Source organism: Pholis gunnellus (genome assembly GCF_910591455.1).
Source record: "Pholis gunnellus genome assembly, chromosome: 14".
NCBI classification, from domain to species: Eukaryota; Metazoa; Chordata; class Actinopteri; order Perciformes; family Pholidae; genus Pholis; species Pholis gunnellus.
In genome coordinates this window covers 24,325,482-24,469,660 of record NC_136541.1, presented here as the reverse complement: position 1 = coordinate 24,469,660, position 144,179 = coordinate 24,325,482, and the positions used below count along the sequence as shown (strand labels likewise).

Below are 144,179 nucleotides of genomic sequence, written 5' to 3'. Positions count from 1 at the left end.
ATCGCTATGCTATCACTGGTCAGGTGAGTTGTGATATACGATATGCAACGCAACAACGTAACGCAACAAGGTAACGCAACAACGTAACGCAACAACGCACAATGTCAAGTGGTTAGCGTTGTGAAACATTTGGTTAGGTTTACGCAAGGAAGCTACTTGGTTAAGATTAGAAAAAAACATCATGGTTTGCAACGCAACAACGTAACGCAACAACGTAACCTAACCATGTAACCTTCTTCCTTTGTGAGGACACTCATTAACATCCTTTTTTCCCTAGCTCCTTACCCTAACCTGAACCATAACAAGTTAATGCCTTAACCCTAATTGTCCTTACAAAGACAGGTGTGTACATACACACAAATAACATATATATGCATTTAGTTAATATGATGAATAAAGTTAACACCTTTGGCTACAGGTATAATCTTTTTGACACCTCACAGCATGCTCACATTCAGTCTTATTGTTATTATTATTATTATTATTATTATTATATGTGCACTTACATGTATTGTAGTAATGTTAGTGTCTCAGTATGTAGTGATAGTCCCTGATGACCACTAGGGGGAGACTGACAGAAACACTAATCCACAGAGGGGAGCCTACCCTCCAACAAACCTCATGAACCATGACTCTGTCTATCTCCCTCTGTTGATCATGTCACTGACTGTCTCCCGAACTCTCCTCACCCCCTCCCCTCTCGCCCTCACCCCTGCCTGACTCTCTCTCTCTCTCTCTCTCTCTGTGTCTAAACTATGCTGACATTACCATTGTTCTTAAACACAGATGGTCCATTGTTCTCTGCCAGTGTGGTCTGAACATATCCGTACCCGACAACTAATAATAAAAACAACCATATTCCATGCAAAACAATAACAATATCAACAACAACAGCACAAAAGAACAGGCACAGAGAGGCAGCCATCAAAAACATGGTACCTGTGTTCGATCCTGATGGTTTCCTGTTTATACTATTTCATTATGTTTTGCTGAAGTGCTTCCACTGTGACTGATGGAATTGTATTTTACCCTTTAATTAATGAGTTATTGCATTTTTATCTTTGAATCACTATTCACCTTATCTTAACTCAGTCTCCTCCTGACCTTTACAGCGATTTTGACTGCAGTTAAAGGACCAGTGTGAAGGATTTAGGCAGATTTAAAGGCAGGAATGGAATAGAATATTGGAAAGGGAGGGGTGAGCTGAGGTGTATGTAGTTGGTTGCAATCTGCAACTTCACCACCAGATACCAATAAATCCTACACAGCTCCTTTAAGTCATGTTAAAGCACCCAGTGTAATCTACCATATAGTCCATAAATGATCTATAGCCGCTCAAACATAAGTTACCATAAGTCATTATAAAATGCTTTATAATGTGTTATGATTATTGCTACAGAGCAGTGATTTGTGGAGTGCTTTATTTAAACAGTGCTATAAGCATTAAAAAAACGCATTATTAGTATGTTCATAATGCATTAAGGACAGGGATGTCATAGAAAGTGTTCCCAGCAGTCTACTGGCAGTAACTGGCAGTGCTCCAGGTCACTACAGAGAAAAGAAAAATCAAGAAAAATCAAAATGGCAAAACATTAAAATGTTGTACATTTTGTGTAACAATACGCTTTAACATGTGGGTTTTTCCAATGGTCTGACCTGATCTCTGTTCAGGGAGCTTTCACAGAGGGATGCTTCAATCCGATGCCGCCAGCAGAGGGCGCTCAAAGGGCAGGAACTGCACGATGCCGGAGCCATCAGCGGGATGCATGATTATGACAAAGTCATTGTTGGGGGACACTTTTGTAGAATGACTGGTGAAAGTCACAATTCATTATTCAAATGGCAGAAAAAGCCAAGACGACTTGCCCAATCTAAAACACACGACTGATCGACAGGTCAACACAAAATGAACTGGCAAAAACTTTTTTAATTAATTAAACTTTCATGTATATCAAGCAAACATGACAAACACCTGCTGGTTAACACTTCTCTAAAAGGACTATTAGCTGCTATTTTGAATCCCTGCAAATTGAATATACCTTGTAGCCTACCTACCTAGTTTAGTTTGACCAAACAAGGAATTATGTATTTATTAGTGTTATTTCTACATTCTACTACAACAATTGACACATTAAGTGATGAATAAATACAAATCTGCAATTAATTGATAATTATATTAATTATTTATTTTTACTAGATGACAATTAATTATTTTATTTTATTCTAAATTATTCTATCTATTAATTAATTCTAAATTACTTACAAATATAAGTGAGATTAACTTTTCCTTTATAATTATGTAAGTGACTTTTGCTTAAGTGTACATCCAAAACCAACAACTTCCAGTCTCATCACGCACGCACACCCACACACACACACACACACACACACACACACACACACACACACACACACACACACACACACACCCCGCCCCCAGCTCAGAGTTGTCTGTTGATATGTGCCATTGATCCTCCATTCATTCCTTGACCGCTTCAGCTGTCAGTCACTTCCACGTCACTGCATCCCCAACGGCAGCACGGTGTCACAGTGAAGTTCCAGACGCCTATCTGGGATCAGTTATGCAATTTGCCTGCTCGGTGCTACCAGGGATCACGGGACACACTGACCCTGGATCATGGGACGCTCGGGCCAACAGAGGACGGGAAGAAAAGGACAGAGAGAGGGAACGACAGGGGGTGGGGGTTTGGAAGGAAGATGAAGAAGTAGGAGGGGAGAGGAGAGAAGGAAAGAAGGGAAGGATATTTGGAGATGAACGAGGAAAGGAAGGACAAAGGGAAGCCAATCAGCAGGGGAAAGCCCTCAGGATCTCCCATCAACACCGTCAGTCAGACAGAGCAGGGCTGCTCTCACAGACACAGATTTAGGTTTTGATTAATTAAAAGAAAAATAGGGGCATATTGTTTAGCCCCCAGGGCAGACTCATACAGTAGAGTAGCTACGCCAGAAGAGACGGGGGTGGGGTCACATCTCCAGCCAGCTACAGAGAGATCCAGAAGGGGACAGGGGGGCGGGAGGGAGGGCGTACATTTCCTCATCCAGGGATTATGCAGCTCAATCAGACTCTGGCAGATTATGTCTGACCAAAACAGACTCCACCGGGAGAGAGATTAGCAACTATTTCCAAATAGTTTTGTTGGGTGAAAACAATCAGCTTTGTGATTAAGGGTTAGAGCTGCGGGCATCAAATGGCCCACAGATGTAAAAGCGATGGTTTTTTGGAGGATAAATCTGCTCCTGCAAATCCTCTCAGATCCATTGGTTTCAATATGTTTCGGAGGTTTAATTGTAATTGGCTTGATTTTACTAATCCGTAAAAACTGTTACCAGACAGCTTCCAAAACCCAATAATTAGATGCAACCAAACTATCTCTCTCTGTGGTATAATTAGAATTCCCCATAGTGTCATGAACACTAATCCAAGTTAAATGGATAAAATGCACAGATTAATTATTGATGCGTAGATAAAACATTATATGGAATAAATAATAAATTGGCTGGATTGTTCAAAATGTATAGCACAACATTAAAGGATAATTCATTTATAACAACCTGGGTCTTATTTTAGCAATTGTGATAATATTGCTCTTGAGTAATAGACGATCAGGTGTTTAACACTTTATACAGATGATCTAAACTAGTGGTTCTCAACCAGGGGTCCGGGGGGTCCCCAGAAAAATGGGGAATAGTTTAATATGACTTTTAATTCAAATTAGAAGTGGACCTAATGTGAGTCAAGAATTTTACACACCAGGGGCGTTTTTTTTCAAAAAGCAACTTTTTAAATTTCTTTCAGAACAAGGTTGATTTTTCACGCCGCTTCATCTCAAATTCACGTCACTCCAGTCTCATTGCGTCTGTGCATAGACTTTGTATGTAATCTACTCGTTTGGTGTGAACATAAGACAGCATGTTTAGTTACTCACAGTGCTTGGTTTAGGTTAGAGGAAAACCGTGGTCTGGTTTAATACAAACATGATTATTGACATTTAACAAAACTGTAGTATTCTGTGTTTCTACTGACATGTAAGTGTGTAAGTAAAACGAACGATACCAGTTTTGTCATAGGGCGCGTTTTTGTAGATTCATGATACTACAAAAACCACAATCTTTCTCCAACATTAACCAAAGTGTGTTTGCCTGACCCTGACCACACAGTCTGGATGTGAACCTCAGTCTCTGGAGTCTCAGTCCGGCCTTTCGCAACCTGTATTTATCAGCCATGCTGAGACTCCGAAGCTAGCACTTCAACTAGGTTGCCTCTGTTTATAATCCATCCATCCATCCATCCAAAATAATTGGGGAAACAGCTTACTATGTAAATGTTATTTCTAGAAGACAGGGTTGATAAAACACAATTTCACCCACAACTATAGCTTGAAGCACTCAAGGTCCATTATTTGAAATGAAAGGAGTACTCCAGAGATTTAAGAGAGTACTTTAGTAAGGTTAGATCTCTCGCAAGAGATGAATACAGCAGAGGTATCCTAACTTTAGTTTCTAGTATGAGTCAAACTACACTTCCCATCATGCAACTCAATGGTGCCTTATGTTAGACGCTCTGCCTGGAAAATACCAGGTGGCAACCTCCAAGTCTTAAAAGTGAAACCAATTCTGAAGTGCCCGTAACCTGCATTCGCTCTAATGTCCACCAGGGGGCGACTCCTCTGGTTGTATAGAAGTCTATGAGAAAATGACTCTACTTCTCTCTTGATTTATTACCTCAGTAAACATTGTAAACATGAGTTTATGGTCTCAATCTCTAGTTTCAAGTCTTCTTCAATACAGCATGATGTTCATTTAGTAAATGATGGTCCATTTAGAGTCACACAGACCATAAAGCAGGGGATGCTTTAAGGCGGGGCTACACAGTGATTGACAGGTTACTACCATGGCATTGTCTGGTGTGGGAGCTGTCTGTGTCTTCTTCTTACAACTTTAACTCTTTCACAGTGTGTTTTTACTTCATGAAAGTTAATTGTAACATTTTGGTCGCCTAAAAAAGTCTTATTCAGCATTCGATTGAACTCCAGCTTCTCGCGTCTTCTGGTTGCAACCAAACAATATGGCGACGGACAATATTTTGTTTGTGGTATGCATACTCCACAGTACATCACTGTCATATTTCTGTAGTATTTCTGTAAACCTTCTGCAAACTCATGTTCTACCTTAACACACAATCTATCAAATTAATAATAAAACAAAGGCAAATATATTTTGAAATCCCTCAAACTGGTTTTGTCCACCGCACCACAATGATCTTCTCATTAGACATGTTTAATTCAAGTTGTTATGGTGAAATCAAATGAACCCACACGCTACTAAGAGTGTTTAGTCCCTGTCAGCGCTGCAGTGTGGCTGTGGGGAGTGCAGAATGGAGGTACAGGCCGGATGATGAGTGACACCATGAATGTGCATTCCACTTGATTTGCTCTGTGCTTCAATTCACTGATGGTAGTCCTTTCATCCCATTAGCTCAAAATTCCTATAACTGGCTCCCTAAATGCGTGGGCCCCCGTATCAGGGCCAGCCCCTGCTGGGAGGGCATATGGGCTGCTTTGTTGGCAGGAAGGGAGTGTGTGTGCAGGGTCCACCAATCACTGCCCTCGCCTGGGGAGTTAAACAAATTGATTGGCAGGCTAGTGGTGGCCAGTTCGAGACACTGTGGTCCCTATTCATCACGACACAGAGCACAGAAAGCTCTGCAGCGAGCCAGCTGAAAACGGAGGAGTCGTAAAAGCTTATTCACTAAACATACACTTCCACATCATTTGTTACAACAGAGCCTCATATTCTCAAATTTACCCTATGTTCAAAGTGGATGTCTGGAATTCAACTGTAAATATCAGCGATGAGCTGGGATTAGAAAAACACATTCTCACTTCCAACTTGTCAAATGCCGACGATTGGTCCGCAGCCCTACGCTTCAAACTACAAGGCAAACTATGACGACGTGCCGGTTTGTTGCGTAACTTAGTTAGAGACAAATTCTTTTATGTTATTTCCACGGCCTTGGAGAGTTCGGTCAATTTTTGTGAGCATAAGCCGCTCTCTCTCAAGACCAGAAATCAGAGAAGTAAGTCTGGTGGTCTGTGAGGTGGCCCTAGACATGGTGTATTGGTTAATCAAATGGCATAGTTGGACACCACATTTATGATCATAAAGAATACAGGGCATCAGGTAGTAGGTAGGTCAGAGGTTCATTCATTCTTTACAAATTTCAAAATTTGAACAAAAAAGTTCATGGCCTTATTAATGTTAAAACAAATCATACCTTATAAATCAGTCATTAGCCATAAATGAGAGCAACTTTGTGTTGTCAGGTGTTAAATAAACCATCCCTTTGGCTATTGATTATATTATCTAATGTATGATAATGGAGTCGAAATGCTAGTACGTCATTAGTAAAGGTTTCTAACAGTAATCCAAGTCTTCAGTTGTAGTCCCACATCAGTTAAAGAGCTTAAAAGACAAATCATATATATATGGATGGATCGTTGAACGGCCCTACCGAGTACAGGCCCAGGGGCCCAAAGTGTCGAGGGCCCCCTGGCCTTCACCGTCAAAATGTCTCTTGAAGAGACCCGTACCAAGCAGAAAGACTCAAAACAAAGAAACATAAAACTACTACAAAGAGACGCAAAACAACTGCAAAGAGATGCAAAGTAACTACAAAGGGGGGAAAACAACTACAAAGGGTAACAAAATGAATACAAAGAGACTCAAAAAGACCCCGCAACACCGAAAACAACTACAAAAAGACACAAAGGGACTTCAAAGAGACACAAAATGACTACAAAGTTGCATAACAACCACAAATTACAAAATAACTGCAAAAGGGTCAAAACGACCACAAAGAGTATCAAACGAACTACAGGGAGACTCAAAATGAATTCAAAGAGGCTTAGCGTACAAAAAGACACAGAGTAACTAAGAAGAGATACAAAATGACTAAAAAGAGAAATCACAAAGACAGAAGCATCTAAAGGTCTGTGTTGCTCTGTGAGAGAGGTGGTGGGGCCTTTTGCATGTCTGTGCCCAGGGGCCCATCGTCTCATAATGCGCCCATGTATGGTGGGGGACAGCTTGATCAGTTATTCATGCTTGTTACCGTACGTATTAGTAAATGAGTTATTAACAATTAGTGAAGGTTTTAAATACTACTTGTGAACACTTTATAAAGAGAGTGGTAAACCATTTCCCCCTCCATACTTCTTTGGTGCTCCTCCTGTGGCACTGCAGCAGGCCTACACTGTGTCCGGAGAGGTCCAGTCATCTGTCGATGCCAAGGTGAATGGCTCAGTGCCCACACAGATTATGCAGACCAGCAATTAGCCAGGGCCAGTCAGCCAGCAAGACACCAACACATGGCCAACAACTACAACCGGCCAACCAAGCACAGCGTACGGCACAACGGCACACAGATGCTCAGCACTAATCCCTGATTGATTGTTGTGTTATCTCTTTTGTTGGGTCCGTTTATGACGCTCTGTCATTCCTCGGACTGCGTGCAGTTACAGCATTCACACACCAGGCCTCGTGAAGCGTGACTTCTGACACCGACTGAATTGATTTTTTCCCTCCCCTCCTTTTTTAAATTTCCTTTTCTTTGCGTTCCGCTGTGTCGTTTTGCCAACCTGAATGAAAAGCGGGTGTTATGGAGGCCTTTTGTTGCCTCTGCTGTGTTGAAAAGGTTCTGGACTCCTTCCAGCGGAGGCAGAAAAGCTCCCTTTGAGTTTATAAAAACAAAAAAGTTTCCTTTTACTCAAATATGATCTCTGCTCACAAAACAGTACAGGAGTCTTTCAGTGAGGATGAAGTCAAACTGACAGCGACGGAGAGAGTGGAGGGATGGAGGACACAAACACACACACACACACAAACCTTCATACTTACATACATCTTTCAAATTTTCATACTGTCGGGAAGTTATGCGAAGTGCTGAAGGGTTGTGTGTGAGTGTGTGTGTTCTGTGCAGGCCTGATGGGCTCCTGACAGATGTGTCCCGTCTGACACACACACACACACACACACACACACACACACACACACGCACAAAATGTGACGATTCCAGGATGATGAACTTCAACACTTTCTCACTCCCGACTCGTCAAACTACGACGCTTGGTCAGTGTCTCTCTTACGCTTCAAACTATGACACTCTAGGCTCCCCACAGCGTCAATGTGTGTGTGTGTGTGTGTGTGTGGGGGGAAGGGGGGGGGGGGGGGGAGGGGGCAGGCCCAGCTGCCAATGTTGGCCCTCTACAAAGCACTGACCTGAGTGACATCCAGCACCAGTATAAGGCACATTATCCACCTCAACAAACAGACCCCCTGAATTAAACTCTTTGTATCTTAATGTACTGTGCTCATTTCAAAGAGAGAGAGAGAGAGAGAGAGAGAGAGAGAGAGAGAGAGAGAAGCAGAGGGAAAGTATTATTTTGACATTGAGTTATTGAGTTATTCTCATAGAATCAAGGTACACCTTGAGCAGATAGTGAGGTAGACGAGCACCTATTGCCCTTCTGGTAAGGGCACGAAGCAAAGATCTGTCCAGCTAAAGTTTTGGAGAATTTGCCTATTCTCTCTCTGGAGTTACATTGAAACCAATGTTTCATCCGTCTGTTCAAGGCAAAACAACCAGGATACCAGCACCTCTAAAACTGACTAATCAGCACATTATTGATCATTTGTTTCATACAAAGTGTAACAACGATATTTCACTTTCTTTTGTGGGGTTTATGTGCCGGAAGTTACTAACAAATAGTTCAGTGGATCAACCCATGGTAAAACTGAAAAATGGGCAACAATGGGTCAGGACCAACTTGGGGTACTTAGGATGGGTTAAATGTCACGTATGTATGTGACACACTCTTGCTTTTTCGCCTTGTTCATATACATTTCCAAATACATAAAGAGAAGAGCTGTGCACTCAGTGCAGAATGCAAACACCCCACCGTGTTTGACGACACTTGTATATTTGACCACTGTCGGACAATGTGTGGGAGCTCTGTGAGAGAAAACAAACAGCATACAGGTGGATTCACAGCGTTCAAGGGGCTCTTTATCTAGCACAAATGTTTGACTGCCATTCAGTTTGCTTGTGTAACTACTACAGCTACCTTAAGGGCTCCAGTAGTAATGCTAACAAGACTAACATACACCATATCTGCCAGTGATTGATGAGTTGTTCACACCAGGGACGGCCATTACCCGCTCTAATGTTTGTCCACTTATTTTAGGCAAATTTCATCTGAGAGAACAAAAAGGACCCTCATGGGCTGTTATCACACTGGACACTTGAATATGCCTTCAACCAATAATCGTAATGTTTTGTTCTTCAGTCACATCTGCAGGGTTTCAAAAAACTGCTACTATCTGTTTTTATTATCTCCACCATGCGTAAGCCTCATGTGTCCAGCCATGTGTGTCTGTCTGTCTGTCCACAGCTAATCTCCCATACTACTGGACCCATCGGCATCCTATATCCTGTGCTCATGTGTTACTCTATGCTCAAGGACCTCTTGAGGTTTCAGTGATTCACAATAAAAAAATTAAAAAAATGAATTCACAGGGCGGTAGGGAACATAAGTTATCAACAACTGTTTCAGTAGCAAAAGGAACTTCCTTAACTGCGCTGCTATCTTGAGTATAAGGGGAGCCTGGAGGGACAATTGACTGAGATTAAACTCTTCTTTATTTGGAAGAAGACAGACAGATATACCTGATGGGGATCTGCACTCTACTGAGGGCACTTTTGCTAACTACCATCCAGACATGTGTTGACTTGTCAGTGCATCTGACTGGCTTCTTGAGCAAATTTTACTATATTTTCTTTGTAGCTCCGTCAATTATATTGGAAGCCGTTGCCCTGAAGAACACAGAGTGTACATGACCTCAAACAATGACATACAGCATACTCACCGTCTACAGACGTTCACCGCAGGCTGGGCCAGCCCTGTGAATGCAAAAGTCTGTCCGTGACTTACTGAGAGAGTGGGTGAGTGGGTGAGTGATGAAGTTTCACCATTGGTTGGCGGAGTGTTGTTGAGTTTCCCCATTGGCTGTAGCAGAAACATTGTCGACGCAAGTACACTGTCATTGCGTTATGGAGTGTTTCAGGTGAACATTGTGAGGCAACACAAGCTTGAGGTGCATGTTGAGCAATGCCACCAGGTTTGTATGGCATGGAACAACAAGCTGACCCTTCTGCTTGGGTCCACTTTGACATGGCTCTTCATCACGTCTTCATTCAGACACACATCCCATCGTCTATATGTTTTCTTTTTGAATCTTCTTTCTGCGAATTAACTACATGTTCTTTGTTGCCACCTTGAGGACTGGTGTTCTTTGCCTCCACTGGTGCGTAAGAGTGCACCTCGTGTATGCTCACCGGGGTTTTATGCCTGCTGGACCAGGCGTTGTTTGCGTCTGTGCACTTGCACGGACAATGTCGACAGGGGGCACTAACGTCATAGTCTAAGTCTACTTTCCCAGCTTTAGTCACACCTGGTTGTGTGTATTTCTTCAGATTAAATTGTTAGATTTTCAAGTTTGCAGGTTCATGCCACATTTTGTGAAAGCAGCAAATTCTGCTGGAATGGAGGGTGTGGTGACCCGTTCTTTGTTCTTCTTCCATGTGTACTGGGCCACGTTACGAGGCTCCCTTTCTGACTCACACATTAAACAGTCCAAATGATTGTTCTTGCACGCTGATTCCTTTGCCGTCACTTGATTTATTTATTTTCACTTTCAACAAATGTAACAGCCAAAAATCTGTTTAAAGTGAGGTCAAAGACTTTCCCGATGCCCCGTTCTACACAAAGGAAAGACTCAACTCCAGACTCAGTCCCACCTCTTCCTCTTATACCAGCTGATCCTCATCTGATTAATAACAAAAGTTCCAAAACAAAAATAATTATACAGAATGCACATTTAACCTTCATTCATAAATTAAGAATGTGTTTAGGTCATACAAATATGTTTGCAAAATTAGAAATTATGATTTGTAATCAAACCTAAATATATGGCTCTAACAGAGGGTGATCACACATGGTTGTTTGAAGGACGCGCAGATGTTGGCATACAAACCAGAGAAGAAAGAAAGGAACATAACACTGTACAGAATAAACTCTGGAAAAAACCCATCTAGTTTAACATTTTTAACATTTCCAAGTGCATGTTTACATATCTTTGAAATTACAAATAAAATACAATAGGGTTGGCATTGTGGTTGTCCTTGTAGTCTTATCTTGAAAGCATGCTGTTTCCATTCTCTCACTAGTCAATGGGTATTTAAGTAAGCGTAATTAGTTATTAAATTAGTTTAATGTGGAATTACACCAAAATAGCTTAGTTAAGTTTTTGGTTTCAGGAGTTCATCACAGATATTTTGACCATATTTATTTTATCAAGGAGGCATTAGAGAATTTACCAAAAGTATGAATGTAAATATTCATGTTTCTAGCCAGGTCTCCTTTCTTCCTTTATGAACGAGCCCCAGCAATGATTTATTTATAATGCTGTGTGGTTCACTGGGTATGGGTGGGTTCACCCATATGGGTTAGGGGCTCATCAAGCCATTTAAAGCATATTAGCCGATTAGACAAAACTTTGTCACTGTCTCAATTGCCATTTCTTCCCAGTGGTCATCAATGGGCCTGAGGAGTATTAACTTCACATTACCAGCTCAGGAGTGCTCTGTGTTAACCCAAGAAAATGTAGAGGGAAAAGGCAAGCAAAGATCAGCCTGCGACAGGCTTTTTCTATAATAGTGTGACTAACTCAGGGAGACGGATGCAAACACACACTAGAACTTTGAACTCAGTGGTTTGGAGGTCAGAACCTGGTCAGGATGCTGTGAGGACGAAGAGGGGGCCATATGGGTCCATCAAAAAACGAGTTGACCGAGGACAATGGGGCTTGGTCACACACACACACACACACACACAATTCAAACATTTGCACTAACCTAAGTACCTCTTTTCTGTCTCAAACACCCTTTCACCCGAAGACGAGGGTCGAGTGTGAAGCAGTTGTCCTGCGACCAATGTCAAGATCATGGCAGAGTGAGAGCCAGTTATGTTCAGTGATGGTTGGCCAGTCTTGGCTTTATAAAGAGAAATTATCAGGCTGACGTGTGCAGCGCATCTTGTGCTCACTGTCGACCTTTAATCCTCTGCAAAATGTAAGGACCGAGTAAGGCTCCAAAAGAAATACAATAGTTTGTACGATGTTCTAGTAACATTCTGCTCCCTGACTGGATGGGTCAAACAAACCACTGTTCTGTGTTCTGTGTGAAAAAGTTAACAATATTTCGTCACTGGTCAGTCAAGTCAACGTAAATCTAAAACTAAGTAACGCATTACCTTGCATTGCAGCACAAATTTATCCTGGTTTTACTTTTTTGTGGGGCGACCCTGCAAAAGCATTACCAGACAGAACACCAATATTGGATGATTCCACAAAACCGTGAGATTATTTTCAATGACAACGTTGTGTCAAGTTCAGTACCAAGTTCTTCTTTCTACAGTATATCTGCGCATAGCAACAAGAGTATGGTCACCATTACTTTCCTCCTCGCTACATAGAGGAAAGGCTATTTCCTGCACTGGCAGTGAATGTTGGCACTGGACATTGATTGACCTGCAGAATTGGCCATTATGTACATACTGGCTGGCCCAGTATGGCTGGGAGAGTCTCCCTTGCGGGAAACAGGAGATGGATTTTGTCCTTGTCTCTTTAACTAACCAGCAGGACTCAACAATGATTGACAAAGGTTCTTGAGTTTAGGGGGGTTGTGATTGGAAATACAAAATGTTGGGCTTTATGGAACCTTTAGCATCAGTGAAACTTATCAGTAGACCCCTCCCCATGAGATCTTGTTATAAAACAAAAAGGTGCTGTCGTCATAGAGATATACAGTATACTGTGTTGGTTCAAGTGTCTCGCCAACTAAATAATGGGAAACAAACAGCTCCAGAGCAAATGGCAGCATTTTAGAGCAGCTACTAAACTTGAGATCAGTGAAAGTTCACCCCCACCTCACTCCTCACGCTGTATTTGCTCAACCATCCATCAACTACAATAGATGCCAATGGATTTGAGGTGGTGTGTAACTGTTAACCAACAGGCGATTGATGGAGAGAAACTAAATGGCTTTATTGGACGCTATCATTTTTTTCTGAGGCTGCACAGAGCCAGTTAATGATTGATCTGCTCACACAGTGAGATAGCTGAAACACATGGCGAATGGGTAAAGTTGCGTCGTAGCTTTCAACATTTATGGTGTGGTCTGGTAGGGTTCCCAGCAAGCCAACAGCAAATACAGATGATGACATAAAAGTACACTGGCATTCTGCCACAGCCCTGATGTAATAATTCTACTGTTTTTACTTTCAATTTTCTTGCCCTCTTTTAACTTTTACAATAGAAGGCAATGTGGAAACATTTTTTATTTTATTTTGATGACAAAATTATCATATCTTATTTTGCTGATAGCAAATGGGACAAGAAAGCATTTGAATAGCTTCTGTGAAAGCAACCTTCGGGTTTGAAAAGTAAAGTCAATGCAGATGTGCCTTGAACCTGTATTCTTTCTAATGGCCACCAGGGGGCGACTCCTCTGGTTGTATAGAAGTCTATGAGAAAATGACTACTTCTCTCTTGATTTATTACCTCAGTAAACATTGTAAACATGAGTTTATGATCCCAATCTCTAGTTGTAAGTCTTCTTCAACACAGCATGATGTTCATTTAGTAAATGATGGTCCATTTAGAGTCAAACAGACCATAAAGCAAGGACGACCATGCTCTACCACTGAGCCACAGTCGCCCTAAATCTCCTAAAAATATCTTAGTCAGCATTCGGTTGTACTTAACTCCACCAAGCAACAAACATACATATTTTAACCAAAAACATGGTCTGTTTCAAAAGCTAACCAAGTAGTTTTTTGGGTAGGAAAACCTAAAAACTAAGTAAATATATGATGGAAGTTTATTTTGAAGTAATTCCCAGGGACACCGGGCTGGTATGTGACTGTGAAGCCACATGTAACATAAAAGAAATCTGTTTCCAGTTTGTATTATTTGAATGCAAATGAAAATCAATCAATGGTTAATATGTTATTACAACCATTTATTTAAGTGATTTTCCAATGTCAAGCCGAAATGCTGATAAAATGATAAAAAATAAGCTACTTTAACGATTGAGTGTGCTGCCTCCTCCACTCCAGTTTTATGACAGGATGCATGAAGTTACATTGATCAGTTTTATATCTGTGTTTAGGAGAGGATGACCGTGAGTTACTTGTTGGTGTATGTTAATTGTTCGTTTTATCTTTACATTAATTATAATTATTTCTGCTACACTCAGGACATCTCCAACATCAGTGTTTGAGCAGAGTCCTCACTTGTCCTCACATCCCCCATTCGCAAACACACAGGCATTGTTGAAAGACCAGAAGAGGCCACTTCAGGACACAAGTGTCCTGACCTGACCCCCTGTCTCTTCCTAGGAGACTATATGGTTGACATCCTCAGCAGTGGAAAAAACCTCAGTGTCCTCTCGCTGGAAGAGAATTAGATTGGAACCAACGTCTCATCTGTCTGCTAAATATAAGGCTACAGCTATGGCCAAAGGTAACAAATTCAGGATACCAACAGTTCTAAAAATGACCAATTTTTTAATTCAAAGAGTAATAACCACATTTCACTGTTTTTTGGGGGACTATTTCTTGCCTGAGCAGCTGCCAGGCAACCAGTGCAGACTCCAAGCTACTGGTCGCGGCCAACAAATAGTTCGGCAAATCAATTCGCTGTAAAACTGTAAAATGTTGTTTTTGAGGCGATTGCAGCTCAGATGTTAGAGCGGCTTTGCCCGTTAATCACAAGGTTGATGGTTTGATCCTGTTAGAAAAATTCACGCAAGACCGATGGAAAATCATTAATCAATTGGCCATTTATTCTTGCAAGAAGGAGACAGAGTTGATTCACATACAGTATACATGGATCAAGGCTGCTCAGAGGTCTGACTCTGAGCCTCGGATATTTATACCAAGTAAACAATACAGTGTCACAGGCAATACGTCACGAAAGCATAACACACACACAAAATGGCTTCCACGCCATGTAGTCCCTTAGACTTTCTAATTAGTAATGGCGTGGGACTCGAACCCACCCTTACTAAAGTTGTTAATCTTCCCACTAAATTTGTTTTAGGGTACTTAACCAGGTTCAGGCTCACGCACGCCTTATAACCTATTTCTATTACCTGCAATGATTGTGGATTCCCAGAATCCCAGGTTGCAATGATTTCCAAACGGCCTGGTTCACCAAAAGGAACTTGTCACGCCTCCTCCTCTGCAGCAGAATCCTGGCCTCTCAATTTGCCAAACTATCCTCGTGTGAGGATAGGGCTGAGGACTTTGACCAGAGTCCTGGACTCTGTCGTGCACGATTTCAGGATCACAAAGCTGCAGAGAAGCAGGAGATGTTGAATCCCGGCTTCGAAGGACCATCTATGTTAGAAAAATTCACGCAAGACCGATGGAAAATCATTAATCAATTGGCCATTTATTCTTGCAAGAAGGAGACAGAGTTGATTCACATACAGTATACATGGATCAAGGCTGCTCAGAGGTCTGACTCTGAGCCTCGGATATTTATACCAAGTAAACAATACAGTGTCACAGGCAATACGTCACGAAAGCATAACACACACACAAAATGGCTTCCACGCCATGTAGTAGTCAGGAGGCTATGTTCTCATAACATAGCTCTGTACCCATCTTAACGCTCCCACAGTCCTTATTATCATTTCAATCCAGGACATGCTGCTGAGTGTTCTTTCGCATAGACTAAACAACTGTGGTGAGGCAGTTCACACAACAAGGACACATAAGGACACCAAGCTTTTAAAGCACACCTTATAATTAGTCATTTAGATTTTCCCCAACAGATCCCCAAAGCCTTCTTGCATGTGAAAATGGCCTTGAGCAAGGTACAAATGTACCTGTAGAGGTCAAACTTCATGTACAGTATTTGACGACAAAATAAAACAAAAAACAAAGTTTTAAGTTGTTGCTTTTTGTGCAAAGCTAAGTGGACCACCAGCTTCACAATTAGCAGACAAATAGGACTTTGGTAGCAATCTTCTTTTCTCATTTTCCACCAGAATGCAAATATTAATATTTTTCTCATTTAAAATGGCATCTGATAAGTTAAAACCCTTTACGGCATTCAAAGATGCAGAATTTGCAGATAGATTGTGGAACGTGATCGCACAACAGCTTGAAATTGGGAATGGTCACAAAAATGAATAAGATAATAAAACACATCAGACTCAGTGTGCAACAAATTACAGATTTAAAAACGCATAGGAATAATAAAGACTTGGTGTGCAAAGGCCTTTATTCCGTTTGACTAAGATGGGAAAATGCTGTTTATTTTGCATTGAATTTATAAAATAAACAGGTCATGTGAGGAGATAATGGCGCCACGAGTTAAAGTCAGGGGACCTCTGGGGCCTTACTCTGGGGTTTTGTGACCCCATTTGAAGAACTGCTGTTTTAGAACACCTCTTAAGAGGCACCTGTCAGAAAACCCAAACAAGGCTCACATTTGAGGAGTCTTTTAGGGAACAATAACAGACGCACTATTAAGAGAGGTGGCTGGAAGGTTGAATAAAGGGAAAATATCAAGAAAGAGAGGGAGCACTTTACCCTCACAGCTCCTGGTTAGAAGTGGAATTCAAGAGTTAGCATGCGACAGCAATCAACACTATACTAATAAGTAATTGACCTGTCAAAATGGGGTGTGTCCTTATGTGTATGTTTGTGTCATTTCACTGGAAAGGCAAAGTTCAGTTTCCAGGGTCCACTCTGCACGATGGCATGGCCTAAAGTGTGAAAGATGTGTTGGAAAGTGTGTTTTTTGGTCATTATGTGTGTGTGTGTGTGTGTGTGGGGGGGGGGGGGGGGGGGGGGGGGGGGGGGGCATCATCTCCCATTGTAAAGACAATGCCACAGCTAGATCATCCCTTGAAACACACGCTGTTATGTATCCTGAGTAGGTGTATGTCTGCAGCCGTGCTAGCAGTTGGATTAGACTGTTTATGGACAGTCCTGCTCAGTTCCACCATCTACATTTAGTGGGAAGGCACTACAGCGGAGGACTATTAGTTTTACAGGTGTTTGACCATTAACCAAAAGATATATTCATTGTGAAGGTTAGGTTTGTTAAACATCATGATTCGGTTTAAAACGCTTGTCACATTATCTAGGTTACAGGTCAATTCAAATAAATCAACGTTGATTTGGTGTTCTAGACACACGACCAGCGGTCTCCTGGGTTAAAGTTCTGTGCTTTTTTTTTAATTCAGCCATCCACCCTGATCTCCTCCCTTGTTCCATGGACTTCCGCAGATTAGAAACGTATTTGCGATACCTGAAGAGCAAACGTAATTCTGGGAGAAAAAAACACTTCCATCAAAACATAATTGACGATACAGTTTTGCTGTATGTGAACGTAAAACCAGATTGTCCAAAGACTTGAATGTCAACCAGATTTCATTGCAATAAATTGTTGCAGTACTTTTGTTTCCATCAACCAACATTGCCATCCCTAGAGCCCTGATGCAATGCCTAAACAGTGCTGACTGTATTTTCAGTAGATTTAAAGCACTATTAAAAACATGTACTTTCCATAATCTGTGCAGTACTGTGAGCAGTTTTGATAAGCACCAGACTTAAACAGTTTAACTATTAAGATTACGCCACCTACGCCACACGTGACAGGTGTACAAAAAAACCCACCAAATCACAGTTTCTTACATGAGAAGGTTCCTGTTCTGCAAGATGCAGAAAGACAAGCAGGTGCAGTCTTTTTGCTCTGGACTATCTCTGGGCTATGTTTCCACACAGTATTGTGTTGAACCTTTGTGACCAGCCTTAATGATGGGCCTCTCAGTCCCTATGCGCAAACATATACATACATCTCCATGCTATAGCCGCCATATTACTTTTACAACAATGGCACTCAACCTGTTCGATAATCACTGCCCTGCCTTCCTTCCCTTGAGTTTAAATAGAAACCTGCTTTTATAGTTGGCTCAAGGGGCTCTTTCAACAAGTAACCATGCACATCCTTCAAGATCTCCTGCAGTCACTATTCATCATCCGGAGGACAATATAGGCTGTGGTAATAGGTGCTATATTCAAAGAAGTGGTCAGTCTCTGCAGGGCCTCAGCACCAGGCTTTAAGGCATCTAGCTTGGTGTAAATACTGCTTTTTACCAGGACACAATTGCAATGGCTCAAGCTAAATTGTCATATTGTTTCTTTGTGGTTGCTATAGCTGCTGACTCTGGTGAGGAACACCGTGAATTAATAGAATTACAGGATTACAACAGCCATATTTGTATTCACTTTAAGGTAATGTGCCAATCTGTTCCAGCTTCCAGTTTGAAATCCATTTATACCTTTTAATTAAAAACGTGTCCTGGTGAGTGACACTTATTCATAATTCTTGAATATTCACAACATTACAAGATACAGCAAATGGCTAGCTGAGCAGAATATGCAATTACAGACAACAACAACTGCATGCTTGGGTTGGACGCTGCAATGTTCTCCTACAGGCATTCATCAGGTGAGAAACATATTTTGAAGGGAAGGGTTTAAATGGCTATTATCAATATCTTTATGTCACCAATATCGCTACTCACAGAGAATTATCAAGAACTCTGCAGTTCCCCCCCCCCAGCTTTATGGAGCTTTCAGCTCATTATTTTGGCTTCATGGTCTGCAACGTCACTGTTCTGGTTTAGTGTCAGCGAAAAAAGCTCTTAAAAGCCAATGTACACCACCTACTCAGCAGACAGACACAGTTAGACTACCTGTGAACATATTTGAGCATTTCGATTTTTGGAGTTGGTGGAGACCAAAGCAGAGCTAAAAGGAGAGTAAATATTGGACGTACATTCATTAGGTGGACACAAACACAACTATCAGTTTAAGTGTACGCTATATTTAGAATATTTTCCAATGGGGAACTGAACTGAAGGTAAAAGTTAACAAACATAACTTTCAGTTATGTTGCCCGTCAGTAAGGCCTGTCTAATGGCACAATAAAGCGGTGAAATGAGGCATGTCAGGTTGGATGGCTAATGACTGTACTAGGGGAACCCTTCAAGATACTGTAGGCCAGGAGTATTCAATTAAATTTCAACGAAGACCATTTGGAGAGAATGTCCTCATGCAAAGGTCGGGAACATCACAATAATGTCTAACTTGTGCTGTGATTTAGTGCCATATTGAAGTAGCCAACAGTTGTATTAACGTCTGTATGTAGTCAACAACTGACTGTCAAATCAAATAAAGAAAGTTCAATTGAATAACATCTCAACAATATTTATCGTCAGTTTTCAAATTGAACTGGATGAATTATAAATAATACATGATCAAATAATAACTAAATGTTATTCTCTCGTTTCAAATAAAACATGAGCTGGATTAAAGAATAACTTACACAGCAGAAAGCTTTTGAAAAATGTGCATCTTAAAAATAAAGTACTAGAAAAATGTATTTCACTGAATTGTCCTGCAGCTTTAAATTCAGTTCATTCAGGTGTGAAGTGATGTCAACCAAAAGCTGTAAATGTTAGGAAAGTTGCCTAAAATTGAAGTGCTCTGTCAACATTTCCCAATTCTCAATTATCTATATGTTTTAGGTCCTTGGTCCGGATACAACGACGTCTGGGTCCAGACTCGGAACGCGGTCCACCTATTAGTGATCCCTGCTGTTGGCAAATACGTAAATACAAATTAACCCAGAAACGAGGTTTGCACTCTGCAAGTTTTTTATTATAATGTACAAAATCCTCAGACAGAAGCCATTCAAACAGCACTCGGTAGTTACATATTAATCGAGCTAACAGGAATGCAAAATTTGTATTTTACATTTCAAATTTTAGAGGTCTTGCATGTATACTAGCTTGTAGAACTTATACATTTATATAAGGGAGACACTATTAGAAAGCCAAGAATGCTATTTACACCCTGACAGCACCCAGGTATCCTTCACCAACATGAGGGATGATCATACATGCATTTAGTTTTGGGAGAAGACCTTCATACAAATTGTGAAAGATGATATCTGACATTACATGTGAAGTTGGACAGCTGAGCTCAGGCTGATGCAGGAAACGTGCCGTAGTCCAGTGTTAACATGTCACCTATGGCCCCAGTTACAATAAGGTTAAAGTCTGTCCGTCTCTTAAATGCTTAATCAACAACACCTCGCAGCCTCTGATCTCGGCATCAGTGCTATCAGACAAAGAGAAAACAGACGGGGGGCGGCACACACACACACAGCTCCCGCCACTATTGATTTTTAGTTAATGTACAACTACTGTTTCAGCACAGAGTCAACAATGAAGTGCATTCATCAGGGTGTCCAGAGCAACCCTTATTACCAGCATCAGGAATGTGGATGTACGCTAGAGGATCTCGGGGCCACAGCACAACTCCTTGAAGTGTCAGTCATGCAAGACACATGGCTTAAAACGGTATTCACTGTCATATTCAGTTTACTATATGACTCTCAAACCTTTTCACAGGACAATTTCTCCTATTTTCAACAAATGAGTGTCAATATGTTGAAACAGTTTCTTGACACCTGATAGAAAAAGGAAGTAGAATCAGTAATCTTAATAAGAACATGAGGAAACTGCACAGAGTACATAGTAGCACTACCTAGAGCAGTGTTTTTCAACCTTTTCTGAGCCGCGGCACATTTTTTACATTAAAAAGATCCCACGGCACACCAACAACCCAAAAAGTTACAAAATTGCAACTTTCAGCATAATACAGCATATATGCCAGAGGTGTCAAAGTCAATCACAGAGAGGGACAAAATAAAAAGTTGGGACTACGTTGAGGGCCAAATATGGTCACCATTTAATAAACAGGATATTGAACAAAGTGCAAAAGAAATAGGCTACATTATTTTATGCATACGTACCAGAGCCAGATGTTTGGCATCTTCTCTTGGCTGTCAGTTCATTAATATCTGGGGTTAGGTTCTGTGGAAACCCTCAATGCAGAGTGAAGGTGTGCATCAGTGAGAGAATCCTGTGTGAGTTTATGTTCATCTTCATCACACATAAGAAATGTCAAAACTATTTCACGGTCAAATTTGACCCTATAACAATATGTTATTTTTGGACGCGTTCTTAATTCTAACTCATCAAATACCAACGCCTGGTCAACAAACCTTCAACACTTCAACAAAGACTCTAGCTTCAGTTTTGGACATGTTATGGACGGCTTGTTTCAGTGTCTTTTTAAAATGAACTTCCAAAGTACATTAAGTAAGCTTTTAGGTTTACTTCCGCAACAAAACTACTTGGTTAGGCATAGAAAAATATCACGGTTGGGTTGAAATAAAATAACTGGCGTTAGTGAAGTTACGCAACCAAAGTACAGTAAAGTAAGTCAGCATTGACAGCAGTCTCCTGGGTGACCGTTTTTTCTCCTCTGACCATCCCTAACAGATAATGATGAGGCGGAAGGGTTTATATTGGAGTTAGGGTTTATATCGGCCATCAGACCACTGGAGCTTGTCCAGAAAGCTGCAGCTCGCCTGGTGTTCAATCTCCCCAAGTTCTCCCACCACTTCCCTTCTCCGTTCTCTACACTGGCTCCCTGTAAGAGCTCACATCCAGTTTGAGACTCTGGTGCTAGTCTACAGGGCAGTGAAAGGAACAGCTCCTTCCTATCTCCAGGCCATGGTCAAGCCCTACACCCCCGCCCGACCACTTGGCTCTGCTGCCTCGGGGCGATTGTTGCCCCGTCGCTCAGAGGTCCCTGCGGCCGATCGACCGGGTCACGGCTGTTTTCTGTCCTGGCCCCACAGTGGAGGAATGAACTCCCCACTGACGTCAGGACAGCAGAGTCACTGCTCATCTTTCATCAGGCTGAAGACTCACCTCTTCAAGAAGTGCTACCCTGAGCCTTCCACTCAGCACTTATTGTATTCATATTAGTTTGTTTCTGTACGTTTGCTCTGGTTTATGCTCTTAGATGCTTTTGTTAAACACAAAGGAGATGCACTTATGACTTCTAGTGACTAGTAGTTCTCTTGAATACCGATGTTGAATACACTTATTGTAAGTCACTTTGGATTAAAGCATCTGCTAAATGACTGTAATGTAATGTAATGTAGTTGAAAGCCTGGTGGGTCTCATACAGGCTCAAACGGGTGCCTTGGTGAGTTGGTTTCAAGCTCAAACAAACATCGACAGAGAGCGAGCTGTACCCAGCATGCCGTTTGGCGTTGTAATGGTTAACAGGGCCCCTGTTTTATTTTATTTATTCAATATTTAACATAAAGCAATATTGGTTCTATTGAATGTTTGTCACCTATTCATTGTGATTTTTTAATAATTATGTATTATAAACCATAGTTGGTCTTCAGGTTTCTTTAGGGTCCTGTACTCATAAAACTGTAAAATGAGCATTATTATTATTTTGAAACATAAACATGGTGTTAATTATTGAAATCTATCAATACAAAAAAACATACTGCGTTAAAAAATGTTGACATATCGTTTGGTCTTCTGTTACAGTCTTCACTGATATGGCATCAAAGTAATATATGTGCTTACAGACGCTCTACTCGGACAGAGGTTTTATCCTTTCTGCTGTTTTCCTGACCTGCGGAATACATCTGCTGTACCAATATGAAAGCTAAGCACAATGTGGAGGGGGGAGGTGAGTGAACTGCACTTGGGATCCACTGGTCAAGTGGGACCTTTAAGTGATTATCACTTATAGACACGGAAACTGCACACATTAGAAGCCTTTGTAGGGAAAATGGTAACCATTAGTAAAAGAAGACTCCCTGCATTCATGAGCACTGCAATACACTGCACTTTATTAGCTGAGCTTCAGGTCCCTAGCCATCTTTGGAACATAATGGACTTTACAACGGGCACACAGGATAAAGAGCCAGCGATCCCCCCCACCAACAGTTAGGGACAAACAGATCATTAGTCCAACCAAACAACTGTCACTGGTGTTACAGTGTTCGGGCATACAGCGATTAAGTTCATTTTTGTGTATCAGCAGCCATTTTCATGAAATTAAAAAGCTGTGATTTTGTAAAACACTAAGCAAGTTATCAATACTCAGTCGGACGACATACGCTACAAGTGACCTTTGCTAAATACCGTCCTCAAACGCAGACTGTCCAATTATAGCGTTTCTACTTAAAAATCTGTGGAGCTAACATTAGCAGAGTTCGTTAGCACATCAATAAGAAGCATTAGCATGTCTATGCAACGCTAGCTACAGAAGGTAAACTGAATGTCTACACATGCTGCTTCTGCTTTTTAATGAGCCTCAGCTCCACCAACAAGCCACATCTTTGCCCACTTTTAGAGTTGAGCTGTGTCGTCACTGCCAAGATGGCGACGACCGGAGTCACCCACTTTGAGCGCCACAATGGCTCTTTAGGTTTAGGTGGTTATCACATGATACAAAGGAAACAGACGCAGTATATTTTCACTGATGCTTGCTGACAGAGTTACACTTGGGAGGAGTAGGCCCACAGATAGCATGTCTTGGAGAGACGGGAGGATTTATACCTTTTCACAATAAAGTCAGAGGTTCTTTGAAAACCCATCTAGCTAGGTCTGTTTTATTAATGCTCTAATATTGAGAGAGACCTCCACACTGCATTTGTACGCTCCTTTACTGCCTTAGGGGCGACTGTGGCTCAGTGGTAGAGCAGGGTCGTCCTTCAATCAGAGGATGGGCGGTTCGATCGATTACGATAGTCCATGTCGATGTGTCCTTGGGCAAGACACTTAAACCCCAAATTGCTCCCTCAACCTGTGCATGAATGGGTATGACTTAACTTGACTAGTTACTTAGTCCTGATGGGTTGGTTGCACCTTGCATGGTAGCCCCTGCCATCAGTGTATGAATGGGTGTGAATGGGTGAAAGGAACATGTAGTGTTTAAGCGTTTTGAGTGGTCGGAAGACTAGAAAAGCGTTATTCAAGTACAGTCCATTTGCCCTATATTTCACTGATGTTCAATTTGTGTCTTTTAATAGAATGTAAAATGTTAAATTATTGGTTTTAATTGATAAATGAGGTGCACCAATCAGAGGTTCCAGGGAGTGAACCAAACTGAAAGAGATTTTTAAAGCGAGGGGAACCACAGTGGAAATGACGCCTTTGGTACCCACTAAACCAAATATCGCTCCATACTGCTGCAAGTGGCAAACAACTTCAAAGGGTACCTTTGATATTAATTGGATTGATAAACTGTTTGGGGAGTCTGACTCTTTACATAATCTTGTGTGTTTTGTCAGATGAAATGTTGTGTGTTCCACAACTATCCTTTCCTGTTTTGCTCCTGGCAGTGAATAATGTAATGTTTTGGGTGTGACTCTCCTCTTTAACTTTAGCAGTGAACGCACTGAGGTATATTTTTTATCCAAGTGACAGGCAGTCAATGAAGGTCTCAGCGAGTGGTATCAGCCAGTGATTAGAGCGTGTGGCCCAGCTGTAGGTTTGTAACTAAGCAGGCAGATGATGCTGTTTGCAGTCTATTGTCGGTGACAAACACCTACACATTTACTGTCTCGTCTCAACGGACAAAGCACATCAGGGACTGGACAAGCAGGAGGTCCCTGCTCCCTTTTCTTCCTCCATTTTGTCTCCTCTTCTCTCGTCTCTGTCCTCTCAGGCTGAGAAAGAGAACGGAGGGTTTAGTTTTGGCAGCCTTCTCTCAGCCAGACCAAAACACACAGAGGCAGAAAGACGCCCACTAACACTCCCAACCATGGCTAATGTGACAGCCCAGGCAGCTATTCATTCAGTCTCACACACACACACACACACACACACACACACACACACACACACACACACACACACACACACACACACACACACACAAGCACACTTCCATGCACACATAAATGGAGTCACAATCAGCCTCACACACTCACAGTCAACACCCCAGTGGCACTCAAAGCCTTTTTAACACATGCTTTCACTCCAGTTGATAATGTGACAAGAAGGTGATGGGAATCCCTCCCACACCACGGCCCTCTATACTGGGACCATTCTCATTGTTGACTGGATATTTGGATACAAGTTAGCCTTCAATACTTATATACGAGCCGTTTGTAGCTGTGTTTATTCATGCAATTGCAACAACTTACTCCCACATCATATGAAAATGACATTACAACAGTAAATGGAAAAATGCATGATCAAATTTCACATTCTAAATGGAAAACAATTGAATTTAAAAACATAAATATTAGTTTTCTTTTGCTAGAAGCAAGCACAGTTCATTTTCATTTGATAAGAGTTCCTAAAATAAATCTTAAAATAAGATCACAAAGGCTGATTTCAAGCAATTTTGTAACTAATTGAATTAAATTTACTAGCGATTTGAATTAATTAGAATAAGATTGGTCTCATTTGATAGAGCATCTAGATAGAATGCTGCACAGATGATGTATTTTTGTATTGGCTTTTGGATTATTGCAGAAAACATGCTCTGTGACCAACCAATATTTATGATACTCACATGTTTTGTTCAGCAAAAGAAATCATTTGTTTAAGATTTTTGGTGCTTGAATACCGTCAGCAGAAGTATAAATCCAACACCAACGGCTATAAAGGAAGTCCACCACGGTCACATGACTTTACGTCTCCAACACTAAGCTACAGGAGGACTAGTGTTCTTGTGAGGACGTTTAGTCGTCTCATTTCGACATGTTAGCAACCGGCCTTTTTTAAGACACGCAAAAGCTTCAAAATTTATGAGGGGGGTATTTACTGACCTATTTTATTTTGTAGACCAAATCTTTTGAATCTCTTACTCTTGTTGTTAACCACAGACCTTATTTCATGCATCTAACCAATAAAACATTAATAAAACGTTGACGTAGAGTCGAAGGAACCAGAAGTGCATGAATGCAGGTTAAGGGACTCATTCCTGCAGACTTCTATACTACACACAAGCACAACCTGAACACGACCTACTGCTCCAGTGAGTATGTTGATCAATGGGTTGACCACTTCGGTCCAGACTGAAATATCTCCTCAGCTACTGAATGGAATGCCATGATATTTGTGAACACACTAGCTGTTACCTACCAAACAGCAGCATTGTGAGCATGTTAGTATCCTGACATTAGCCTTTAGCTCAAAACACCGCTGTTCTAATGTACAGCCTCAAAGACAGGCAAGCATGGTTGTTTCATTAACAATGTGCATTGAGAAAACCAATAATGCTGGAGATGGAATTAAGACAGAGCAAGTGACACTTACCTGCACAAATTCCAATTGAATAGCCAGCACTAGAACAATCCAACACATACCACAAACCAATAGAACAAGCAATTGCAATCGTTGTTGCCATGGCAACAGTTTGTTTGGGCTTTTGAGATAGAAAATGATCTGTGTGTATCAGACAAAAGGGTACAATTGATGTGTCCAAATAATCATATTTTCATCTATTGAAAATCCATGTAAATAGTTACACAGAACATTGTTGTCAGAACATCAAATATTTAACCTTCATGACCTCTGTTTCTGCTTTCGTCTTGAAACAAGAAAGGACAATGCATATAATAAAAATCATACTTTATTCAAGAAAGATCATTGCCTAAACCTAAAGAAACAAGATAGTTTGTACTGGTCACAGGTGGAATAATCTAATCTCATTATCATAAACATTGGATGTATTATTAGAATGCGGAGCATTAAACTGACTCATGTATGTTCAGTAACTCATTATTTAGCTGTTTGACAACAAGCTGACTAGTAATGTCCCATCATATTCACACAGGTTACTTTGGAACACTTACATTTAAAAACTTCACAAATTGCGGATAAAAGAAATTTGGAAAATATTGTCTACCATATTATTTTAATAGTAGAAAATAGTTCCCAAGAAAGAAGCATAAAATGGAAATGATCTAATTGGAAAAAAAGAAAACACGTGTAATCTGGGTGAGCTGACCCTTTAAATGACTTGGCTTTTTTTCATTGTAGAAAATAGCACGCTGCCTCTGAAAGCTCTACATCATGTCTCTGTGACAGTGCGCTGGCTGCCCTGGCAGACTGCTTCAGTCCCAATGGTCATTACAGCTTCATCTACGTGACCACAGGCATATTGAAGTAAATCAGATGTTCTGGGGATGACCTCTGTTGCCCTGACCTTCACCTGCCTCTCTGACCACAAGCTTTAAATCAGCCAGCGCACCCCATTCACAATACTGGCCGAAGGTCCCGAAGAAAAGGCCAGCACGCCCATTCACAATGCAGAAGGATCATGGGACCATGAGAAAGGGACAGCGCTAGCCGGGTCAAACCCAGGCTCTTTGTGGGAGCTGGAGTTAATGGCACAGCAAGCACTAAACGCACAAATACTGCCATTCAGTGGGTGGAGCCTGAGAACGGCAGAAAAACACACAATGGATTAAAAGAAACATACAAAGCAACGCCTCCTTAATCGGGATGTGGATTTAACATGTTGTGAATGACATCTTTACTTAGTCACATGTCTTATATTGATTTGTAGTCAAATACACAGGGAACATTAGACTGGCCTTATGACCAACTTTGAACCGTTTTGTGTGTTTTGCGTGACTGCAGAAAAACATAAATTTAATAACTAGTTTTAAGTCTTTTCTGTAATACAGCATGATGTTCATCTAGTAAATGATGGTCCATTTAGAGTCAAATAGAACACAAAGGAGAGTATGCTCTCGGGCGGGGCTACACAGTGATTTACTGGACACAACCACAACGATCTGGGAGTTGTCTGTGTTTTTCTCTTACAGCTTTAACCCTTTCACAGTGTGTTTTCAGTTTACAAAAAGTGAATTGTACAATTCTCATAGCCTAAACATGTCTTGTTCAGAGTTCAGTTGTATTTAGCTCCACCCTCTCGTGTCACTTCTAGATGTAAAATCAATATGGCAAAGGCTAAAAACCAAAATGGCGACGGCCAAAATCCTGAACTCCAGGCTTCAAAACCATCCAGAAACCAAAGGGTGATGTCACTGTGACTACATCCACTTCTTTTGGTCTATGGCAGGGGTCCCCAAACTTTTTCCTGTGAGGGCCACATCACTGAACATATCGTTTGACCTAGGGCCCGATCATGGGGGGGGGGGGGTGTGCTACTCGCAGGTGAGCGACCGTTGCATCGTGCGCGGGGGGGGGGGGGGGGGGGTGCTACTCGCGTGCTACTCGCAGGTGAGCGACCGTTGCATCGTGCGCGCGGATCGGGGCGGAACACCGCCGTGCGCGATACAGGGAGCAGGGGAATTGAAAACGCGCGACCATGTAGTGACAGACATGACATGCCGGCGTGTAAATAAATTAAGCACAAGTACTCGTCCTTCAAGCTCCCGTCTCTCTCTCTCTTCTTCTACTTCTTCTACTCTTCTACTTCTACAGGGTGCGCGCATGACAGCTCTCATCTCGTTCGCCCCCTGGTGGTTGGCTGATTAAAATTCGATTAATTGTGCAGACTGAAAAAAAATCATAATGCGTCTCTGGTATTGTTCAGGGGGCCGGACCAAATGTGGAGGCGGGCCGCATCCGGCCCGCGGGCCGTAGTTTGGGGACCACTGGTCTATGGTCTATGAATTTTCTGTAATCTTGTGAAAGACATAACATCTGTGACAAGGGGCAACAAGAAGACGTGGCTTTTTTTAAGGGATCACGTTGCTAAAAGGTTGGGAACTATTGCGCTACCATTAAAGAAAGAGCTAGTTCATAGTTGGTCCTCCAGTGCTGAAACACAAGTTTACTGATACTCACCAGCAATTTGCTTAACTTGGATGGCTACCTTCAGTGCTCTTATGAAAAGCTGTTGACAGTTGTACCATTTTTTTTTTGGGTCACTGCTACAATTATTTACTGATTTCAGTCAAAAGGACTTGAAACTCTGCAGTGTGAAGTTATTGTTTTCATTCTTTGGAGACATTTTTGTGATTGGAACCTTTCCCGCAAACGCAGGGGAGCAGCTAGCCTTAGATTGTAATTTCAGGGATGCAGATTATGTAAAAGGTGGAATTTCACAAACGCTTTCTCACAATTTACTTTGTAAGGGAGTTTGCTGAATCTGACTTGGAACACTCAAACATGAGCAAAAAGTAGAGCAAAAAAACAGAAGACAGATTTGGGATAAGAATGTTGCATGAGGCCCAATATGGAGTTTCTGCAACATCTGTAAGAAAACGTAAAGTACTGTGTAAATGTGTGTACATCAGTCAAAAGTCACTTTGTCAAAATATGGACCCAGTCTGGGAGGATTATCTCATTGCACAACTGTAAATAATACCACCAGGAAGCAAATATCGACCCAACAACTCGTTCTCACTCCCAACTCGTCAAATACCCATGCTTGGTCAGTGACACTCAACGTCTGATACCTACGCACAGAGGCAACCTTTAGGGTCAGATCTAAGCTTTCAACCAGGTGGCAACCTTCGGTTCTGCCGAGTGAAGTCAATGCAGGAGTGTCTTCAAACATGCATTCTCTCTAATGTCCATCAGGGGGCGACTCCTCTGGTTGTATAGAAGTCTATGAGAAAATCACTCTACTTCTCTCTTGATTTATTACCTCAGTAAACATTGTAAACATGAGTTTATGGTCTCAATCTCTAGTTTCAAGTCTTCTTCAATACAGCATGATGTTCATTTAGTAAATGATGGTCCATTTAGAGTCAAACAGACCATTAAGCAGGGGATGCTTTAGGGCGGGGCTACCTTGATTGACAGGTCATTGCCACTACCAGAGCCGTATACTGCGTCACTCCTCTGCATTCCAAATATGGTAACCGCCGTTCATTGGCTGCAAAAAACAACAACATGGCGATGGCCGTAATCCAAGATGGCGACGGCGAAATCACCAAACTTGAGGCTACAAAACGACAGTCCACAAACCAATGTGTGATGTCATGATGACTACGTCCACTTCTTATATACAGTCTATGCTTTCAACTAACACCAATGTAAACCCACCAGCCTCATTATTAGAAGGTCAGAGCAACTGACGTAGTAGGGCTGATCGATATGGCCAACAGCTTGTATTGCCATACAGGCCATTTCAAATCTCAATATATATTACAATATAGCACCTTTTCTGGTATTTCAAAAATACTTGACAAATGGAATGGACTGAGTATTTTCTAATTTAATTATGAACTTCAGTGAAAAATAATCCGATTTTATTCTCGTAATTTTGTATCACTATATCTCAATAGCTGATTTCATTGCGACATGATTCTATTGAAAAATTATAAATGATCATAAAACAAGCATATACTGTCCCTGATACCAAGAGCGTCTAGGTAGCAGTATTGGAGGAGGTCAGAGAGTCTTACAAGTGCTATTCCTAGCTAACATGTTCTCACTCCCAACTCTTCAGACGCAGACAAAATATAATATGTATACGTTCTTAAACAAATTGCTTAACCTCAAAGACAAGAGCGAGAAGACTTGAAGGATAATTCACAATCATTCAGGAAAAGACGGACGTATTTACAATGCGAGTATAAAATGTATAAACCAAAGTACAACATATACTTAAATGAGATGATCAAATACGATCACACATGCGCATAGACAAGCTTGTCATTATCATACTTCCCTCATATATAGCGCTCTCTGTGAACACTCATTGAGACACAGCATAAATATTCATTGATCTCTTCATTGGCCATGTCTTCATTCTCCTCTCTTCTTCTGCGCTCCCACACACATGCATGGGCCCACGCGCACATCACATGTGAATTGGTTTCTTCCACTTGTTTTTCCCTGCCAGGACATTTTGATACGAACAGATCAAGGTTCACCAGGTGCAGGTCCTGCTAAGCCCTACTCATCTCATCCAGCTTTTCACCCAGCCAATGAATATTCATACTGCTGGGTCCATGCTGATTCACTCGCGGAGACTTTAATTTGTCTTCTAGGCCACGGGGGGAAACAAATGCATTCTCTGCACACACACACACACACACACACACACACACACACACACACACACACACACACACACACACACACACACACACACACACACACACACACACACACACACACACACACACACACACACACACAAACCAAGGTTTCTTCTTCTACCCCAAGCAGGATTTGCTACATGTCATTTAGGGAAAGATGAAGCAGAGAACCTTTGTTGTTGTGTCTTCAGTGGTGGGCCGTCAGGGCCTGCAAAGCCTTCTCTGCTGGCCTAAACAGAATCACAAAGTTAAAGCTATTTTATAATTACAGTTTTTGCCTATTGCTTACACACGTTTTGCTAAATTTGGCTCATTGTGTCAAAACTCTACACACAAGCAAATAAGACACAACACTGGGAAATAAACCATTCGCATCTATGTCAAATTGAAACTCTGCTATCAAAACCTAACAATCCTTTGTCAAAATGTCACTCTGATGACAAAATGATACCCACTTGCATCATATGAATACACTTTCAGATCAGCAGCAACACACTAGTCTACTTTATATAAAAAACTGCAGTCTTTCGTTTTCAATGTTTTTATTCAGTTCCATAGAGGGCATGTTTTCACAACAACCAAAAAAATGAAATACTGAATTCAAAATCATTACATTAGTATATTTTACAGTACAGTAAATTCAGTTAAATCAAAAATAAAACAAACAATACACTACTGTAAACACAGAAAAACACAAGTATGCGCAAGTGGGCTTATGGATCCTGCCGTCTGTTGGGGTCTGGCCACAGGATCTCATCAACATCACAAGCAATGTCTTCTCTCGCTAAGCATCGGGGAAAATATCCCCTTGTGTGGCGAATCCATCCCTGGAATGACCTCACCTCGATGTCTCCACAGGCCTGTTCCATTGCCTGCAGAAGAGGCATACGGGCATGTGGTTGGCGGTCATATACGCGCCATCTCCAAGCGGAAAAGAATTCCTCTATAGGATTTAGAAATGGCGAGTAAGGGGGCAAGTACAGAACTTCAAATTGATCATGGTTGGTGAACCAGTTCTGGACCAGAGCAGCCCGATGGAAACTAACATTATCCCAGACAACAACAAACCTGGGCTGCTCTGGTCCATCCTGTACAACTGCATCATGAAGTGCATCTAGAAATGTGATCATGTGTTGCGCATTATAGGGACCCAGTTTGGCATGATGGTGCAGTAGCCCTCGAAGACTTATGGCAGCACACAATGTGATGTTTCCCCCGCGCTGCCCTTTGGCCAATTATATTACGTCCCCGTCGTCTGTTTTTGCTAAGGTTGAATCCAGCCTCGTCAATGTAAATACATTCATGCGGCTGGGCAGCTCCATCCATGTCCAAGATTCTCTGTAACAACAAATACATATTGTGGATGGCTTTACTCAAAGCACACACTTACACTACTACATATACAGAACCGACCCACCCCACCACACAGGTACCTGAATGTATCTATGTGGTACTAATCCAGTGGTACATATTCATCAGTTACTGGACTCCACTTTTGTTGAAAAAGGAGCATTAGCCACCCTGGAATACAATACATGTGATACAGTAACGTGATATGGTACAGTACTGTAAATACTCTAGATACAGTCTGAGTAGAGTAGAGAGTTGAAGACATACCTGTTTTCCAGTCGGAATGTCCTTATTATGGATGAAACTGTGAAGCGGCTTAGATTAGGATGGACTCTCTGCCCAGCTTCCCTCATAGTCAGGCCATGGTTTATGACATGGTCCACCAAAGTTGCTCTTATGTCATCCGAAATAATGGTCCTTGCGTGGCCTCTTTGACCACGTCCTCCTCCTCTCTCTGTCCTCCTCTTCCTCTGCCTCTAGCTCTCCCTGCCTCCATGCTTGCAAAGTTGTCAAAATGGCTTAACTGAGGCCTTTTTGTAGCTGGCTGATTGGTGTTCAGTTTTGTAAGTAAGTGTTTTCAGGTGTGTGTCTATGTCTTTTCAATTAACCAATGTGTGTTGTATTTTGAATAGATGTGTTTTCCCAATGGTACCCTGAGATTTCATTTTTGAACTGAGTGTCTTATGTATGAAATAGTGTGTAGTGTCTAGGAGCAAGTGTGTTGCAGAAAGGAGCAAGTGTGTTACAGAATTGCAACTAAAGTGCAAAGCAGCGCTTTTGTTTAAGGTATGGTTACACTTTGTTTAAGGTATAGTAACAACAACTTCAAGTTATGTTACTTTGGTTTAAGCATGTGTCTATAGTGTTGAAGCAACGGACAAAAACTGTAAATACTTTTTCTTAAATACCCTACATGTATTACAATTTATAAAAATATTTTTCCCATTATCTTATTTTCTCATTGCACAGCTACTGTCTTCCTCAGTTGCTCTGCTTCAGTGCAGCTTGTTTTAAGTAGAGCTTTTATCCAATCAGAGTTCACCTCTGTGTCTCTAGGTAGAAGAGAGGCCCCAGGCCTGCAGACTCACCAGTGAATCCATGTGCAGTTTGAGTGAATGGGGACGATATTGTTGATTGTCATAGTGTTCAACCAATCAGATCTTTAGTTTGACATGTTGGGCGTATTCTTTGACGTGTCAGAGCTGCTAGCTGGCCTACAAGTACGTGATTGGTCAGTGGGCTAGCGTGACATGTTGGGCGGTAACAATCCCAATATCTGCTGCCTCTGTCGAGCGGACATTTTCAGCCTCAAATGCATTAAAACGTATTCAAGAAATACAACTGTGGAGGCTCGACTGTCTTCACTGGCGTCCATGAATCCAGAAGAACTTCTTACTGGAACTAAATCGCACGGATGTACTGAACAACCGTGAGATTAAACTCTTTGTTAACAAAGAGTTTAACAGTAGTAAAACTCTTTATTAACAAAGAAAGGAGGATGGACTTTGTCTTTAAATAGTGAACAGCAGCTCTGGTAACAAAATGCGTTTGTTTTTACATCTGCAGTAGCTTTAAGATGCTTGTTTATATATTATTATTTGTATGAAGATGGATTTTTGTTTGGTTTAATATGTGATAGGAACCATTGTTACGTCCAATTTTGCTTTGGGGACATATTTAGCCGGTGCCAGTGTTGGCAACTTGGTGACTCTCTCGCTAAATCTGGCGACTTTCCAAACCCTCATGTTGACTTTTTTTGTCAAAAGCTACTAGTGACAAATCTAGTGACCTTTTCTGGTGTTGTTGGAGACTTTCCTGGTGACTCTGATGTTAAAGCTCGTACGTTCTGCACTGTTGTGAACGAGCAGCGGGAGCTGCTGTGAGCCGCTCCGCCGCCCCAAAGCACTCACAGGCGCCTCGCGCTGCAGCCAGAGCAGAGAGGAGACACACTCTATCTACAGGTGTTGGCTATATTTTAACACGAAACAAACAATAACCGTAGCTGTGTTTCAGCTGCAGGACAGCAGTGAAGGCCCAGGTATGAAATGCACAGCCACTGCGTGTCATTAATAGGATCAACCAATGGACCAGAGTTTAATAAAACTAACTGCTCTCATCTCACAAATAAAGCCATATTCTTATCTAGTCCCATGGCTTCCAGACATGCAAATAGTTTAGCCTTTTCTTTTCTGAAGTTTTTATAAATCTGCCGCTCTGTTTTCTGTCTGATCTCCAATGTAATGGAGGTAAATGGAATTCCACTGGAGGTGCTCACATCATTGACTAATGGATTACAAGTCTTTAGGACTATATATTTGGTATAAATAATTATTTTCCCAGTCGACATGCACCTTGTTAAATATGTGGGGGAATGTAATGTTTGTTTTGTGTCTGAATGTGGTCTTCATGGTGTAATTCTCTTAAAAAAGATACAATATGAGTGAACTCACCGAGGTGCTGAGCATCTCTCGTGCTTACAATGGCCATTGATTAAGGTTTCCATAGCACTGTGACTTAGTGTGCAAGCATTGTGGCTGTATATGTAAAGGTGCTGTCATGCCTGAATCAAGTCATTACAGAATTGTTAGTCTGAAAATGTTTGACCTGTCATAGCAGTAAACGCACGTGTAATTAATAGCACCAGTGCCTGTTTGGAGTGGGCTGATTGCTCGGCCCCTGGATGCATCATTCATCGCTCCTTGACTCCAGGGAAGTGAAGAAGAACTAGATATTGCACGTCCATGGGCCTCCAGAAATACACTCACCAAGTGTGAAGTAGATCGGATTGACAGCTCTCGAGATATGTGAAGGACACACATACGTACATTCCTTTATATTTAGATAGTTAATGGTTCTATGATCAGCGTTAGTAACACCTGTGCTTTTTCTGCTGTGAAAAGACTGCTGTGGAAAAAGACCGAATGTCTCACTGAAAACCGGGCATTTGACTGAAACTAGCTTGTTTATACTGAGGGTTGTCCAAACATATGTGTTCATAGCCCATCTTACAGGCGGGTCGAAAGGGCTGCCATCATATGGGCAATGAATTGGTCACATGGGGAAAAGAGAGCAAAGTTTGACATGATTCCAATGGAAGTGATGTGGGACAAAAGCCACAGCTCTCGTTCTGTGCAAAAATATATCGTATAGTTTATTGTCAGTTAAATGATAATCGGTTTCCGGTCTATATCATGTTTACAGACTTTTTACAAATGATTTCTTAAAGTTTTATAAATCATTCAGTAATCATTAACAAATATTTATTATTTATATAAAATGTTAGAATCTGTGCAAACATAATCAAAATGTAATGTTATCGTGTCTTATTAGCTGTATACCATATATAATTTATAAACTAATTGTTTCATATTACTCAAACTTACAAAATAACATTAACATCAAAATGTAGCATTACTAATAATCAGTAAACATTAAAATAACAATTAACGTTTGATTAACTTCAATTTACCGTTTATAAATGATGGTCATTATAAAGAGCTACAGAAGAATCTGCTGCCGCACCACCAGACTTCAGAACAGCTTCTCTCCTCTGTGAGACGACTTAACTCATCCTGCACACTCCTTCAGAAAAAAATATCTTTCCTTTTGTTTCTTCCTTTGTAGCATAAAAGATCTACAACAAGCATTTGGTCGTGCGACCCCGTGTTGTATGACAATAAATGAACCTTGGACTTCTTGAACAAAAAGCCAGACCTATTGTCAATGCTCCGGTGTAAAATATGCTGTGTTTATCTCCACCGCCTGTCACCATTGACACCCGGCAGTGTTTTCCTTGGGGTTGTGATGAAGTGAGAAGAGACCAGAGGTCACGGCTGTGTTTCCTCCTGAAGCACCTGATGAGGAAGCTGAGACGTTCACCGACCCGGACGGCGGAGTTAACTGCAGTAATCTGCAGGCTTCGTATTGACTCGCCGATAATTGGTCTGTGAGCTTAATGAGCTTAGATTACATGACTAGCTCAGATAAATCTGGGGAGGTGGGGGGTGTTGGGGGGGGGGGGTGAGCCCCCTGTCAATATGGAAGCTAACACCACAGACTGCGCTATCAGATGCACAGAAGCCAGCCTGTTAATTATAATGTTATTACCAGATTATACCGTTGTTTAAAAGACAAATTACGATGATTTGAAGATGTTTAGGGGGAAAGCTGTTGGTGTCTTCTCTCTCGTGCACACTGATTCATAGGACAGGGGATCACACAGTAACTGATGAAGTTTATATCATCGCATCGGCCATATAAAGAGTAGATCTGCTCCTGAAAAAACATCTTGTTAGAGAAGAAAATATTCTTGTTAGCAGCATTTACATTCTATTTTATGTGTGCAGCTGCATCTCATGTGGCTTTTAACTTGGTATTTTACTAATGTAGTACATCTCATGTGAAATCTTACGGTACACAAACATTTGATTACATTGTTTTTAGTATTATGAAATCCATTTAATTTTTCTTCACAGCTGGAGCTTTCTCATAGAAAATATGGCCGTATATTTATTTTAACTTATAGATATCACCATGAAACTTACTTACATTAATTGTTTTTTGTACAACAATTACAAGTTTTCTGAAATCGTAATGTTTGAATATGCAAATGAGACATTGTCTTGGTAAATATTAACTCATTTGCATACATTTCCAGTAGAGATATCTGAACATTTGATAAAGCCAGGTTCACTTTGATCATTTTTACAGAGGGAATTTTGGATATATCTTTGGATCACTTAGTAATAAAATGTTGTATAAATGAGGCTATTAATGATGAATAAACAAACTCCTCTGTAAAAAAAAGTATAGATAGGAAATGAAACCGGAAGGTTTGGTGGATGTAAGTGCTTCTGGAGATTTCTGGCTCAGAGAGAAAGTGAGAAAAAACTCATTTTAAAGATATGAATTGTAAAATGACATATATTTTGAAGACTACAGGTAAATAGGGTAAACAAAATAAACAAATAACTTTTGGTGTATTCAGCAGGAATTTAGTTTCTTTGTTGAGTCTTTGTCAAGTTGAGTCTTTTATGTAGGAGTATATGCTGGCAGACACCTCCTAGCAGGGACTCTTGGGTCCTCCCTCCACATCCACAGACACTGATGTATCAATAGCTCAGCATTTGTCCAACCATCTATCACTGCGTCTGAACAGCGCTCTGTGTCAACCGGCCATCAGCCGCTTACACCCTGAGAGATACAATGTGACCGTAATCCCCCTCCCTGCTCTACACACCACCACCACAAACACCAGTTCTGGGTGTTTGTGTTACCCCAGTCCACACACACACACACACACACACAGACAATCACAGACTCGCCAACTATGACTTGGCCATGTGGTCCCAGGCCACCTCCAGCCAGGTCTCAACCTCCCCTCTGCCCCCTCTCAGCTCATAGATCACTGCTGACACATCAGTAATTGAGCTGGGATAGATAAGGGCCAGCGGACAAGACCCCGGGGCCCTGACACCGCTGAAAAAAGCCCAGCGCAAACACTGTGTGTCACCACGCACCCCGCTTTCCCCTGCTGCTCTTTAGCTCAGTCTGTTGAAAAAAACCCGACAGGACTTTGGTCCGAGCTGCAGTCAAGATCACTTCTTCAGTGGCGGCGTTCCAGTGAGACATCACATCTGTGATGCAGATACGAGTGAAACAGCTCAGACAAAATACTTCAAGGCTGATTATCTGCTTCACCTGTTTAACCCGTGTTGCTTGTTTTAATGAACAAACAGTAGAGACATTACAGCCGTTCTCGCTGTTACCTCCTGCTCTCTCCACTTCAGAGCAGCTGATCCTTCATAAACTGCTCACTAGTGTTCTTCACTATCAGGATACAGCTTGAGAGGAGAAGCTAACAGGTCAAAGCACAAAAACGTTTACAACGCCTCCGTCACTGTTAACATTAGCTTCCTTCTGATACTGTTTAACACTGTAGACGGCCAACTGCAACTAACAATGATGTTTCTGTAAATGTGACAATTTTGGGTTAAAGTGGCAATAGACTATGTTTTTGCTTTAACTTATCGCTATGTTAGCAAATGTTGATTGTTAGTTGTAATGGAAAAATAATAAGGGTTAGGGTTGGTGACTCCTGGGAAGAAAAAGGTCTTTAGCATAACACTAAGATCTAGGATTTCAAGTTCAAATTGGGATTCTTCCACTTGTTTCTTACTTTGGACAGTAACATGGCTGCTAGTAGCAGCCGTGTTGCTAACACTACTGCTAGCTAACGATAGCAGTTCAACAGAGATCCTGAGCTACAGGAAAGTCGGGGACAGCAAACAGACATCTATGATTCATTTTCTGTTTGATACGACGATATGACGCTAACTAATGCTAATGCTAACACTATAAGTAACAAGCCCATGATTCATTTTGTTTTTTAAAATCTAAATGATGCAAGCTGACGCTATTGTTAACACTATCAAGTTAGAAATAAACATATATACGATTTGTTCTTTGTTGTTTTGTTGATTTTATAATCAAACAAAGTGGCCTTTTTATATGAGCAGTGGTGAAACTTAGCTACTATATTCGTTTGTATCTGATTCAGTTGTGTTTGCAACAGCTGCAACTACAGTATTACCACTTGGAAACGCTGGCAGGGAAAAGTTGTGTGTTGCCACTTTAAAAGTCAGCTGTTGGCCTTCTTGTGCTTTTGGGGTTGGGGTCAGGTTGGCAGAATAATGTTATATATTATCAAAATGTAACAATTCATTTTGTTAATGTAGTAATAGCTCAAGTCATTTATGAGTTAAAAACACCACATATTTGCTGCATTAAATATATTTTATTTTGATACTGTTGTAAGCAGTTCAAAGACTCTTGTAATTTGAGACTGGTGTTGGTCACTGATATATTACTCATTAGACCAATCAATTATGAAAATAATCATTAGTTGCAGCTATATTTTCTTGACCAAACCACTGCATGAACGTGTTTTCCCATTAATGCTTTCGGTTCAAAAGCCAGTAAGGCTAAAAGAGGATCGGGGGTTTAAATAAAGAGAGCGAGAACACGTTGTTAGCAGAACATACAAGCGTGATAAATTTCCGTTCGTCTTTTGTCAGTGAATACGTCTGGGCCCATATGCTGGACTACAAAGCTACGTGAAAGCAGCGTTTAAAAAGCCAGGCCTACCACATTAAAGCCTATAACAATCTCTGTTCATGGTAAGTTATCACTCTCAATTAATCACCTCCCACAATGGGATTTCTGATGTGTTCAAGCCCCCTGAAAGCTGCAGGTCAGGCCGAGGGCAGACTGACTCTCAGTTCCCCATTCTCCATCCCCTCACTCCCCTTTCACTTCATCACATCTCTCAGTCGCCGCAAACTGAAGAGCCTTTACATTTTTCTTACTCTTCAAGCTCGCTGAAAGAATGAGAGAGTCGGGCATCACACACTCCAAAACAAACACAGAGAGATAGATGTAAGTGTGAAGATGTGGGCCTTTTTATGTGAAGCGAGGGCCTCTGTAGTCTGACTGACTGACTGGCCGACTGGCTGGCTGGCTGAGAGCCTCCCTGGTCATTCCACTGGGGCTGTGTTAGCCTATGAATGGTATTGTATTGTTCGGGCTCTCCCCATTCCTGCACTGCTGAATGGGTTTAACCACTGGTTTAGATTCAGTTACACGGTTTTGGTTGAAAGTGTCCCCCTCCCACCGCTTTGGACTCCATGGTTCCCTTGACTGACCTGTTTAGAAGCTGCCGTGGAAATGTCATGTCGCCCCTCCCATGGGCCGGACCCGACATTCACTTTGATAGGTAACAAAAAATGACTTGGGATGGGATTAAACCAATGGCTCTTTTTAAGCACCATGAATTGCCAATTTATGGTGGAACGTAGCAGTGTGGTGATGGAGGACTTTGAAGTGGAGGATGCGGTGATTCGCTTTTTTAGCGTGTATGCAACGAGTGTTGATGGGGCACTGGTGGAAAGTTAAATGTTCCCAAAACAGAAACTGTTGCTGCAAATGAAAAGTTTTACAGCACAAATAGGACATTTTGGCAACTGTTATTTAAAATATACGGATGTAATAATCTCATATCATTCATTATCCTACACTGCAAAAAAGACTAATACAAATTTTAATTTGTTTGTCATTATATTTCATATTAACCTTATTTTCTTAACCATATATGTAAAATAACATACGATAATCTAGTGGAAAGAAGAAATACATGAAGGTAAGTTGTAAATGTATTTCGGTATGATGTGTAGCCGACAATGGTTGTTATAAACAATGGTAGAAGACGACTTTAAGTATAAAAAATCTTTATACACCATAAAGCTGATGTAGCTAAAGAAGCTTGGAGCTTTTCTAGTGAATTACAGAAGTTGGAGAGTTTGGCACATTCTTATTGGGGGCCAGTATTTTCACAAACAAGTTGTTTATTTTATTTTTGCCAGGATTAAAGGAGAATGCAGTCCCACACATGCATTGCATTAGATGTTTTCAGATCAGTTGGAGTGGAAAAACAATGTTAATTAACCAGCAAGTCAATGAAAGTCAATGAAAAATCAGGGAAAAGTGAGTTTGGGGCGTCAGTGGGAACCTTGGGTATTCATAGGAGATATCACACTGTCTATAACACTTGTGACGGTAGCGGACGATCTATTTATCATGAGAATGTAGGGGCTTAAGAATGGCTGTGCCTGTCAACTGGCTGGCCCCTCTGTCCATCCAACACTTTGTAGCCAGTATCCAGAGGATGAGCCCTAATGTTTTAGTAACCCCTCATTCTGTCAGGGTTTTTTTTGTCAGTTTGTTTCCCCTGCTTTCACATTAGCTTTTCTATAAATCCTCCAAATGTAATTGTCAGTCAGCCATGAAATGTGTTGAGTACATTCTATTGAGTATAGGATAAACGCTTACCAGTTCCATCAGCTTACATTGTCAGGTTTTACATATCAACTCTGCACACGCAGCCTTGTACCTCTTGGAATATACGACTCCATGATTTACATCCAGTGCCGATGATCAGTGCTAAACTCTGCTGCCTATCACAGGGCATGTGACTATTTTTTTTTTAATCTTGTGACAACATATCATCATACAACGGTGCATATGACATCTTACGATAAGTTACTCGTCATTTTTCGTGTGTTTTTCTACGTACGTCCAGCAACACATGTCGATTTTTGCTCATTTCAGGCATACAAAATACACTGTAGGGGTATTAGGAAAACTACCTAGTTAGGTTTAGGCAACAAAACTACTTGGTTAAGTTCAGGAAAAGATTGTGAAATACTTACTTAGGTTAAAAATAACTATGGAAGTGCCATTACTGAAATATGGAAGGTACGTGGCAAATAAATCAACGTTCACTCTCTGTTACACAAGGGGAAAGATCATTCTTTTGTTCGACCCATCCAACACTGTATGGACTTTTGTTGTCTGGTTCATGTTTATGAGGATTATATAGAAGATGATTTTGTGGGATATCTAATATCAGCACATTCTTTTTTGTTGGTGTGGCTACAAATGCTGGATGAGACCATTCTGCTTGTGCATAATCCTTCATTCTCGTTGGTAAAGAATTTAAGATGACGATAGCAAATTTTAATCAATCATTTTTAACCAGAAGTCCTGCATGGTAATGCCATCGCTCTGTGCGGAGCGCTTCAACGTGCTACGGGACTAGAGAGGGAACTAAAATGTGCCTCGTATTTGACATGTTAGGACCTTGTGACTGGTAAACTGAACACATTCTCTACTGCTGCCAGTGCTTGACTGGCAGACTGAAGAGTATGCTGTGGCTTAGGTGCCTTTGTTGTGCACAACTCAGAGAAATGCCACCACTCTTTAAAGGAATTTTCTCTGTGAGTAACAGCTCACAGACACACAATGGAGGCCATGATGCAGACATTTTCTTCACATGTTTCCCAGTTTAGAAAAGGAGCAGCTGAGACTTAACAATCCCTCACTTCTTCAGTCGGATGCGGCCTATGAGGAACTTTTTTCTCGAAACAGAAATTCAAGTGCACACACGCTCAATCTCACACAGGGTCAGAACGGAGAAGATTCCCTCAGTCCATTTGCCATCGGTCCCCCAGTGCGTTGGAATACGACAAGCCTATAATCAATTAGCTGTTCTCTCTTCATGTGTCTGTCAATTAAGCTGGCCAGTGATTGGGGATATGACGCTTTATTAGCTGATCCAACTGAACTCCTCCTCTGCTTACTACATTACTTACAACCAGTAACCTAATAACAACACTTTTACTTGACATTTATTTGACAGATGTCTCAGACTACAACTCTCGGCACAACATGATGGCACTTCAATACACCAGCAATCAGTTGACTTGTGGACTCTGTAGAGAAACATCTGTTGTCAGCACTCAGACCTGCATGAACAATGGTGCTGTTGCTTTTTTTTCCAGCTCATTTGAGGCGGTAACATCATCCCTTCCAGTGTTGATCCTCTCATAGCAGTAAAGGAAGAATGCTGCTGTGTATCAAGTAGTGATTGCTTTATTCTAATATACCCATAAGTATTTGGTTGCAGTTATGGAATATAGAACCGTAATGTATACTTTGATCTCTTTCCAAGATAGATATCTGGCCTAGCTGTTTTTGTATAATACTGTAATATTAGAGAAAAATTCATGTTGGATTTGTGCTGGATGTGGAGAGACAATCTACCATTTGTACACATTAAGGCCTTTACACACCGGGGGCATGGTGAATAAATTACACGAAAGAAGTGAAAGATGGATATGCATTTTATAAAAAGAACTGGATACAGGATTGGAGGCGAGGTTCCTACTCATTCCTATGAAAAATGATTGATTTCCGAGAATAAAATAACCCAAATCGAGAGCACAACAGCACCAAAACAACGCTGAATTGTATTAGTTATATTAATACTCTATTTTCCCATTGCTGCAAAGCCTGGTGCTCTTCCTGGGGTTGTTGTGTACATTTTGAAGATGGGAGTTCCGTAGGATGTGATCGGTTGATGCCTTTATTTGTGATGCTCAGAGAAAAGTGTTCAGAGAAAAAATGCAACACTTTGCATAATATTCACATTCTGTGTGAAAGTGCTCATGACAAAAACACCATTTCCAAAAAATATATCGACATGCTAACTACGAGAAGACAGACGCAGGGTAAGATGTCGGGTTCGACCCTAACTAACTTGTATTTAAGTGTAAATGAACAGGAACTGGATGGAAATCAATGGATGCTGGGAAATTACAGGATACTAGAAACTCTTTAGTATGTGACCTTTTGAAATTGGCCGAAAAGATGAATTTCCAGTTTTAAGATGCTTCAACTAAATAAAATCACTCACAAGTCTGGCTGAATAAAAGGTCCGCTCATTGTAATGCTCTATAGTCTTACAAACAGGGACACAATGTAAAAACTGGGTTTATGTTTAAGTATTCATCCTTATACAATTAATGTACAACTCTAGAACTGCTCCGATATCAGAAGAGGAGTAATAACAGATAGTAATACTGATAATAATGACTTTTATAAAAGGCTTTGTGCATCCGGCTGCTCTCACACATCAGTGAGTCTCCATGGATACTGACTTTAGGTATATTTTACAGCCTGTTGAAGCAGCTCAGGAGGGTTTCCTACTTCACGTCTGCCTCTCCTTTCACAGCCGTACTCTATTGGTGTGCAGGAACAACACACATAGTGTCAGCACCGAGGCTCGCTGTAAAAGTAATTGGTTTCATTGGAAAGTGGATAAATAGCGCTGGCTGGTTGCGGAGGGCTTCCTGCCGAGTTTGACCGCTCCTGGGTTAATCACGGCCCCTCTGAGGCTGGAAGGCTTCCCAGTCGTCAACCCCATGGCCACCAGCCACGGCAGGCTCTGACTTACTGCGCAGCCGGCTGGGGATCAGCTGCGGGGAGAGAGGAAGGAATGGTTACACGGCTGGTTTTGAACCTGATGACAAAGTGTCGTTCCTCTTATAATGCTGAAACCGTTACGTTTATGCAGGATTTACACTGCAAAATTACACTATTAGCACTTCACATGCTTTAACTGTGATATTTCACAATAATTGACACTGTTATCACTTAACAGGCTTTACGTGTATATTTTACAATACATTATTCTGTTAACACTTCACAGGTTTTCACTGTGATATTTCATAATATATTCCACTGTTATCACATGGGCTTTAACTGTTTAAATGATTTATTTCGCAATAAATTACATTTGAACTTCGCATGCTTTCACTGGGATATGTCACGATAGAGTGAACACAGTGAGTTGAGTCAAAGTTATATTGACCATTATTACTACGTTACTAATAACCCTGCAGAATAATTAACGGCAAAAGAAAAATAATTTTCATAATTTTTATTCAAAAAAAATAAGCATCTTCACGAGTTTTTCTCGGTTAAAAAAATACATTACTTCAAAATATGTGAAAATATGTGAGGACGTGGCTGAATCTGAATGAAAAAGGACCCACAAAGTGTCAGACTAACTTGTACTTCAAGACCATTTTCAACTCTCTGGACTCCACCAACAGTTAGTTTGCATTGCAGTCTCCAAAAATAAGCTGCTATTTCATCACCATAAGCGCAGTATTTTCTGCACCATGCGGGCTTTTGTTTTTGATTGATTTGACGTCCGCATAATGCTGACTTTCTCCATCCCGTCGGCTGACTGAAACGGCCTTTTTGTGCCACTTGTCTCCCTCTCACACACACAGCTGCATTTGTCTTGCAAATCCATCCCCGCTGCGCCGCGTTCAGACGAGGAAAAGAGAGCAGTCGGACGTCAGTGAAGTTCAAGCCAGCGAACAAGCGGAGAGGCTGTTCCATAGCAGCCGCTTTTGTCGATATCAAAAACGGAGAGCTGGTGAAAAATGATGCATGCTTTTACACCTCTGACTCCTGGCAACTGGGAGAGGAAGGGATGGGCGGTGTGTGTGTGTGTGTGTGTGTGTGTGTTTGTGGGGGGGTATGAAAAAAAAAAAAAACTTTCCCTTTCCCTGAAGGCTGAAGTCAGTGTTGGAGGCGAACAAAAGAGCCTCGGTCTAAACGGGTTGAGTGTCCTCTAGCGCGCGACGGGGATCAGCAGCGCAGAAATAGGAGATGGATGGAGACGCACACGTACAAACGGCCGTGACTTAAATTAGCATATTTGTAATTTATCACTTTTTTTGTGGAGTTATTCATGTTTTTTTGTGCTTTTTTTACCGAGTTGTAATGAATCATTTGTCAGCGCGTGCGGATAGAGAACGTTCAGCAGTGCATGAATCACTGCTAAGAGCCTGAGATTGTTTCTGTTGAAACATGCCATACATTTTTATTATAGTTATGTATTTATTGCTTTTTTTGTATTGTGCCTTGAGATCCGCTCTGGAATCAGCCCAGTCTGCTTCATTTCCATATCTTTTCAATGGCGCTTCCTCGTGAATAGACTGTAATATTTCATGACGGGGCACGCAAAAGCTGTGCACAATGCCTCTCATATCCACCCGGCTTTCAGCTGCAACAATGATCATAGCGAGACGTCTTCATGGCTAATTCATTCAAAGGCGCATCTCCCGTCCTCGGCACGGAGGTCAGCCCGCCGTGTTCCGTCCACCAGGGGGGTTTTCAGAGGCCAGAGGCAGCCAGCTGGCTCCTTAACACGACGAGACGCACACACACACACACACACACACACACACACACACACACACACACACACACACACACACACACACACACGAGCACACTCATCAACATTACGAGTGCGTTCAGTTATTTCTCATCTCAGGATACACATTGTTTATGATCCGAGGTTGACATTTCGGTGGAGATTCGTCTATTGTATTTCCCCACACAGCAAGCAGTGACGTTAAAGTTGCCTCGTTTTCAAAACACCGAAGTACCAGAATGAGAGACTTTACTTCCATCAAACACTCTTTTAATATAGGTATCAATATGTTTTCTTCCAATATGTTGTGATGAAAATGCCATTTAAACGCGTTGTCCCATAGACACGCGCGTGCTGAAATTGAAGCAGCATCTTTTTCAAAGTCGTTTTCTCGTCACATCCCACTTGTTGTTGAACTATTGATAACGCTATAATGCTGGATTTATATTGTAAATGTGTCAGTGGATGCATGACATCGGGCTTTCCATCACCGTTGCTTTATATATATTTAAGGGTCTCCTATTAAAAGTCTCGCGTGGGAACAAAGGATTGGTGCTATTTGTTGAGAGTGCAAATCACACGTCTCCGGTGCTCTCATGGGGAGGAGTGAAATGCAGCCGAGTTTAGGTGCGTTTTTTCCTTCAGCGCGCAGTGAACGCACCGTTACGCAACGAGACGAAACTGGATAACGCCGTCCGCTTTTACGCATGAATGCACTACACCCGAAATCAAAGTTTATAGGCAGAATCTCATGTTTATATGAAGTTCCTATGGTGAAATCTAAATTTGAAATATTAGTAGGCATCCACCCTTGCTGGAATTATCATATAACACTAGAGTCACGATTGACACATTATATTTTGAATAAGGAGGGTTGCATGAATAAAATCTCTTAGTAACTGATCTTGTTTCGTCAGACATTTTATTTGAGTTATAATTTTCTCCATGCGCACTCACTGCAGTCCCAGTCTGTCCATGCGTTGTGGATATTCATGCGCCAAAAGAGTGGTCCTTTGGAACATATCCAAGGCAACGATATTTCTCCAAGTTAAATAACGTATAGCCATTTCCCTAAAATGTACACGACTGCGTGTAATAAAGAAATAAATCCGTCCTCTGATCATTAACCCGCTATTTCTTCTGCCTCTGCCACACTGCTTGTCTCAATGGGGAAAGCTGCTCGTGCGCCCCGGAGCCACTTGTTGCCGGCGCATAAAGTATGAGCCTTTGAGAAGTTAAATATCCCGGAAAGAACACAAGTTAGTATCTCAAGGGCTTCTCAGGGACAAAAGACCAGCGCCTTACCATATGCTTAATGGCTACAGCCGTCCAGCCTTCACTAAAGGCAAAAAGTGGTCCTTTAAAAGTTGGAAAGGCTCCTTTATTTGAGTTAGATGGAGCACTTGCGCACAAAACCAGAAGCGCGCGTTGCCATTGACTCGCCCCCTTTCTCTTTCTTTCAGGAGTCTGAAGCGGCCACCGTCATCGCCCGTTTCACTCCAACATAAGCTTTTCATCACCCGGCTTTGTCCTCGGTGAAAGTAATGCTGCGAATCAAAGAGATGACAATATTTTCCATCAGCTTGGAGACCCTGGACAAGAGCCCTCGAGCTCTGGCAAAAATCAGGGCCGGTTATTCATCCTGTCACTCCGCACCTGTGGTCCTGCATTCAAAGTATACAAACCTGTCCCTATTAACATTAATTATTCACAAACAACACAAAGGCTGAAATAGAGCAGGTTGAAGTCTGTTTATCGCTCCTAAATGTTTTATTCCTCTGAAGATGTGCCCAAAGCTTTTTTTCTCTCCTTCTCTCTCCCCCGCTGCAAACCGAGTGCCTGTCTCTCTTTCAGCCTTGAGTAGCCCTACAGTTTGGATGTTACAATCGCAGCATCTGCTTAATCTTGCGGATAAAAATATGACACAAAACATGGCCCATAAAGGATTTTTTAAATCCCGGTAATGAGTGATCAAGGTGGGAAACAATGGAGGAGGATGGTGAGAGCCGTATGGCTCCAGGGGCACCCGGGACAGTTTGGTCTCTTGTGGAGAAAACGCCAGGTGATGGCAAGAAAAATATCCGTTCCGAGGAGCAGGACACACGAAATCCACCTCCTTTCTCCCCTTGAAAAAAAAGAATTGGGAGACATAAATTTAATTGGCTTATCAAGGCGCGGCGAAAAGAACTCGCTGTTAATTGGCTGGGGGCGCACAAAACAAACGCAGGGACAGGTTTTAGCCTGGCTGGCCCGCGCTGCGCTTTCAGCCCGGTGTCACGTCATTGAAAATGTGTTTTATTATTGCAAAACGTCACATGCTTTACAGTTGCCATATTGTGTCCCGGACAAAGGCTGATGGAACATTAAAGACGCGGAAAACGGTGCCAACCCGTCTCGAAGACACTGCAAGGGCCTCTCTCTTTGCTTGCTTTTAGGCAGCTGCTGTCCAGGGACTCAGGCACAAGGACTATGAAAAGAGACAGAGACAAAGTTTGAACTACCAGGTGCATCCCCCGGGAGAACGCGGCGGAGACCGATCTGTTCCAGCGGGACGGGGGGAAGCGCTCATAAAGATGTAATTTAGATGGGAAGTTTGCGTCTGAGAGGATAAAGAGCGCGCGGGTTAAAGGGATAGCGATCCCGGCTCTGCCTCCCCTCCTCACCACGCATGTCCTCCCGCTCCCTGATCCACACAGCTGACCTATATTGGTCACCGGACCCATAGATCAGCTAAGACATCTTCAGCGCATGGAGCTGAGAGCCTGGGCAGCTCAGCCTCACAGCTGCCACACTGATATCATGTTGGACAGGGTATTAATGGTGGCTCCATGGGGTTGTATTTCCGATGCGGGAAATCCGAAAATCAAGCCGATTTGTTGGGCGTCTCACCCAGCGTGCTAACATACGGGCTCAAAGCGGATTTGGCAGCATTAGAGGCGACACAACCTTTCTTCTCATTCATGTATCAGTCAAAGCTGTTTAACCAAAGTTTCACACCTTCACTGGTGCGTTTCGCCACAAAAGGGTTTAGACCCGTTGGACTTTTGTTAATTCACGTTTCAGCCCAATATTTCAGCGCAAGCCAACACACGTAGTCAGCCTGCTGGTGCGTAAAAGTGCCAATCTCTGCATTCTGCAGCTATAGGACGACGTGAGGCGACCCTTCGACAGTGTGACTGAACCGCTGCGAAGCTCTGCCGTGGAAAGCCAGAAAGCAACAAGTGTCGCTGCGTGACTTGAAGGAAAACGGCTCGTTGGTATTCTCCATGAACGGAGTTGCGTCCATTATTGGACCGAATGTCCCCGATGGGGGGCCAGGAGGGACATTTGGGATTCGGAGGGGTGCTGATTGAAAAGTGGCCTTATTCTCATAGTAGGGGGAAATCCAGGGGAAACATTCCTTGTAATGCCTGAAACCCCTTTAAACTTGTACAGGTGACGCTAATAGCAGCCGAGTTTGATCCTTAACTAACTAAAAAAAGAGACGAATAAAAAAAGATCTTTAAATTGTCAAATTGTAGATACAGTAGAATAACTGATTTATGCTCCAATAGAAGGCAAATGTGTTTGCTGTCACATTACTTGTATGTACTACATCTTTAGTAAAAATATCAACATAAGCAGCGCGTGGAGTTCATGTGTTCAATATTTGACTCACAGGTGAGGAAGACAATGTACAAAAGTACAAAATTAAAACTAAAGACGTCTATTTTAAAGACTAATCTCTTTCAGAATCAGGGTTTTTGCAATTATAACGGTTTCATTTTCATATCCAATTTGGGTATTTTAATCTACAGGAATGAATCACGTTTTTATGAAAGACGGATTGACAGCAGCATCAGACAGATGCAATGGATCTGAAATATGTAATTTCAAGTAGTTCTTGAGTAGATCACTGAGTCAATGACATCCTCCTTCCGTCTTCAGCGATGATGAAAAAGACCAAAGTCATGCGCATTTAATGCCTGGAATTAAATGTATTATAATGACCTTCCATCTCAGTCAAAGAGCTTTTTTTCACAATTGTTATGGATTTCGAGTGTCCGGATTTCAAATGTATACTCTCAGATTATTATAATGTTTTTTCCTGAAATACGACTGAATTCGAAATTTTCTTTCACAAATAACACTATGGGATTATTTTCCCCCTCTCATTATTAATACTTTAATCAATTCTGAATTCATTCTCAGAATGCTGAGATTAATAAAATAAAATAAAATAAAATAAAATAAAATAAAATAAAATAAAATAAAATAAAATAAAATAAAATAATCTGGGCAGTCTACTGTCTGCCTGCCTGCCTAATATGGTGAATTAGTGGCCTTTGAGCTCAGTGCCAAACCTTTCTCAACCAAATTACAGCTTGGCGTGGCCCTCTAATGGCCAGGCCTGCTGCTGAGAACCAAAGGAAATAAAACCTGTCAGACAGTTAAAAATGCTCGTGTCCTTTTAAAGGCCTGCCAAGCCCTTATAGCCGGAGTGACAAGATAGCCCCGAGTATTTCAGCCTGTCCATTCCGCTTGGCTGCGACCGCACCAAAGGATGCCGAGAGGCGCTCCGTGCACTAAAAAACTCCACGGCACAAAGGCGCTAAGGTGCGAGGACCTACAATGCTACCACTGTTTTAAACCTCCCGGCTCCACTGCTGCGCAATCAAAGCGGAGCCGGCCCCTCCTGCCAAAGAGATGAAGTTGCCCGGCATTGAGTCGCAAGCATTTGACTTTCCCATGCTGTAATGGGATTACATGCTCCTGTCGCGCTTGAGGAGCGGACGGACTCACAGAGGACCTGAGAGTCTGCTAAGAGAGAGAGAGAGAGACAGAGAGAGAGAGAGAGAGAGAGAGAGAGAGACAGAGAGAGAGAGAGACAGAGACAGAGAGAGAGAGAGACAGAGAGATAGAGAGACAGAGCGAGAGAGAGAGAGAGAGAGAGACAGACAGACAGAGAGAGAGAGAGAGAGAGAGAGTAGAAACATAGATAAATGTGGCATCCTTAAAAAAAAGAAATAAAATGTATCTACAACACACAACAATCTGCTAATTACTCTGAAGAACAGAAATACCTGCTGTGCTGGAAGGTTTTCTGAGAAAACAAAATCCAAACGTTCACAATCCTTGCAGCAGCGCCGCTTTGCACTTTTGCATCATCCTTTTGTGTTTTTGCAAAATCTTTTCTTTAAGAGGGGGGGGGGGGGGGCAACCGGTTCATATATGCAGAATGTTGGTGGTGTGGGGGCGGCCGCAGTGGAGGCCGCGCGCCGGGGACACATGTTGGAGGGGATGACAGAAATACCACGGGAAAATCCGTCGCGGCAGCACCTGGCAGCACAGAGCGGCATTCAACAGCCTCCCACCACCCCGCTGCACGCCCGCGTGCGCTTTAAACACCTTCTGCTTTCGTGGGGTATACAGTGTCGCCTCATTAGCATATCATTTGCATATTTATGTAGCAATATTTGGGGTTTTGGGGTTATTTTCTAATTCTCACTCCATCCGATGTTTGCAGTTATTCAATGGCACCTTTAGATAATAATAATAACATGCATGTATTATGGGATGATTAGATGCGTCGTTCAGTCTCGTATACCAGCAAGATTATGTTATGCACATTAATTATGATAACTCTTTATTAGACATGAAGCTAAGGATAACACGACATGATTTATGTCAGATTGCTCATTTCCATCTGCAGATTATTATTATTATTATTTGAAGGTCCAACTTTTGTTTTTACTGACATAAAACTAAAATTATATCTCAAAAAAGTTGGTGAAAACAGAGGCTTATAATAAACACAGTTTGTCATAAACAAGAAGTATAAACGTTAATGTTAAGTTTCTGAATGGAAAAATGTAAATTAAAACCAACTAAAGAAAGCTCCAGAGCTTTCACATCGCTTGGACTTCATCAGTAAGGTGAACGTTGTAGCTTATATCAAAGATAATTCATGAATCTTCAACCTTAACATTTGTGGTTAGATAAACATAACATGTTTATGCTGAACACAGATAATAATAATAATAAAACACACACATATTAGAATGTTTCATAAGTGCTTTTATTTGCAGATTCAATATAAATATAAATCATCATAACAATATAAAAAAATATGTTTCTCTCATTCATTGTAATTAAATTAAAACATATATTATCACTTGAGAAAAAACAACAATAATAAATACATGATTGCCAGTTTCCTGAATTACAAAAATTAAATTATCAACATGATAAAACTATTTACAACATTGAATACAAGATCTGTGCAGTATAAGCTCACACAGCGCCTTCAAGTGCACATTCAACATTCGTCTTCACATTTACAATGTGCGTGTCAGTCGGAGGAACTCTGGTGGTTCCCTTCAGACCACCATGCCGAAAGGAGGCTCGTTTTCAATATCTGTGAGGCCCGGTTTGTTGTGCAGTTTTCGGGGGTCTTCCGGTGTCCAGACCTTGGCGGTGCGGATGATGTTCTGCTCCCGGAGTTGCTTCTCATCCGACCAGGACAGAGAGTGACCGGCCAGGGGAGGCAGGCCGTAGTCCGGGTCGCTGGGGGAGGGAGACCCTGAAGAGAGAAAACAATGAGAGAATTAGTGTTAAGCTCGTTTGTCTTTTTCTTCCTCTTTTTTGTTTTCAGCCCCACAAAGAGCAGCATTTAGAGGTGTGCTCTGTGGACCTACTTGTTCCTCTGTGGCAAATGATGACCTTCTTGGGCTGCGCGTGCGACTCGCTGCTGGAGTTTCTGATGGGCAGGTCGGACTGCACGAGCTCGGCGAGGAAGTTGATGTAGCCGATGGCGAGCCGCAGCGTGTCCACTTTGGACAGCCTCTTCTCGTAGGGCAGGGTCGGGATGTGGGTGCGAAGCCCCTCGAACGCGTCGTTGATGGATTGCATCCTCCGCCGCTCCCGGACGTTGGCCGCCTGCCGCAGGTGCTGCATCTCCGTGTCCGACCGCATCCGCCGCCGCCGCTTCAGCAGCGGCCCGCCGTGGTGGCCCATCCGCGGGGACAGGTCCGGGGTGCTGTCGGCGCAGCCGTACGAGAACGTGGAGGACGAGGAGGAGAAGGACAGGTTGCCGATGTCGTAGTCCCCATCGTGCGGTGCCGCTCTGCCGCCCGCGTCTTTGCCGTAATAGTCTTGGAAGTGGCTGGCGAGGAAGTCGACGTCGTCATCCAAGAAGTCATCAGTGACCAAGTGTCTGTCCCTGGAGGACTGGTCGGTGAAGAAGTCATTGTCGTCAAAATAAGGAGGGGAGGAGAAAGAGTCGAGTCCGGAGAACGGGTCCAGCACGCTGTCCATCTTTGTCCTCTCTCTGTCCGGTTGTCGCGGTAAACAATGACACACTGTGTTCGTCTTTTATCGCCTCTGCGTTCGCTGCTCGCGGTCAACAAGTTAGTTTTAGTTGAAGAACCGGCACGCGAGGATTCTTTATAGCGACATCCATAGTCGCGTGCCGCTTGCCGGGAGTGCCAACCAATCACGGCTCTGTCCGCGAGGCGCACCTCGAGATAAGTCACCCCCCCCCCCCCCCCCCCCCCCTCTCCCCTCCCAGACACCACGCCCCCTATGTCCCCACTGTCCGGGGTTGAAGTAACATCTTAACTCTGCGCTGACACCGGCCGTTCTGCTCCACCAGACTCCGTTTACAAATCACTCAATTTAGAGTTCCCATTCTTTTTTTAACCGTATAGCCTAAAATGTTTTCTCTGACAGGTTGAGATGAGTTGCTCCCCTGAAGTGAAGAGATTGATCAGATTATAGTCTATACACCTTTATGACCCCGGCTGTTTCCCTGAATAGTGACACTATGTAACCTCTATAACCTCTTCCCAGAAAACGCAGAAATCGTCCTATTGCAAATTACTGTACTTAAAGAATAAAAGCAGTCAACGTGACCTCGCAAGAATGTGGCCGAATTATGCTTTACGTTGGTAGGACCTGAAGCAACAGGTTTTCATAAATTCATTGAGTTTCTCTCATAACAAAACAAACATTCATGTTATAGTTATTGTTATTATAAAAAGACGAGGTGGCTCAAAACTCTGTATGGCTCATGTGCAACAGGTCTACCCAGCTTTATTTTATTATTGTCACTATGCCATCATTATTATTGTTGTTGTTGTTACTATTATTATTATTATTATTATTATTGGTGTCGGTGTTATCGTTAATGTATGTATGCATTTTTCTTTTCTTTTTTACCTTTAACGTATCTTATGTTTTAAATATGTTTCTACTTATTTCTAATTGTTAATTAAAATTGAATAAAATCATTTCAACACATAACGGAGAGATCATGTTTGGAATGTGAACGGGCACTTGCAAAAAGCACAAAAAAGACGTTTTAATTACGATATTGACACATAATTGATACGACTGTATTTTTTATTGACACATGACCGGGCGCAGAATGTGGAGGAAGCCCGTCAGGATGTCGCTCTTAGCGGATGAAGAACACGTGAGAGCAGCCCGTCTGGTGACCTGCAGAAGAGCCCTCAGCTCGGTCATTTATTCAGCGGTAAGTGGGCAGCACCGCCGCCATAAATACGTGCACCAGCAGAGTGGTCGATGGGCCACTTGTGCCAGCCACTGCGGTTTTGATTGGGACGACTGGTTGACAAATAAAGGCACAGTGGTGGGCCTTAAAGAGCGCGCGCGCGCCTCTCGGACACCTCACGCGACGTGTTAACGCACCCTGGTACACCAAAAGGAGACTACCCACCGGCCCCTGGGGGTCTGTAAGAACACATCTATTCAGTCCATTCAGCCAGAGGGCTCACTTTGTTTAGAAAAACGGCCCTTTTGCAGCGCACGGCTGGGTGCGCGCGCACCGCGTGTCTGCGGATGGATAGAAAGCTGCAACACGGACCGTAGCCGTGGGAAGAAGGCCATTTGCGTCCCTATAGCCAGTCAATGCAACATGTCGTGTTATAAATGAGGCTTGTGTTTTGCTGTCTACATAATGAAGCCGTAGCGGGGACAGACGCACAATGCACGCACGTCCTGGTACCGACCAGGTGCTGAACGCACAACACAACACCAAACCCTGACAGGACCCTGCAGGACTGCGCTTTAAAGCGGCACCATAAGAAGAAAGAATGCATCCTCCATCAGCATACATCACTGTCTAAATATCAACGGATTCCTCGTTTTTTCTGTTGTGCTTCATCAACATCATCAGACTGGATGAAGACTTAATGTTGTTGTCTGTGTTGTCTTAACTTAGTTTTTTCATGCACTGTTCCATTTTCAGAGTTTGGACTGTTTAACATGTCTTTGTTCAGACAAAATACACATTCAATTGTTTATTGTATTATTTTGTCTGTAGGGTTCTCACCAAAGGTTACCGTTTCATAATGCCTCATTTGCATATTTAAACATAATATAAAAAAATATATAATACAAAAATTGTCTTAATATCAGTAATCAATGGGGAAGTTTCATGGTGATATTATTTTATATGTTTACCCTATCCACCTGTGTCTTCAACATGTCATTTTACAAAAGATATTTTAAAAATGAGTTTTTTTCCTCAGACTCTGAGCCAGAAATCTCCACTTCAGCATTTACATATCACCAAACGGTCCAGTTTCATTCCTCACTCCTCTATTCTGAACAGGATTGGTTCATATATCATCCATAGCCTTTTTTACATCACATTGTATTAATAACAAACATGGAAAGGAGACAGCTGAGCTGCTCAGCAGACTTATTCTTCTACTTTCAGGAAATGTAAACATTTCGGAGGCAGTTTATCCGTGAACTCACCATCAAGAATACACGGTTCTCAAAGTGAACTGTATGTGGGGGGCCGGACAGTCTTTTTGATTTAAAGTGTCCCCGTATCTGTAGCACGCGGCTGTCGGCTGTTTTCTGTCACTTTGGAAACACATAATACGCATAAAGGTAACGCAGTGAAACCTTATTATGGCAAAGTGATGACATCTTCATGTCGCAATATTTTCATATATCATCCACCCAGTTTCACAGGATGTCTTTTGTCTTTCTGTCCTCGTGATGTGTTACCGACAGATACAAACACTCCAATACATGCAATGTCTTTACAAAAAAAAAATAATCTTCAAACTGAGAACAATTTGCAATAAATTGCAAAAACATCCTCATTGACCTTCTTTTATTAAAACTTTTATCACCAAAGCAACAGCGTGTGTGTGTGCGTTTTGCACTGACATGTTAGACAAGTGTGTGTGTGTGTGTGCCCACCCCTCCTTTTGCTCCAAATCAGATGATAATTCGAACCGTGCAGGTTTTTAACGCGCCGTGACCGCGCGCTCCACGCCGTCTCATTGATGAACGTGCTGTCATTCTGAACGGGCCGACCTGCGCGAGCGGAGCAAGTGTTTCGGTTCCCATGCAGTCCCTCGGTCTGCAGCATGCAGCAGGCTGGACGGTGCATTAAGACGGAGCTCACGGTGCACGCCAGGGGTGGTGGTGGTGGTGGCGGGTAGAGAGGGCAGCGCGCGCACACACGCAAATTTGAGGAAAACAAATAATAATCATCAAATACTAATATGAGATGTAAAGTCTCATAAAGCCTATGAGGTAACGAGTTGACCCTCTCTGTTGTGAGATTACATTCAGCATTTATCTTGTTTATCTTCCTCTGTTGCATTTGAATTTAAATCGACCCCAAATATTTGGAAATATAGACAAACAAATATATATATATATACAAATGGAAAGAGGCTTTGCTACTCTTCAGGACAACACTTTATTTGAAGAGTCCATTCTAAAAAATACATATTATAATCATTTTTAGATAAAAGAAAAGAAAATTATTTTCTAATAATTTCCTTTTCAAGAAAGAGGAAAGTAATTTGTTACCAATTATATGGGAATTTCCTTCAAAAAGCTCCATTTAAATGTGAATTTTTTGTTTGAAACTCAATCTACACATAATAATAAAATATATATATATATATATATATATATATATATATATATATATATATATATATACAGTATATATACAATGTTAGCTGTGCAAAAATAATGCTTTTGAACATCCATCTTTATAATTATAATAATATGTTACATTGTTCTTTTTAGGAAACCTAAACTGTCATTATGGACCCATAAAACAATGCATTACTGTTCCTGATCCACATCTCTAGTTTGTCTTTATCACAGTTTCTCTTGAATTTCTACCAAAAACTTTAAGGATAAATCTTCCTGCTCTGTGTTTATCTAATCCTATGAATGCTGTATGTGTTTTCAGTTTGCCTATGAACACCGTGTCCGTCAACAAAGAGGAAAAGGAAATCCAGAAAGTGAACTACAGCAGACAAATGTGTGGAATTAGATGTTGGGCTAATCCTCCCACACAGAGATTCAGTGGTAATCCCTCTAATCTCTGGCTACAGGGGATTATCCATCTGGATGACTAAAACAAATTAAAGGGATTTGCTGAACAGTAATTTAACAACTTCAGTCGATGCATCGTAACCTTTGCTCGCTGGTCACTTGAAGGTCGCTGCATTTAGCTGATTATTGACACATGTTTTAGAATGATTTATTTTCAATTCATAAAAATTTTTTTACTTTATTCTCCACTTCTGTGCGATACACATCACATATACATATATGCAGTTTATTTAACATTTATTTTTGCTCATATCTGGTCATGTTCTCTTTAATATTTGTGGACATATTGAAGAGCGTTCACTCTACCATTTCATTTTTCACAAGTTTTGTGCTGATTAGGCTGGGGCATCTTTTGTTAAAATATAATGACTTTCAATGTAATGCCTTTCACTGTTTTTTGGCAAAACACGAGATGAAAATGAAATAAAAGGGGATTAGTATTAACATACCTAGCAGTGGTTCCTCACAGAACAGAACGTGGAGGTGGAATTCACAGAGATTTCTGTTAAATACTATTGAATGTCATAAAACGTCATTAAAAAGCCATAGTACAGTAAGTCACAGGTTTCCATGGATCTTGGTTATACCAAGTACTAATACTTTTTCTTTTATTATTTCTGCAATTATTAATGCTACTACTTTCATTAAATGTATGATTTATGTTATGTTCAAGTGCTACATATCACAACAATAAGAGACGGACAAATATTGTATTATTATTATTATTATTATATATTATCTTATGGGCCATGGTTCAGTCAGAACAGATGAGTTTCAGTCAGAGACAGAGGATGTGTTGAGTTTCTGCTGTCTTGATGTCAATGGAAAACTCAGGATGCAACAATACCAACCAACCAATGTTGAGATTCTCCAAATTGTCTCCTCTGTGGTGTGGGCAACACATCTTAGAACTAATTGTAAAGTTCAGGATTAACTCGCCAAGATGAGATACTGATGCAAATTAAATGAAATAATAACTGACAACCATGAAAGAATCACAGCTAAAAAATAAAACCAAACTGAAGGAGCTTCATGATCCAGATGGATAGTTTATTTTTCTATCTGCAATGTGAAGAAAAATCTGTCATGCTTAAAGGTTGTGCACGTGTTTTAGTTTTTCTTGTGTGTCTGAGTTTATTGAAAGTATGACCATGTAGCTCAGGTAGTTAGCTGCTCACAAGACCTGAGGTGGTGGGTTCATGTTTTTACATTTTTTTATGACATTTCTATAACAACTATGACATTTTTGTGATGTACTTTATTATGAAATTGTAATGAAATGTATTTATTACATACTGTGGCATTTCTAAGAAATATACTCATGACATACTAAACTATGACATTTTTTTATTACCTTTATGTCATACTACACTATTTCTTTTTTTCATGACATTGTTATGGCACTATTTACTATGATATTTCAAGACAATTTTATGATATTTAATTCAGTGTGGCTTTGTAGCACAAAGGCAGTAAAACTGCCATCGGGCTTAATCATATTCTTCTGGGCGAAAGTACAAAAGTTTGGCGCGCTTCTCCTCACACAGCGTTGCCAACACCTGCGCAAAAAATACATCAAAACGTGTGGCCTGATCGGGAATCGTGTGCTATCTATTTTCTAGAGAGATTCGCCGAGCGGTTTTCCCGAAAATCGGAGCAAAATGAATGTGGTTTTGGCGTGAAGAGAGCTAAAAAAACACTTAACTTTGGGCCCATATTGACTAGCCATACATTAACGTAGAACAATGATTCAAAGTTTAAAATGTTGATAAAACGCTGGACTTTATTAAGCCAAATGTCCATTTTGATAGCTAGCACAGTTTTCATGAAGTCACAGATTAAGTTTCAGGAAAATCTTGGGTCCATTTCAGATTTCATAATGGGTGTGTATTGCACGGAATGTTCAGCGCTAGAGTGATGACATCACTGTCAGAGTGGAGCGGAGCAAAGAAAAATTCTGTGATTTTTCCAAACAAATTGCTCCAGGTCCCACAATTTTTACTCTTTATACACAATTTTTGGCCAAAAAGCTTGGAAATGTCGCACACAGATGATTATGGAATCCAACAGATTTACACATTTGGCTCAAAGAGCTGCAGAGCGACATGAACTCCAACCAACTGCTCCATTAGACTCCATGTTAAATCTGACCACTCATTTCTCAAAGAAAGCAGACGGTACCAGTTTTTTATATTGCGCTGGAGCTCACATTTTTAACACCACAAACCATAAAAAACACATTACCGCGTTCGGCAGAGTCTTATCTTTCTCATGCTGGCCATATTTTGGCACTCAGACTCCTGCTTTATGTTAACAGGAGGCAGGAGTTTTGTTCAAAATCACTGTTTACTGTAACATTTCTTAATCAGTCTGCTTCTCCAACCAGGTGCGTCCTCACCATGGCAACCAGTTACACACACGCTCCCTCTCTCTCTCTCTCTCTCTCTCTCAATGTTTGTGTCAAACATTATGAATATGTCTCCTCTTCCCCTCTCTCGCCCACCCAGTCCCACCTTTTCAAAATAAAAGCCCCACAGAGTGGATTATAACTGGAATGCTTGTGATGAAGCCTGTCATTTAATAACCTCTGTACATGTGTGTCAAACATTATGATTATGTCTCCTCTTCCCCTCTCTCCCCCACCCAGTCCCAACCTTTCAAAATAAAAGCCCCACAGTGTAACATTATCTTAACCCGAAGCTCAGAATGAGGTTCGTGTTAAGAAATGTCTTTCCATCACAAATAATATTAATTAATTAATAATTAAAGAAATGTAATTTTCAAAGGTATGTATCTAAAACAAATGTGTATCTCCAATACAGAAATGAAGGGAGCCATTTGTGGACTGTCCATCACGAATACAAGATTCAATCCAAGAGTATGAATCTAAAATGCAGAAAAAAGAGAAGCGCTATCTCAATTGAACCTCAACGATACTAGCGGCAATATCGGTGTGTATATATATTGCAACATCTTCGGGCAGTAGCAGCCACACTATCAACATTTCCTGCGGAATTTTCTATTTATATCATACTATACTTTGACATTAGTAAGTAATGTATTCATGGCATACTATAATATGGGTTTTTATGATATACTATACAATGGCATAGCCCTTTGTAATTCCCTGGTAGTTTTGAAATGACTGATTTGGAGCTGCCAATGTATGCCCGTACTATTAATTGTATTATTTCATTAGGTTATCTCATGTCTCTTAATTTCTTTTGAAAAGCACTGCCGTAACTGTAGATATCTGAAGAAATCATACTTTTCTAAATTGTACTTTTCCTTTAAATATCTGGAAACTTTGTAATGTGTTTTTCTCCGTTATTGTGCAGAAAGCAGTAATACCTTGTTTGGTCCAGTACCTGAATCTAGAATCTATACTATTTGGTTTAAATTCGGTGTCATATGCAAGCCATCTGAGTTTTCAAATGTAGTTGCTTTACAACATCAAACCAGGTGTGCAGGGTGAATGAGACAGTGGGGCTCAGATGGGCACGATAAGTTAACATTCATTTGTGGTCTGCGATCATTGCTTGTACTGGGATACCTTTGTCTATGAAATTTTTTATGACATTATTATGACATACTACAGTTTGACATTTGTATGACATGGCAATATGGCAATATTTTGTACTTTTTCCTTGGCATACTACATTATATTATTACATATTATTTTAAAGTCTTGCTATAATATTTCTCTAACATTCCACCGATATTGTAGCTCGCTAGAGCTTAGAATCGTAATTTATCATCTCAACCATATGCAATATAGATTCTGGCACCAAACAACACAGCAAGAGGACATTATTGATGTGTAACTTTAGCCACTCTGAGCTCATTCTGGTTTAACTCCAGTCTTTGCTTCCCTGTGTTTCTCCAGCAGCTCCTCAAACATTTTCTGGAGGACGGAGACACAAAAAAACACATTACAGACACACAATCATTAAGATACAAAATTCATGTCATTTAACTTTTGCAGTTTCCAGCTGGGTATAGACGGTAGTGTTTTTCAGCTCCACTTATCCCCACCTTGATGTCCTCGTCTCCATCCAGTCTGCTACTCCACCCCCAACACCTTGTGTCATTTCTCTGAGAACCAACAAAGAAGACAAATGAGCTCCTTAATGTAAATCATACTGAAAAATGCCTGATGATCCATCTATTACAGACATATCCTATACAATCATGAATTTTTCAAAATGTAAAATTATATATTCTGTACTCTTTCAATATTCAACAACAGTAAACAAAAAGCAGCTGGTAATGACAACAAATATTCTACCTGAGAGCTTCAGCACAGAGAAGATGTTGTCTCAGTTGATCTGTTTAACATTCTTCTTCTTCATCCATCTTGTGTTCGACAGTTAAAAGCAACAGCTTTTGTAGAATTTATAGTTATATAGTTAGCATCAACACTGGAAAGGGGAGAAGACTTCCGTCTACACGATAACACACAAAATAAGTGTGTCATTAATTTCAGGTTGAAGCATTTGCACATATTCAAACCAAAACTGATAAAAAATGAAATATGAAATAAAGAGATGTTTTATCTGATAAATTATCCTTTTTCTAATTTGATTTGCATTTAGTTTATCATTAATTAATTAATAATTTCAATACAATTGCATGAAAAAGTTTTCTTAAGAAGACCAATTTCAACAACATTGAGATCTGCCATCTACCTGCAACTCAAGGACTAACAGCCAGACTTTGTGGCCAATTGTAATAATAATAATGATATTTAACTATATATATCCCATTAAAAAAGAGATTTAAATAAATAAATAGGTGTGGTGACAATCTCTCCTGCTTCAAGTTACGCCCCTCCTTTCCTAAAGGTGTATGAGCATCAGAAGGCTTTCTGGCTTTCATCTGTTTCTTATTGCAGCGTTCATTGTGATTACAGAGAAAACATTAAACACATTAAATTGGTCATTTTATAATATTTTTTTTTACTTTAGTTATGTGCAGATGTGGCAATTATTAATCAAATCGTTATTTTCATAATTATGTTTTTAGATTCAATATTTATGTGCAGTTGTAATTATTGATCAAATCATTATAAATTGTATACTAATGAGTGTTAATGTAGGAACAATGCTTTATAAATGATGAATTAAGTGTTTACTCATACTTAATGCTTCATAGCGTGTAGTTATTATAAAGTGTTACCATTATTGTTCTAATTATGTATTCTATTTATGTTTCATAGGCAAACAGCCTACTGGACCATGCGCACACTGTAATGAACAGGAAACTGTCAGTGATGTACTGATAGATTGCAACAGGTGTGATGGAGAAAGAAGGGAATTTAAATCAGCTTCAAGTTGTTCCCTCTACGTTACGCTCTTCTCTGCAGACACCAACACTCATTCATTAGTCTGTAATGTGTGCTGATTTCACTAAGTGCTCATCCACAGGTCACATTGATTTCCTCTGACATTAACATTGGGAAAAGTATAGCAAAATCAATATATAACGCAATGTTCCTTCTTACAATGATCTCCAGTTGACGCTTTGCAACATTCAGGTGAATTTAACAGCTGACCGCTTAATAATCTATAACTTGTCCACCCTTGACCAGTTCTCTCTGCACCATAAGAATTTCTGTCACACTACTTCCTGCTTTGAAACTCAACAGAAACACAGGTGGCCTGAGCTGTTTGACCAAAATGTCTTTCTAGCAGAGAGGACAGCCTGCCTGTTGCTGTGTCCTCTGTAGCCTAATGAGATAAGGAGGGGGGGGGGCTCCTTTACTGTTGGACTGATAACTGCTGGACTTTGACTGGAACAGCAAACTGTGCTCTCCACCAGTAACACCGTCTGAATTCCACCACCATTAAACTTCGTATCCACCCACCTGTCACAGTCTGAGTGCGTGTCTCTGTCCCAACGCACTCAGACGACACACGTTTGTCCGAGCGGTGACGAAAGCAGGTCACAGGGTGTCAGCGCAGGAGCCGCTGCCTAAACATCGGGGAGGGGAGGCCTGGGAATCCCGCCACATGCAGGCGGGGACGCGGACAGAGAGCAGGGACAGACGTCAGGAGGAGGGTGCTGAAAGGCCCTCTATGGAGGATAATGAGTGTGCACTGCTCGCTCACGTCCAGGGCACCACATGAGAGTTCCAGGTCAACTTTAACAATGACATGCTAGGTAGACCTCTAGCACAGTGTGTGCACATACTGAAGTGAGGTTTGATCTCAGCCCAACATTGTGTGCTCATACCACGGTTCGTATCATATCCTACCAAAAGTTACTCCTCATCTTTTCTGCATCTTCCTACATAAGTCCAGCAACACTCGTCGATTATCCCTCGTTATATGCATACGGCTTTTTTAAAAATAAAACAACAAAACCACTTGGTTGGGTTTTTGTTTGGGTTAAAGTGTTATTACTGAAGTACGACATTGACTTCTCGTTCCACATGGGGAACCAACTGCGGTCTCCTGGCTGGGCGATCGCTATTTGTTGGACACCATCCACCTCAACTCCCACCCACCGGGTGTGTGATTTAGCCATCATTATGCATCGTCGTTCAAGACTGCGTGGGTAACATTCAATAAAATTAAGCACTATTTTTAACCAGTGGGTTTTAAGCATAGACTGTGCAAACAACACATTCTCACTTCCAACTGGTCAAAAACAGACGCTTGGTCAGTGGCCCTACGCATCAGTACGTCAGTTTGAGACGTGTCAGGGACAGCATGACAATGTACGCCTGTTACATGTATAGTTTATTTTTCAAATTTTAATTCCGTCTTCACAGGAGGTAAGGTTTAAGCAACAAAACCACTTAGTGAGGTTTAGGAAACAAGCGTGGTAGACGTCAATTTGACTGACTTATGAGTCATGGGACTAGCGGGTGACTAACGACTTACGTGACTAAACACAGATGTGACAAAGTGTCAACTTTTAGATTTGTGCGGGAAGAACTTCTTGATAAAAGTCCTGTGTTAGATTGACCCATCCACCTCCTCTCCCCTTCACTCCTGGACAGTTTTGAGCGGGTATATTAGCTATAGATCCCAAAACCTTTTTTTTTTTCCCGGCTGTAAACATGTTTATTTCTGCTGTAAAGTCGGCCACTTTAACAAGGGGATTAGCCTCGCTTCTAGGGCCAGCTTCAAGAGGCCAATTGTGGAACTGCAGTTTTCAGCACTTCAGTGTTTACTTTATTTCTCAGCAGCAGAGGTTTGCCACTTGGTTTTAAGAGGCTAAAGACGAAATCCATAAAAAATCTTCATGAAGGGGAAAAAAAGTTGACAGAACACAAGAGGAACAACGAAGGAGGGGTCCGTCCTCTGGGATGGACAAACCTAATTCAACTGTATGCTTATTTAGGAGATAGATACATTGGGACATACAATATGCCCTATAATAACAGTACAAGCAACCAGTGAATGAGGGGGAGGGGACGTAAAGTAAACCCTACCAAACCTTCTAAAAACATTTGGTAACACTTTATAATAACTACACACTATGAAGCATTAGTTAAGTATGAGTAAACACTTAATTCATCATTTATAAAGCATATATATATATATATATATATATATATATATATATATATATATATATAAATGCATGAATAATGTACATCTAAATAAGTTATTTATCATTTACTAACACTTTATAAATGATCTTATTAATCATCTACAGCTCCTTAATAATTGGTTTGTAATATATATAATACTTCATTTACAAATGGGGAATCAATCATTTATAAAGTATGAAAACACAATAATGAAACACATAATAGACGAGATTATTAATCAAGAATAAAACATGTATAACTGTTATGAACTGCATACTAATGAATTATTAATGTAGGAACAATGCTTTATAAATTATGAATTAAGTGTTTACTCATACTTAACTAATGCTTCATAGTGTGTAGTTATTATAAAGTGTTACCAAACATTATTTTTAAACTAAATGATTATGATTATAATGAAAACATACATGGAGAATAAAATAATAAAATAATATAAATAATTAGAGCAGCACAGGCATGCTGATGTATTATTGTCTTCAAAGTATCATCTAGGTGAAAAGGAATCCCAATTGACTCGACCGCTGCGGCCTCTAATTAGTTTGGGCGTTAATCTGGGGGGCTCCAGACTAAGAGCCCGGCTAATGTGAGGAGACCGGAGAGAGAGTCCAGCTTTGCCCTGGGGGAGGGGGGGGGGGGGGGGGGGGGGGGCTGTTGACGGCTGTTGACGGCTGCAGGGAGGATTGAAGGAGATTAACAGAGATCTCTGAGTGTCCTCTAGAAACAACTCAGCCCAACTGTTTATCTGCTTTTTTGTCGGAGCCAACGCGACTGGGGTCAGGGTCTAGGGAAAGTCCTGCATGCAAATGTGGCTTCCAGGGGGCCAAAGAAAGGCTCCCACTCAGACCTGCAGCTCCTCCACATGTGTTCTTTTACTTGAGTTCTAAGTTGCCAAAGTGGGTACTAGACTTCTTGGACTGGGTACAAAGGGGATATAAAAGTCCTTGACAGGGGTTGTAGGGGTCATTGACTTGGGTCAATGGTCCTTAAGTGGGATCCAGGGTCCTTGGAGGTACATGACAGGGTTGTAGGAGTCCTGGTATCTTTTGCTTCTTGACTGGGTGCTGGTGGTATTTGACCAGGATTTCAGATATTGTTATTGTCTTAAAATCTCTCAGAATATTGGGCCTCGTTCACCAATTACATTACATTACATTAAATACATTTTATTCTTAAATGTGTTCATGTCTACGTTGGATTTATGACGTGTTCTTATTATTCTTACCTGTGTCCTTATAATGATGAATCCTGTTGTCCTCATAAATTGAAGGCGAGTGCCAGTTGATCCTCATTTGCAAGTTAATGCCAACAACTCACTTAAAAGGGCGTGAGGCTGCAGGGCTGTGTGCACACACAGAGGTCGAAAAGAAAAGTTTAGAGAATTCAATCAAAAACACAACTCCAACATCCAATGAGCTGTCCTGACCGTCCCTAACCACTGTCCTAACCGTCGTTATCCACTGTCCCAACCATCCAGTGGTGGGCCGTCAGGGCCAGCAAAGTCTTCTCTGCTGGCCTAAACAGAATCACAAAATTATAGCTATTTTATAATTTTCCATAAATAAACTACATGTATTCTAAATATTTTCCCCATCATCTTATTTTCTCATTGCACAGCTACTGTCTTCCTAAGTTGCTCTGCTTCTAGTGCAGCTTGTTTTAAGGAGAGCTTTTATCCAATCAGATTTCACCTCTGTGTCTCTAGGTAGAAGAGAGGCCCGATGCCCGCTAGGAAGCCTTTGCAGATTAAAGTAAATGGGGACGATATTGTTGATTGTCATAGTGTTCAACCAATCAGATCTTTAGTTTGACATGTTGGGCGTATTCTTTGACATGTCAGAGCTGTGTAGGTGGCCTACACGTACGTCAGCATTAACGTGCAACGTGATTGGTCAGTGCGCTAGGGTCACTGTTGTAAAGCTGAAGCTAGCTAGCAGAAGTTAGTGTAAGGGTGTTTGGAGCTACGCTAGATTTGCTAACCAAGGCAGCAACACAACACCATAGCACGACAGGACACTTACAAGCTACGTTGCTTTTGAAAACTTTTGCTGAGACCCGAGTGGATCTACAACTCATCAAACATGTTCACAGGAGGACTTCTGGCTGGAACTGAACCGCACCGATGTTCTGTACAACCGCGTCATTAAACTCTTTGTAATCAAAGAAAGGAGGATGGACTTTGTCTTTAAGTGAACAGCAGCTTTGGTCAGTGAAGTGATTTTGTGTTTATACATCTGCAGTAGCGTTACTACTGTGTTCATTTGTCTATGGTGTCGTTTTTATGATATGGTGAATATTGTTCCCTCTGATGTGAATAATATTTGAATGGCTCGTGCTCTTCAGTGTGTGGTGGAATACTGTTTTAGCGCTGCAGTGTTGCTGGATTGATTTGTTGCTTTGTTGTCATATAAATATATGTGACTGGTTCTTGTGAGTTTGTTCTTGTCATTGTGTTAATTACATTGATTTTGACTATTGCCCGTTAATGACAAAGCATGTGTGTGTGTGTGTGTGTGTGTGTGTGTGGGTGGAGAGATGTATCTTATTTTTCTCTGTAATAAAACGAATTGTTGCTGAAATTGCATTTCATCAATAATACAATAACATAAATAATAACAATGTATCTGTCACCTGTCCTGCAAAACAAACACACAAATGAAACACGGCTGATAAGTATAAATAACTGACGTCACAGTGATGGAATATGAATGCACGTTTATAATGCATGGTACAGGCTACAGGCCATACACGTTATAGTGTCTGCTTCTTTGTGGCGCATGTTCGGATCCCTCTGGAGGACAATCAGTATAATCCTGGTAAAACCCTGCAGCAGACGTGGGTCATCTAATCCACGGTGCACTACCGCCACCATGTGTTCACAAAGGAGAACACATTCAGATTCAGGATGCATGTTGATCACCGCGTCTCGTTCCACAACTCTCAACAACTATGTCACTTCTAGAGATTAAACAAAGGTGATATTATTTTTGTTTTACTCAACACTTCCTCTTCCTAAAAGCCTATTAGCGTTTTTCTGTGGACAGCATCTCTATATTTGTTAACACAAGCCTTTTATTCTGAAATCTTTGCAGGACAGTGTTGTAGAAAATGCAGAAACCTGCTTCTGAGATTGATATTTACAAATGAGCATACACTTCTTAATTTGTCTGTCTGAGATAAATATAAATTACATTTATAATAAAAGGAAACATTCTGGCCATTATGAGAGGAACAACTATGTAGAAAGACACGCTGGTAGCAACTAATCGTTTATACAAGAGAAAAGTTACCAAGATATCCACTGATTGATATTTGATCCCATGACAATCTGCCCATGAGATTAATATTCAATTCAATCGAATTCAATTTATTTTTGTATAGCCCAAAATCACAAATTACAAATTTGCCTTAGAGGGCTTTACAATATGGACACATTTGACATCCTCTTGTCAAATGATAAAAAACATATGATTATGTCAAAAGTTGACTTATTCAACTGAGGGAGCAGGAGATGAAATGTAAGTCCAGGCTTACCAATGTTAGTTAAGTTTGCCAATTTTGCTTTTAAATAAAAAAAAATAATGCATAGGTCAGACTTCATTTACATTACATGACATTACAGTCATTTAGCAGACGCTTTTATCTAAAGCAGCTTACAATAAGTGTATTCAACATAAGTATTCAAGAGAACTACTAGACACCAGAAGTCATAAGTGCATCTCCTTTGTTAAACAAGCATCTAAGAGCATAAACCAGAGCAAACGTACAGAAACAAACGAATACAATAAGTGCAACAAACTAATGCGAGTACAATAAGTGCTGAGTGGAAGGCTCAGGGTAGCACTTCTTGAAGAGGTGAGTCTTCAGCCTGATGAAAGATGGGCAGTGACTCTGCTGTCCTGACGTCAGTGGGGAGTTCATTCCACCACTGTGGGGCCAGGACAGAGAACAGCTGTGACCAGAGATGGGCAGTATTTCTATTACTTGTATTTTAAATATGTATTTCAATTACTTTTGAGTATTTTGCAATTTGTATTTGATAGGGCCGATTAAAAAGCTAACGTAATTTGTAACAAAATACTTTAGAGTGGAGTAATTTTGTATTTAAAATACTCAAAATACTTTCTCCACGAATCAAAAAATAGTTCACGAGTTCAGTCTTCAGATCTTCAAGTTCAACGGATTGTCTGTCAAGTTAAATATTGTATCTGAGTGTGACAGATGTCAACTAGCTTGATGTATAACTTATGTCTGGGTCTGGCTACATAGCCTATTGTATATGGTGATGGTTATAATATCAAGCTAGCGATCGATGCTAACATGCTAATGACGCTAGCATGCTGTCTAGGCTAGTGCATAGCCAGTGCAAGTTAGCTTATCAGTCGAGTAGCTAGCTATAGGAAGAGGGAGATTGGGAGCTTGTATGTCATATGTGATGAATATTTTCTTGTTGATACAAACCAAAGTTTATGGGCTGTTAAGTCCCATTAATAAAACAAAAATATATATATATATATATATATATATATACATAATCAAGTTGTTGTCTTTCAATAGCTTTGCTTAGTTACACTAACATTCTGTGACTGTTCTTCCTGTTTGTGGGGTTCACTACTTTGTGTACATTATAGCCCAAACCTGAATGCTCTGCTATACCAAATTTTGAGTAAACAGAAAAAAGTATTTCCTATATTTTAAATACAAAATACATGTATTTTGTTACATTTTCTGGCACCAGTATTTTGTATTTTGTATTTTGTTGTAATACATTTATTTGGGGGTATTTTGTATTTTGTATCAAAATACATTTTGATGTATTTTTGCCCATCTCTGGCTGTGACCGGGTCGATCGGCCGCAGGGACCTCTGAGCGACGGGGCAACAATCGCCCCGAGGCAGCAGAGCCAAGTGGTCGGGCGGGGGTGTAGGGCTTGACCATGGCCTGGAGATAGGAAGGAGCTGTTCCTTTCACTGCCCTGTAGACTAGCACCAGAGTCTTAAACTGGATGCGAGCGCTTACGGTATATAATGTAGTTGTATATAATATGAGCAACAATTTGGACCTGCTCAAAGATCTGGAGCCAAGATTAGGGACCACTGTTTGTATATTAACTGTTAAATCACTGACAAGTAGTTAGTGGATGAAAAAGTGTTCAGATCTTCACTGCAGTAAACGTACTAATACCATACTGATGAAACAATAATCCATTATGAGTAAAATACCTGCATTCAAAACCTTAGTCAAGTATGTTATTATCAGCAAAATGTACTTTAAGTGCTGAAAGTAAAAGTACCCGTGCAGTAAAATGTACATTATTTGCCCCTGACCTGTAGCGCAATCTGAAAATCTCCCCCTGACGTCTGTGTCAGTGATATCCGGTTTATCCAAAGACGAGGTTTGTAACCAATTAGATGTAGAGATACAATGGAGCCTGGGTCCGCCCACTTACTGTCAAAAAGAAAAACTACTCGAGAGCGAGAAGAAAAAAGACTCGCGAGCGAGCAGTGTTAAGCTTCTCGAGCGACTTTTGCTCGCGGAGTGATATAAAAGCGCTCGTCAAAGTAAAATTCGCGCGCGCATGGATCTCATTTGCGCTCTCGGATTTTGACAGTAATTTGCCTTCATACATGCAGTAAAATGTACATTATTTGCCCCTGAACTGTAGCGCAATCTGAAAAGTCAGAGTGATATCCGGTTTATCCAAAGATGAGGGTTGTAACCAATTAGATGTTGCAAAACAATGGAGACTGGGTCCACCCACTTACTGTCAAAAAGAAAAACTACTCGCGAGCGAGCCGGTTTAAACTTCGCAAGCGACTTTTTTGCTCTCGGAGTGATGTAAAATCGCTCGTCAAAGTAAAATACGCGCCCAGCTGTTTGATTTTCGGGCACGCATGGATCTCATTTGCGCTCTCGGATTTTGACAGTGATTTAACTTCATAGTCTTGAAAGCTGTGGGAAAGCATCCTGAAACGAGAGATGTGTTGATGAGGTAGTTGAGGAAAGGAAGGAGTTCAATCGCAATAGACTGATGAAGAGGGGAGGGGATCGGATCAAGGGAGCACGTGGTGGGGCGGTTAGATGCAACAAGGTTGAGGACCTCGTTAGGGGAGAGGAGAGCAAGATAGGGTAAGCTGGGGCATGGAGAGGGGAGGGAGAGCTGAGGGGGAAGAGCTGAACAGGGTAGAGAGGGAGAGGGTGGACAGGGACAGGGAGGCTGAGAGAAGGAGGATCTGATATTGTTTACCTTCTTGTCAAAGAAGTTGGCAAATCACCAGGGCAAAGGGAGGAAGTAGGAGGAGGGGGTGGGGGTTGGAGGAGTGAAGAGAAAGCTTCAAAGAGTTTTTTAGGATTGGAAGCAGAGGTTAGGATTTTAGTGCAGAATAAAGCAGCTTTAGCAGTAGATAGAGAGGTGGAGAAAGTGGAAAGAAGAGATTGGAAGTTAAGAAGGTCTTCCGGGAGTTTGCCTTTTCACCATTTACGCTCAGCCTCTCTTAGGCTCCGTCTATCAGTACGCACTGAGTCCGACAGCCATGGGGCAGGTGGGGTTGGCCGTGCAGGCCTGGAGGTGAAGGGACAGAGGTTGTCCAACGAAGAGGAAAGGGTGCTAAGGAGGAGATTAGTAGCAGTATCAGGGGATAGGAGAGAGAAGGATGCAGGGTCAGGGAGAGCAGAGGTAACAGAAGAGGAAAGATCAGCCGGGGAGAGGGATCGAAGATGACTACGGGTAGAGACCGTGTGGGAAGGTGGTGGACGTAAAGAGTGAGAGGAGAGGGAGTAGGCCATGAAGTAGTGGTCAGAGAGCTGGAGGGGAGTGATGGAGAGCTCAGCAGTAGAACAGTGTCTAGTGAAGATAAGACAACTGACAAAATGTCAGCGTAAACTCAATAATTATCATCACATTTTGAATTGACGTATTTTTAGATTAGAAGACAATTCATTGAAATGTAAAATGCCAGGTGAGCTTTTTTATTTGAATTCAGATTCTGTGATAGTTACTCATCCATTATGTATTCATTGTAAAACAGGCTGCTTTACCAACAACTGAAGATGAGTGGAACATGTTTCAATTACTTTTAAGCTTGTTGCTGCACACAAATAAAACTGCCCTGCCTTGATGTTTCAAATGATGGAGATCAGTCATGGAAGAAGAGTTGATATTTAATTTTATTATGGGTTCATCAATAGTTATGGATGTATAATCATCTCTTTACAATACAACATAAGATCAGAAGAGCATGACAGACCACTTCAACAGAATGTCATAGTTTAAAAAAAAATCAATAAATAAGAGCAGAAATAAACCAAATACATGTTCTCAACTTAGATATAGATTCATAAGTACTAATATTGTCTCTGCATGCGTCATGAAACACCCTCAAACGTTTTCTGTACAAACACGAGAGGAGAGTTAATGTACAGAACGACTCGATGAGGCTACTAGACCGTACTGAGGAAAGGCCTGACATAGAAAACAAGGGACTCAGGAAGCACTTTAAAGAGACCTCACTCACACACACACACACACACACACACACACACACACACACACACACACACACACACACACACACGCACGCACGCACGCACGCACGCACGCACGCACGCACGCACGCACGCACGCACGCACGCACGCACGCACACACACACACACACACACAGTGCATCTTCCATAATGGTTATATTTACAAATGGACTGCATACAAATGTTATAACACATAGACTCTCGCACACACACACAGTTTGAGTAACAGACCAACATGTCTGGGAGACCCTGATTGTATAGACCACATTCTCCATCTCTTCCTGAGGAAAAGCAGCAGCATTACATCCAAGGTTGTCCCTATGAAAGTCCAAGACTGCCAATTTAAATTAAAAAAATGTTATTTGTGTGCATCATATATGACCAAATTCAAATATAACTTTTTAAATAATTTACACGTTGCATGTATAAATGTATCATTTCAAAATGGAAAACGCTCAATTCTGTTGACAGACAATTGTCAAGCTTAAAACTGGCATCTAATCAAGTTTTGGTTGCTGATTATGTCGATATGATTTTCTCCCATACAGACTTTACTGAAGAAAGGGAGTTGCAAGATGGTTTCATCATATTTAAAAGTCAAATGTCATGACATAGCAAACTCCTGATGCAGGAAACAGCAAATGTCTTCGGTGATTGAGTGTTGGTAAATGGAGCTCAAGCGCAAGTTCAGTCAGGAAGACACTAACGGGTAATCTCTGTCTCTCCTCTCCTTGTAATGACTCTATCAGCTGATTGGGGGCGTGCACTTTTAACTATCCAACCAGATGCGGCACAGTTTCCTTAAGCCAATCATATCTGCGCGTTCAACTTTAAAAGTGTCCTCTCTGCTGCTGTCAGTTGTCATTTCAGCTAAGCAGATGCGACCCTCCTCCACCCCAGTCACCTCCAGTCAGCATCACATTCATGCTCCTGATTCATCATCAGATTGGAGCAACTCTCTTCACCACCACCACCAGTGTCTGGACTCCAGGGGGGATTAGGCCTACTGGACCGCAGTATCCCTACCCTCGGTGATAGTACTTCAGGATGGAGTCCAATCGCCAAAGACTTTGCACTTTTCATATTTGATGCATGTGTAATAAATCATTGCTAAACTATAAAACAAGTCTCTCCTGATTGAAATGGAATTCACCCCACACATCTTCAATGATGAGAAATTAAAAACACATTGATTTGAATTTTTCAATCCAATAATAATCCAAAGATCAATGCTGATTGGTGCAGCATTGATCTTGTTTGACTTCTATTTTCCTTTATTTATGTTTATCACGTTATTTTCTTTAAACATATTTTATTCTATTTCTCTTTTTTTTAATGCAGTTTTCATTGTGCAAAAAAAACTGAACTAAAGCAAACTAAAGTCCAGTTTGCCATTTCATTTTCAGGTTTTGGTGTCACAATTTCAGCAAATTTGAAAATGCTCATTCCATTTTTATTCAAATTGCATAAACCTTTGGAGTACACAGAATCATTTTTTCAATAATTCTGCATTTTCGAATATAACATTTAAATTCTTTAATTGTAGTTCTAATTGTGTCACTGATAACATGCAAAGAAATAGAAAATGAAATTTGATAACAATTCTGTTTCAATATTGGCATCCCTGATCCTTCATAGGTTTCATCCTCTTTGTTTTCATGTTTCACATTCGTCAGTTTTGACGCCCCAGCTTCAAGGTTGGACATTGTCTGGCTGACACTTTGCATCTCCAACCATGAGGCCGGGGCCTCTACTCTAAAGTGAGTCATCGTGTTTGAAAGTCATAAAGGCTTTGATCTGAGAAGCTTCTGATATACACTAAAGATTCCCAATGTGCATATCTTCTTGTTTTCCCCGGTTCGTGCGATGTTGTTCCTGCTCTACTGTTCCTCCCAAACACACAGACAGTAAGCTTGCTACTGGAACACGAAATAAATGATTCAGTAAATGCTCAAAGAAAAAGAAAAAGAAATCTTTCAGCATTTGTATGGCCCTTTCCTCTTGATAAGAAGGGTATTTCACATTGAATATGGCTCACTGCATTGTCACTATCATCACCATCATCATTTAAACACAGAGGTAATTAGATCCTGTACAAAAACACACACACACACACACACACACACACACATACAACTGATCTTTACAAAAGAAATAAATAAATAGTGAATACTTTCATCAACAACACGTCATTGTCAGCGTAGAATAGAATCCTGTGAATCCTACTCCTGATTTCCAGTGTTGATCTGGAGAGATGAATGGCAGCTATATAAGAGGTTGTCACAATAAATGTTGGCATAAGTAGTAGTATAATTGGCATAATAACAGATAAACAACATGAAGTGGCCCAAGAAACATCATCTTGTTTTTCTTTGCCACTGTGTAAACCAGGTCTGTTCCAGCTGTGGAGTATGAAATATGGATCTGAAATGTCTTCTTATGGCATTTTCAAACTCTGGTCAGGAAGCATCCATGACCAAATTAAATCTATTGTTGGTGTGTCCACTGGGTTGTCTCTGATGAGTCCAAAGTTAATCATACATTTGGTGTGTTTTTTATTAACAGCTTATTTTGTTATTTTGTCTTGGGATTTGTTTGCATTAAGTTGGGAGACTCTCAGGGGCCGGACGGAAAAAGAGAATATAGAAGCAGCAGAGGCTGAGGTTTCCAAACTTGTATCCTTTGTGGGGGTCAAGCTCCAAAATGCTGGATCCTACATTTCCTATAATGCAACTCTAAAGTGCCTCTTTGTTATAAACACCTGATAAACACCCACAACTTTCTAACTCTACACCTCCAGTTTGACTCCAAGCCCAAACTCAGATGACGTAAGTGACATCACTGTGACATCATCGGGGTTATTTCCTGAGACTGTTTGCTGATTAGGGCTCAAGAAGAAGAGTAGGCTGACTGAACTGGTCAACTAAACGTGTAAAGTCGCTGTGCTCCTTTAAAGTGACAGTAGCAGAAATTACAATGAGGCTGGATTTAAAAAGAAAAAGTTATAGTACCAAGAATATACATTACATATTTGTTTTTTAGATTTATAGTAACAAAAGCAATGCTCTGATATTGAGCTATGTTAAGCTAGCTATGCTAGCCATGGCAATGTCAAAATAACATGTCTGGCTTGGTTGTTTATTAAATAAAAAGCAGAGAGGTAGGTAAAAGTTGACTTTTAAGAAATACATTATAATAAGATATAATACTCAAAGACTATTAATAAAATATACCATATATATAACAAGTCTATGATGGCGTATTGTAGGTAAAAACAAAAAAGTTACAGAGCCGGGGGAGAGGGGTGATAATTCAAGAAAGAAACTTGGATATTCTCCGAGATTGAAGTCTTAAATTTGCAAAAAATGGTGGATTTGTTCTTGTCGAGGGACCACATGGATTACTTTGCAGGGTTGGGTGAACCACAGATGTAGGTAGGTGGAGCGTTTAACAGTATATTTCCTTTCTGTGATTTATGCAGAAGAGAGGTAAATACAATCTAAATACAGTGGAATTCATGAGGAGGGCCAAAGAGCATTTTGATGCTAAATGCATTGCTGACCAACTGCTAGTAACAGTTTAAATGAATTTGTTAATTAATGAATTTTTCATTTTTTGGGGGGGTTTTAGAATGAAAATGTTACCTTTTATTTTTGCTACTATGGTCAAAAGTCAGATTTTAGTTTTGTGACTATGAACAAAACAAGAATATTTCACATCCAGCCATATTGTCATTTCTGTTCATGCCATTCTAAAATTGCATGGAGAGTTTCGGTGGGGTTATCTAATGAAGAAAACAATGCATTTGAAGATCTTCAAATAATAAAGTTAAATTCAATGTTTTAATCGCACAACTAGAGAAGCTACTTAAGAGACACACATTTTATAGAGCCTCATTCCGTCTCATTAATTATAATCTTTGAGCACGTCCATAAAGCCCACTATCTCCACTAAATATTGCTTGTAAATGTACCCTGTCAAATAAAAATCACCTTAAAATTCCAAGGAGAACGGAGTTGAAGATCACACCATAGAGGGAGAAAATAACGGTGATCGTACACAGACCCAAACCAATTCATTTCCCCACATTATTAGGCATTGTTTTCCCTGTAACATAGGGTCTTTGACAGTTTCAGCACTTCATAATTCACTTGATGGCTTTCCATGTTACAGAGTTAAAAGAAAATGATGTTATTTACAACTTAGTTTTAGTAGTTTTGGTCATCAAAAGCTGTTTTGCTAAAACACAGAGGGCGCAACCTCACCATCCATCGCACGGTTGGAAACAAATCTTTGATTAAGCACTTTACAAAACTTGGTTATTAACTGGCTGGTGGCTCTTATTTGAGGTGACATGTGCTGGCCTCTGACTGGACTGGTGAGTGATAAAAACAAAGATCACAACCAAAAAGAATCAAAAACTTGTGAAAATACACCTAAGTTTGTAAAACAACAGATATTTCCAATAAAATATCATCTCTGTTATTAGGAGGGTTCACCATAGAGGAAGAAAACTCCAGCCGATTGTTACATGAAGCTCCTAAGTCCAATAAAGAAGTGATGTGGTGTGGAGACGGGGCGAAAGATGAAAGATCAACAGTGATTATGGCGGCCTCTTCTCCGGAGGGAAGAGAGACACTGTTTCTATATTACAACAGCCTGCATTGTTCAGACAGCCACCAGACCTGAAAGAATTACCTGTGATTGTAAACCAGTGTGCATTTCAAGTGTTGTGGTATGACACAAGTTGATGATTGTGTGTTTACTATGTGTGTATCTGTGTAAGATCGTCCATCCCCTCTGTACATATGCAGTTGTGTAATATTAACCGAAGTCCCAGAGACCAAACATCTACCAAAAGTCAAACCATTTCCTGTCTGACCTGAGAAGGCTGTGAGGCTGTAGCATATCGTCCTCACTCCACCCGCCACTTGGTCAGTGAGCCTCATGCAGTGTCTTTCAAAATAAACTAAGTTTTTCGGTTGACTTGGTTTGGTACGTAGCTTATATACGTGAAGTACGTAAGTTACGTAACAAAACTAAAGTAAAATAAGTCAATGTTGACATTAACAGCTGTCTCCTGGGTGAAAGTCCTGCGTTTGTTTAAGCCAACCAAACATCTCAAACCTGCCCTACGCAGACTTTCTAGCTCTTTATGCAATGTCAGTTGCTCTGACCAGTTTACATTGGAGTTAGTTGGAAGTTAGTGTTATAAAGACGCTGAAGGTTGCTGAATCAGAAGCCGAGGACCACTGACCAAGCGTTGGAGCTGGGAGTAAGAACGTGTTGGCATGTCTCTTACAGCATGTCAAAGTGAATTGTTGGTTGAACAAAATGTCTAACTTTGACAGTCTCGCCTACTACCAGTGCTCAAACTTGGAGCTTATCCGACTTCAAATGAACTAGATTACGATACACGGCATCCGCCCATGTCTACAGTTGAAGTGCTTCTAGCTGCCTGACATCACAGCCTCCTCTTGGCTGCAGCCCTCTTCCTCCCTGATCTCTCCCCAACAACTGTATCTTCTGTGCGTCCTCGTAGTCCAGACACAATGAATAGTCACATGATCTTCCTCAACAGATGGAAAAGGAGTCCTTAAAGTAATAATACATTTAAATGATTTGTATTTCAATTCAGCTCAATCTAGGAGGTGATTCTGTACACATGCTGTGGAGAACCACTGGAGCATAGCTGTAGTTGCGGTTTTATAAAAAGCCCCAATTATTAGAAGTTGGACACAATGTCTCTGAAGGCAGTGTTCTAACATCAGAGGTGTGCTGCATGTGTCTGAATAACGGGCCTACTCTTGTAAAGTCTTGGTGTATTAGAGGTTTGGACAGCTCTTACAGGTCATGGTCAACTGATGCAACCCACAAAAGGGTGCAGTATTTAGGGTCTTGTGGGTTCAAATACACATGGGTTGGTAGGGGTGTAACGCAAAGTCAATACCTAGGGAGGAGTCGATGTCTGTATTTTTAATTTGTCATGTGCTTGTAGTTCATGTTTTTTCTCATGTGTAGATGATTGCACTATTGCAGATGATTTTTCTTCGATAAAAGCATTAATTCTACTGACAAACTGGTGAAATCTCTGTTGGGTGTGGTTACCGGTGTAACAGATCACGCTTCTGATTACACCCAACCACAGCCATCACTGATGCTGGGTGGGATCTGACACCTTCAACCAAAGAAAGCGACAAAACACTGCTTTCTATGCCTGCTATGAAGTTTAGCTGCCTGCTAAGGGCGGATATTTAATTAAACCGTTGGCGGGGGCAATAAATATGAAAATTATTTTTGTAAACTTTCAAAACATAAGGGTCCAGTGTGTAGGGTTTGTCGTCATCTAACGGTGAGTGTGCAGATTGCAACTCACTGAAAGATCTCCAGTGTGCCAAACATGTAGGAGAACTATGGTGGCTGACAGGAAAGGCCCTATCTACAGCCAGCGTTTGGTTTGTCCGTTCTGGGCTACTGTAGAAACATGGTGGACTCCGTGGAAGAGCATCCTCTCTCCCTATGAATATGAAAAGGTTATGACCTGGAAGAAAATCACTCCAAAAACTGAACGTATTGGTATTTGGTTACACCCCTACACCTTGGCATGGACGACCGTACATCTTTGTGTTCGTGTGGCGCACGGTGTTCCCCCGTGTACAGCATGTCAACCCTGTGCGTGTCCCCCCCGGTAGTGTCCTCATAGCCTCGTCTGTGCCTCGGGGATGTAAATCTCGATGCTGTCGGCGCTCTCCGTGGCCGAGTTTTGCCGCACAGATGCCGCCCTCTTGGCGGCCATGAGGCGCCTCCTGGCCTCCTGCCGCTGTTTCTCCGAGCTCTCCAGCGAGCGGTCTCTGGCCAGAGGGGGGTGGTGGTGGGGGCCCTTGGATGGCTTTTTTGGCACCGGAGGTGGGAGCCTCCTCTCCTGGTGGGGAGAGGACGGTAGGGAGGGAGGGAGGGTGGGGGAGAACATTTCAGGAAAAAGACAAACATGTGTGTGTGTATGTGTGCCTGTGATGCACAGTGTAACTGCCATCTTTAATGCAGCTTTAGTGGCTTGTAAGCCTCTGCACTTCTACGTGTTTAAGTAAAGAAGAGGTTAGATGAAATAGATGTTCCGTATCATTTTTGTCCGTTCACTTTTTTCATCCTCATCACTGTGTCAGTGCAGCTACTCTGGAATCCTAACTCATTCCCTGCTCGCATTGGTTCTCACATTTGTTCTATTTCCGCTACGATATAAACTTTGCTGTAAAGCTATCTGCATAGGGACGGCTGTACTTGTACCTAGTGGACCTTGTGTAGTCTTTCATATGCATGCTAGGTAGGTATTCTAGTATAATAATACATAAATATACTGCATTGTTTGCAAGATTATCCTGTGGCAAAGGTCTCTTCCTGCATCTATTTTATGTTTTCATTAGCTGTACATATAAAAACACTGGAGCAATTTCTCTACTAAGCAGAACACATTATTTCTTGTGTCTTTCTACTGACACGAAAAAGTTGCTAATTTATTTTCTCAGAAGCCTTTTTACTGGTGCTTTAACACATTTGGTTTAATGTGCCTCCTAATTCCCTGTTCTAGGTTTTGCTGGTGTTCTAGTGTTATGCACGTCTCTGATTTGATCCAAGAATCTTAGCCACACTCTCTCCTGTCCAACACACACACAACAAAAAAGCCACACACGGTGAAGTGGCTGCAGGCGGCAGAGGGGAGGAAGGGCAGGAGGAAGCATGGGCAGATGAATGGAAAGGACAGACATGATGGAGCTACGGAGGCCCAGAGGTGTCAAGGCCCCGTGCTGTTGTTGGCATTGCAGTTATGCTGATAGATGCGTGGCTGTTTGCGAGCGCCTTCACTGTCGACAAAAAAAAAAAGCACAAAGAAAGAAAAAGACAACAATGAGAGCGAATGAGGAAGCCGGCAGTCAGTATTCCCAATGATGCAAAGCCACAACAGACACTGTTGAAAGAGAGCAACGGAGCAGGCAGAGGACAGCTGGAAGAGATTTACAGATACACTTAAAGATATAGAGAGTATCTGTATCAGCACAGAGACCAAGGCAGACAACCATGCACTGCAAGATCAACAGCAAGGCTTTCGTTTGCGTTTGATAACAACAAGATGTTACTTGTTACGGTGGAAACGGTGGAGTGAGAGTTGGAGAGAGGATGAGTGTTGTCAGTTTGTTGAGTTGGAATACAGAAAGTGTAGCTGAGTGTTATCTAAAATATCTTCAATGTCATGGCTGAATATTTAGCTGATTTCTGTTGCAAAAACAACGTAGATCGAGCGAGCGGAATTGCACCAAAGGTTTACATTGCAGTCCGTTTCACGGCTGCAGAGCTCTCGCTCAATATTGGACCAACTTCCAGGTTGGAAAATACCAGTTTCTCTTTAACACTGGGCATTACCACCTGCATGTCAAACAAACATGGAAGGCTTCCCAGCCAGGAAGCTCAGGTGTGTCTACAATCTAATTATGAGCTAATAAAGAGCTTCAGGGTGAAAAGGATGAGTCTTGCAGATAAAACAACTGGAGCTTGTAAAGTGCACTGTGAGAGGGCTTATATTTATATTAGTGCTGGGCAAGCTAACTAATATATTTTTTTATCGCGTTAACGCATTCATTAATTAACGTCGATAACTATATTATCGCGCGTTAATGCAGTTTTTTTTTTTATTATTAGGCGCACATTTTTAACACAAGAACCGGGCAGCGAGCGGTGAACAGATGTGTTTGAAAAAACATGACTTAGATAGGTTTGCAGTTTTCAAGGTGTATATTTCAAATTGCATTTATTACACCAGTGTTGTTCAACCTTCTCTGAGCCGCGGCACACCGCTACATTAAAAAGATCCCGCGGCACACCAACAACCAAAAACGTTACAAAATGACACCTTTTAGCATAATACAGCATCTATGCCATGGTGTCAAACTCCATCCCAGAGAGGGACAAAACTAACAATAGGACTACGTCGAGGGACAAATAGAATCACCATGTAATAAATAATAATAATAAATTGTTTTTCATATCAGCTTTCTTTACACACACATAGGTAAGGTACATATTTGATTGCACCAGGACCTGCTCTGCGACCTGCCCCACAGACCTGTGTTTCAGAAGCGGAGCGCTCGCGGGCGCACCTGCAAAAATCGCAAGATCCCGCGATAATCTGTAATAACCACGAATTTAAAAAGAGAACAACAAACACATAAAAGGTTACTTTACCTGTCCGACGTTGAATTGCTGTTGATTTGGTCATATATACTGCCACCCACTGGCATGGAAGAGTATTATTACTTAGCCAGACACTATATTGCAGCTCAGACGCTCAACAATGGCAAAGTATTTGCAACAACTAAATAATATTTTTTTGGACATTTTCCCACGGCACACCTGGCGATCTGATCACTGTATTACACACATGAAGATACAGTTGTGAACACCGGCTGAATATCTATTATCAGAATCATTATAACTGTGTTATAACTGCTACTGTGTAAAGAGAATACTGCTGTTAAAAATAACCTGATTTAAAAATTAAATTAAAAATTTTAATCGTTGCCCAGCACTAATTTATACATATCTATACATATCTAAATGTAAAGGCCCCGACACACTATGACACTACGACACACTATAATAGCGCGTCAGATGCAACACATGTCTGGTAATCATTAACCATTAACAATGAAAATGAAATAAATAAACGGAGGGAAGCAGAGACACGTCATCAACTCGCATCATCGCAGGTTCTGCAAAATACAACAAAGAGCAAGCTACATGAACTCAACAGTTTATGTCTTTGGGTGATTACAAGGTGGCACCAATCAGTGTGTGTTCTGTCATCTCAAGCTGTATTCTGATTGGGTGGTTTGTAGACGGAGTTACAGCAGCAGTCTGAAATTTGTGAAACTTGTGACATAGGCTGTTATTGATCTCAAAAGCTCTAAATCAGAAGTAGGCGAACGACAAAAGTTACGGACGACTAAAGATTTCCCCACGGTGTCTCAGGGTTGTTAACTTTCATCTAAAACTCGTAATATGTAACACTGTCAGCTTCATCTGTCCGTCTACGTGCTGGCTTTTTATCATTCAGACAGAGGTGTTTTTCACCTTAATATCCCTAATGGCTTCATTCAGACATTAGAGGACATTTACGGAAAGAGCCAAAATGCTGGTGCGATATTTAGCACCTGGTGTGAGAGACAGAGAGAAGCGAAAAAAGGAGAGGTGAATTAAAATGGTATGATAAGGAGGATCAAGTGTGTTTCCAGTTCTCCAGCAGGCACTGAATAACTTTAAAGTAGATTTTCCTGTTGAAGCTTTAATTAATGACCATGGCGAGCTCACCCCTCTTCTCATAGTGAACCCACTGATACATTTTCACATAATCTTCCTGATGTAACATCATCTGAAAGTAGATTCTGCTGCTCGCTTTATGATGTCTAACAGCACACAAGCACTGAAAGCAATCATGTATCCTAAAAATTCCGTTCCCTTACAATCAAACTGCATTCTCAATTACGTTTCAGGGGAATCATTTTATGGTCGCAGTTTTAAAACACTTGGTTAACGTTGTGAATTTAAACCCAACACAACAAAAGGTGAGGTTTGGGCAACAAAACTACTTGGATAGGTTTTTTAAAACATCACGGTTTAGCTTACAGTAAGTGCATACGTCCCAGAATTTAGGCGACTGTGGCTCAGTGACAGAGCGGGTCGTTCTTCAATCAGAAGATCGGCGGGTTGATCCCTGGCTCCGCTAGTCAGTGACGATGTGTCCTTGGGCAAGACACTTAATCCCAAATTGCAAATTGTGGGCTGTGCCATCAGTCTATGAATGGGTGTGAATGATGACATGTAGTGTAAAAGCTCTTTGAGTTGTTGGAAGACTAGAAAAGCGCAAGTACAGTTCATTTACCATTTCATTTGAGCACACAAAAATAAGTCAACACAGGACACGAACAGCGGTCTCCTGGGTGACAGCTTTGTGTTCTATCCATCCTTGACCTCCTTTAGGAGAAAATGCGTATTGCTCAAAGTATATTTGACGATGCAGTTTTGTATGGGAACGTAGTTTTTACGAGACCCGGTTGTTGAATGGCACAACGTTAAATTTGGATTGTAAAGCGACTGACTTACATGTTCAGATTTGCCATATAACTTTCAATTGCAATCAGATTAACATAAACTGGTGCATGTCTGAAAGGGGCTGAAGACACCAAATCTCAAAGTGTATAGGGGCCTTAAAATAAATATGTTGTTACAGGGGCTCTATAAACTAATGTTGAACAGGCAAACAGCAAAAGCACTAGCACCACACAAAATCCTCCATTCAGATGAAGGTGTTATCCCTGGTCAATCAGTCAGCACAGTGGACGCTTGTATGTGTGTGTACCTTTCGTTCAGGGGGATCCAGGGGTCTCCAGTTGTTGGCTCTGAGCTGGTGAAGCTCATCAAACTTGAGGCTTATGTTCTCGATCGACAGCTGGAGCATATCCCAAAAACCAGCCAGGTCTGAGGCCACGGGACGAGGGTGGGCGTTGGGGTTCTATGACAGTGGAGAAGGAGGACAAGGTGGGGCAGAATTAGTATCAAAGACAAAAGCCAAGGAAGAGAAAAAGGAATAAAAACAGTTTTACACATTAAGTCATCTTCAAGTTAATGTATAGAGAAGCCCAAAGTGCCCCATTATGTGTCCCGAAAAGGGAGAAGTGGAGGAGAAAGCAAGAACATGGAGAACAAAATTAATTCCAGAAACCAACAACATGTGTTATGTAAATCAAATCTTAGTTTTTGCAAAAGTCTATCACACAAAAAGTGAAAGGTGTAACAATGTAAATGACTGGCTGCATGTTCTCAATGTGAGTGTCTTTGACTCACCAAATTCTCCTCACACAGCTCCCTGAACTGTTGGAACTTCTGGGACATCAGGAGCTGAGCACTTCCTACAGCACTCCTCATCTTCCCGAGGACTGCGAGCAAAGACAGAGTTTAGAAGGAGACAAACCTACAGTACATCCATCTGTTCTCCAGAAAATGTACAACGGACCGTTCTAAACGAGTTTTAGCTTTTTAATGTGCTGATGAACTCAACATTTCTTTGGTGCAATTATTTGTTTTTGACAACACCATTGGTAGGCAAGTGACATAAAAAGTTGATTTGACATTTTTACCTTGGGAGCTTCTTCTAGTTTTACTGTCAGTTGCAGAGTGTTATAGCGGCAATAGAGATGTCTGTCTTCTCTCCCATATAATGGAACTAAATGACAATTGGCTTGTGGTGCTCAAAGTGACAAAAAAATGTATTTGAAAAACTCAAGATAATCCACAGACCTTGCTGTGATAAGTTTTGTTTTAGGAACTATTTTCTTTCTACTGAACCACACCCGCCAACCGCATCACCACGCAGAAGGAAGCGTGCACCTAAACTAGCTCACGTAGCACCACTGAGCTAGCTTTCATTACAGCTCAGCTGAGAAGGACTCCGTCATTGTTTGCATCTTGAGTTGTCACGAGCACGAGCCCATGTGTAGATGCACACTTCCTTCTGCACCGCGATACGGTTGGCTGGTGTAGTTTGGTAGAAAGAAAATAGTACCTACATGAAACTGGAGAGAAGGCAGACGTCTCCAACACTCGGCAACTTAAACCAAAACAATCTAGATTGATAAATAGCTCTTCAGGTAAGATGAAATATAGTAGTAGTTTGGATTTTGGGGTGTCATTTTAAGACTTCATAATTTTATTCAAAACTCGTTCAGTGTCAGTGGTCTCTACGAAAAGAATTATTGGGATCGGAAATCAAAAAAGACATTTTGATTAAAGTGTTCAAACGCATGCATGCACTCTGTAACGACACATTTCTTCATATTAAGGGGTCATAAGTAAAAAGGTTGGGAACCACTGCTCTATGCTTACTGCTTACTTTTTCATAATTCATTTCAATTTAAAAAAAAAAATTCTGCCAGCGTAGAATAAAGTACTATTGTCAGATTTTAGGGCAAATGAAATGAGACCTCTCCTACGTAGCAACGTACATCCTTGGACCCCTAGATATGACGAACAACACACACTAAGACATACCATCTTCAGGCAGGTCATTGTCCCGCTGGTCGAGCTCCATCTGTCGACACCAGCCCTCCATGCGGTCGGTCTCGGCCTGCAGCAGCTTCAGAAACCAGCGTCCATCTCTGTGACACACTGACCGCTGAACCACCTGCCATTCAAGCATTTAGACCAGGGTATTCAATTACAGGTTGAGAAAATCTCCTTGTGCAAAGGTCCGGAACATTACAATATCTAACTTTCACTATTTAGTGCCATATATATGTATATATATATATATTCAAGAAGCCTAGTAGTAGTAACAATGTCTCTGTGTAGTCAACAACTGTCAAATCAAATATAGAAAGTACACCAGAGGTCTTCAACACATTAGTCAAGCGCTCGTCCACTGACCAATCACGGCGCACGTTAATGCTGACGTACTTAGCAGGCTACCTCAGTGCCACTTGGCACGTCAAAGAATATGTCCAACATGTCAAACTAAAGATCTGATTGGTTGAAGACTATGACAATCAACAATATCGTCCCCATTTACTTAAACTGCAAAGGCTCTCTAGCGGGCATCTGGTCTCTCTACTTACATAGAGACATAGGGGCTGATTGTATAAAAGCTCTCCTTAAAACAAGCTGTGCTGGAAGCAGAGCAACAGAGGAAGACAGGAGCTGTGCAATGAGAAAATAAGCTAATGGGAAAAATAATTATAATACATGTAGTGTATTTGTGAGTCTGTTTAGGCCAGCAGAGAAGGCTTAGCTGGCCCTGACGGCCCACCACTGTTTGGTAGTTATGATCAGGACGGAGGTTGGTAAAAGATTCAACTCTTTAACAATAATAATATACAGTATTTTTATGTATCTTAGGGATTTCTTGTGATTCAGTGTCTACGATACAAGAAAAAAATATTGATTTATATTTCCAAATTATAAATGTCTATTATATCAGTAATGTGTTCATTTCAGAACACAGACCTATTGATATACAAATCACTGAATCGATATGTCTTCCATTCATGTTTTTTGTTATTGCTGTGATCATGAAATCTAAAGGAGTAATTATATATTCTTATTATCAAATTCAATGTTGGTGATGAAAACAAGCTACAATTTTTCATAGGAATGACATCACTGAAAATATGGAAACATTTGGAGCACTTAAAGCTATACCTATGTAAAATAATGCACTGCAATTTGTAGGTATCCCACAAAATAATTTCGTATGTTATCCACATTATCATGAATGAGGCTGATGGGTCCAACAAACACCGATCTTTCAGCAAGGAGACTGATGTTTGCTCCTCATGTGAAAGGAGAAGTCAATGTTGATGTACTCAAATGTAGCCACGGCACTTCCGTGGCTATTTTAACCCAAACAACGATCTTTTTCGAAACCTAACCAAGTATGTTTGTTGCCTTAACCTCACAACATATTTCACAATCTTTTCATAAACCTAACCAAGTAGCATTAGTTTCCTGTGAAGACGGAAATTTGTTTTGAAAAGACGGCATGTATGTAAAAAGCCGAAATTGAAGCTCCTTGCTGGCTTTTGTCACAAAACGTACGAAAAATAGTAACTTTTCGTAAGACATCATACGAACTGTTGAGGTATATGGATATGTTGATAGAGCTGGTGTGAATAACTGAGTATAGAGAAGAAATGAAACAAAAACTATTTACATCTCATATCAAGATAAATTCCAGATGTCTGTGGAGAGATATGGAGATGGATGCATGAATAGACTTAGTTAAATTATTAAAATTGCTTATCCTTATACCAACATGTAATCATGAGTAAATATTAAATTAGTAAAGAAAATGCCCAGGCACTTCTTTTGTAATTGATCCACATATTGATGGTTTTGCCATTTTCTTTCGGTTATCACTGAACACAGACCCACATACCTCCAGAATAGCAGAGCTGTTGAAGTTGACATCCAGCGAGTCATCCGTTACACTGTCTATCCATGGGTCTGGAGGGGGGAGAATGGACGGGTCAAAGCCCACATCATCATAGTCATCGGAGGCACAGGCGTGGTAGTGGTTCCCTGAGCCCTGGATGCTGACGGTAGAGGTGGCAGCATCGCGGGAGTATTGTCGAGAGAGGGCACCGGATGACAGGACTTCCATGTCGGTGTCTGAGGAGTCCAGAGGGGTGTCCAGCAGGTCCGGCATGTCCATATCTGCCTGAATGGAATAATGGATAAATCTCAATGAGTTGTTAGAGTGGTAACAGTCTGTTAAGTCTTTGTCTGACCACTCAATTCCTAATTATATTCAGTCTAATTGGCCCGGGTAGAACTTGATTGTCGTGCTGCACCATTTTGGATAGGTTTGAATAACTCCTGGTCTATTTTTCCAGCTGTCCTTGAGTTCCTCTTTGAACACTAAATGATCTGAGAGGACCCACAGAGTTGTTAACTCTGTCTAACTATAGACATTTTTGTAACTAATAAACAGACAGTGGACAGACACAAAAAACACAAGTGCTGTGGAGGAGGTAATGATTTGAGTGGGGTAACTCGATAACAAAACAGCAGTAGTGGAAGCTTACCTGTACCGCTGCTGTCACACTGTTGGAACGCTGGAACCGACGATACCTGAAGACAAGAGAGAGACAGAAAACACTTAACACCAAGATTTTTTTCATGTCTGCTTTGAGGGATCAAATTCATGATTCAAGTGGTGTTGATGAAATAAGGCTTCCATTTCCCAAAAATTGGTTACAGGTCCCAATTGACCCTTCGCTAAGCCTCGCTCCTGCTGCTACTCCATCAAACTGCCAGAGTTACCATGGAGCCCACAATGTCACTATCTGCACTCCCTGAAGAAATATGAACAAATTCTTAAAAAAAACTGAAAAGTAATGTCAGAGAGAAGCAGACAGAACGGTCGACAATATGTTTGAAGGATAAATCCAGGATGTCAAACTGATTCAGCAGTGAAAACAGGTCAAAAAGATAAAGATAGAAGCTAAAGAAAAGAAAATACCTTCAGTAGCTAACGTAGCATAGAAATGCTAACGCTAGTTAATAATTTGGTAATGTTAGCTCCACAGGTTTTTATTGTTGATACATAACGTTTTAGAAACATAAATCTCCTCCCAACCTCTCCGGGTAACGAGTATCACTATCGCACGTTTAACCACGACGAGCTCCAAATCCACTAAACCAGCCTGAACATGAAGAACATCTGAAACCACTGTGAGAGTCTATGGAGCAGAGCGGGATAGTTGTCGAACCCTGGTCAAAGCCACTGCACCTCTATGATTAGCCAGTCTGCTTTTGAGGGCGGGACTTAGTGAAGGGTAAATTCACAGACCCTAAACCAGGGGTCGGCAACCCGCGGCTCTTCAGCCCCTCTGTAGCGGCTCCCTGAGTCTACATCCACACTAATCGTTTTAAAACGAAAACGATCTCCGTCCACACGGCGTTTCAGAATCGTCTTCAGAACTCCGTCCAGATTAAAACGTCTGAAAACGAATATCACGTGACTATTCACGTACACTGGGCATGATGGTGACGGTGTAAACAGGAAGTAGAATGGTTGCTTAGTTAAAAAAAATACGACAGAGTAATAAAGTAGTCTTTAATAATGAAAGATCGTGTTTGATACTTAAGATCTTCTTTAAAATCTTCCTCTATAAACTCAAACAGACACATTTAGTGGAAAGTTTTTGAAGTTTTATTTTTCAGACTTAGTTACAGCGCTGCGGGTCTTCATCTCTCTCTCTATCACATGAAATGTACTTTAAATAAACACTTACACATCAAGGTTTACTAGAATATGGGTCCATAAATGTGGTCAACACACGTCTCTCACTCGTTCCCTCTCGGTTTCGTTGTTGTCTGTTCTCACTCGTAGCTCTGCTGGTGTCTGAAGTCTCTGTCCTACTGGAGAACATACATTTACTGCTTTTGTTCCTTTACATTTTATCTGCGGACTTCACAATAGTTGTGCAGAACAAAATAAGCATTAATAAGAACAGTAAAGTCCTCCGTTTTGTGTCCATCACCCTCCCCAAAGCCGCTAACCGTGACTTCAGACATCCGCTCTGTAGGTCTGATACCTCCGCTGGACACGCCGCTCACTAATCGCTCCATTAACAGCTGCTTCCTCCGTAATAAAGCAGACTTTAACTGAACAACAGCTGCTAGTAAAGACAACACGGTCAGCAGCACCTGTAATCAGTTGTCCATGTTGAATTAACCTGGTAGTCGACCGGTAATGAAGGCTGCCGTTATTTGTGAATTTCCGGGTAAGGATCACGTGATAGGGGTGTGACAAATCAGGGAAGGATACGCCGTGACTGCTAAGAACCAATCAAGTAGCGAACACGTACAAAACATTCAAGCATCACCTTAAGGAATGGCTTGTTGCCAATCAGGTATGCAAGCATTGATGTGCTCTCTGTCCTGCCTGCTTGTTTCGCCTATATGTGCATTTGTCTTGTTCAGTGTTGCTATTTTCCATTTTTTGACGTGTATGTTATGTGCTTCAGTGTTATACTGTATATGTGCTTGTACTGTAGGTTTGTTCTGCAGCCTGTTATGTCTGCTCTGCTCTAATGTCGTCCCTGCAAATAAATAAACAAACAAACAAACAAACGTGATCGTTTCCAAATGTATGCGTTTACGCCGTCCACACGACGAAGCAACCCCTGGGTTTTTTCAAACATATCTATCCTCGGGAGCGTTTCAAACTCCTCCGTTTTCGGTGCTCGAAAACGCCGGCGTAGTGTGGACGCTCAGTGTAAATGTAGCAAAACATGCGTTTTCAAATGGAAACGGAGTAATGTGGACATGGCCTCAGGCTTTGACAAAAAATAAAATAAATAACGGTTATTTTTAGATTATTTTTTGCACAGTCGACAATCTTTCAAAGGGAACACCTTTTATCTTGGAGTTTGAGGTGATACTGTCACTGAAATTAGCAATAAAATGTCAAGAATTGTCTTTATTCTTGTTCTATAATTTCATAAATACAAAAAACTATAGTTTTTGTATATAACTATATAAAACTTTATACGCTGTGGTATCAAATAGCTTTTGCGGCTCCAGACAAATTGTAATTGGTGGAAAATAGGGCAAAATGGCTCTTTGGATAGTAAAGGTTGCCGACCCCTGCCCTAAACGGACATGTAAATCGGGGCATCTCCTGGTGACAGACCTGAATAGACAGGAGTCTGATGAAAACTGCATTGAGTTTAGAAGTCGGTGAAACTGGTCCTCAGCAACAGTTATTTGAGTTTATCGCAGAGGATAACCTTAGCAGATGAGTCTGTGGGTGTTTGTTTGTGACCAGAGAGAGAGACATAATGAAACGACAGACGGATATGAATCAGCTAGACTGAGGAAAAATACACCTCATGTAGCATGACGTCAATAACTGAACACATCATCTAATCAGGTTGCCGTACCAAAAACTTGTGACGAACTAAAAAAGCTTAAATATAAGCCAGTGATCTTTTACACGGGGAGCTCACGAGTGCAAACATCTGTAGTATATGCAAGAACATATGCTTGTACTGTGGCTACCACAACAGTCTTTACTCAGAGTAAGCCTATGTTATCATCGCCAATAGAAACACTGGACAAAACCGCCAACAAAAAAGCAGATGTTTCAGGATTTAGAGGCCTTCAACCTACAATCTTTCTAATGGTCTCTGGTTGCCAAAAGGAGTTTGATTGTAGAATCTATGAGAAAATTACCCATTTGTATGAGAAAACTCGAGTGTAGTTATATTAACACAAGTTTATCGTCCCAATCTCTAGTTTCAAGTCTTCTTCAATACAGCATGATGCTCATTTAGAAAATGATGGTCCCATTTAGGGTACAATAGACCATAACGCAGTGTAGGGCTACCTTGTGATCGAAAAGTTACTACCACTGGGTTGCTACCACTGGGTTGCTACCACTGGGTTGCTACCACTGGGTTGCTATCGGAGTTTATATGGACACTTGACTATTCTTTTCAGACAGACTATATTCATCGATAAATGTATTTTTTTTACTTGCTCTTAAACCAAATGTCCAGTCTTGCGCATGTGTTTCGTGGATGTTAAATGGTCAAGTACATTTTGACTTAAAGGTCAACAAAAAAAGATTACCCTCTGTCATCCTCCACTTGCACCCCTACAGAGGTAAACTTGGATGGGTCCTCTGGATCTGGAACCTCCTCCGGTCCATCCACCTACAGGAGACAGGCAGGATGAGTCCATTATAAGCACCAACAATGAAGCACATTATTTGCTTTATTTTGTCTCTCCGCCTTCACTGCTGTCTCACACATACCTGGATACCTATGGAGAGACATTTGCCCTTCCTGAGTGCTTCTTTCCTGTATACGTCCCGGTGGTCTTCAACAACTGGCCCCCTGCTCAGGATTGAGGGGGTGGGGGTGCTGACTATCATGGTGCTGTTACTGACGTGCTGACTTGCTGGTCCATGGACCTACATGGAAATAATAAGAAGAGACAAAGTGCATTGTGAATACACTATTTACAAAAGCAATGAAAAGTGTTTTTTTTATACAAAAACCTTTTGGTAGCCTTTTCAAAGTTACAATCTGTTAACTGCACAAAACAAATGTTGATTTGTATCAGTACAAAGCACTAACCTGTGCATTAGCAGCTTCTATGGCGGCAGTCAGGGCCTTCATGCTGTCGATGCTTTCTGTTGAGTTACTGAGCCCTGATTGGATGGTCATGTCACCTCTGGGTCCCTCCTCTTCCATGTATGCATCCTGGTTGGTTTTAGAAAACATGGAACATTGCTTTCAAGACAAGGGTTAATATGACCATTAAATATCACATCAAATGTTATGACAAAAAGCTGGAGGTGCACAAAGTCATGACTGTTTGAATCATCTTCTGTTCAGACTATGGCCAGTACAAATAATGAATACAACGAAAATAAAAACTCTTACGTAACTTGTGCAGTATAATTGATGTTTTAAAAAATCCAATGGTGTGCTCACAATCTCCCAAACACATCCATCTTTGCTAAAACCTGATATAGTTTTGCTATATCAAGGTCCCCATTTACTTCAATTCATTTTTTCATTTTCTTTCTCTGTTTTTTTATTCTTCCTTCCCAATGGAAGCATGGGAGGAAAAGTACGTTTTCTTCAAGAATTCAAGGTAACACGGGGTGGGTAACTGATATATAAATGCTCATTTTTGGGTAATTCTTTAAGCAAGTGAGTGATGCACAGTGGATTTGATTACTGATGGCTGCAAAGAAGCTGGATCCTCATAAGCAGGCAAAAGAAGACTGCATTCCTCTGTTACATTAGGAAGAACCATTGAAAGCCACCTTGTCCTGTTATCACATATTCCTTCTTGAAGTTTCAGCCTTAGCCACTGAACGTGGAAGCAGCAGACTAAAAGATGGTGCTTTACAGCAATCACTGATTGGCAGGATCAGTGTGAATATTGGCTTTACTTTCCTGCAGAGTGGAACATTTGTAGGTACTGTTTTATCATTTTCAACCTGTTCTCAACCCCAACTCGTCAAATACTGACACCAACGCACCGAGGCACCCTGTAGCGTATGTATGTGACTCACCGGGCCTTCATCTAACTCATCTGTGCCATTATTAAATGGTCAGAGCAACTGACATTGTATAAAGTGCGACAAGTCCTCCATTTGAGGTAAGATGGGTGAAACAAACAGACTTTCCCCCAGGGGACCACTGTTCGTGTCTCGTGTGAAACCAAAGTCAGCGTCGCCTTATTTTCCTGTAGTTTTGTTACTTGAGTTCTCTACTTAACCAACACCAGTTATGTAACAAACAGACTTATTTTCACCCAAACCACAATCTTTTTTTTAAACCTAACCTAGTATTTTTTTTATGTAAGTAAACCTAAAAGCTGAGTTAAACTACCCTAGAAGTTATTTTGAAAAGACACTATTCATTTAATGAGCGGAAAACTGACACGCCATCCCTGATACGTTCAAAACGCTAGAGGGGAACGTAGAGCTTCCACGTTTCAAGCATAGGGCCACTGACCAAGCGTCGGTATTTGACCAGTTGGGAGTGAGAATGTGTTGTCCATCAACAGGAATGGGGTACAAAACATTTGGGGTAACGGGTCCAGCCAATTTAGAGTGAGACAATATAACCTTTGCCGAACAGTGGACACTGTTGCCACGAGTAAGTAAGTTCCTGGTATTTGTACCTCCAGAGTGACTTCTTTCCAGTCTAAACAACCTGAACCACATAGGGAAACGCTCCACACTTCAAAGTGTGCGCTTCCATAAGTGCTATAGCCCTCAGGGTAGTCTCACCCTTATCTATAATGTACATCACTTCACAAATAGATGTGTTGATGCGAATACATGAGGGGCGAAGTAATGTAATAGACGTGTGCAGTACCTGTGCAGACTCTGTGCTGCTCTGGGCTGTGATGGAGATGTAGGGCTTGGAGGCTGTGGAGCAGGTGGAAGTTCGGGGCGGCACTGGAGGAGGGGTTTTCTTATAGGTGGTGATGCAAGATGAAACTACAAGAGAATGAGAAAGGGGGAGGTGGTCTGGTTTTCCAATTCTAAACAAGCTCAAGTTACATTTTACTTGCAAGCAATTGAAACTGCAAAATGCACTGCAATGACATTCAGTTAGATGTACACATACTATTGGATCTGAATCCAGCCAGACTGTGATTAGTCCTGTCACGAGAACTACGATAAACAATATCATTTTAAAAATATCATTTTAAAACCATTTTATGCCACTGATATAATCATAACATAATAGCATAATAATGAAAGCACACCCATTCAAATCAACTTTTAATTCCTAAGAATATACAGACATTGGAATTGGCATGTGAAGAAATATCAAAATATTCTATATATTTGTGAAAAGCCCAAGTCTTATGATGGTGGCGAAAACCCTGCAGTTTATTCTGGCTTAACTTAAAATGATCATTTTATATATCATGTCCATACATCGTACGATAAGTCACTAACATAAAAATGATCGAGGTCATGTCCACATATCGTACGATAAGTCACTAAGATATAAAAGGTATAAGGACATGACGTTGATCGTTTCGATCGTATAGACTATGTTTTGATAATGTAAGTATTGTGACAGGCCTGTGATCTCTATTTCTTAATGTGTTCTCATTAGCTCTGAACTAAACCAGGTTTAACAAGGTTGCTACTTTGATGGTGTGACTCTAATGTGATGCTCTGGAACATTTGTTCACACACTTAAAAACGACCAATGTCTATGTTTTCCTTGCAATGGTGGTTGTATAAATAATGACTCTCATTATGAATAATGTTGTTAGTTGGGTGATTGGTTTTGACATTGAAGACAGCGGTTCATATCACAGAGCAACAATATATATATCTTTTCTTACAGGGCCAGTGTGTAGCATTTCAAGGGATCTATCAGCTGAAATGCAATATAATATGCATCTATGTTTTCATTACTGTATACTCACCTCCATTTTTGAGATTTCATAGCTTAAAATGAAGTCCTCCTAATGGAGTCCGCCATGTTGTACTGGCATGTTTCTACAGCAGTCCAGAATGGACAAACCAAACACTTTTGCATTTCGCAGGAAGAGGAACATTCATTCTCTGCTCAGGTGGTCTCTACTTTTATGTTAAAATATAGCAAATAGTTGTTTGCTGCTATATTGATGTTCTAAACTCAGAAAATGATTCTATGAATATTTTTTGGAACAATAACATGTGCCTTGGAAGGCAATAATAAACTAGAAGAGCACTTGGAGAGCACAGACCTCCAATCTCCTATCTTGCAATTTTAACAAAAGTGAAAAATGTGTGTAGCCGCCCCGTTATTAGGATCCGTTCCAACATTTGATGGGTTCTTTCTTGGCCAAAGCTGCACCAAGTTTCATAAAAATTGGGTGAGCAGACTGTACTTAGTCCTGCTGATAAGCAAACTAACTGAATCGAAAACATAACCTCCTCGGCGGAGGTAAAGCTGATGTCCTAGTGATGGGAGCAGTTTACAGAATACTTCTATAGGTTGATTTGAGAATCTGTGTAGTTGTTTTGGTTGGAGAATGTGTTTGTTCAGCTGTAACTTTAATTATTGGAATCATTCCTGACGGATAAAAAGTTTTGTTTTGTATTGTTACACGCAAAACTATGCATTTTAGGATAAAGTTCCACTCGAAGGGGAACTCCACTGATTTTACACATCAAAGTGTGTTTCCAGGTGTCGGGGAGTTCTACTACCTATGTGAAACAAGTTGTATACGCCTTTTGTGTCTCCAGAGGCAGCTGTGTGGGCTGAAGACTACAAGTTTGAAAATGAAAAAAAAACAGTCTGTGGGTGTGGAGATAGAAGGCGGTGAGTTTACCAGACCTGTGTAACCCTGACCTTCTGCGCTGCTACAACGCAGACACTCTTCTTGCTTGCTTCCTGCTCAGCTGTTATTTTTGTCACTTTTCCCACTACACATTTAAGAAAGTTTCCTGTAACAACTGAATCATTAATGACAACTGTGATCAACTACTTTGAACAGCCTTCTGTTACCCATAATATTCACACAACCCAAATAGTAAGCTAGTAGACTACATAAGTGTGCCCTAGACTGTATTATGCCTCTCTGCTTATCAGAGTGGCTAAGTGTATAGATTGACATCATTTGTTATAGAACATTGCCTTACTCAAGACATCTCTCAACAAAAGTCAATGTGATTTTTTCCAGTGGATTTTGGATTATTGCAGAAAACAAGCTCTGTGGCAAACAAACGTTTATGACACTTAAACATTTAGTTCAGCAAGATAACCTTGACAAATGAACACCACTTTCATGATTTCCGAAGCGGGAATGCAATCAGCAGAAGGAAAAAGCTAACGTTAGGCTATAAATGAACTACACCATGGCCACATGAGCGCGAGTTTACACAACAACGTTTTGTAGTCTCAATTAGCTGCTTGTTAGCCTTTTTTAAGACCTCTAAAAGCTTCAAAATTCACTCCTGACATGAATCTGGCGCTGTTGCATGTAAAGATAACTGAGCATGCTCCATTTGCTGATGAAGTCCCTGAGATGTGGTTGGACGCTCTTGAAAAAGCTAGGAAAGACATGTCCTCTGCAGGCCCACAGGTGGATCTGTCACTATATAAGCATGCACACCACCTACAATACACCCATCTCTTTCTTCCTCCACGCTGCAGTGGAACACAGCAATTTCATTTTTTTCCATCTCTGTATTTCTTATCTGTGTTCATGCTTCTTATTCAGCGAGCAGCTCCAGGAGATCCAAATATAGACGTGAAATGGCATTTATTCATGCCTGTGTGTTCAGAAATAGCATGCAGCCTGAGGCGAAAATGAAGCACCATGATAGCTACGCAGCTAGCTGCTGATATATCTAAATATCAATGTCCAGCTGGCAAGAAAACAGCGGGAAACATCATACGCAGCAACATACGGCAACAAAACACTGTCTCTCGCTCCCTCTGTCATTCAGAAATATTAACCCTTTAACAGTCACTACTGAAAAGAGCAAATGTTAAAACTCTCTGACCTTTTTTGCCATGCTAGTGCTATGGATCCATGGATTGCAAAGTCAGTCAGTCCACCACTTTGATCCAGACTGAGATTTCTCAAAAACTATTGGATGGAATGCCATGACATGTGTTATAGGCATTGATGTCCTGTGCAGTAACTGTGCACAGCTTTCTGAAGTCTTGCGGTCACAGTGAGGTTTCCAGGTTTGGTACCACTGTGCCTCCTTTACAGAGACCAAAACCAACAACGCTATAGCCAGAGACAGAAGGGCTGCAGGGTGCAGATCCACTGTACACACATTTTCGGTTTAACATTCATGTTAAATTAATGATTAAACAAACAAGAGTCATGTCCTGACTTCAGTTCTATGCTTAACACACAGACATGAGATCCATATATATCTGAGCGTCGCAGAGAGTAATAGGCAAGTTTCCCAAACTATTTAAAAAAAGAAGGAAAACACAAATGTCATCTCATGGTGGGAAGCAGCAATTGAATGCCATGATTAATCAGAGGTACTTGGAGATGGATTCATTCATAATCTTGCCACGTTCAGATTTGTGGTTACGGTTATTTCTAGTCATTTTGGTGGTTATTCTTTTTTCCAAAAAACACACCTGTATCAAAGAATGTAAAGTCATGAACGAAAAAGAAAAACAACGTTCTTGGATATTTTCCTGGCACAAAACTACAAGTGCTTGAATCTGAAATGCAGCTTCTTCGCTCATAAATGACAAGTGCATGCATTCTCACTTTTGCACCACATATCTCAGTAAAATGTGGAGCAAAAGAGATGTGTGTACCTGTACAGTAAGGGGCCGGCACTCGTTTATAGCGTGAGTAGGTTTTTTTTCATGGGTGCCCCCCTGACCAATGAGCAATTAGTAGACTATGATGAAAATGGAACAATTGCAGAATACACAATTAGTTATTAGCAAAATACAATGCTTTTAAGTAAATGGCAAAATAGATGAATACGTAGTTGTAGAATACCTTGATGTGAAGAATTAAGTGAATACATGAATATTATTGATTAGCTGAATTATATATTAATCACATCTTAGGAGTTATCTTTGACTGGAAATAACGGATAAGAGGAAACCGTGAGCAGCAAAATAGCCATTGAGCCAACACGCCATCACCAGTTATATGCATGTATCAAGAATGTGGGCAGGCATGATTACAGAAGAATTTAGATGCTTAACGATGCAATTATAGCTAATTATATGGGGCCAGATCAGTCTCAATAATTGCAAATGCACACAGAAAGACTCACAAATGCGCACAGAACATTCCACAAATATATCCAATTTACAAATGCACGCAGAACGATTCACAAATACATTCCAATGCACACATAAATAAATTACGATTTATATAAATGTAAAAAAAAAGTCCCAAATATATTTCTGCATTTGTGTGGATTTATGTGTGGATTTTTCTATTTGTTTGTGGATTTGTATGTATTTATTTGTGGATTGCTCCACATTTGTTTGTGGGTTTTATGAGACTCCCCTGACGTGGCTGGATTCGCAAATGCGTTTTTTTCCCCATGGACCATCTGTAGCCAATCAGATGTCAGCCTCATTTTCAACCAATTACTAAAACAATGCCTAAAACTACTGACGAAGCAGCCTGGCAATATTTATCTGATTGAGAAGACGGTCTGGGTGCAACATGCTGAATAAGCTCTTTACCTTGATTGATGAGCGGCATGAAGTGGAATGAACGCAGAGCTGATATCATGATTGACAGCCTCTAACAATGACAGCAAGGAAATACTGATTGAGCATGCGTGAGGAGTGAATGGCAGATGTATGAGAAATAAACTACAAACCTAAGCATACAAGAGTATAGTCTTCCTGACTGAACTTACGCTAGAGCTTTATTTGCTATTGCAAATAGGTTAGGAGGTAGCGTTGGTGTACTATAATCACCCCGAACTCTTCTATGTTGTTACAAATAATTCAAAGTTGTCATTGCCCACATCTGTCTTTAGCCTCCTCCATCTCTGTCTCTGTAATACTTAGACACAAACTTTGTGTGTTGGCTGGAAGGGGGCCTCAGGGCCAAACAAGGAATATGAGGATAATCCTCATAGAGGGAGGTTTTTACCCTGTCAATTTAAATTTGCAGGGAGAAAAGCCTCCTTCTTCCTGTCTCTGTTAAATCAGTCTTACACAGTGGTGAGCCGGTCTCCTATGCCTCCACTCGTCCCCAGACAGAGCTGGCCTGTCGTAATTCAAGTGTTTCAGCAGAATGTTGAGGTTGCTTTTGGACAGGGTCAGGGCAGCTCATCACTTGGTTTCTGAAGCATCAGCATTGTGTTAAAGGCTCACCGGGGCTTCATTTGAAAAAGGAGCTTCTTGCTGGTGGAAGTCAGCTTCTAAGACTGACATGTAATGTGTTGAGAAAATGCCCGGCTGCTTGATTATAAGTCAAAGGATAGGCTCAGGTTTTTTCTGGTCTGTATCAAAAGGTGTTGGGAAGTACCACTGCATATGTGAAACAAGTTTTATGAAGCCTTTTGTGTCCACAAAGGGAGCTGTGTGAAGTCTGATAAATGTCCTCAAGTGATGTCACTTCAGTCAAAGTAATCAGCTGGCTCCAAACGGGCTGGCACTCCGAATAAATAAGCCCCCAAAGGGGCATGGCCCCCGACAACGCTGCAAGCAGCAATACCGGGAGCCGAGCAATTGGCCCGTTCCAATTGGGAACAAGCTCCCAACGGGCATTGCACATGTATGTTTCAATTTGGCATCATAAAATTGCAGTGTTGCCAGAGCCAAATGTGTGGGACCTGGTCCCTGAACAAGATAGGGCATACTAAGCTCTGAGTTGCGGCTGAGCTTCTCCCCATCTCCTGATTTCCTTAAGCCCAGGTACTTTTAGTATCACATTGCTTCTCTTCTCGTCAGCCCTCAGCAGTCTCTGAAAACTTTTGCCTGAATCCTACACAACGGGGAGTAAACTTGGTGACTTCAAATATATGACGGGCGTGTTAGGACGCAGTTAGGACACGAAACCTTGCAAAACCTTTTTTTCTTTTTCTGACCTGCAAGAGTCTCCCAGTATGGGGCATGACCTTGTACTGTGGACATCTGTAACAGCTACACTTCCTGGCCTCTCCACTGCTCAGATGCATTTATTTCCAACTTGGCCAAATGCCATTAGCTCAGCTAGCCTGCATGACCACCGGCATCAATGTCAGGTCAATGTCAGCTGTTGTGCCGCCTCCATCTGTAAGTTAGTAGCCATAAGCCAGCAGTAAAACTTAATGCACACTATAAACAGTTCCATTTAAAATGAATGCAGATGTGTGTAGAACATGGCAGTAATGTTGCTTAAGTTTGGGGGCTCCTATTCATATGGAGCCAGGACAGTGACTTTAGATTTTGGAATTATGAATAAAATGTGGCATTGAAAACAAAATCATCAGACCGCGACATTTAGAACCCACTGGGGCGGTTTGCAGCCGAGTGTGAAGCAGTTGGGATGAGAGTCAGTACCTCGAAGTCTGAGATCATATTTTTCTGCCAGAAAAGGGTGGATTGTGCCCTCAAGGTTGGGAGTGAGTCACTACCCTAAAAATGGGAGTTCAAGACTCTTGAGGTTGAGGGTGAGGGGAAAATGGAGCGTGAGATGGACAGGCGGTAGAATGAGATTAGACTAAAATGTTTATTGCCAAGTATGATACACATACAAGGAATTTGACTTAGGGACTGGTGCATAGCAATAAACAATGAACACAGTGCAATAATCAAGACATAATCAAAAAATATTAAAACTTACAATATAATATGCTAACAAGCAAACAGATAACAGTACTTAAAAACAAGTATATTATAAAAGTGGCAAGTGTATTTAAATATATACGAACAAAGACCTGAACTGAATAAGGAAGCATTGGCATTGAAACACACGCTGAGGTTTCTGTCAAACTAATTGAAATCCTCAGTATGACATCACATACTGGGCAGGGTTATCTTTGCACCAGTGGCTGATTTTACAAACCAATAGAAGGCATCGCTCTGCAGTTTTAACCCCCAAAACACAGCATCTGTAGAGAAATACATTGAAGTGGATGAGAATAACTGCTCATGGATTAAATATAGTATTTTAAAGGATGGTACAATAAAGACGTTTGATTGATGTCAATAAGAGGACGAATAAGTAGAGCTGCCCCAAGGGCTCGTCAGTCACATTGAAGATACAGGGTTCGTTTAGGTTTTGATCATTTGTTTATTGGATTAATCCAAATTGGCAGAAATGAGAAAACAACTTGTATTTTCGTTTCGTCCTATGGAACAACTTGAATTAAACCCCAACCCGGGGTTCTGATGCCGGGGGACTGCTCTGCCAGATCAGCGAATGTTGCGACTCCAGGCGCTGGGGCTGAATTTAAGTCGTTAGTACTGTTTACGAGTCAAGAACTCTGTCGCAACCTCCACAATTTGCACTGAATTAATTTACTGGTTATCATCATTCCCTTTTCAAAGGGTGGTGCCCCGAGGTGAATTTAACGCAGGTTAATTCATTTTATATAAATACTCATTGTTTCTGATGGCCCAAAGTAGAGTGCAGGCATTCTACAACACCGTAAATACAAATGAAGGCATGTAGGCTACATTAGTAATGAAGCACGCAGCTTACGCCCTTCAACAAAATCATACTGAGCTAAATAATTGATGGTCTATTTTTGCACTGCGGCCTGCTGGTGGGTTAATCTGACTCCACAGTGAGAAAATACTGAAATATACACAAAGTCGCCTGTTTATTAGGTGCACCTTGCTAAAGTTAATGTATATTTAGTTGTCTCTCATTGATACAAATGAGGTGAACAGACTGTTAGAAAAACCTCAGTAAAATACAGTCCAATGAATCAACATCTCTCTGAAACAGTTTCAACTCAAAACTGAGCCTTCATGAAGGATTTACTGCAGAGATGTTGGACTCCACTGCATTATTTTTAATTGGGTGTAAAGAAAAGTTAACTGAGTCTATGAATATACACTATAACGATACTTTTGCCTTGGCCTCTTTGCCTCTATCACAATGGAGAGACACTGAGAGGAGTGGTGAAGCATTCCAAAAAGGTATTACATGAAGGCTGAAGTTTTTGTCTTCATATGAATATGAAGGATGTTATATGGCCCTCAGCAGCTGAATGGACCTGTGAGGAAGCACAAAGAGAGGAGGTGATTAACTGCGTTTACACACAGCTCATCAGCCTGCTCTGCTGCTTTACTCAGACTGACCTCATTTAAGTTGCGTTTTACTGTAGAAACTCTGCCTTTCTCACTCCCTCAGTCTTGCTGGTATGCGGACTCTGATCTGTCTTATCTTTCATCTCATCTATGTGTCTCCATCCTGTTTTTTTGTCTTTATTCTGGTGTTCTTGGGGAACCTCAATCTCTAGGATGGCCAAACTATGGTCAATTATTTAGAACAAAATAGAGATTAGCTTTAAGCTTATTTCTAAGAAAATGCACTGTGTGTATATTTCATATCAGTCAAATCACTAGATGTCGACTAAATTTAGTAAAATTCGGAACCTCTTGACACAGAAAACTATATTTTACTATTTCTGCCTGTTCTGTTTGTTACGTTCTAATATTAGACTTCACAGCTTACATTTACTTTGTAATCTTTTAAGTGAGCGCTAAAGCCATGAACAGAAACCGATATCTGGATGCTTCTGCCTGTATTAGAAGTGTTGGCGTGTCGGGTAGTATTTTTGATAAACAAATGAATATTCTACAGCACATGGGGTTTTCTATCCTAGAAACACTCATTTTATTGGCCTGTGACTGGTTGAAAACTACACATTCATTCTTTTGTTTGGCCCGTGACATCTTCATATTTTTCTTGACATGGCCCACAATCAGCATAATTTGGACACCCCTTCTTTTTCCAGACCTCTTTATTCGTTATCTCTTCAACCACAATCATTTTCCTTCAGCTACAGCTCTCTCAGCTGAGAACTAGAGCAGGAAACCTTTCTTTAAAAGTGCATGATGAGACATGCAGGCTCCACTGATTCAGCACTAATGGACTGTTCTGTCATCACCTAAGTCAAGTTATCCAATTTAAAATGACAATTTGCTTCAAATGTGGCCTCAGAAATAAACCCTTTACATTTCTCCAGCGCTTCCTCAAACCTACTTATTTCTCGGGCTTATTTCTCGGGCTCAAGAGGTTAAGACATCCTGACGAGTTAGTGACGTTCAAGATAAACTTTATCGCATAAATAGATGCATTCAGTTTCTTTTTGTCTATCTTTATTTGCCTTGCATTTAATTTGATTTGCTATGTTAATTTCATTTTATCTTGTATTATGGAGCAAAATTGAAGTGTAAAAAAACAGCAGTTGCCGGGCCAGCAGAGACGGAGAAATGGCAAAGTATCATTTTCACGGTTTGGTTTTTGTGCAGATTAGACAAACAAGATTTAACGTGTTTATTAGTGAGTTTAGAATTTTTTTTGTTTGATCTGTACGAAAACCAAACTGTGAAAATGACAGTTGGCGTCTCCTGGAGCACATTTTGCTGTGATGAATTAGGACCGAAAGTTCCATTTACAACCACGGAAAGCAGCTCAGCTTCAGTACTTTGGATAGTGTTGACCGACACACACACACACACACACACACACACACACACACTATACACTACACACATGTATTTCAGCTACTAATGGTGTTGATTTGTTTTCTATTGATACATAAAGCTTACACAGAGGGGGGATCAATGAGCAAATTAAAAAAGAACATAATTCTACGATCAGTCACAGACAATACTTAACCAATCAGATTGGACTTTGTCATTCTTGGTCGGGGACATCCCTTCAGTCTTTACACATGAGAGTGGCAGAACATTAGCTCTCAGCTAAATCATAGATCCCAAAACTATACTTTTGAGTTGTTTTTTTTATACTTAAAAGTGAGTGTGGAGGTAGTCATGGCTGATGGTGAAAGCACAGGAGGATGTCTGGTGACTTTAGGCAATATAACCACTTAGGTTAAGATTAACAAAAGATCATGATATAGTTTCATATTGACCGTAATGCATCCAGGGGCGTAACATGGGGGGGCCATTCCCCGCTTCTTACCCCCCTTCTTCGGGCACCATTCCTCGGACTACTCCGATCTTCTGACCTTGGCCTTCATTTTGATCTCAACTAAACACCTGTAAAGTCTCTTAACTGCATCTCGCACAGTTGCTGTTCACAGACAGAAATAGAAACACCTGGCAAAATCCTCAAAACCTCTTCTGTGGTACTTCCTGCTACAGCTGGTATCTCCTGGACCACATTTTGCCACGAGGACTCACACACAGACTCACAAGCTGAAAACAACTGAACAAATGTCTCGCTGGGTCATCTGGTGGTTAATCTTTTCAGCGAAACCGCATATTTTCTCTCGTGTTTTCTTGCATTCTGGGTTGATATACCCATCTTTGATCAAATATACCACAGATGAATATGAGTGAACAAATAAAAGACAAATGCCAAATGCAGCTGTTAAAAGTCCTGTGGTGATAATAATGCAGTTGCACAATAGATCTGAGCGGATGACTCAGTTCAGTGGACATTGGACCAACATTTCTCAGCACCATCTCCAGTCATGTGGATGCGAAGCTAACCATCTACTGTACTGTGTGACTGCAGAAGATTGCGCGGGTGTGTGCATGAGTGAATAATATATAGACACACATTTGTGCTTATCTACGTGTGTGTGTGTGTGTGTGTGTGTGTGTGTGTGTGTGTGTGTGTGTGTGTGTGTGTGTGTGTGTGTGTGTGTGTGTGTGTGTGTGTGTCCATTTATCCTCTTGGTTAACTCTACAAGAATTCCCAGAGGAGCAGCGAATGTAGGTCACCTCCAGTTGAGCACTTTGAAACTATAGACAACCCTAATACCAAACAGCCGACACAAAGTCCCCCGCGGCATCCGCTCTGGCATGTTCTCATCTGAATACCACGCATGAAGACAACCTTTTTTTTTGGTACTTTCACAAGATTATCTCCGTGAGATTTCTGGTTCATTGTTACAGCGCAAGGCAGAGTGCAGTTATGCACGTGACTGCAACCCGGAGCGTTTTTACAATTCTTCCCTCCTGTTATGTGTGTAACACAGCAGTACTGTGGCTGATCCAGTGTAGACACGGAGTCAGATTTCTTTGGCTTTTTCCCCCAAAGGGATCACTGCAGCACGAAGTTATCTAGTCGTGTAATCTACAAAACTGCAGTCCAGATTAAGGAGAAGAAAACAACATAATGAGTTTTGAACTGATCCCTGTTAAACCAGTGGCCTACATTGTTTGTCTTTTTCACTCAGGGCTCCTCTGGCTTTGGTGGACAAGTCTTACAGATTCGCATTCATGCGCAGACATGTTTTGTATTAAATAATCGTTGCTGTTTAAAAAAAACCACTTCCAGTAAAAAAACAAAACAGTACACATTTTCTATCGATATTTTTTTTTTGCATGTAACAGCTTTTTGAAGGTGTTTTTTGCAGCTCCTCTTGAGTTTGTAGTAGCTTGTGGTATTAACATTACATATTTCAACATTAGAACTACCATGTCTAGGGTAATGCAGGCGACATCTGTGACTAACAGTCCGTCTCATGGGACTCCTCCGGAAGAAGTCACATGGAAACGGAGGCCAGATAATTGTCAGCTCTCTTGAGAGAACCGGGGAGCTGATTCATTTGGCTCGTCACGTTATCACAGATCTGAGTACTATTCCCAGACTAAGGCAGCAGTGTGCTTGTTACTCGGAATGATTGGCCAATGATGTAACAGCTCAGCAAGTATCACACATGTGAGGATTAATATTGAGCTACAAAAGAGAGGATAGGAAAGTAGAAGAAGTCAAAGAATAGAGAGTCAGGGTACTTGATTAACTTCTTGAAGGTGGCCCTGACTCAAGACTGGCATTTTACTTAAATCTTGTAAAAGTGAACTCGACATGGCAGAAAGAATAGTAATGAAATTGTCTTACTGTAACTCAAAACGTTAAAGAGAGAGACAGACAAAGATATATAGATATCAATGGACTGGAGATACAAATGTTGCAATAGCCTGAAGTACGAATGTACAGTCAGTAAGTACCTTTTTACACAAAGGCATGCTGAGATCATCAAATAAGATCAATCACCTGGTAGTAACTGCCCTTGTAAAGTCTTGAAAAAGAGAAAGAAGGGACTGAATATCGCGTTAATTCATAACAAGCGTCGCATAACTGAATATCGTTCTGTTGTCGTGGACAGATGAGGATAGTTTTCCTGGCCAACAAATATCGTGATAATCTTGTAATTTCGTCAAGTGTACCCAGAACTATAGAGTTTATCTCCATGTATGAAACGTTTGGACATAGTGCTGGGCGGCATGGCCAAAGTGTGTATCGCGGTATCTTGCAAAATTGTGGTGGTATCACGGTATATCACGGGGTTTTTTTACTCGCATTTATCGCACAAGTACTTATTAAGCAGACACTTATAACGCAGTGTTTTTGGTCTTTTTAGTAATTTTATTTTTTGAAGAGGTCATCCAGTTATTTGACTTTCACACCTGACATTACAAGAGCTCTGCTCTGTGATGTCTTTCCTTGTCTCTCCCCCCTGTGTCACGGTGTGGGTACATCTCACTGGAGTCAGGGAACGTATCAGAATACGTTCCAATACGCCAATTTGATTGGCTAAACTGCATCACGTGACGTGATTTACACCGCATTGGTCGGTGTTTTTCCTGCACCGCTGAACAAGTGGCGTAAATGCTGGAAAGGAGCGTGAATAACTCCGCTGCTTTAAGGCAAAGGCCCGCGACCCACTGAAAACGGGTCCGCGACTACCCACCAGTTGAGAATCTCTGGTCTACAGGATCTTGAGGAGCGGTGAACAGCTGTTTGTGTGGCGTCTCTTCTGTCTCTTCCTGTTTCCTTCACCTACATTCCCCTGGGTCCTAAGCCCCTCCACGTACAGCTTCTTATCACCCTCTATGTACCAACGTACATTTATAACAAATACCTCACATATTACGGTAATCAGCATTGCATGTGTGTTAAACTCTATCGGTGCATCTCCGGTCTGTCTTTGTTCACCCTGCATCGCTCTGTTCTGTTCTTTAATGTAGCGTTACTGGAGCGACGGAGCCTCTCCCAGCTGTTAGCAGACTGTTGTGCTAGCAGGCGAGTGAGCTGTACCCAGCATGCAGTTTGGCGGTGAAATTTTATAAATGTACAATTATTAGTGTTACAAATTATTTATGTGTCACAGACTGTAGTGTCGTGGTGTTTTGCTCTGTTAAAGAGCGTTAGTTGTGGGTTGTTATAAAGTTATGACCATGACTTCCTCTCAATGCACATAACATAACTTGCTCCGAACATAACGCTCTCAGCGGCATACAATATATTTAGCTGCCTGTTGTAGACAGACGTTATTCCGTATGTGAAAAATTCATATTGTACGGGTAAATAAAACTGGTATATCGCCCGGAACTATTTGGACACACTGAAAAATGACTGAATGTCCACTCCTGCCTAATTGCCCTACCTGTGCTGCTCTGGATGGTCCTGACGGTGGTGGCAGATGTGCGTGGTGGGGAGGATGGCAGCAGGAGCAGCGGCCTCCCTCCCTCTCCTTCCTCCTCCCCCGAACAGCCCTGGTCAATCGCTCGCACATAGCTGTGGCTCCGCATCCTGAAGCACCCTGGCATTGGCAGGGTGTCCATGGTTTCCATGCTCTCCATGATGGCAGCCTCCATGGCCTGGGCCTGCATCGCACTGTAGACCTGCTCACACACCTGCTCGATCTGCCCGTTCACCTCCAGCTCACTCAGCTGGAGGAGGACAGGGGGGGGTGGACATCAGAGGAGCAGGCAGAGAGAGAGAAGAGGGGAGAAACAGAGGGAACAATGAAGAGGATGGACATCAGGGAAACTTTATATTTTCATTCAAAATATTATATTTCTTTGAAAAAGCACACTATATGTTAGTCAGAGTTCGGGCAGCAAGAGATGCTTTGGGCATGCAGGTCACAAAGGCATTAATGAGTGTTTACTTGCTGTCATCTATGTGATTCCTTGGTGGCTCATGGTCTGTGAAAACACCTTTTTCGACCACAGGATCATTTTCAAGTACCACTTTGTGTGCAGGGGGCACCCCTTACTGTTAGCTCTGGGTTAGGTCTACCACAAGGGACAAAAAATGCTGCTACAGGGGGCGGGATCGGCCTTTGTCTCCTCTCCTCCTTCCATTATGCTAACGTGTCCCCTCTCCTCCTTCCATTATGCTAACGTGTCTCCTCTCCTTCCATTATGTTAACTTGTCTCCTCTCCTCCTTCCATTATGCTAACGTGTCCCCTCTCCTCCTTCCATTATGCTAACGTGTCCCCTCTCCTCCCATTATGCTAACGTGTCCCCTCTCCTCCTTCCATTATGCTAACGTGTCCCCTCTCCTCCTTCCATTATGCTAACGTGTCTCCTCTCCTCCTTCCATTATGCTAACGTGTCCCCTCTCCTCCTTCCATTATGCTAACGTGCCTCCTCTCCTCCTTCCATTATGCTAACGTGTCCCCTCTCCTCCTTCCATTATGCTAACGTACCTCCTCTCCTCCTTCCATTATGCTAACGTGTCTCCTCTCCTCCTTCCATTATGTTAACTTGTCTCCTCTCCTCCTTCCATTATGTTAACGTGTCCCCTCTCCTCCTTCCATTATGTTAACGTGTCCCCTCTCCTCCTTCCATTATGCTAACGTACCTCCTCTCCTCCTTCCATTATGCTAACGTACCTCCTCTCCTCCTTCCATTATGCTAACGTGTCCCCTCTCCTCCTTCCATTATGCTAACGTGTCTCCTCTCCTCCTTCCATTATGCTAACGTGTCTCCTCTCCTCCTTCCATTATGCTAACGTGTCCCCTCTCCTCCTTCCATTATGCTAACGTGCCTCCTCTCCTCCTTCCATTATGCTAACGTGTCTCCTCTCCTCCTTCCATTATGTTAACTTGTCTCCTCTCCTCCTTCCATTATGCTAACGTGTCTCCTCTCCTCCTTCCATTATGTTAACTTGTCTCCTCTCCTCCTTCCATTATGTTAACTTGTCTCCTTTCCTCCTTCCTTTATGCTAACGTATCTCCTCTCCTCCTTCCATTAGGCTAATGTGTCTTCTCTCCTCCTTTCCATTATGCTAGCGTGTCTCCTCTCCTCCTTCCATTATGCTAACATATCTCCTCTCCTCCTTCCATTAGGCTAATGTGTCTTCTCTCCTCCTTCCATTATGCTAGCGTGTCTCCTTTCCTCCTTCCATTATGCTAGCGTGTCTCCTTTCCTCCTTCCATTATGCTAGCGTGTCTCCTTTCCTCCTTCCATTATGCTAACGTGTCTCCTCTCCTCCTTCCATTATGCTAACGTGTCTCCTCTCCTCCTTCACTCGCGTCTCTTCCTCCCAGCGAGAACATGAGAAAGAGATGGGAGGACGGAGGAGCCGAAGCTGCCAAAATGAGAAATTCTTAGTTCAATAGTGTCTAAACTAGAGGTGCGGCATTTATACATCACGTCACTTGATAAAAGATTTCCATGTAGGATACACCCGTGTTTCCTCGCTCCTCCGGGTGCGTTTCAGGGATCCTCCATGTTGGGGGAACTAACTCCTTGTCACAAGAGGAGAGAGGACACAAGGAAGCACAAGTTAGCATAATGAAGCCCCCCGCCCCCACATGGTGCCACTAGGTAAGAAGTCGGCCCACCTGAGGAGGGCAGAGCCCGGAAAAGGAGATGTGGTGCCACCCGGAACTCCGGTTGCTGGTTGCCAGGGAAGCTACCTCTGAAGGAGAACTGAGTATCACTCAAAAAGCTTCTCATACTCAAGAACAACCCTGTTTACCTAACTCGTGCTGCTGTGTGATGACTGCAATGTGTTGAATCAACTGAACAGAAGGGATTCTGTGTTGCTGTGGGCAGCTCACTCTTCAAACATCAGCATCCACATTTCCACCAGATTACGCTAATGTGAATTATATTATTGGTGAGACCCAATCACATCCAAACCAATACATCTTGACATTTTTGGCTTATTTGCACATATGAATCTGGAGTAAATAAAAATGTGAAGCAGACAGCAACAGGCCAGACCTCAACATTGTGATTTTGGAGAGGTTTGTGTGACAATGGTAATACAAACTCCAATCTCGTGCCAAAACGAGCACCACAATTGCATTGTGCCACCTGATCAGCAGAAACGCAACCTAATTGCCCCTCTGCTCTCACATCTGTGCAAACGGGTTCTTTTGGTGTCAGGAAATCACCAAACACGGTGAAGACGTAAAAAAAAATAGTTAAATAAGGAGAGTTGTATAAAACTGGAAGCCCTTTGTGTTCTACCTTCCAGCCAGGATTGTCCACTCAAGATACATTCTTGTCTTCCTTTTTTCTCCCTGTAAATGGTTTTTGGGGGGAGTTTTTTCTGTTCTGATCTGAGGGTCCCGGGACAGAGGATGTCACATGTGTACAGATTGTGGTGTTAATTAGTAAACACCGAGTTTTTCAGTTTCATTACCTCAAAACAGGATTGAACACTATTTATATTTTGATCATGGGCAAGCGACGATTGTATAAGTCAGGTTACCTCCAAGGTGTAGAGTTAAGAAAAATAACTCAACCATCAGTGCTGAGTGCAGCATCTTCAACAACCATGCGGTCATGAATTATTACCTACATAACTAACATCAATATTCAAATAGGAATAAAATAGAATTTCTTTTTATTATTCTGCCGGAATTCTGTATTTTTCTCAATAAAATCCATAAAAAAAGACCCGAACCAACAATGTGCTGCTGGTACGTCTCTCAGTGCTCTCTGACTTCCCATTCCTGTCTTCTCTCAGCAGTGGCTCCCAAATATAAAAATGTTTTTTAAAGGTCTGCTAATGTACTAAAACAGTCGGTCGCTAATCAAACAGGAGTGTGTTTGGAGGGAACTATCCACATGAATCCACGTTTGTGGCTCTGCTGTGTTTTTGCACACGGTGTGTGTGTCAAAATAAACCAGTGTGTGTGTTGTAATGACAAGCTACATTGTGGCTCATTGATGTGTTTTTAATTGATTTCAGACAACAATGGAGCTCTATGGCACAGAGGATCAAGGTATATCAGACCGTGGTACAGGTTAGTGGATACATTCAGTGTTGGCTTGGGTCTGCACATGGGATTTGTTGACAAGAAGAAAAATATAGAACATGACCAGACATGTCCTGGAAGTAAGCACTTGTAATATGATGCATGAGTTGGAGACATGAAGTTGGAGACATGAAGTGGTGATGCACTGTGCACAGGCCTGGGCTCAGATTACATTTCTAACAGTAACGGGTGCACTGTTTTTCAACCTGGACAGCATTGTGTCAGTGGTGTAGTGGTGTCTTCAAAGTTAGTTAGTTAAACTCTGTACATCCGTCCTTCTGAGCAACAGAGAGGGAAGGGACGAAGCTTCTCCTTCAGGCTTGGTGCTGTTTCAGGTTGGGTTCAGACAGAAACCAGCACTGCCTGAAAAACTAGGATTACCGCCTTGCGGTCGACTTTCTTCGCCAACCAGTCGAGTTGCAGTTTACAACCATGTCATCACTTCATCATTTTATGCCGTTAAGACTTTTGTGTGAAGTTCTCATAACGTGAGGTCTTTTGTGAGGTCACAGTGACCTTAGACCTCCAAAATCTAAATAGACCATCTTTGAGTCCAATTGGATGTTTGTGACAAATTTGAAGAAATTCCCTTCAAGCGTCCAATATTGCGTTCATTAGAATGGGATGGACAGACAGACGGACGGCACGGAGGCATAACAACACCCTGTCCTGTCGGTCTGTGTTAACATACGGAGGATGCCAACAAAAAAAAGAACCCCCGGACGCACAAAAGTTTAACCTGCTGCAATGTGATGCAATGCCATTCAGGGTTGGCCAATGAAATACGTCTACAGCCACATGAAAGCAGCATTGATCTAACACGGGGCTGTTTTCTGCCTGAATGCCTGCTTAGGACGAGAGATGCTCCCATTCAGATATCGGGCCGACACTGACTGAAATAGCTTGATCGGGTAACGGTGAGAATGGGGCCGATCTGTTCAATTCAATTCTATGTTGAAACTCCATAAACACCATTTGTTTTACAGTTTGGAAGGCAGTATTTAAGAGAAACCTAATGTTGCTTTACACATAAAAAATGTGATCCCGGTCACCTCCACATAGTGAGGCAAACAGCTTATTCATGAAACACTGGGATCTGATTGGTACTCGGCATCGGTTGATACATATTGCCTCAAAGAACAAGGCTCAAGTCTGGGAACAGCAAAGTCTGCTATGATTACATGAAAGAGTAACATGACTGGCTGCAGCCTGGCTTAACACTGATACACATCTCTGGCTATATTTAGGTTGGTTTAGGAGTAAATCCCCCTGTCCACAGGTGGATATATGCCATATACTTGTGTACAGTACATGCACCGCTGCACCTCTGGGCACACCAGAAACTCACCTCAGTTTTTAGAACTCTCTAGAAGCCTCTGAAGAAGCTTCTCTCAATCCTTTAGACCTTCTGACCCTGAGAAAATCATGTTCACAAGAACAAAGCATTGTTCCAATCATGGATTGGTTGATCTTCTAACAAACTCACGACCATGTGGTAGAGTCAAAAGCTCTAAAACAAATGAGCAAGTGGACCTTTGTTTTGTCAACTACTATCAAGATTTTCAAGGAAGTTGAAAAATAACTTCATCGGATTGTGTTGAGGCCCAAAACAAGTTTCTCAAAAATGAGGTAATGTGAAATGAATTTCATATGATAAGTAAATATTTAATAAGGTCTGTGTTGGAAAACAGTGAACCCGTGAAAGAAAGAAATCCAGCTGGTCATACAGCCAATAGGTATGCATGTTCATCTCCCAGACGAACAAATCATACAAGAGAAATAATGGCGTTAACTGAAAGTTTGTTTTCAATGTGGTTGACCACTCCCCACATATTCCAGCACACCCTTCCAAGCCTCGGTGTATCTATGGTGACATGACCGGGTGGAGCATCCTGACAACATAAAGGCAGCAGTGTTGGCAACCAACCTGACTGATGGTGCTCATGGCCCTCATGTAGCTTTCATTGCGTGAGCGGTATTGGGGTGAGGACAGCAGCGATTTGGGGTCGAGGAGGGTTTTGGGGTCCAGGGTATCCAGGCTTCTATTGATTGAAACCTCACTCACCGCACGCAGGTAACTGTGGCTCCTGATCTGCAGTTTGGGGGAGTGCTCCGTCGAGATCCTGACCAGAGGGACGACAGGGAAGTAGAGTTATACACAAGGTCAACGTTGCAATAGTCTGTTTGGAGCAGCCACGTTGTACAGAGAGCCACATAATTCAAACCGGGTGGTTCTGTGATTCAGTCAGCATGCACATCATCATTTGCAGCATTGCGAGTAACGCATTAAATGGTAAATGGACTTGTACTTGTGTTTTTCTAGTCTTCAGACCACTCAAAGCTCTTTAACACTACATGTCACCATTCACCCATTCATACACTGATGTCAGGGGCTACCATGCAAGGTACCACCTGCCCATCAGGACTCTAACTAATCATTTATAGCCATTCATACACATGGCTGCTATGTCCTATGCCGAAGTGTCCCTGAGCAACACACTGAACCCCTAAACTCTCCCCGGGCAGTTCTCAGCAGCCCACTGCTCCCAATAAGCTAGGGATGGGTTAAATGCAGAAGTTACATTTCGTATATGTATATGACAACAATAAACAAACAATAAACCTAACTTTAAACTTTAAATCATATCTTACAAACAGACAACAGTTCATCAGTATCAACAACAGCACCTCCTCCACTGCTCCTCTATCTCAAGGCGTCCCCCAGGGTTGGGTGCTTGGTCCTCTTCTGTTCATCCTCTACTTGCTCCCTCTTGGTAACATCATACGTCAACATGGTCTCCACTTCCACTGCTACGCCGATGATGTCCAGCTCTACATCTCCACAAAGGTCGTTGCCACTGCTACTCACTCCACTCTCACCAACTGCCTCACTGACATTAAATCATGGATGCAAACCAACTTCCTCAAACTGAACTGTGACAAATCTGACATGATCATCATCGGTCCCAAATCCCTCACTAAAACCGGTCACAACTTCTGCCTCACCATCAACAACTCCACTCTGTCTCCCTCCCCACACATCCGCAACCTCGGAGTCATGTTTGACAGCAACCTCTCCTTTGAACACCACGTCAACCAAATCAACAGAACTGCCTTTTTCCACTTTCACTAGAAATATGTTTTTAAAATGATCTCAGTGGTTCATTTTAAATGCCAGCAATAACTCTGATCACTTCCTCTTGTTTTCCCACAACTGCCTTGTTCTGAGTTTATATTTCAATGTGCACTATGACCTCAGAGCCACTGTAGTGAGTAGAGCCACATTTACACAACCTGACATATTAATACATACAGTATGAAAGTTAAATGTTATGTCATTGAACATTCCTAAATGATACGTATAGTTTGGCTGTATTGTAACAGTTACTGCCTCATAATGTGCTTCTTAAATAACAATGACAATCTCTTTGAGTTTTTAAAAGCTACGTTGTTATTACCACACAGTATAGGACTAATTTAAGTCCCGTCATTTTGTAAATGAATTATGGTCATGTTCAAGCAAACTATGTGTAGAATGTGTGGGATTTAATCATTGATTGTGTGTGTATGCAATTTAGGATGAATACCAATTTTCTTCAGCGCATATTTAGCACTACTCCCACACACACACTTCTATAATGAGCACTCAGCATTTTTGGCCATAACATTATGCATGTAGTTTCTATTAGCATGGTCTCTGGAAGCATCAACAAATATGATGATATGTTATTAAAGGGAGTGGAAGCCCTGAGAGGCAAGAGAGAACAAAACTATTGATGAAATAGATGAAAACATTTCTGTCAGGTGAAACTTTTTCTTTTCAGTATAGTTTAAAGTAATAAAGTGTTCATTGTTGTCATACATATTTGAGCCTTTTATCTTTTAGTCTTATTTACACTCTCTATTGGGTAGAGGTGCAATTTAGCCTCTTGTGGCTGGAATGAGTATGACAACAATAAACGCAGATTCAGACCAAACAAATAAAGAAAGAAAAATCATTTTGAATTGACCTGTTTTTATATATAAAAAAATAATAAATAAATAGAATTCTTTCTTTTTATCTTTGGTCCTTTTTATGTTTTCCCCACCTGTTTCACAGATTTAAAAACAAGGAAGTTAAAAAGATGAACGAAGTGTTTTACAACGTGATACAGCCCATTAGTGTCTAGAAAAGGGGGGGGGGGGGGGGGGGGGGGGGGGGGCTATTGTGTGTTGTATTCATATGACATAATAGTGCAGTGGCTGCTGCAGACGAACCTGCAGAGATCTGCACTCTACTGATATACTGATAAATGCAGATGTACACCGTTGCAATTCAAAGAACTCTACCCACATTTTGATTTGAAAGGAGATCAACCTATTGTGTAAAATAGTATTGCTTTACTCATGAGAAGGCAGTTTTAATTAGATTAAAGAAGAAAGAATGTTGGCAGAGGATGGCTAAAGGGTAGGCTGTCTTCCACACTGCTTCCAACTGCTTCAAGCGGGCGTCCTCTACATGTGAGCTGATTTTAAGACAGCGGAGGCCGGTCCATACGTGAACAGAGAGAGAGAGAAAGAGAAAGAGAGAGAGACAGCAGAGCGGTGGTCCCTTGACTACTCACTGTAATTACTCTCACTATTTAGAGAGCTGTGAAAGCTTAATTAGGCAACGGTGATATTTCTGGCTCCCTGCTGTAGATCAGAGTGGAGATCACTCCTCTCAGGGGCAGACTCACTGAGCCTAAACCTTCAGCAGCTGCATCAGGGCCACGCCATTTTATGTTGCTTCACTAAAAGAATAGAGATTTGAATTTGAGGATAGGATTGGTTCAGCCCTTTTAGACTGCCAACACACTGTAATGGACATCAAATAAATATCAGTTTCAGAAAAAAAACAACCAAAAAACCTGGTTTAAATTGAAATTCTGCCAAACAACAATGTTTTTTTTACAACTTGAAAATACAAGTTTTCAGGTGGCAAAATGAGTCATTACACTGGTTAGCAGGGCTGTGTTTTGGCAAGAATAAAACATTAAGAAGAAAAGAGAAAATACAGTAAGTATTGAGGATTACTCAGTTTGTGATATATGATGCTGGGACCACCTCATCCACGACAGTGACTCTGGTCAGAGAGCAGACGCAGACAGAGAGAAGAGTTCACGCTGTTTTATCTTATTGGCTGATGGCAGCAATACAGACCAATCCTCACCATATGCATGAATAATGAATGTCCATGGAATGATTAACATAACTGTGAATGTGTTTTACCTCACGAACGCAATCTCTGTACAGTGACGAGGGTTCTGTAGTGCACTAATGGTTACGGATATAACCCCTGTTCTAACGTGAATAACTCTAGGACCCTGGGCCAGCCGAAGGGGGTGCCTGACTGCAATAACAACATAAAAAGCAGTATTTATGGAACTATTAAGGAATTTACACCAGGAATAGTACAGGGTCTCTGCAGACACAGACACCTCCACACACTTCTGAGACATTTGATGCATATCTGATGTGAACCTCGGCAGTCAGTAAATGCATACAGTTTACATGCTAGCTGCAAAGAGAACAACATGTTTGTTGCCTGCCAGTTTGGCAGCGGTTGGAGGCTACGACGTCAACTTCGAGAGCTCAATGTGCTCCGTCCCTTTTAAGAAAGGCTGCTCGTAATACATCAGAACCAAAATGGCCTTGAATTGGCAATAAAAGGAAATACAAATCCAAGGAGAAAAGAAAATGATAACAGCTTTGTCCTTTCAAAAGTGAGCCGACTAAAAGTTCAAAAAAACGTATTTGAGCAAAACAACAAAATAATAATAGACCCGTTCATGTGTATTACAAACACATGCATGGTAATAAAAAAACCTTCATGAAATATCACACACGCTTTCGATCACGACGTTTCAGCCTTATTTAATTAAACATGAGACAAGGGTGAGAATAAACTGGGAAAGAAATGACTTGGGAGTGGACAGGATGCCGGTGTGACAGCCATGGTTAATATATGGGTCACAAAAAGGACAGAAAGAAAATCTTACTGTAAAGTGGTCATCTCAGTCAGCGATGGCTGCGTGGCTTTCAGGTAGCTGGCCCGGCGTGCCTGCATCTTGGGGGAGGGTTTGGGACTCCCGTCAGAGTCCCCGCTGTCGTCCTCGGCCATGGCTTTGACGTAGCTTCCGCTCCTCATCCGCCGACAGGGGATGTCGTCCTCCTTCCCCAGCGGGGAGAAGCCGCTCCACTCGTCCTGAGGCACCTGGTGACCGGACGGAGGGGACAGAGGAACACCGTCAGGGGGATCCACTCCGCTGCTGTCCGAGTCCCAGCTACCAAACTGGCTCACTAAACTGTCCTGATGGTACATGGACGCTAAGAAAACAGAGCTTAACATGCCGCACAACAACAGACGGGATACTCAGCGAGATCGAGCATCCCAAAACAAATACTGGACTAAACTGATGGCTTGCATTTCTATTAATCCATCACTCTTTTAAACACACACACACACACACACACACACACACACACATCCATTCACAGCTCTCACACTGCTGTGGTGCAGTCTGTTGGCTAATTAGCACGGAGCAGTACGTGTATGTGCTTTGAGTCAGTCTAAAGTTTCTCTCTGGCTAATTCATACATCTGCTTTCCAGGACTGTGTCCATACATGAGCACAGGAGGATGCCTAATGTGTGAGTGTGTGTGAGTAAGAGCATTCATGTGTATGGATGAGTGTGTGTGTGTGTGTGTGTGTGTGCACTGATCTGACCCCGGGGTCTGTTTGTTAATTGAGAAAGACTTGTCAGATACCGACTGTGCAGTTATAGACACATGAAGACGTACAAATGAACATAAAGATATAGAACCAACACTTATGGAGGTTTGTAGAATCACAAAAAAGAGGTAAATAGATTATACAGGACCACTTCCCTCTTGTGGCCCCATGGAAGCCCCGATAGGCAAGCGAGAAAACATTAGATGATCCATTTTTTAAGTGTGATCTAAATTGTTTTCTCTTTTTGGGATAAAGCTTGAAGGGAAACAGCCTGTTTCCTCCAACCTGTAGTGCTATTTATCATGGAACTCGATGGTACTCGGCTTGTGGTGCTTGAAGCACAAAAAAATGTACATTCGAAAAAGTCAAGAGCAACGTCTCTTTCCAGATATCATGACCCGATTACTCAAGATAATCCACAGATCTTGTTGTGAGCAGTTTGATGTAGGAAACTGAATTAGTTCCTACATCAAACTGCTTCAAGCACCACAAGCAGAGTGACGTCTAGTTCCAAAATATTGGAGGCAAAAATCTCTACGGCCGATGTCTCCAACATTTGGCAACTCACACCAAACCATCTCTTGATGAATAGCACTACAGGTAAGAGGAAACATTATGTATTTTTCATTCAGGGGTGAACTGTCACTTTAAGAACATTCCTTCATTATATGTTCTTTGTCTGTGAAACAGGTGGGGGAAGGACCAGTGTTGTTGTAATACTCACGTTGGCCACAATATGCTGAAGCGCACCACCACTTATGTTCTACATACGGCTGAAATCACTCATGTTTTCTTCCGGGTGAGTTTTAATTTACACAATGTACCAATGTGCTATCGGCCTGATGGCGATTAAGGTTTTGGGGGAAACCTTTAATCACAGCTGAAATTTAAATAAGTTATATAGAAATAAGGTAACTTAGAAAGATTATCCTGGCAAAACATTTGTTCACCTATTCTTCATTAATGAACACAGAAGAGAAAACTATTTCAATCAGACCAACATTGACTTTGTATTTATCTGACTCTCTCGCCCCTCTGGGCTTCCGTAGATTTCCATCCAGTCAGATTCTTTTTTTAAAAACACCAACAAAGCGACTTTCTGTTAGCTTGGCAGTTATACTAGTGTCCAACAATCCAAGGTAATAATGTGTAAATGTAGATAGTTATAGTTATGTAGAAATGCTACATTCAAACCTCACAATAAAATAGCAAGACAACAATGAGAGAGCAGTGCAGTAACTCTGGTCACATTCGCTGTCTGAAGGAGGAAACTAAATGATGCAGCAAGAAAACAGAAACAATAAATAAGCACACCAGAGGCCTGCGCTTTGAGGGGAGTTCATTGATGCAATTGGCTAATAACTACTTTCGTATAATAACTGTTCTCTATAAGTTTGACATGGACACCGATGAAATGTCCAAATACAAAGTCAGGAACATATACAGTACTTTATCAATGTCAGTGCCTCCAATATCAAATGTGAAAAATCGATAATAGCAATACAAGTATATGAAATATGTCAAGTCGCTGATATTATAGTCACTATACTGTACGGTTAGAAGACCCTATAAGAATATTATAGGGATATTATACAGGAGATGGAATTATTAAAAACAAAACAAAACTAATGTGCTGATTTTGAAATTGTTGGCCATTGAGGTGGCTCATAAAACTACAGGCTACAGCTTTTTCATGCAGTCCTGCGTGACCATAGCTTTCTCTCAGCACAGGTGGAACTAATAGCTGTAATGAGACTCTATAATAAGCCATGACGGAGGGCCAGCGGGCTCAGCACCAGGATCCTGGAACTGGCACACCTTTATTGGGATCGGCAGCCATTATTAATGTTATTAACCTACACCTGAGACAAGGGTCTTTAACACATGCTCCTTCAGATGTTTAAGACTAACTTAAAAGGTAGCTTTGCTGTTTTCAACCGTGACACTATTTTCCCGTGTTTTCGTGTCTAAGTGACTAATGTGGACAATGAGTTTTGGAGTTTGTCCAGCATCGAGTGAAGCCAAGGCAGAAAGTGACTTCTACTACTTCTCTCTTGATTTATTACCTCAGTAAACATTATAAACATGAGTTTATGGTCTCAATCTCTAGTTTCACGTCTTCTTCAATACAGCATGATGTTCATTTAGTAAATGATGGTCCATTTAGAGTCAAACAGACCATAAAGCAGGGGATGCTTTAGGGCGGGGCTACACTGTGATTGACAGGTCGCTGCCGCTACCAGAGCTGTATCCAGCATCTCTAAGCCACTCCTCTGCATTTCAAATATGGTAACTTCCGTTCATTAGCTGCAAAAAAACATGGCGACGGCTGTATTCCAAGCTGGCGAGGGCAATATGGCCAAACTCGGCAGTCCACAAGCCAATGGGGTTATATACAGTCCACCTCTTATAGACAGACTGTGGTATTGAGTGAGGACGCTGCAGCTCAGGACGATTCCACACGCTCAACGTACGTCCACGTTTTTCTACTTACAGGCTCACATTGTTATTATATATATATATTAGTTTCTGACATTATGGAAAGAACCCTACAGAAAAATAAAACTCTTTCTGAACCTTTCCTTCCACCTTGTTACTGGTGTCCAACCAAGTCTCACCCTGAGAAGTCTCGCTCGGAAATCTGGCAAGATGCCATGAAAAATCTAACTCTTCTGTCTAACTATGACTCACGTCTTTCAACAACAAGTCACCTCTCCTGATATTTCACAACGAGACCCCTCCATGAGCGAGACACAAACACAAACAGGCCGCATCAAGCAGAAGGTAAAGACAGATATCTTATTTCTCTGTAGGGTTCTCGCCGTAATGTCGCAAGACACAATCTGAGCCTCAACAAGGCTGCTGAACTGACACTTTACTGATAATAATAATATATGTTAAGCTGTGATCAAGCTCCATTATGTCTGTAAATGTAGCACAGTCCATACATACAACCCCCCACCGCAGAACATGAGCTTTAATTAGCGTGTTTGTGCGAGCTGGAGACTGGAGAGGCCAGTGTGAGAGATTGACAGAAAATGACAGAGACAGACAGACAGCAGGAGAATTGCAACGCCATTCTGACTAATTATATGAATCACAGAGGGGGAAAGAGTCTCTCTCTCTCTTTCTCCTCTCTCCCTCTCCCTCTCTCTCTTTCTCCTCTCTCCCTCTCTCTCTCTCTCTCTCTCTTTCTCCTCTCTCCCTCTCTCTCTCTCTTTCTCCTCTCTCCCTCTCTCTCTCTTTCTCCTCTCTCTCTCTCTCTTTCTCCTCTCTCCCTCTCTCTCTCTTTCTCCTCTCTCTCTCTCTTTCTCCTCTCTCTCTCTCTCTCTTTCTCCTCTCTCCCTCTCTCTCTCTCTCTCTCTCTCTCTCTTTCTCCTCTCTCTCTCTGACGTCAAAGAGACACAAATGAGCAGTTTGGCTATAAAAAGCGAATGCGGGGAGAGGACCAGCTGCAGTGGCATCAGCAGCGCCTCTCACCCACGCACGGGCCTCACTTCCACTGCAGCTCAATGACGGTTCTACTGTAATGGCTGAGGAGCGGAGCGCTGCTCGCTGTGGCTCACGCTGCCATTCTGATGCTGTCCGTTCAAACGTTTGGGTGCGTTTTTGAGGTGTAAAACAACATCTGTCCGCCTGTGTTTTCAGATATAAGTCACAGAGACATTCTTAGTGACGGCGTGTGTACAGTACATCCAGAGCATCCACCGTGTGTTTTATATTACCGGCTGTAGATCGTTTCCTTGGCAACGCTCGGCTGTTTTGATGGCTTCGGGCAGCAGCATCAGAAATAACAGGTACAGCGCCGTAACAGCCGCGCTGGCGAGATGCTGAAGAGAATAATTTAGCAGTGAAAGAAACAGAACCGAAGGGGGGAACGATTGATACAGCTTGTTTGAAAGGGAAATGTAGTTTTTATCCCCTCGTCGTGGCTTTAATGCTTAGCTTTCTGAATTTGTACTCTCAGGCTCGTCTTTGTGCTCCAGGTTTTAAAAAGAAATCCTGAAAGCCTCTCTCTCTCTGAGAGCACTGTTTACTGAAATCAAATTCACAAGCAGTCTAATCTGCAGAAACAACCGTCATCTGTGTTGTCTTTGGACTAAACCCAATGGGCCTTTACCACACTCCCTAACTCAACAGTTAATGACTGCATATGTGAGAACATGTCCACATAGCCCCTGTTGTCCTATCTGTCCCCACCTTATCAGAGTGTATCAGTGCCTCTAGATCGAGGATTATATCGCCCGCTCCAGATGAAGACGGATAGCTCTTCGTTTTGTCAGCTGAGGCTATGACCAAACAAATAAGCTCTTTGCTTCACAGACATTCAAAAACAGAACAAAAGGAGTGTGCTTTCCCTTTGTGTCCCCGCTCCTGGCATGATTGCAGTATTTTTGAATAATAAATGTCTGTATCACAGTTAATATATGAGTCACGCTGCTGCTTGTTGAGACTGACAGCAGGCAAAGAGACAGAGAGCGTGGGAGCCACTCTCTCTGTCTCTTTGCCCACTCAGGTCTACTGGATCCTGAAATAGACAGCACCTCTGATGATCCGTCCCATCAGCTGGGGTCAGAGGAGCACCAGTATGTGCCTCTCACGCAGTCGCATACATTCAGTTCAAAGAGGTAACCGGTGGTTACTCACCACATCTATAAAAACCTTCAGAACAAGTGGTCGTCAATGATCTTCTGGACATTCCAAACGTTGCCAGTGAATTATCTTTTACAGATGTAATAGATAGAGATGGACAAACTGGGCCAGGGTCTACTGATACCCTGTACACATGTTCAATGGATGGACAACCCCCCAAAAAACTGTTGTTTATGTCCTCTGAGCTGCTGGAAGGCTTTTAATACGGCACATCTGTTCAGCACGACGGGAAACTTAATGTCGATTAAAAAAGGTGCAAAGCAGACAAACAGTGATAATCACAACGTGGTGAGTAAGACACCACTCTTTGGACTGATTAGCACTTTCTCACTCCCAAGTTGTCAAACTATGACAAGTGTCCATAGTCATGGCGGAGGTAAAGGAGGAAGTCAGGTGGCATTAAAAGAGGATTAAAGGAGGAGGTTGAGGTGGGACCTCGGTTTGTGTCCTGTGTGAAACCAAAAGTTGACGTTGACTTATTTTACGTTAAAGTAACGTTACTGTGTTGCATACATAATGTAGCCTACTTAAAAGGTGCTACATCTCAATATTCGTAGCATTAATATAGCAGAAAACAACTATTATCTATGTGAAGATATAAATCTGAGCAGAAATGAAGCTTTGGCTGCCGCTCTGCATCGAGCTCATAGTGGCCACAGCTGATAACTCCATCCCAACAGACGGTAGTGTAGCACCAACCCTGCAGGTAAACAGTGTTAGCTCTATCAGCGCTCCGCCGTCGCCATGTTGAGAGCCGTGTAGAGGCAATAGTACATGCTCTCAATCTGGTATTTAGCACCTTCAACTAGCTGAGATAAAGATAAGCTCCAGGCAGTATGTTACTACGTGTGGCATAGTCATTAGAATGTTGACTCATGTGTTGGTAATGCGAATGTATGTAAGACATATGTGCTGTACAATAATTAGTAATCACACACACACACCATCACACACACACACACACACACACATTCAAACAAAAGATAATCACACACAGCACAGTAAGAAACAACTACAACAAAGAAACAACACCAGCAGGTGTTGGGGAGGCTGTTTAACTTTTACAACTTACCACACACTGGAACATTCCCCAGATATAGAGTGTATTTAGAGTGGCCACTGAAACAGATTTAGTCTGAACTGTCAATGGTCAGTATAGAAATGCAGCTCAACCATTGATTGTGCTCGTCTCCCAGAAGGCTCTATTTAAGTGCAATCTTGAAATGGGAGATGATTTTCTTTCTTTCTTCCTCCATTTGAAGGGTTGGTTCAATACCACTTCATCACATCTGAGCCCAGTATTGAATCCTTTCGAATCACTCACTGAATACATTTGGTAGTCACAGATTCAGTTGACACATCATACTATAATAACATTTTGTTTGCTGAGCAACCTAACTATTGTGCATAATCTGAAACGGAGATGAAATAACAGCTACTTACTTCTACACACTATATTTTTCATGAGTGGTGGCAGTCAATACTGTTTAAACCTCATCATACTGTGTAATGAGTTTGGACTGGATTACTGAAGCAGACGTGACGAGATCACCTGAATGATTTACTGATTTTCTGCGTGTATCATTGAGGTCTAACTGACTTTTAGAGAGCATTTCCAAATAGATTCATCAAACGTTTGCATTGAAATCTTGCATCGTTTAAACTTTACATCCATGTTGACGAGCTGCATTCTTCGTCTTCTTGTTGCATATCTTGGCGTGTTCTGTTGGAAGCCTTGTAATCACTGTTACAAGTTTCCTCAATTTGGGCTCCTCTATTAAAGGGAATGCTAATAAACCCTATTCAAATTTAGTTGAACTACCGCTGACATGCCAAACATATCCAAAGCCGTCTACCTCCCATATACAGTAAAACGCCTCCCCAACACTTCCCAACACAGCACTTCAAAAGGACAGCACAGCACAGCAAGACGAAGGAAAAGAGGCGAGATAACTGGTAGAGAGGCAGGAAGGGAAGCACTACTAAATCAAAAAATGAAGTCTACAAACAGGAGAGGATGCCGTTCTTCATGGGTTCATGTCATAAACCTAGCATTCAGAGAGTAAGGCTGGTACTGGCTCTGCACTTACTTCTCTCTTCAACTCAAAAGGAGGAAAGAGGTGGAAGAGGAGAAGGAAGAGGGAGGCTCCCCCAAACCAAGAGGAAGTAAAAAAAGGGAGTGGAGGTGGGTTGCAGGGTGGCTGGGGGGGTGGGGGGGAGTTGGGTGAGTGAAGGAAAGGTGGGAGGGGTCGGGGGGGTGGGGTTTCCTATGGAGATCAGAGTGGTAGACTGGTGGTGGGGAGCAATGTTCCCTCTAAGGCTGTGGACGCACTACAACGCTAATACATGTTGAGCAGATGATCTCTTAGTGTCGTGTATAAATAAGCTATAGTTACGAGACACTTCTTAGATACTTGGAAACTATCTAAGGAAAGATTATTGCACGGTTCAACGCCACTGCAGGTTGTTTTCAGTTTAGTTATCATGTGCAAAAGTACCCAAATCTGTGAGGCCTTTATGTGGTTCAAGAGATTAGTCATTCAGTTTCTTTGTGACACTTTTTTAATCAAGGTCTCCGTCTCTTTGATATATCTGACTCCACGAGACAATTATATCTTTAAGCTGTCCGATAGAACGTGAAGGATTTGATTGAAATCCCTCTTGTAACTGTGCACCCCACAACTATTTCATTCCAGACACTTCATGAGGACTTTAAGCAAACTTTTGAACGCAAAAAAAGACGTGTGTCCATCAAACTGGTTTGGAGTGAAGAAACACAGTGTGGTTTGGTCAGAAAGCAGCGGTATAGGCTACGCTGTACACATGGCTGTGATCTGCAGGTAACCGGAGCAGAAGGAGAAGTCGAGGTTGCAAACCGCATACTAAAACAAGATAAATATAGGAAAGTCTTCAGGAATTAGTTTCAGTTGGTCAAGTTTAATTTACTCTTTCATGTCTCTTTCATACAGTATTGGCCATGTTTAATTAAGTTTCGCATTCGCACGTTATCGTATATCCGGGAAGACGTCGACAGCAGAAACAGCTCATCAGTCATGTGAGGAGAATTTGCAACAGAAGAATTTAGCATTCCATAATCCATGTAACTCTTTTTCGACAAAGGCAAAAAAAAGCGAGCATCGAAATATTTTTGTGCAACTGAGGACGTTTTGTTGAATTTTGCCGTTGCACATCAAAATATGTGAATGGGAACACGGCTAATGCGAAGAAATGATTTGATTTGTCACATATTTAGTAAAGATTTACTGTGTCAAATCCATCTCGATTGTGCTTTTGCAATGTATTGTCTTCATAACAATGTGATTCTATAGCACTAGTTGTCTGAGTGGTCGTTCCAAACGCATTGACACATTATTTCATTTAAAATACAAAGTAACGGTGGAGACACATCAGTCCAGTTTTCCATTACATGGGATTATTATTGTGTACCGAGCTAATTGTTCCAAGTTCTAGTAATAATTAAAAGCAAGGTGAAAAGAGACTCTTCACTCAGTTCACAGTCTGCTTCTCTTAGAAAGCTAACCTTGAGGCTCCACAAAGTTTTGGGTTGGGTTACTCTTTTAACACATCATCCAACAATATCCTAGTATACAATAGTTTAATAACACAAATAATTGTTAGTTGCAGCCCTAATTGATATAACTACTACCTGCTAAAGATCATTTTAATTTTAATTAAATGATTTTGGTACATTTAATGAAACATTTCTAAGATCCAAGGATCCATTGCTGGAATTGAAAGAACCCTGCAAATATATTGTTGTATGTAGAATATATTTGTATATATATATATTCTTTTTTTTCTTGTATTTTATCAGAATGGCTCAAATCTCTCGGTAAATTGATGAATGTAAGATGGAGTCATGCCTACAGCCCTGTTATTACCAGTTCTAGTGAGTCCCCAGCCTGAGCCAGTGACATCCAGTCATGGTTTCCTGCCGTGTAAATCTGCAGTCATTCCAACCAAACACTAAGGCATGCAGCTTTGTTAGAGAAGACCCTGGACTTTGATCCGGAGCAGCCCACAGAACTGGGATGCACATCCATGGTCTCTTGTAAGGGTTGTCATGTAAAGCTGGATCCCCCTTGTTAACATTCCACCCCAACTATCAATCCCATAACAGCAGAGCGTGTATGGCGCTGTCCGTGGTGCTGAAGTAGGAGACTTTGCTTTTTCTCTCAGTTATATCTTAGATTAATAATATCTTGATAATAGTATCTAAACCATATAATATGAATACTCAATGATATACCATATTTTAGCCTATATACAGTACTTTATATCATAGAGACACCTTCATGATCAAGGTGATGTTGTCCAAGAAGACAGAGAGGATCATAGGAACTGTAGGAACTGTATTAGTAATTGAGTGTCACAATACCAAAATTGTTGCAATACTCTGGATATCCGGCTGCCTGGAAAAGTCCCAGAATACATTGGAAGAGGCGCAATTGGTTATTCACTCTGCTCACTGACTGCAACGGGACGTCAGCACATCTCCAAAGGGCCGTTCTAACTCCGTCATAGCAGGTTGTACACAGCTCCTGAATTAAAGTCTGAAGCTGTGTTTCCAATCATGTGATGACACCTAAATCAATAGGAATACTTTTAAAGAAAGCTGTAGTGTCACCTGTAGTGTTTCTGGTCTTAGTTCATATATCTAAAAACTCAATCAGTAAATAATTCTGGGAACTTTTAAAGAAGCAAACATCCAGTGTCCTGAGTTACATTTGGCATTTGGATGACCTAAAACTGTTACAGCTCATCCCTGCTAAACTAGTACTTCATAACCAATATACAGTAATAAAAAATGATGCCAGTACAGCAGCTTAGCACGCCTTGGAACTCGTGGCCAAATTTGACAAAACTTTAGAATGGCCACCTGTCCACTCCGGTGATGGATTCCACCGATTGGTTTGCCCTTCTCTAACTGAAGCTGTTCTTCAGCATAGTTAGAGAGTGTAGTGTTTGGTAGGACTGAAAACTTGGAGTGACGCAAGACTGGACACCACTGACTTATAGGAAACATTGGCGAGGAAAGTAAGTTGTGGAGAAAAGGGAAGCAAAAAGGGGGGGGGGGGGGGGGGGGGGGGGGGGGGGAGTGAATCGACTGGTTTGGGATGGGAGTCAGGGAGGAATTTAGTTACCTGTAAGAAATGGCAAGAGCGCTCCTGCTGCTGACTGCCCTTAGATTTGACTAGAGCTCTATCTAGGTTTAGGTTACCGGATCCTGCGCTGGCTCGAAGCTGGTTGTGGCTGCTGTTGTTGGTGTAGACCTCTCTGGCCCTGCTCACCGTTAGGCTTGATGACCATGCCCCTTTCTTCACAAGGGGCCCGTCCACAAGGCCCAGAGACATCAAGGGGCCACTTCCTCCAACGATACCGCCACCGCTGTTATTGCTGCTACCACTAACTGGCACACATGCCGACGACGCTGCATACTTCACATCGTTGTTGCTCCGGGAGGCTTTGAGTGCAGAGTGGTGGTGCATGTGGCCATGGTGTGCGTGGGTGTGGTTGTGTGTGTGTGTGTGCTCGTTGAGTGTGCCGTAAGGGTCCATCATGAAGTATTGCTGGGACTGCGAGGAGGAGAGACTGGGGAGGGGAGTCTGGGGGAACTTGTCGTGGCTGTTGCCGGGGTACCGGCCCATTGTCATGGCGATGGGCGATGGGGAAATGGAGGGTGAGGGTGAGGGCGGAGGTTGGTGGTGGTGAGGGTGGTAGAGACACAGCTCCCGTTCCAGGTTGTCATCTGAGCTCCAATACCCGGAGCCTGGAGCAGACGCTGAGCCGTGGAGCTGGTGGTGGTGGTGGTGGTGGCTTCGATGCTTGGGCTCCGCAGATCGACAGCGCTCGCGGCTCTTGCTGCGCTTCCGCTGGCGCACTCCCACCGGTGGAGTCTCACCCTCCGGGCTGGCCCTTGAACCACCACCACCACCTCCTCCTCCACCACCACCACCATTAACACTCCCGTTATTGGCCCCCTTGGAGGACTGTGTGTGGTGTTGCCCCTCCAATGAATGTGACTTGGTGAAGAGTTTTTGGACTGAGTGGACCAGGTGGCGAATTCTCCCTGGGCTGTCATTGTTGTTGTGTTGGGCTCCCATTCCCCCACTGTGGGCCAGCACTCCGCGTTTGTACTGCAGTGTGTGGTAGCCATCTCTGGAGAACGATGGCTGACGCTCAAACGGGTCCGCAAAGTTTGCTGGTACCCGGGTGGGCGTTTTGCCCCCATAGCCTCCTCCACCTCCTCCTCCTCCTCCCCCTCCTCCCCCTACATATGGTACCATGGCCATACACTCATCCTTTACCTCAGGATGGTGGGATGAGGAGGTGGAGTGGCACCTCCTTGGGAAGGTTCCGTATGGGACGATGCTGTTGCTGTCAGAGGGGTACGGGATACGCTGAGCGTTGTAGTAGGACAGCTCCGCTTGATGCGGCATGGGAATGGGCACCGGCATGTCATTTTGACTGATTAAATATGGCTTGCGGTCAACATGGTGACCCAGTAGATCGTACGATGGTTCATAGGAAACCACGTGATGGTGACTCCGACTACTGGACAGGCCTTTCATGACAGGGGGAAAGGATGGGTGGATGGAAAGAGGAATGGTATGGATGAGAGATGCCAGGTAGGCCTGTGACCAGAGAAGGGCTGCAGAAGACTGTCCCTGAGAGGAGAGCTGCAGACTCTGGAAGACAGGAAGAGAGAGGAACAACAAGAAAAGGTGAATCCAAGGCAACATGTCAGACAAAAAAAACAGTCCATGACAGTGACAAGCCCTGTGGGTTTAATTAAATCATATTAGTGTTGTAGATGTTAAAACCTTCCAACTTTTGACCTTTAATTATAGCATCACAGTGCCCCACAGTCCTGTATTAATGGAACCAAGGTTTGGCCCATGCCTCCCTTCAGACTTTGATGATCCTGTTTGTTCTGATAGTCCATGCTTAGCATTTTAGGAGCAGTGCACCGCTGCAAAGCACCTTGAGAGCAACTTGGATTTCAGTGTCTAGCTCATGGAAACGTCAACATGCGGACAGTAGGATCCAGCCAACCTTGTGTTGAAAGGACGATCCGCTCTCCCCCCCCCTGAGCCACAGCCTCCCAAAAAGTAAACCATTTAAGCAGGAACAAACATGTTTGTTTTTTAGGGCTGCAACATATCGACATAATACATTTTGTGATACGAGACAATATAAGGTGTTAGATTGTTGTCTTTTGCTAGTTTTAAAATGCTGCATTACAGTAAAGTGACGTCATTTTATGAACTTACCAGACTGTTCTAGCTTGTCCTAATATCTCCCTATACCCACTTATCAGTTATTTATTCAAAATGTCATTGTTTTAATATTCAAGTATTTTTTTTAAAACCTAGACTTATCACTTCATTTTGATTTTGGATACATTCATCTCTCAATCTAGCTATGGCGCTCCTTATTGTGTGAAGGATCCCAGAATACATTGGGTGAGAGGAAGGTAAACCCTGAACAGGTTGCCAGTCTGTCACACATAAATAACATTCACATTCACACCTACTGGCATTTCACCTAAACCTCGCGCTTTTGGGCCGTAGGAGGAAACCAGAGCAACCAGAGCGAAACCACAAAGACACATGAAGAACATGCAAACTCCACCAAGAAAAGCTCGGGGATTTTAACCTGTGCTGTGCCAGTGCGTCCGCAGTGTCCCTATTATGAGTTGAAATCAAACTTCTGTGCGGCATGATGTCAGCAGAATAGAACATGCACAGTGGTTACAGTTAGTGTGTGGTGGAGGCTGGCAGGCTAAGATTGAGTGCCCGTAGCGCCTTTTTGTTTTCTGAGCGTCAGCGTCTTTTCTCAATTGTTCCCAATGAGGAGAGAGAGTATGCAGCCAATTAGAGAAAGAGCGCTGCACCCAGCATCTTTATTTTTCAGAGCACACTTGGTGTGGCTGCTCCGAGAACTGTTCAGAAAAGTATTAGCATTGACTCCTTTTCAGGCGACTCTCAAGTTGGTGCTCATCGTGAAAAAACAATGTCAAACAAATAGATTGCCGACCAATTAGATCATAAAATGCAGAGGGACGATGCTAGTGTATCATTCAACGGCAGTTAGAGTGGTCATAGACTCAAAACTTACGTGCAGCGGGTGCGCTTTTTTTATTTGCTACATGGACCTTGTCGGCCTTGATTCTATCATCACCTTTAGTCTTTAGTCTCGCCCACAATGGCCCTCATTGGCTTGGTTATTGACCATGAAAAAAGTTGCCTAACTTCATTTGTCCCTGCCTAATGGCGGTAATGCACCAATAAGATGGATGCCAACCGCCGTAAAACTAGAAGAAGAAGAAGAAGAAGAAGATTTGTCCCTACCCTTTAATGCAACCGACAGGAACATTTCCTGAATTAGCATTTAGTGCCCCTACCGGTGGCAGGACATCAAAACTCCCTCATACCTACGCGTAAGTTTAAACATGTGGTTAACATTGTGAAATGTTCGCAGTTTGGTTAGGTTTGGGCAAGAAAAGTACTTGGTTGGGTTTAGGAAAATTGTTTGTAACATAACTTAAGTTACGTCAGTCAAACTATGCCACGTAAGTGAAGTAAATTCAGTATTCTACTTAAGATAGTACAAAATAACTCAATGTTGACTTTTGGTTTGGCACAGGACACAAACAGCAGTATACTGGTCCTGTGTTTGCTTGACCCATCCATCCACCCGAATCTACCGAGGATTTAGTCACACTTCATACTGGCATCTAATATACTGGCTGCTCGTACCAACAACCTATGGGGTCGTTTTTTTGAATAGGACAGTCTCAAAATGATGATCACAGATAGGGCTGCAACAACGAATCGATAAAAATCGATTATTAAAAAAGTTGACAACGAATTTCATTATCGATTCGTTGTGTCGCGCGATTATTACGCCACTCAGTGACGTGCAGTGAGGTTAGTCACTAGTGGCTGGTGAGGCACTGACTATTTCAGAGTCAGATTTACAAATATATGAACCCAATATAGAGCAGCTTGAATCACCATTCAATTGGCAACTTGCACATTGACTACTGGTTGTTTTTCATATTTCATATCAGCATTCTTTACACACATTGGTAAGGTACATGTTTGATTGCACCTGGAGCGTCTGCTCCGCGATCTGTGACCTGCCCCACCAACCTGTTTCAGAAGCGGAGCGCTCGCGGGCGCGACCCGCGAAAATCTGTGTAACAACCACGGATTTATAAAGAGAACAACAAACACAGGTTGAATTGCTGTTGATTTGGTCATATTTCCCTGTTTTTTTAGAATTGTTAAAGCTTAGATATTTAATCTTCAACATTTGCAAACAAAATAGAAGAAGAAGAAAAGTGTAGGAGTAACGGCACTACAAGCATGAACCCGACCCGTGGGCTCTCGCGCGCCCCCTTCAGTGAGGCAGAGGTACTGTTTGCTCCCCTCTGTGCTTCTTCACTGCGGTTTCTGTCAGATCAGCAAGACTGAATATGTTCTACACACACGTGAAATACAATACATGACCTATTCTATGGAAAGAAAGGACTTATAATACAAGTGTCTACAAATATTACAGTGGTGACAAACAATGAGAAAGCAAAAGGTACACGCTCAACCCTGTTTGTTAGGGATTGCGCAATCTGAGGAGAGGCACAGCTCGTCGCTGCCTCACCTCGCGTGTCTCCTCTCTGTTTGAACAGGACATGAGCACATTCAGAGATTTTGACTATAAAAAGGAGGCTCTGCCTCCCCTGCCTCACCTGACCGCACGTCCCTGGTCACTCAATAAGTCGCGGAGATGTTTGAGTGTTCACAGCAGGCCCAGTCGCCTGAATAACTCAGCTAGGAATAATGGAATAGGACTCCGGTTCTATTTAGTGGGTTTTTCTCTGAACGGGGGCCATGATTAAGAGGGACGGCCGGGGGAAAACTCACCCGGCCCGGACACGGAAAGGATTGACAGATTGATGCTCTTTCTCCATTCTGTGGGTGGTGGTGCATGGCCGTTCTTAGTCGGTGGAGCGATTTGTCTGGTTAATTCCGATAACGAACGAGACTCCGGCATGCTAACTAGTTACGCGGCCCCGTGCGGTCGGTGTCCAGCTTCTTAGAGGGACAAGTGGCGTTCAGCCGCACGAGATTGAGCAACAACAGGTCTGTGATGCCCTGAGATGTCCGGGGCTGCAGCGCCACACTGAGTGGATCAGCGTGTGTCTACCCTTCACTGAGAGGCGTGGGTAACCCGCTGAACCCCACTCCTGATATTAGTCTATTTATTTTTTGTGTTATTACTTTAACAGCTCTGGGATGTTCGAGCAACCTGTTTGAGCACTTTCTGAAGATTTCTTGCACTGTGAGTTCTGTTTTTGAATAAAGGGTTAGAAATTAATGCTATTTTGTTTTTTTATCCGATTCATCGATTAATCGAACAAATAATCGACAGATTAATCGATTATTAAAATAATCGTTAGTTGCAGCCCTAATCACAGACTTAAACCAGTCCGTGAACGGGGCAGTCGAGTAGTGTAATGTTGCACTAAACAGGGTGATGAAACACAGCCGAACAAAGACATCTGTATTTTTCAAACACGCCTGTCTGGCATCAGTGTTTCTATTGGTTGGTCGTGCACCTCCACATGGTCAAAGCTGAATACAGGAGAACTCTGATCCACAAGTCTGCTGGAGCTGACTGCTTGGATCGGCCTGCTGTTTGAGCTGAAATGAAAGATGGAGCCAATGTTCGTCGGGCGAAAGTGTAATGTGACCATATCTCATATGTAATCAACTGAAATCCCACACACAAGGGCTCTGAGTGGTCCAGCTGGTAACCAATAACAAGCCGTTGGGCAACACCAAAAGAAAAAGTAGGGGGTTGATTCAAGAACTGGAACCAATAAATCTAAACATAAACACAGGCAGCTAAGGGACGATGACTAATACACATAAATGTCCTTTTTATTTTCTACTTGGTGGACGAGGCCAACCCATCCAATCAGCTTGCACTGTTAGTGCAGGTATGAGAAAGAAGTCCCCTCACTCGGATCTTATATAACTGTGAGTTCACATCTCAGGCTGCAGGGTTCAGACTGCTCGCAAGGCAGTTTCATCACAGATGAACAGCCATGCAGGGCCACAGTGTTGATGTGTGTGTGCTGCATGGATGTGAGTGCACTCGCACTCTTGCATTTGCGGCGGCCTTGTGGGAAAGGTGGGTGCGTGTGCATGTCTGTGAGAGTTTTCTATGTCCCACTTGGCCCATGACACCACTGCCTAACACAACCTGACTGCTCCACTGGTAGAAGGGCTAACAAGCTACAGTAACTCCCAGTGAGCTTAGGTAAGCCACACACACACGCACACACGCGCTTTTCTAGTCGCTGATCTCTGATAATGTTACATTGTAAACGTGTAATGGACAGGAGGACAGGAGGAAAATGATCAATGTCTTTATGAATCCATACTGCTAACGACTAAAACCAAATCGACCAAATGGCCTTAGACAGTAAAAACATGGAAGTACAGTAGCATCTATATCATGATTACCCAGAGAACCACTACTCACTACTACTACTTTTTTCATAGAGAAAAAAAGGGACATGAAATATAGAAGCCACAGGCTTAATAAGATACATCTCATTCACTGAACTTATATAATGAGTAGTGTCAATGAGCGTTTCTCTTCTTTCCATTAATGTTGCCTTAGATGTGAAAGAACCCTGGATGTGTGTTCTTTGGACAATTATGGGTTGGGAGTCCTGAATTACTCTGTCTCAATGAAAAGACATTGTACTCACTACACTGTGTCTAAAAATAAAACACAACTGAATCGAGGGAGGAAGTGATTCACTTCAAATGACGCGTTAGTGAAGTCAGACATTACTGTACAAGGACTAAAATAACAGGGTCTTAAACACAGCCTTTTATTCTACTAGCACCAATATACATCCGATTACATCAAATAGGACTTATAAAAAGGACTGGAGCAAATATAAAGTATGCATAGATGGAGGTAAGTCATTTAGAATCTGAATGAAGGTATTCCCAGCACTTAAGAGGGAATTAGATCAGATTAAACAAACAACATATATTAGAGTTAAAGAGCTTTAAAGGGTTTGGAAGGTGTTTTATTGAGCTTTAGAGGGCAAACAGAGGATTACACTGTCCCAGAGATGTTAACTACCAGCAACAACAACAATGATAATACATTATTATTATTATTATTATTATTATTATTAGCATTATTATTATTATTATTATTATTATCAGTATTAGCATTATTGGCATCATTGGCATACTGGCATTATTTTCTTACCATTTTTATCATTATCATTATTATATTATAACTATCATTATTATTATTATCATGAATTGGTATAGCGTTTTTCAAGAACTCAAAGTCGTACAAAGTACACGTTCCCTCACTGACTTCCCACCAGGAACAGAGGGAACATGCTTCTCCCCCGACTGCAAACTTTTTCTTGTTGTTCTGTCATGTTGAATAACTCTTTTGGGCAGCAACTGCATCATAAGTGAAATGATCCTCTATGTATAGCACATGGTCCACAGTGCATGGCGTTTTCTGCTGCCCTAAGATAGCAACGCGCCAACAACGCAACCTGACCACAAATCATTTTCAGGTAAAGTTCATTTGCTGCTTAGACAACGCTGGCACTGGACGTAAAAAAGACAACTGTGGCGGTCTGAAACTAGCAAAAACATCTGCGCGGTGCACTGCTTTGCGCCAGCTGTGGGACAGGTCCTTATTATTGCAACTACCTACTGTCAACTGGCCCGAATCACAACTACAACACAGTCCATTCAGACTGTTTTTTCTCCTTCAGTTGTGAATGGAACCACTGGAGTTCACGAGGGGTTAGAGATGGTGTCATGAAGAATAATCTAACAGAGCTACAGAAAGAAGATCACCAAAGCCACTGATCAGAACTGGAACAGACCGTAAACTGCTGTCGTGATGACTATTTTTTTGTTTCCTGACTGAATGTAGGCTAAGATTTACTTATCAGTTACACAGTGATCTCCAAGAGGAGCAGAACCGGAGATTAGCTATTTATACAACTGACAGTTGAATGTAAATTTCTAGAAGGAAAGGTGAGAAAAGAGAGATTTTATGGATGGGATGGAAAAACAGATGAGAGATTGATGGCTGAACCCCACCCCAACCCGTCTTCTACCACCACCTCCTGCTGCATTTTTCAAAGAGCCATATGTGCCAGGCAGGCTGGGTTGATGCTGTGTGTAGGCGGAAGGAGAAATGAAAATAGGGCTGAGATCAAGTTATTTTCGGCTAAATGGAAGCTGGCGAACAAAAAGCCTTTGAGTCACACTCTGAGGGTGGATACCAGCACCGAAGGCAGACAGGATGCGCATTGAATGTAGCCAGATTACTTCTGCGGCTGATGATGGAAAGATGAAGATCATTGAAAGGTGACAATGAGGATGATGATGAATCCATATTTTAATGCTGAAAACTTCTTCCAGAGAATTGTTTGCATAACCTCCAGGTCAGTAATGGTGCTGAGTGAACCCTTGAGTTGAGACCCAAGGTCTGGTACCATTCTGACCACCTTAAGACCTAAACGGAACAAGGGCATAACGATTAAGCGACTACAAACCGCTGAATGCTCGACTGCGAATATTTCCCATAAAAACTATTCATGCCGGCAGCAATGAACCCTTTCTGAATAGATTTGTGCAGGCGGAGGATAACATTCCATGATCCTATTGACCCACAGCAGCTTCTGTCAGTCTGTCTGAGCTCCATTATTGTATAGCCTAAGCTACTGTAAGCCATTCCATCCCAAAAGATTGGAATCGCGTGCTACAAAAGTTTGATTGGGTACAATCAGATTCTGTATGTTTGAATGCTCTTTTCATGCTTTTAGGTTATAGAAAGTCCTCTTTATAACTTTATAACTTCTGTGTCAAGGTTTTGTTTTGTACAAGGAGGAAAAAAACTACAATAATTCCACCAGACTGACGACTGAAAGAGACAAAGATCCATCTGAGCAATAGTTGAATAAGAAGAGAACAAATCAGCAGTCATTGGTAAAAGAAACTGGAAGCCTAGCATCAATGTGTGTGGAATAAATGGGAACAGCTTCCTGTTCCAGAGTCAAGAGTTTCACAATAAAAGCAGCCAAGAACAAACTGGAATTAATTAACAGTCAACGTGTTGCTTTAGCAAAGCTCTTCTTCAAACTTCACAATAGAAATAGAAGGTTAGTGTCGGGTTAGCACTGTTGGAACAACGTTTAAACCTTTTAAATCTGAGCGACTCACTCAATATTTAGAGTTCAATAATGATCGAGGGTCACTGAAGCTTTTCTGGACTGGAAAACTTCATTCAGCTTCCAGGTTCCAACAGTATTCTCCCCGTCATGTCACACTGTGGGGACATTCAAGTGGAAGTTTTAATCCTTTGATTCTTCTTATTTGGGGCCAAAACTATTTCAAAAGTAAATAAAACATTTAGTCTCTGAATTATTTTATTGCTGATAAATAAATACATCATGAAAGAAGAAGAAAATAAATATGTACAGTCGATTCCAAACTCTTGAACGGCAGCGTACCGTTGGAAGATTTGCCACTCAGTTGCCATCCCTTTAAATTCTCAGGTTATGGTTCATCAAACGATCGATAAAATACCTATAGATATCAAAAGGGGATGTATTGGGTATTTCATTTGCTGCATTCGACAAATCAGACATTCCAGTCTGGCCAATGTATATAAAAGGTGTCTCAATTCATTTGACAGAAAACGCACCTCAAAAATATATGGATTACATCACAATATAGATAAGATAAGATAAGATAGACTTTATTGTCCCGAAGGAAATTTGTCTTGGACAAACAGTATATAAAATGACACATACAGTAAATGTTATCCATATCACCCACTCCTAGTTACTCAAAGTGTCAACCGCTGCCACTGTGGTCCTCGAGTGTTCACGCATTTAAAAGTAGATTAGCGCTCATTTGAAAGTCTGCTACTGATGGTGTGGTAATGTGCTGGTCAGAAGCTGTGAAATCTGAGAAAGCTCAGTTGGCTGCTGAACGGTGTTCTGCTCTCAGAAAAGAAAAATCAAGACAAGAAGACACGGCAGCTAACTGATTACCATCTCTGAATTCAACGACAGCAGCACTTCCGCTGCAGTTGGATATGTCTATCTATTATCATATGTTGGCAGACACTTAATTCATCTAGATAACCATAGCATAAGAGTTTCAATGCCCTACAAAAACAACGCTTTCTCACTCCCAACTCATCAAATAACAGTCACTTGGTCAGAGGCCCCTCGGAGTCTGATTCAGATGCACTGAGGAACCAATTAGTGTCTGTATGAGACGCACGAGGCTCTCAACTAACGCCGATGTAAACCCATCTCCCTCATTTTTAGACGGTCAGAGGAACTGATGTTGTATAATAAACATACTTATTTTAACCCAAACCACAATCTTTTGCTCAGCCATGGTCAAGTAGTTTTGTTGCGCAAATAAACCTAAAAACTAACTAAAGCTACGTTAGAATGATTATTTAAAAAAAGACATGAGTGGAAATTGACTCATCGTCCTAGAGAAGTCCAAAACTGACGAGTTTGGAGTAAGAATGTGTTGAAAGTGTCGAAATTCTGACAAGAAGCTTTAAAATACAAATACTGACATTACCAAACGCACACAGAGCCCAGATTAGAACACATGTCCGTGTGACTCACACTATAATTCAGCAAGATTTGGCTTAATGTCGGCTATAATGGCCTGAAGTTATTGACTACACTTAGTCATTGTTCAAACATCAATATGCAGGCAGAGGGAAATCAATACAAAATAGGACCTGTGGCAAAACCATTGAAAAGAGCAGAGGTGGACCCTAACATGATATATGGATTCTTTATCTCTCTCTCTCTTCTGGTTTGATACTCTTTTTTTTCCAAAACCGACCTCTGTGGCTATGGTTATCTCATCGTCTTGTGTCCCTGTGCTTGTCACTAACCAGTTAACAGTTAACCCTCTGGCTAGTAGAGAATCACGCTTTGCCAATATTGCAGGCAAAATGCAACCGTAGAGACCTCTAGCTTCACTGCAGCAAAGAAGCAGAACGGCCACATTGTGTGTCTTCACTCTGGTCTTCACAGAATCTTTGATTTCCACTGGTCCACACCACCGTGAGTGGTGGTGCTTAATATTCTGCTTAGTTTCAGTTGGAGTGCAAAATGTGACCGACAACTGGCAAACTCTCTTCCCTCATTTTACTGAGGATTACTCACACATTTTAATATTCATCAATCTATATGTGTATATATCATTTTTCAAAATACCTGGTTAAATGTAAAGTTGTGTTAAACTCAATCTAAGGTCACCAGGTACCGAGATGCTGTAGAGATTTTTTAACACTCAATAATATACATTTCTTAAATTGTAAGGACATTTGCACTTATCCTGATTGAAATGTAATAAAGCTAAAACTGTTATAACCTGACTATAACCTGAATAATGTCATAAAATGTCCTGACTGATAATTACAACACCAGCGCACCTTAAATGATCCTTCACTATCTGTGTAACGTGGTGCTCACCTAGCTAGTGAATATAAAAATCACCAATTTGAATCGACTCTGTCGTCTTCGGGGTTTCCCGCTCCAGCTGCAGCATAAATCAAACATGGCCACCGTGTGACCATCCGCTGGGAAGGAGACATATTCAAACAACATGTCACATAATATGCAGTCTAATGTGTGTGTTTGTGTGTGTGTGAGAGAGATTTCCTCTCCATGTCCCTTGTCTCTAGTTGAGAAGGATGTGTAACCATGGCAACCAAGGCAGTATGTGAAACAGACATGAGTGAGCAGCAATCATTATACCTCCTACTTTCCACAGCGTTTAGTACTGTTGTTCCAGTTATACCCACACGAGTGCACGAACACACACACACACACACACACACACACACACACACACACACACACACACTGTCCTTTGGATGCTAATAGAATCCAAGCAGTACCATAGAAACCACTGTCTGACAGCTTTAGGCAGGAGGGCTTTCCTAACCCAATCTGGATGAGTTTGAATGAATATAAGACGTTATACTGATGCAGATTTTTTGGCAGCCCTATGAAGAAGAAAGACTGTCACTGACTTCCTGAATGAGTGATGGCGTTACCTACTGCCCTGTAGTTCAGCTTGTACGAACAATGTGGCCATATTTTGTTTCCCAAAAACATTTCAGAGTGACCACATTAGTCGACACACCAACGACACATTTTGGAAAACAGACTCGTGTTGTGGGGAATCAAATGTAGCTGTTGTAATGTTCACGTTTTCTGTAGAACCAGGAGTTAAAACAGGAGTCACACCATCACTGCCGTAACTTGCCACACTGAATTTATTGCTCAAAGTGAACTGGAGCAGATCCTGAAATTAACACGACCATGTCGAGAATCGATTTGGGGTTAAGTAAATGACTCCAAGAATCAAAGTTGAATGGTGAGATACTGAAAGAGTCACACCCACTAGTGCCAGCCGTCCACGTTTCCTATATTTGTGTAGGAGTTTGTCAGTCGGTAGCATGGCACTGCAGCCCCATGTGGATCATCGAATAGCCAGACTCGGTATAATAGAAAGGCACAGAGAGTACTGTGAGTTAGTGCTGTGGTATCTGCACCGACAGTGACTAGCATGTATCAGAAAAACAGGGCCTGAGGTACGAGTAAAACAAACCACCAGAAGCACCACAAAATGCTATGTAAACCCATTTCCCTCATTATTAGACGGTCAAAGGAACAAACCATCGGAAGTTAAGTTTAGCAACTCATAGAACGTCGTTTCTTTCCAGAGCTGACGATGAAAGTAGTTAAGGAGTGAGCGACAACAGTTAATCATTTGTGAAACGCTGCCACCATTTGCAGTGAGAAGTGGTAAATCCCTTCTGTGACACAGGAGCGTGGCTCACTACTCGTTCACTAATAGTGGAGGTACTGATGAACCTCGACACGACAGACAGGACCACGCCCACAAACCAGCTAGCAGTGATCTTATCAAACACTGCAGCCAATCAGCATCCCTCTTTCTCTGCTGCCTGTGCTTTTTCACTGTGCCATTACAAACAAGGATACAAACAATAAATCTATATTTCCCGAATGACGGTTCACAGTTCAGTGCTGACGGCACCTTCACTTCTCTGGAATAATCAGCTACTGGTCTGACCTCCTGCAGAGTTCATGATTTGTTTTTTTTCTACTGCATGAAAAGCTCCCTGGAAAACCTCGGAACGTTACAAACCCACCTAACCTTCAACTGAGACAGACTTGGTGTGACTGACGAGTGATTCACTGGACCTAAGGACGCCGTGTGCCTTTGCCTTTTATGGTGCATGTGTGACAAGTTGAAGTTAATGGTAAATTCATGGTCTGTTATGTTGAAATCTATAAAAACAATCAAATGGTGTTTTACTTATATTGCTAGCTTTGTTTTTTATTGTGTAATTTAAGATATAATAGTGTTAAACTATGATCTACAGAGTGGTCACTAATCTTTTCCTCATTGCAGTAAAGTTCTTGTTGAGGAAAAAGTATCATATCACTCTTTTTATCCAGATTTTGCATGTATGGATTTTGAACGGAGTGAATTTTCTAACATGTCATACGTTTCAAGAGAACGTTGTTGTTACATTTTGGTGTAACTGTGTCAAGTGTAGCCGTCCCAATGTGAACTTTACTTCTTTTTCTGTATAATACGTTTTGTGCACTTAAAGTAAGTTCTGAAGAGTTTCATGTGAAAGTACTGAGATTATTAGCTATTTTGTGCTTGATAGTATAATGATAGAAAGTGAAAAATATCTCAGGTAATACTTTGAATACTGTTTTAACGCAAATAAGGAATGCGCTCGCTACTCTCCTGTGGATCTCTCCCGATGTCAATTGTTGGATTTTTGTACAAATTCACTGCAGTAAAGTTCTTACTGAGGAAACAGTGTCACACCACCCGCGATTATTTATCCCCATCTTTCAGGGGCGTAACACGTGGAGGACAGAATGTCTGCCTCAGTTGGTGCGTGAGTGAAACCTCTTCAGCTACTCTCAGATATTTATATCACTGCATCTATCAAGGACTCAGCATGGAGCGTGTGAAACGTTATGAATGCTGGTGCTGTACATGAAGAAGGCAGCCGAAGGTGAGGCGAAAATGTAGAGAGGGAAGCTATTGTAGCTCGGTGCTTTTCACTTGTTGATCCAGCTCACATGAAGGACAGGAGAGGAGTTAACTTCCGTGATGCAACATTTCCATTTAAACAGTGAATCAGTGGCTCTCAATCTGATTCTCAGGTCCCAGTGTCGTACTGGTCAATCTAGTCATCTACTCAAGATCTGGTTTCTCTTAGCTGCAGTTAATGAACCTGCAACCTCATCTGGTTTTCCCTGGTTTCCCAAAATGAATTATCTTCACTTAAGAACTGACAATTTCAAATTGAAGCAGTGAGCCATGCATCCCACCAGAAAAATACTTTTCTTGCCCAAAAATCAGTTGCTTCACTACTCGATCTGTGAGGCCAATGCTAGTATAATGTTTACCATGTTCATCATCTTAAGTTGGCCAATTAGCACTAAACACAAAAACTTCGTTCCAAGTCCACACTACATACTCATTGGTGTCAGACGAAACCTTTTTTTCCCCCCATGATCTATTATATTGGATCTTCAACCCGTTGGACATGAGTACCACTCAAGTCATCACTTAAGATTCTGCACTCACCATTGCATTTTATATGAAAAGGTCAGATGACACCGAATATAAAAGTGCACTCAGTAGAGTGCAGATCTCCACCAGGTGTGTCTCCCTGTCCTCTCCCAAACACAGTAGAGGTGAATCTCCCGGCTCCCATACAGTTAAAGATGGCGACGAAGTTAACAAAAACTGGGATTCATTCATCTTTTATTGTGCCTGACTTCAGTTGATAATAACGTATCAGGTATGGAATTAATCTGCAGATGCTCCGTTTCAAAACAAGATCAAATCTTTCTATGGATGTTCGTGTTTCGAGCCACGGCGGACTAGGTATGGCTTGTTTTTGGCCGAGCCGATTTCCAGAGATGGTTGGTTTAACAGACACTTAAATATTAATTCAGCTGAATGGATAGAGCTCTTTCCCCACAGATGGTCTCTTCACCCCCCCCCCCCCCCCCCCCCCCCCTTCGCAGATGTCGTCCTCCTCTATCTGCCGCTGCACCCGAGGCCAGGTTCCCAGCCTTTTCGTGGGAAGAGGGTTAGGTGGTGAAATGACACTACAGCAAGTCAGAAATGCTAAAATACCTATGAAATCATTTATCGTTAGGTTTTAAATGACTCTGGTTGGCCTCATCTACATATATGCAGGTTTAAGCGATACAAGTTATATCTAAAAGAACGATATGATAAATTTCCACAACACCTTTTGCTACTGAAGCAGTTAATAACTGATCAGTTATTAGGAGAAAGGAGTCGGTTGTCAATGACGGTATAAAAAGTGTGAATCAACACAACCACAAGACGTTCTTGAACATACAGTCATAAATGTACACAAAAATGATCAGGCTGATGGGACCATTAGTGTGTGAGATTAGCCGTGGACAGACAGACACAACTGAACGCATGATCCCCACAGGCTAACCCCTGGCTGAGATTAAAGAATTCCCAGTCATAATTATGATTTAGAAGTTGACATGAACGCTATTTACAAGTGGGAGACTCATAATTATTACGATAACTTATATGGACTCAGCATCAGCACACTTGTTTCCATTCATAAGACCTAGATATCTAACATCCATAGTGGAGTTCAAAGTGAACAACGATGACGGCAGATCACAGGAGCGCTTTGCTTTTAAAGTTCCTCATTCCAACTCTGAACTGGAGAAGACTTGTTTCCGGTGGACCTTGATACTGGAATTAAATGCAACAACTTAAGTTGGCCAGCTCCCGATTACAAAGTCTGCGTAATGTCTGATTGTCGGCCCATGGGTGAATAGAGCCGCTCGAGCGAGTGCGCCAACACAAAACTGGAAGAAAACCAACATTCATTCACACAAAGTCGCCACAATTAAAGGTCTAACTGAGAAACAATGACATTGAGTTCCCTCCCAGAGAAGAGCCTCTACTGCCAAATCTACCTGTAGAGTGATTTGCTATAACCTGTCATGAACATTTCATTCCTTAAAGCAAGTATTGACTGAACTGTTGAGGAAATGTGAGGATTTCATCCAGCTGGATGGATTTCATGAAGAGACAAACCAGCCATTAATGTCCCATGGACAGAAGGACAGACTAAACACTGCTGGAGGCTATCAACAACTCCCTCTCTTCCATTTTCTCCCATTTGTACGACCCCCGATCGACTGGAGATGCACATACGTCAGAATCTGCGTGGAAAGGTTTTTTTTCCTCTCTTTCTTTTCGCCCACTGACTGTTATGATTCA

The 144,179-nt window shown here is 41.7% G+C and overlaps 2 protein-coding genes across 2 annotated transcripts; both read right to left on the bottom strand.

Moving 5' to 3' along the window:
- Window positions 1-52,117: 52,117 nt before the first annotated feature.
- ptf1a (pancreas associated transcription factor 1a) lies at window positions 52,118-53,370 on the bottom strand. Its single transcript, XM_079173867.1, has 2 exons — window positions 52,750-53,370; window positions 52,118-52,634 (listed from the first exon to the last, which is right to left on the bottom strand). Exons 1-2 carry the CDS (start codon window positions 53,366-53,368, stop codon window positions 52,432-52,434), a joined length of 822 nt encoding a protein of 273 aa, XP_079029993.1. The 5' UTR covers window positions 53,369-53,370; the 3' UTR covers window positions 52,118-52,431.
- A 25,867-nt stretch (window positions 53,371-79,237) lies between these two features.
- LOC306706262 (disks large-associated protein 1-like) lies at window positions 79,238-129,287 on the bottom strand (the record flags this gene model as incomplete). Its single annotated transcript, XM_079173262.1, has 14 exons — window positions 79,238-79,462; window positions 83,948-84,100; window positions 84,433-84,524; window positions 85,636-85,768; window positions 87,548-87,799; window positions 88,167-88,212; window positions 91,723-91,805; window positions 91,907-92,065; window positions 92,232-92,357; window positions 93,993-94,117; window positions 107,669-107,954; window positions 113,215-113,410; window positions 117,308-117,522; window positions 127,860-129,287. The coding sequence occupies 14 exons, from the start codon at window positions 129,285-129,287 to the stop codon at window positions 79,238-79,240; spliced, it is 3,519 nt and encodes a 1,172-aa protein (XP_079029388.1).
- Between the last annotated feature and the right edge of the window lie 14,892 nt (window positions 129,288-144,179).

What these genes read in the sequence shown, in the direction of transcription:
- ptf1a (XM_079173867.1), bottom strand. Translation starts at nt 53,368, where the DNA reads ATGGACAGCGTGCTGGACCCGTTCTCCGGACTCGACTCTTTCTCCTCC. An exon ending in CATTTGCCACAGAGGAACAA is followed by an intron (nt 52,635 to 52,749) that starts GTAGGTCCACAG and finishes TTCTCTCTTCAG; the next exon opens with GGTCTCCCTCCCCCAGCGAC.